Raw genomic sequence first — 144,179 nt, forward strand, 5'->3', positions numbered from 1 at the left:
GTTTTATGCGAGTAAAATAAGGTTTTGTAAATGCAAATCCCTAACTATATATGGCCTAAAACCAATGGTTTTTTCATTGAATTTTCAAGGTTTTGTAAATGCAAATTCCTAACTATATATCCACTATAACCTATGGTTTTTTCTGTGAATATATATATATATATATATATATATATATATATATATATATATATATATATATATATATATATGAGGTACGTGGCGCTCCTTAGACAACTCACAGCATTCAGCCGATCAGAAGACACAGGAACCAGCAAGACCGTAGTTTGGTGCAAATGTTTTTTATTTTAGTAATTTAGCCCAGCACCAGTCCGCCATGACGCGTTTCGGCTTGAGAAAGCCTTGATCACATGACAACGTCACGAGGGCTGATCGCCCTTTTAAAGTGCAATATGCCATCACATGGTTTTAGAAACAGAAAAAATACTATTAATGCTTCTAAGCTTTCCACAACAAATAATTACGGCGTAAATGCCCGTATATTATATAAGTCACACAGTAATAAGCAGCATGTATTCTTGTTACGATAAGTAACGTTTTGAAACTCTGCACAATATTAGAGTTGAAAATGCATGTTAAATACAAGTACATATTCAGGCACGGGTAATATAAACTTTTAAAATTCATATAAAAGTTAAAAGCCTATAAATAGTTATATACATATAGAATATAACTAAAATTATAATTCATTTATTTACACATTTGATCCAGGTGTGATGTATTAATACCATGGGTCAAAACTAAAGTGCAATAATGCCCAAGTGGGCAAATCCCATAGCCTAAAATGTATGCTCTGTACAGTGCAAAATCTGCTAAATGTGCAACATTAGCTGATGGCAAAAAAAAGTGCTACCAAGTGCATGATAATTAAATAAAATCAAAATTAAGAGATGTCAGTTGGTCATGGAGGGAAAAAGGGATAAAGTGTGTCCATACAGAATGTAAAATCCACAGATTCCAAACAAAATACAATTACTAGAAATACAGTTACTTTTCTTCAACAACTCAGCTCTAATTTACATGGATGACAGGCTCAACAAAATTTGCGTATCTACAACTAAAATCATAGATAGGTGTGGCAGTCCTCCCCTGTATTAAGACCTGACGGTGCCTTGGTATCTAGAAGGATTATATAGCGAGTCTCAAGTTTTCTTAAGAGTGACTCTCTATCACCGCCTCTCCTTTGGGGAGGAACACAGTCTATCGCAAAATATTTCAGTAATGACACATCCTTTCCATGGTTACTCTCGAAGTGCCTGGCTACTGGATAAGCCTGATCTGCATGAATAATCGCTCGCAGATGTTGGAGTATGCGCTTATGCACTTGAGGCCTGGTGCTGCCAACATATCTTAGGCCACACGGGCACTCCATGACATACACAACAAATTCTGACTTACAGTTTAATTGTTGTTGGATTTTAATTGGAAAGGGTGAAAGGGGAGTAGATATCTCAGTCTTGCTGATGCCATGTTTGCAAGCTTTGCAGCTTGAGCATCTTTTAAAGCCTTTACTGTCATTTAACCATGTTCCTGAAACCACCTCGGGGCTACTAGATACTAGACTATCCTTCATAGAGTGTGCTTTACGATAGGTAATGCTAGGATTTTTACTGATGTGTGGTCCAATCACAGGATCACAAGAGACTAAAGACCAGTTATCTTTGATTATTTTGTGGATACATTTATGTTGTTTATTGTAAGCCATAATTAGTCTTGTCTCATTGTTAGTATTATCAGTTACAGAGCTAGTTTGTGCCCTTCCTGAGCCCAGGAGTGCAGTTCTATCAATCCTATTAGCTCTGATAGTGGCATTGTCTATCGTGTCTGTTTTGTAGCCACGCTCAACAAATCGAGCCCTACATGCTGATTGTGCCGTTCGGCATTCCTCTTCACTACTACAAATCCGTCTGATACGCAGCATCTCCCCATAAGGGATGCTGCGTATCAGATGTGCTGGATGATGGCTTCCAGCATGTAGCAGTGTGTTTCCTGCTGTAGGTTTGCGGAATAGTCTAGTATGCAATCTGTTGTCACAAACATATAGTTCCACATCTAAGAATACAATGGATTCTCTGCTCAGGGTGTTCATAAATTGTATATTCAGGTTGTTGTTATTCAATTCCTCTATAAAAAGGATCACCTCTGACTCAGATCCATCCCATACAAAAACCAGGTCATCTATATATCTTAACCAAAGTTTAACTTTGGTGTTCATGACGGTGGCATATTGCTTTCTCAGGACCTGCTCCTCCCAGTACCCCATGTGTAGACAGGCGTAACTGGGAGAGAAGCAGGCCCCCATATATATATATTAGCATCCTGTGCTGAGGGCTTACAAGGCACACTTGTAAGCCCTCACATAATTTATAAAAGTAGGCTTTTCCCGCATGGCAAGCACATTTGTTTACCATATGTTACTGCAGTGCATCTAAACTGCAGCCTGGCCAAAGCGCAGTGGTGCAGAAGGCAGACATATACCTTTGTCATATGCATGAATAGTTTGAATACAAACTGCAGTCCACATATGAAAGTTAATCTTTCATGTGATGTCTGCTTTTTAGGCCCTATTTACAATGGACTTATATGGAAGTTAAATACACTAGAGTGTTCCCATGTACTACAGAGCATATGTTGCTGTTTTCCAGTGGTAAATGCTTCAGAATCCTAAAGCCATCAAAATCACACAGACAAAAATGGGGAGAATCAAGAAGAAAATTGGTTCAGATATCTGCACTCTGTCAAGTGGTAGAAGTAGGATGATTAGTCACTGAAGTGAAGGGAGCTAGAATACATTTTTTTAAATAAAATCTAGAGTGGTTTAAGTCCAGTCCAAGCCCCTAAAGCCCATGCACCGATTCGAAAGGTTGGCAGCATTCCAGCTGTATGGCAGGAGTTGCAGTAATCAAGGAGAGTGCATATTGATAGGGTTGCACATTGTAATGGTGTCTGTTAAGGCACTTCTAGTTTATTTAGATAATTAGGTCCATTAACAATTCCTAGTACAAAACAAAGATTATACAGACATAAATAGATCAAACTTATAATCTGACAGATACACGTCTCTTCTACAATTCAGTCAAATGCAATGCGAGATAAAACAAGAGCAACATATGCAAGTTTAACTGGATTGGAATTCAAATCTGTACAAATGAGCAGCTGAACTGAACTGTACATGTGAAACTCTATACGGTGAAGCAGCATTTCGTTGTGCTGTCAGTCCATATTGTACAACATGAAAGCGAGTGACCTCTTATCATACTATATTTAATGTGCAGTGAACTAGTACAGTGTTTCACCCACTTCTACGATTATTGCTGGACCAGACTGCACATGTGCAAATCGGTTGTTAAAAATAAATAACACAATGTTAGAAATTAATGCAAGTGCAACACAGCCTTAAAATATTAAAGTGCTTATTGATGTATAAGAATACCCCAGCCTTTATTCCAGAAGCTAGTTCTGGGCTACAAATTTCAACTGTAGCAGGATAAGTAAAAGAAAGGTTCAGCCGGGTCAACTGGGTCCAGGATAGGGCTCAAGTTGGCCTCATTTGCCTAATGGCTTGCTCCTAAGGTTTTAACAGGCGACAACTGTTAAAAGACAGAAAACAATAGTTGAGATACTTTCTAGTGACCACCGAGTTCAAGCACATTCACCTCTGGCAGAGGGCACTCATTGTTAGAGTGACTTCTCATAGAAGCCTGCCGGTTTCCGAGAATGTTTCCCCAAACTGTGCTAGTTCCTTTGGAACCACTGTGGTATAGATGAGTGACACAGCCTCCTTTCATGTTCTTGTCCCATGCTGCACAAAGATCGGCCTTAGATACCTTTGCCTCTGTTGTATTAGGCTTACACAACAGCATAGAATATAGGCAACGATTGGTAGCGGTATTTGCACAGCTTACATTGCTCATGACCCCTTGCCACTTTTTTCCATTGTGCTCTGTATTCTCATGTAGGCATTGTTAAAAGCCTAACTGCTAGGATATTCTTAAAGGCATATTTTCCAATAGCTGCTCTCAGGTATTGTTGACAGAGGATGTAGGACAGAGTAGATTTGTGTTGGGCGTTTTTCTCAATACCCTTGAATGAGGACTGTCATTATCTTTTTGTCTTCCAGTTCAAGAACTGTGCTTTGGCATGGTGCAGAGTCTGACAAGGGTTTTGCAGAAAGCCCTTCGATCTTTAATCAGGTTATTTAAAAAGAACCTTGAATCTTTGGTAATGCCCTGTAATTCTATCCTAGTCTAGTATATCGACGACTTAGTGGCATAAGATATCCAAGAGGCCTGTAAACATGACACTATTGTTTTACTGAACCATATGGCTAAAAATGGACACAAGGTGTCCCAGAGTAAGCTAAAGTATAGTAAGAGAGAAGTTCGGTATTTAGGGCATCACATTGAGCATGGAGCAATGAAGGTGCCACAAGAAAAGATTTCTGCTATTCTAAAAATGAAGATGCCCATGACACAAAGATAAGTCATGATGTTTCTGGGAATGGTGGGCTACTGTTGTCAGTGGATACCCAGCTTTTCCCTAGTGGCTAAGCCTCTACAAGGGTTGACGCACAATTATGTACCTGTACCACTACCATGGGATGACTGTTTGCTGAGTACCTAGAGCTGAAAGTCAATAAAGCTCTTACGCTATTTTGCGGTAAGAGGGAGGAATGCGCTCTCTTAGTGGTTAGGCAAAGGCATGGAGATGCTCAAAGAACTGTGGCTTATTGTTCTGCTACTCTTCATCCTGTAGCTGCAGTGCTGCCCGGTTACCTTAAAGGTGTTGCAGTAGTGTCAACATTGAAAGGTGTGAAGGTATAGCCATTGAACTCCCTCAATTGTCATGGAGTGTCACTCCATCAAAATCTTGTTGCCATGTATCAGTACCCAGTACTTGACAAACAGCAGGTTGACCAAATATACACAGATCATACATGCCACAGAGAACATCACCCTTAGGAGGTGTGCTGCACTGAATCCTGATACTCTGTTGCTATTGCCTAAAACTGAATATGACTATGGAGAGATTGAACATGACTATTTAGATGTCATGAAACTATGCAGAGCAGCAAAGATGGCCGCTGTAGGGGAGCTCTAGTGAGGAGCTCTGGGGCAAGGGATCTCCAAATAAGGATTAAATCCCTGAATAACCCCTGAACACCCCCTAAGACGACCCAGGTCCCAGCGGAACCACTGTTACAAGATCGGAACAACAGAAAACGCAAAGGAACGTAGGAGAAGCAAGACGCGGGAGGAAATCCTTTACCTGGTCAGTAGAGAAGACTGCCTCCGCGCCTGGGACCCCTCAGACGTCGGACACCGCGTGAGATGAACGTCCTGATGTGGAGCGGTTGTGGAAGACATTAAATAGCCTCCGGATGTCACCCTGGACTGCACAAGTCGGAGATCCATGAAAAACGATCGCCAGCAGCTCCGGTGCCTGTAGACGGACGGGTCATCTCGGAAGGTGGAGCGGAGTGGCCTCGGTTATCCAGACCATCGGAAAAAGGTATGGTCATCCTTAATACCTACGCGGCCCTACCAGCTCGCAACTCGCAATTTCGCTAGCACATGAAAAGGGGAAACGCAGGATAACTGAAGCGAAGGGACTGAGATGCGGCGCGCCTGACCTTAACATGGCGGCCGCATAAGACGTCTGCACTAAACATTACACAAATGACTCCACCGATCAACACCACAGGAGCAGAATCGGTGTTAAAGGTCGGGCGACCTGAGGAAAGGGAGTGAGACATCACAGACGCCCCCCCGAACAGATGAGGAAAAGGGATATGGGACCAACCAATACTTAGGACTGAAAAGAAAGAAAAGACAAGGAAAACGGAAAAGGGACTACATTAGCTCAAGGGAAAGAGACTGAAAAGAGAGAAAGGACAAGGAAAACCGAAAAGGGACTACACAAGCTCAAGGGAAAAGAGACTGAAAAGAAAGAAAGGACAAGGAAAACGGAAAAGGGACTACACAATCCCAAGAGGAAAGAGAGAAAGGACAAGGAAAATCTGAAAAAAGGGACTACACAAGCTCAAGGGAAAGAGAGAAAGTCCTCCCCCCCCAGGAAATCATCAGGGCAGATTTAGATGACTTCTTGCACCGACCTAACTTTCCCAAGAGGGAAAGAGAGAAAGGACTAGGAAAACTGAAAAGGGACTACACAATCTCACGAGGAAAAAGAGAGAAAGTTCTCTTCCCCTCAGGAAAGCATCAGGGCAGATTTGGCTGACATCCTGCACTGGCCAACATATCACCAGATAGCGCTTGCTCACAAAGAAGGAGAGTCAATTAATTGATTAATTACTGGTGAGAGCACCATAATTACAAAGGATTGATTAGAAGAAGTAACACTATTACAAAGGATTAACTAAAGAATCTTCAGACAAACTCCTCTCACAAAGAGAGATAGTCAATTAATTAATTATTATTTTACTGTTGATGGCACCTTAAGTACAAAGGATTGATTAGAATAAGGTAACATAACTATAAAGGAGTAATTAGAGGATTCCCACTACAGAGCAACGACACCTACCATTACGAAATAATAATCTGGAAATCACTCAAACCTCTTTATCTTCCATGTTTACAAAGGTATAAAAGCAAACGGAACTACAAAATAACTATACCTACCAACACGAAACAGCAGTACTGGGGACACTTAGAAACTACTCAGTACAGTTAGGCAAAGGCTGTCTGAAGACTTACAACGTAAAGGTGAAGCGGAAATGGATGAAAGACACCGAGGATCGACGGGGTCCAATGCAAAGAATATAGAATATCCTCCGACTCTATCTAAACATGCTGCCAAAAAATTCAAACATAACACCTTGAGAAAAAACCCGAACAGCCTGTTCTCCGACCCATTTTTCGATAGAGTTAAAGGCGTCATGATGAATGACCTGATATTCTACACAGACAAAACTGCCAAATGGCGCAATATCATTACAAATAGGCTGTTCACAAAAACCATAAAAAACATACCACATGGCACAAAAATAACGACTTCACTAACTAAAGGATGTAGCTCAGAATTATTCATTACTATGTACAAAACGGGAATAGTGCTGATACAAGCAACTAACAAAGAACTCGAGAAATTTGAGGCAGCTTTCCAAACCTTAAAGGAATGCATAGAAGGACAAAACTACCAGCAAAACAGGACCCCACCAGTTATCACAACTGACAACAACGACTCTATCACTAGAGATGCTAATCAAACCAACTGCCAGAACAATCAAATCTCTAACGCCGGAGATTTACCGGAAACGGCGATGGCAACAACGGAGAAGGAGAGTGAAAGGACTGCGACACCTAATAACCTTGGAAACAAAGAAAAGAAATTGGCCCCAATGGAAGAGCGGTTGCCGCTATCAATCGATGCCACTTCGCCGGAAGAGGGTAACTCAACACCTAACGAGTCCCCCTATGAAGATAACCACGAAATGAACAAAGCAGAAGATATCTACCTTCCTCAACCTCCCTCGAATTCGAGATTGGAATCCCCTAGATCCCTATCCACAAAGGCACCCGTTACACCTCGCAACATAGAAAACAATGAGGTCACTCCTAATAGAGTCAGGAACAACAACCAAACCAAGGAGTCAATGGAAAGATCTGGGGATACGAGAACTAATCATTCACGAAGAAGAGCAAAATGCAGAACCCAAACAGCCAAGTCTAGCTCACATAAGAAATCACCCCGAACCCAGAAAGAAATCAAAGAACTCAAGAAACTAGTAGGAAACCTGGCACAAGACTCGCTGAAAGTCGCACAAACAATTGGAAAAAATCTGGGAGATGACGATAAGTATGCACACGAAGGTTTCACACATCCAGAATCTTGCACTCCGACCCAACAGACCTAACAGGACCTATCCCTTGTCAAATGAAGAAACCCTGGCGTTACTTCGATCTTATGAACATCCGGCCCAGGGAAGCGAGGAGAATATCAAAATAGTACCCTTTGACTCCAATAGAATGTCTAGAAAGAATGACAGGAAAGCAATACACCACAACCTACAACATATCCAGTTAACTACAACGGAAACCGAAAACAGTAATGTCGATAACTCACAGAAAACCCTGAATTGCCTACTACTCAACTGCCGTTCGGCAAATAAACATGCATCAGACATAGCCGCACTCATCATTAACAAGGATATCGACCTAGCCATCCTCACAGAAACATGGCTCAACGAATCATCATCTCCTACCATTGATCTCCTAGTACCACCACAATATAACATCGTCAGGTCAGACAGACCAAAGAAAGTGGGAGGAGGTATAGCGTGCATTCACCGCTCGGAGATCGAGGTCAGACAATTCCAATCTGACCCCATAGAGTCCTGTGAATACCTTGGTCTTAATATAAGAGCACTAAATAAGCAAAGCTGCAACCTGCATGCATTCTACCACCCACCTGGGGATAACGCAAAGTTCACAGAGGAACTAATAGAGATCATAACGGCCAACTCAAACCCGGATGCCAACAATATATTCCTAGGTGACTTTAACCTACACTGGGACGACGACAATGACAAGCTGGTTAACACGATGAAAGACTTTCTCAATGAACTAAACCTTACTCAAGCATGCACCCAGCCCACTCACTCACAAGGAGCGACGTTAGACTGGATTATCTCAAGAAATAATGAGACATCAATCCTTGCTATAGATCCATGCGATTGGTCTGACCATCATGCCATAACATTCACGATACCTACAATAAAAAAGGGCAAGACCGTGCAACCCCGCAAGTTCAAAAAACTGATTCGTGAGACAAAGGAAGCCAATATTCAACAATTGGTTGAAAGATGTGAGAAAGACCTGAAGCCACCTAATAACAGGCAGAATGTCAATGAGCTGACTGACCATTACATAACCTCGATCGGTAACATCGTCAATGACACCATGCCTCAAAAACTGAAAAACGTCCCAGAGAAGCCAAAAAATCCTTGGTTTAATGAGGCACTGAACGAGGACAGGCGAAAACTAAGAATGGCCGAAAGGAAATGGAGACAACATCCCTCCTCCCCCGAGTTGAAAGCCCTCAGAAAAACCAGAAAACAATATAACAAAAAGATAATCAACTCCAAAAAAGAATATATAAGGGCTAAACTGGATAATGCCATAAACAGACCACGAAAACTCTTCGAGATCCTAAAACAACAGTCAAACAAACTAACCAAAACGACCCAGAGAACTCAAAAACTCCCATAAGCTGCGAGGAATTCTCCTCATTTTTCTCGGAAAAAACCAAACTACTAGAAGTTGAGCTCACAAGTGCAGCAGCCAACCTTGTGACCCTTCCTTCACCTAAAAATGAGGCTAATGAGACAACAGAGGGTCCTCAAACAAAAAATAAAGCAAATTGGGACACATTTGAACTATATGACCAGGGTAAGATTGCCAAAAAGCTAGCCGAACTTAGACCGAACAACCACTATCAAGACCCTCTACCGTCAAAGTGTGTAAGAGAAATCAGCCACACTCTAGTTCCGATCTGGACCGAGATAATAAATGCTTCACTTACACAAGGGACCCTCCCTGACTGCCTAAAAACGGGGCAGGTAGTGCCCATCATCAAAAAACCAACAGCGGATGCGACAGACCCGAATAACTATCGACCAGTGACCAACATACCTTTACTGGCCAAACTTATGGAGAAATGCGTACAAGGCCAACTGAGTCAACACATCGCTAAGTTCGCATTACTAGACGACTGCCAATCAGGATTTAGAACAGGACATAGTACTGAAACTGCGATCCTGCATATTGTTGATGACGCCTTACAAGCCCTAGACCAAAATCAGGCATGCCTACTGATCCTACTAGACCTGTCATCAGCTTTTGACACGGTAAATCACGAAATACTAATAACCAGGCTTCAAGACAGGATGGGTTTGTCCGGAAACGTACTGAAATGGTTCAACTCTTTCCTACAGAACAGGACTCAACTATTCCTGATCAACCAAGCAACCTCCTCCCCATGCCCTAACACAATCGGGGTCCCACAAGGCTCAACTCTATCCCCAGATCTATTCAATTTATATGTAGAACCCCTTACGGAGATTCTTCAAAAATCACGGATATCCTATCACATGTATGCAGACGACACGCAAATATATATAAAGATCGACTCCCGTGATGACGTCGACCGAATATATGACACACTAAAGAAAGCGTTGCAATGGTTAACAACTAATCATCTGAAACTAAATGCCCACAAAACTGAATTCCTGCTAATCTCACCAACAAGGAGCCAACCTGAGGTAAAGGAATGGGTGAAATTGGTGACTGCGTTAAACTGCACTCCTACCCTAGTTAACTCAGCTAAATCACTGGGAATCACGTTTGATGAGAACCTCAACATGAAAGCCCACATTAACTCAATGGCTAAGAGCGCCCGCTTCCATTTGAACTATTTAAGAAAACTAAAACCCTTTATCTCTGAGGCGGATCTAAAACTGGCCACCCAATCGCTAGTTATCTCGAGGATTGAATATGGTTGTACCACGTTAGCTGGCCTACCCAAGACATCCATAGCACCACTAAAAGCCTGCCTCAACGCAGCGGCAAGACTCATCACGGGAACGAAGAAATTCGATCATATATCGCCCCACCTGAAAGCCCTAAACTGGCTACCTTACGAGGCCAGAATTCAAATGAAAATGGCCTGTATTACCCACAAAGCGGTTCACTACAACATGCCTAGATACCTAGCCAAGAAAATTAAACTTTCGGGAGGCAACAGACCAAGCAGAAGTGCCAAAGAGCTGCTATTGCGACCGGCCTTCTTCCGCAAGAAAAGGACCTACGATCGGGCCTTCTCCGGAGCTGCACCCAGAGTCTGGAATTCACTCCCTCCAAACATCAGGAAGATTCAAAATACGGAAACTTTCAAACGGGAACTAAAGAGCCACTTGATGAGTAAATACCCTACGTAGAGAAACTACAGACTATTGATATGAACATCTACGCCAAAGAGGAGGTACTCATCATGAATAATTTGAAGTTCAATATCAAACAAATGAAAGACTCCCGTCCAAGCCTCGGCTACACACTGTACTGCTACCTCATATATTTGGGAGCTTATACACTGTATCTCACAGCTCGAACTATATAACCTCTACCTCACTTTATTATGTTTATGACTACTATGATAAGCTAAACCTACGCAACTCTTAATGGCTAACTATATAGGTAATTGTATTGATAATGTTATATAACCTTACCTCAACGAGCTTGAAGATATGACTATGACACAAGCTGAGACTAATGCACCTCTCAATGCTTTTTATCTAGTCACCCTTTTACCATACCGCTTCTACCTCATAACGGTTTGTTGTTATAATTGATGTGATAATTGTCAATTCTGTAATCTTTTTATGTTCAGCGCTCTGATACCCACGGGTCTTGTTCGCGCTATACAAAACACTATAAATAAATAAATAAATGCACCAAGTCAAGACTAGATGTTCAGGATGAGCCTCTGGCAGAGTTGTATTATATACTGTTTGTGGACAGCTCTTGTCTAAGATTTGATGAAGGAATTATGAGAGCTGCATATGCAGTCTGTACTGTGAAAGCATCCTGACTTTGAGGTGTAACCTTGCACCAGTAGCTGACCTGGCTGTTTTTACTAGAGCCTGCTGTGTTTCAGAACAACTGAGAGTGGCTATTCTCACAGACAGGCAATACGGCTTTGGTGTGGTCCATGACCATGGACAGTTATGGTCCTAGAGGGGATTTATGACATTATCAGGATGCCCCATTAGAAATGGGGAATATGTGATGAAATTAATGGAAGCACTGTAATTGTCTAAATAAATAGCTATTGTAAAGGGTTCGACACACAGGAGCGGAAATTACTATGCAACAGTTGGCATTCGTTATGCTGAAGAGGCTGCAAAGTTTTGCACTCATGGGCCTCAAACATATAATGGAGAATATGTAAATAAATCTGAAAATCGGACCAACTTAACCTTTTGATGTCAGTGGCTGACAATTAAGAAGTAGTTAAGATTTTGCAAGAGTAAGTACCAGAAGTAGAACAGCACCGTTGGATCAGAGCTTGTTGTGTCAAGAGGTACAATGAAATATGAATGTCAACCGATGAAAAACCCTTGTTGACCAAATGCTTGTTGTTGTGTAACAGGCTGAGAAATGTCCTTGAGGCTGTGTGTATCTTCCCACATTGGGCTGAGACTTACAAGACAGGGAGAAATTACAGTCTTACAGTAACCAGGTTTTTTGTTAAGTGAACTCATCCCTGGTTCGGGTTTCCAACTTTTCTGGAGTCAAATCCAGAAACTCATTTTAATAATGAGGTCCTGAAAATTATGTGTGTAGCATTGCAAGTGGAACAGAGACTGCACTGTAGCTATTGACCTGAGACTTCTGGCATTGTGGAGCAGGTCAACGGTGTGTTGAAATCACGGTTAGCCGCACGTCTAAATCTTTGTAGTGGCTGGTTGCTTTGCCTTTGGTGCCGATGAATCTTCGCAGTATTTCTGATCGGAAGACAGGAATGTCTCCACATGAGATCATCATAGGCCAAGCCCTGAGATTGCCTGCAGTGCCTGCAAATGTGCTTGTGAATATTATAGATTATATGATTCTTGACTACTAGAAAGGGCTGGCTGATATGGTGTATTTTGTGTCTTACCAGGTTGGAACTGCCACCACTCTGCCACATCAAGAGAAGTATCATGACCTCAGTCCTGGTGACTGGGTTTTGGTGACGAAACTTGTCTAAGGAGGTGCCAGTAACCTGGCTGGAGGGACATCTTAGTGACCAACACTGCCATTATGTGTGGAGGGTTACCCAATTTGGTGCCCGTCCAGAGAGTAGAGTGCCCCCTTGATGATGTGATGGTGCCTCTTACTGAAGAGCAGACTGCAACTGTAGAGCACCAGAGACTTCAAGAGAGGGGTTTAGAGAATGAATAAGAGACTCTAGACTCGTTGGGAGTCCAAGAACCTGCAATAGTACACCCTTGGCCCATGGGGGCGTCTTGATGTATCAGCATCTAGAGTAGAGACAGAATAGCGATCCTGGCGAATGGCCGAATTGGGTAACCAGTCGAGTTGAAGATGGAGGGGTTGTGAGACTGAATCTGTCTGTTGAAAGTATACCAGATACTTTCACAGAAGAAACTGTCTCTCATGTTCTTAGTGGCAGTGAAGACGAACAGCCTGCACTCAGGAGATCTATAAGAGCTTTGGCGGAGAGACTGAATGCCTGAGTGGACTTATTTTGTGACTGATGATAGAAAAGAGTGTTCTATGATCTGGATGATGGCAGTGCAGTGTCAAGTGAACCTCCATGAACTCAAACCTATTGTGGAATACTGCTATTGAACTCACCTTATCACTGATTAAACTGAGCTGAAGAGTGTTTTACTAATACTTGTAAATAAACTTTGACATTTCATGAACTGTGTTTAAAGAATGAAGAAGATTCCCCAGGCCTGAGGCTGCTGAAGGTGCATACAGGTGTCATTTTAGAAGAAGACGGAGTAGGGGACTCACGAAAATTCACTGTAAATAAGTTAATTTTTTCATCACTGATGTCAGTTTTGCCAATTGCACAAGTGGAAACATACAGATGAACTCTTTTTGCTACTATTTTCTACTTAAAAGGAATGAATGCAGTGTAGTTATAAAAATCAGTAATCCAAATGAGTGCAGATTTATAGTAGTTGGCATATGAATAACAGTTGTTGTAGTACTAATCAAATTGCCTGAAGGATTACATTCACCAACCCCTTGAAGTCCTATTGGATCTAAAGCTAGACCTGTCACTAGCAAACCCGCGTCTGCTGTAGGAAACCTACATACTTTCAATTATATTTGCTGCACACAGATGCTTCAAAAGTTTTTTTTTCCTCCAATGCTTATTATAGGTTGCTTTATGAATATATTGACACAATGGATGCCGAAAATTGGTATGTTTGTACTCAGTTAACTGCTCCAGTAGCTAAGAGAATTGCGTATCATCATGCCCCTCTTACTTATGGTAGTTCTTGCAGTATTTTGCTAAGACTTTTATATACACTAGGTCATTTTGTGTATTATTTTTAAAATTATCATTTAGTTTTCTCAAAAATCCCCATGTAAAAGCATCTGAACCTACATCCAAAAGCTAAAGAGGTAGATACTGTTTGGAGTTTCTTCCCGCCTATAAAGAAGCTCAACACTGCTTATATTCATAGACAGAACCTAACTTTTTCTCTGACTGATGAGAAGAAATGTATAGATGAGTTAGAGGCTAGAGGAAAGGTGATTGAGGAAAGAAAGAAAATGGTACAAGATATATGGAAAGACAAATGGGCTAAAGAAGAGCTTGAGCATAAGTGGGTAGGGGCACAACCCACATTGACCTTAGATTGGCAACATAAAGGCAAGCTGTGAGCACATTTTTTAACCTGGAGGAAATTTAGAGCTAATATTAGGAGGAAAATATCCTGTTGTTCCCAAAGTTCATTATGTATGCTGTGCGGAGAACATGCTCATTTTTCAATGCCTAAAAATTGGTATGGCACTTGCTATTTGGCTATAGTCCTATGGACGGCCAGGCGAGTCAACGTTGGTGTGAACGCAGCAACGCCAAAGGCAGCTAAACCCACAAAGCCAGAGAGTCAGGCACAAAGAGGTTGACTTGGTCAAGGGACTCAACAGATATGTGGGTGTGAAGTTCCACCTCCCCTTTGAAAGATACCCTCTCTAAGTGACTTGCCAGAAAGGCACTATGATAACTTCCACGAGAAGTGGCCACAAAGCCACGAGAAATGTTTTCGTTTTCTGGAAGTGGTATTCAGACCCAGTCTGTGGGACTCGACAAGCTGCCAGAACATCACACGAGTGGCCGAGATGTGGGTGAGTGGACTACCCAGAGTCACCAGAGTTTGTGAATGTCAGGGAACTCCAACAAGAGCTCCCACAAAAGAGTATCAAGGTAGGTTTTTGTATCCAGGGAACATTTTGAACGAGAGTCCGTACCTCCTGTACCAGCTGAGTTAAAAATTCCGGAGGCCGAAGAAACTAGAAGACTACGAGTGGGGGTAGCCTTATCCTTGTCATGGGACTCTGGTGAAGTTGTCATATATGTACGTTTGAATGTAAAGATGTTTAATTGTGGTTGTATTTTGCTTAAACACAAGAAGTTTTCAGAGGAATGTAGTGTGTCGCAAACCACACCCTGGCAACGCAATGCTTACATGCACGCACTCATGCTCATCCTGAGGCTGAACACAGCACCAGGAGCAGGGGCGTAACACAGGCTCCCGCAGCCCCGCATTGCAGGGGGCCCGCTCTCCAGGACCCCCGCAGCGCGGTGCAATCGGTGCTATTTTATGCTGCAAAATTTTCATTTTCGTGCCACATTATTTAGTGAACCCTGGTGCATAAATTGTTGCTCCCCTGCCGCATAATTCCAGTGACCCCGACTTTAATGTGAAGGTAAATTGCATTCCATTTCAGGAGATCTTGATACATTTCAGCAGAAACTTGGGACTACAATAAAGTTTAAGAGCCAGGAGTGTAACGCAGAAGCCTGCAGCTCCTGTGGCACCGGAGTCCCCCAACTCTTCAGGGGCCCCCATTCAGCCCAAGGCCAATGACTATCCATGAAATATGGGAGACTCGGTTACCCCTCATCACATTTTGCAGGGGGCACAATCCTTTTGCGTTATGCCACTAATCAGAACAAGGTGCGTTAAACAGACCCCTGCAGCTCTGTGGCTGTGGGGGAGGGGGGTGCTTTAGTGGCCACAAACCCTTCGGAGAGGCCCCATTGTGTGAAAAGCCAATGAATATTTGTAAAATATGGAAGACTCGGGGGGCCCTCTTCACATTCTGCAGGGGCGGCCCCTCATTTTATGCTGCGTCACTGATAACAGCATCTCTCTGGTCAATCACATACAACACCAACATGCTTCCCAAGCAGGTCACCTTGTAACTTAACACTCTTAAAATCAAGCATTCCTCCTCGTGTAGCATGCTACTATCCATTAATGTACTTTGTTGTCTCATCAAGGGTGTGATGCTCTATACAAACCCAATTACCACTCGACTTCTGAAATGTGTAATAGGGCTCATCAGTCATGTCCTCACTCCTCACCTTGAGTATAAACATACAGCAATTGAAGTCTAAAGGTCATGCATAATGAGTAGTTGGAGTTCCAGTAAGCAAGCACATCTACTTTGCCAAACCAATCCAAAACCAAAATGGTGACGACTGGCCACTGTATTCTACAGAAAGACCAGGGATTGTATGGTTGGTAGGTAGACGTACACTCTTGCTACCTTCTGAGAATAAGTAGAGTTGCATGCATAGTTATCGGTACTGGGGGCAATGCTGACCTTATCCCTGTTTATAGTATTCCTCCACTGTAGATACTAGGAGGTCCTTGGAAATTATCTGTTTTACGTTAGGCACCCAACATCATTTATTTAAATTCTGTTATTTTACGATTGTTGTTTTGTTTTATTTTGCTGGGTATTTTATAGCACAACATTCGCTACCTACTTGGCTTCTTTGCGCTTTGTGCAGAAATTAATGTATGGTTCTGGGCATTCTCTCATGTGGGGATTCCATTCCTAAACTGCAATAGTATGGTTTGGCGGCTGTAAATGATCCTTGGGAAGGCATCCATATTTAGGCGTGGGTATGTTCTGCTGGTTAGTAGCACGCCTCATTCCGTAGAGGAATGCGAAGACCCCTATGATGAAGCATGACACCAAGGGTCCTTTTGGTGTGTGAGGGGTATTTAAAGAACACAATGTGCTCCCCACCATTGTAGGGACCACACTCCTATACCCCTGTGGATTCTTTTTATTTTACGTATATTACGGTTGGGGACACCGAATCCACTTTCTCTCCACTCCCTCCTTTGTTATTGTTTATGTTCTGCTACCTTCAACCCAGTCTGTGTGAATACAAAGTTTGTACTGTATTGTCAACATACCTTAGTAAACTGTTTACAGAGGCTACGTTTTTTTCTGGTTCCAGTACCCCCTGGGCCCCCACTCTCCCTATTCCCTGTATTTGAAATTTACATTTACTGCTGTAGTGTGAGAATGCATTTCATGAAAAGGAATATAAAGTAGGGTTGCCAAAAGAAAAATGCCAGCCATATTTTTAAATACCCTGGAAATACCTCGTCTTGGCACTAAATAGGTTTATAAATAAAAAAAGTATGTATTCATTTGTAATGTGACTTTTCTGTATTGGTTACCTTTAATTATCAGTCATGAGTCATTCAGGCAGCCCTAGAACACACAGTGCATTCTATCTATATTTGCTGTTCAACGTATATACAGATACGTGCTGAAAATACGGCAAAGTGGTAGGTGGTGGGCTGGGCAGCTAGGGGGGCCCCCTCATTGTGCTTTGCAGGGGGGCCCCTCGAGTTTCGTTACGCCACTGGCCAGGAGGTTAATAAAGGTTTTGAGCTAACATACATGTACTCATCAGCTGTTTCCAACCGCACAAAGCGTATCATACCTCTTATTGCTGTGTTGCATCAGTGCCTCTACCTCGCCACTACAGTTTTTATGGTGCTTTGTAAGGGTTAACGGTCTGAGTAATACATTGGAAATGCCATAAAGCTGTATTGAAAGGATTTATCAAACATTAGTGAAAATATGGGTCTGGTAAAAAAAAAACACTCCATCAAACACTTTGAAAACGTGATTTCTTTTGGGTGGAACACCCCAAAAATGTTCAGATTCCAGCTAATTCGGTGTCTTGTACCTCTGGTGGCAGTGCTGATTCTCGATAGCAACAAACAAAGAGCTCCTTCCCCAGGGTCTTTTGAGCATATCGAAAGTACATCAGGTGCCCCATGGCAACAAAAGAGGCTGAAATGAGCACAAGCAAGCCAAACGATTCAGGATTGGGCGCAATGATGACCATGACGAAGTGCAGCAGGACTAGGAGATTATTCATGGAGCTCTGCACGCCATTAACAACGCCTCGCTCCGACTCAGCCACGTTTTCTTGCATCAGCTGGGTCACAGTTAGGTCGAAAGACCAAAGACCTGTAATGAAAAGGATTTCCATTATAACTTGCTAATAATTGCCACAGCAACAATATTTAGAGGGAGCAGTACACAAGCTGGCCATGGATATTCTTATTCACCCCGAAACACTTTATGGTAGATTTGAAGAGACAGATATTTGATTTCACAAGTGGACCAACCACCTGTGAAGCATTATCCATCCACACAAGCAAGCCATAAAACGACAGAAAAATGCCATTCTTATCCAAAACATATTTTTTCCAGCCACCACAGTTTTATGAACGTGAAATGTTTAGGAAAAGGTGATTTATACATATGTAAGAATTAACAATTAAAGTAACGTAAAAGATATTTCTAGGACTGTAATTTTTGTAAGTGAAATTTCTTAATTTTTTTAAGTTACTTAAGCGCATTTGCAAAACCCACACATTGCAAGCATGCATCAGGGCACATTACATGGGTTCATACATTTTACTAGGAAGTCAGCAGCTTTAAAATGATAAGCTCAAAACCGGGTGTGATGGTAGACAAATGGACAAACAAGGAAATACCTGCCTCAAACATACTTCTCAGTAGGTTCTTCTAGCAAAAAATTAACCCAGATAGGCCTTCACTATATGCCGCACCGTAATTGGTGTGATATTTATAACATGCAATAAACTCTGCCTCTGCCAAGTTGAAATATAGCGGAAATCTGAACAAAAAGCACAGCACAAAATACTACCAACTGACTATCATTAGTCACTAATGTGTTTAATTCCAAATTGAGCAATGGATGAAGCAATCAGTATACTGTAAACTTGATCATAGGTGGATCAGTTTCCAAAATGTTGACACGTAGGTATAGCAAATAAACAGCTGACACGTGTTTCGTCATTAGACGACTTTCTCAAGGCTTAAGTTGGTAACTGTATATATAAAATATCAGCAATAACACCCTTGTCTTCTCTAGTATGAAGGTTCAAAGGTGATAGGTTTCATTTTCCGATGCCCCACCCATTAACATTTACATATGCAAGTTAGCATCATGTGTGTAACTAATGAGGTATATACTAATGCCTTTGCGTTATTTTTACTCTTCATGTGATTATTCATTTATGCGTGTGGTGATATTTAGTTTCCTTAGCTTAGCTTGTGTGCCTCCATTTTGAGTATTCCTCTGTACCTGCGAGTCGCACTCGCTCACTCCCCCTCCCGTAGGAATAGAAAAACCCTAATGCAGCAGTTTTTGGTTTCTCACCGAGAGGTGGCCGAAACTAACAAGTTCGTTATCAGTAATGTTCTACTTGCACCAGTGACGCTGAGGCCCGGCTCCGCAGCCTTGGGCAGAGATATCCAAATGTTGCCTTTGCAGGTGCAGATGCCTCTTGTATGATGCCATTGTTCCTCTCTCTGGGGTTCAGTATTTTTCCAGAAGGGGCGTGTTTTGCTTCACTGTACCATGTTATAATGTATTGCTGTGATGATATGAGTTAGTCCTCTTGGCGCACTCTTTGGGGTGAGGTCGGACAGGGCCCTCTCATATGGAAGTTTATGGGCTAATAAAATACCTTGTTTATTCTTCTCCACTGTCCGGCTGACTTCTTACTGAGTAACTATAGGTGAGTGTGGTAAGTCACTCGGGTGGATTTGAGCCACGCTTATCAGATGGCACCCGAACAGGAACGAAGATCCCTTTTAAGGGTTGAAGAACCCCTCTGGCCCGTTTTGGAGTGCCTGGGACTATTTTTCTAGTTTAGTTTTTTTTGGTTTTGATTTTTAGTAAAGGAAATGTACCCCTTTGGCCGTCCCGTCCCCGACGAGGAGCAGCCTTTTGCGGCTCCTCGTAGACCAGAGCCTGATTCCCCATGGTTGGCTTTACCACGTAAAGGAAAAATAGTGGTCATCGTAATACTGCTTATTGCATTTATTGTGGTCCTTGGAATATTGTTTTTTCTGGACAAAGTCTATCCTGTACATGTGTTTGCTCCCTCACCTTCTGCCATTCCCGAACATAACATGATTACTGTTGATTATGGTGAACAATGTTTACGCAAAGGCTATAGAGATAATGTTTTTATTAAGACTCTACATCATGCTCATGCAGTATATAATGTGACTGATTGTTGGGTTTGTGGGTTGTTACCTTCTGCTGCTTATAAAAAAGATAGATTCCTGGCACTTCCCCTGACACCGGTGAATAGTTGTGTGGGGTGGTACACCTTGATTGGTATGGTCAAATATTTCCAGCAACCCGATTTTCTATCTCCCCGACTACCGACAGAGGATCTACTATGACAATGCGGGTACGCCCTATGCCCGCTTCTTCTCTTGGACCGCTGTTTACTGACGGACGTTTTGACCAAACATTCTTGGAGACATGTTCGAAGAAAATAGAACGATTCATGATTCCCAATGACACTGACAAAGTAAGGGAGAGTTTTCTACAGTTAAATTCTTCTCTGTCATATAGACACCCCCCAACAACGAACGGTAGCAATCATTCTTTGATGCCCTTAGCAGTTGTGGGGCCGTCACCATTCTTTTGTATAGCAGGGAGGGGTCCTATAAAGGTCGGGAACAGTTCTTGCAACGAGACTGCATCGATCCGCCTGCCTCTTAGTCCTTCTCTAGTCACGCCTCCCAATATTTACTTTGTCTGCGGAGACAATGGGTATCTATGGCTGCCCGAGGGCTGGGGTGGAGTCTGTTATCTGGCCTATCTGCTTCCACCTGTGTATGTGGCACCCTCCGACTACCATAAGACTCATCGTAGCTTCACCAGTCCGCCAGAGCAGCGCATAAGGAGGGCGCTCCAGGTTGAGGATGTAGATCAGACTGACACCTCTTTACAACAATGGACAGATTTTTCTAAGGGCTTATTGCCATTCTGGGGTCCGATGTTTAACAGTAGGGCCATCCGTAGATTGTCGAGGGTAATGGAGAAAGTGGTTAACACTGAAGCAGACATTGCTGCTAATATGTCTGTTGAAATGCAGGCTATGAGATTATTTACGATCCAAAACAGGATGGTGTTAGACGTCATCCTTGCTGATAGGGGTGGAGCCTGCCGCGTCATCGGGACGTCTTGCTGCGTGTATATTCCCGATTCAGCCCTGACAGTTAACTTAGCGGTATAGAAACTTCATAGACTAGCGACTGAACTTCATCAGGACACTGGGACATGGTCACTACAGGGGTGGCTCTGGGGTGTTTTCTCCTCGTGGGGCTGGAAAATATTAATGGGAATTGTAGGAGTAGTGGGTGTACTCCTGACATGCTGCCTTTGCGTCTACTACCTCCCCCCTTGTTGCTCAATGTGTGCTAGCAATTTACGCCCCCCAAGAAAAGTGACTGGTCAATATCCTGCTTCTACTGCAATTGAGCTTCCAGATATTCGTTGGTTGATGCTTATTGATGATGATATTTTTGATTGAAGTGTGCCCCGCCCCTAGAATGTAGTGTAAAGGCGCTACCTTTTTAGCTAATAAAGGTTACGCTCCAGTTAGCCAAATGATGCTAAAAGGAGGGTCTGATAGGTTTCATTTTCCGATGCCTCACCCATTAACATTTACATATGCAAGTTAGCATCATGTGTCTAACTAATGAAGTATATACTTATGCCTTCGCGTTATTTTTACTCTTCATGTGATTATTCATTTATGTGTGTGGTGATATTTAGTTTCTTTAGCTTAGCTTGTGTGCCTCCATTTTGAGTATTCCTCTGTGCCTGCGAGTCGCACTCGCTCACTCCCCCTCCCGTAGGAATAGAAAAACCCTAATGCAGCAGTTTTTTGTTTCTCAGCTAGCTGTGGCCGAAACTAACAAGTTCCTTATCAGTAATGTTCTCATGCACTAGAGACGCTGAGGCCTGGCTCCGCGGCCTTGGGCAGAGATATCCAAATGTTGCCTTTACAGGTGCAGATGCCTCTTGTATGATGCCATTGTTCCTCTCTCTGGGGTTCAGTATTTTTCCAGAAGGGGCGTGTTTTGCTTCACTGTACCATGTTATAATGTATTGCTGTGATGATATGAGTTAGTCCTCTCGGCGCACTCTTTGGGGTGAGGTCGGACAGGGCCCTCTCATATGGGAGTTTATGGCCTAATAAAATACCTTGTTTATTCTTCTCCACTGTCCGGCTGACTTCTTACTGAGTAACTATAGGTGAGTGTGGTAAGTCACTCGGGTGGATTTGAGCCACGCTTATCAAAAGGTGTGTGGCAATTCCGATACGAATTCGTGAGTTGCACTATATTTGAATAGTCGTTAACTGGGGGACAGGTGAGCTGAAAAGGCTGTTATGGTAAACCAGTAAAAGGCAAATGTGTAGAGCCTCCAAAAGGTAACGTTCTTCAGTGTAGATCAAAAGTAACATAGTTTCCAGCTCCCATCCTAGACTGAAGAACGTTATCTCCCGAAGGATGGGAGTAGTAGTTAGTAGTCCTAGTATTAGGTTCTTATGACAAGACATTGTAACAACTCGTACAGAGTCTGCCAAAGAAAAACACACAAAGTTAAAACATTAATTTAGCAGTTGTATTTAATTAGCATGTCTGTAGGAAAGGGCTCCTTTTTGCATGGTTGCCCCCACTTTTTGCCAAACTGTTGATGTACTTTGACTGACTGTACCCTGGGTTCCTGCCAACCAGGTACCAGGGCCTATGTTCTTCCCCCAAAATGTACTGTTACAAAACCACATTGGCAACTTTCTGGACACATGTAAGTCCCTTGTAAAAGGTACCATATTTACCAAGGGCACTGTGACCAAGGCCTCCATAGCCTGCAGCACTTATTGTGCCACCCTTAGAGGCCCTGTACCTTTACACACACACTGCCATTGCAGGCTATGTGTTTTTGAGCAGAACAAAGTGAAGAGTCGACATGGCACACATCTTTGTGTGCGATGCCTACAACCCACTGCCCTGGCACAGGTAAGCCACCCCTCTAACGGGGTGCACTATACCAGTGGTGAGGGTACTCCTACAGTGTCTAAGCCAATTCTTATGCCTTGTAAGTGCAGTAATGCCGCTATGAGTATATGGTACAGGGAGCTAAGCATTGGCACTGTACGCAGCTGCCCAGTACCTCACACTCAGCCCACCAGCATGGGGCCCTGCACCAGTTTAACACACCACCAGCCCTCTTGTACCCCTGCCCATTCAATTGAAAGAAAGGCATCTCTTTGCAATTGGGCCCATTAGAGGGAGGGGAGGTGGCCCTACCTCGGTTTCCTAGGGATTGTGTCCCAGGTGCAATGTGAGACGCCCATTATCACCACTTTAACACCACACAAGCTTAACTCGCAGCCCTCGAGCAATTTTCACACCTTCAGCCCGAAATGGGCTTTAAAGAGGTCTTTGTAGGTGGCTGAGAGAGGAGCTGTGGCCCAGGAAAAGTCTGAGCAAAGCAACTTTTGGAGCCCTGAATATGTCACATTTGTAGAGTAGAGGGGCCTCGCAAATTCCCTTTTGGCCCAGGGCCCCAAAAATCCTAGAACAGGCCCTGACTGGGAGTTTTTATCATTACGAACTCCACAACACCATAATGGCTTTACTGAAAACTGGGAAGTGTGGTATCAAACTTCTCAGCACATTAAACCCACACTGATGCCAGTGCGGGATTTATTTTAAAATGCACTCAGAGGGCATTTTAGAGATGTTCCCTGAAAAACAACCTAAGACTAATGTCCTGGCTGAGTGGCTGCTTGCCAGCTGCCACCACCAGACATGTTTATGGACCCCTGGGTCGAAAGCCTGCCGCTCTCGGGGATCTAAAACAATGCACTTCCTGGGACGAGGTGCCAAGCATCCTCCCCCAGGATGGGTAGGGTCCACAAAGTGGAAGCTTCAAAGGCTTTCCGCCTTTGTGAGCTACCCCAGCCATTTGCTGCTCCCAGAAAATGGCCCCCACTGGTTCTGACCCCCCACTATGGTCGGGAGAATCGGTGAGAAAACCAAGTTAGGAGGAGAGGTGTGCACACCTTTGCCAACCCCACCCCTGTGGTGGGGGAGGTGAGATGAAACACAACTCTCATTCCCTGCCATCTTGCAGATGGGGGGACCCAGCCAACCAGCATGAGGCATATGCCCCCTCCCACTGGAGCATGGCATAATAGGGGGTGTACCCACCACAAGGAAGGGGCCCATTGGTCTCGACCTGTACCTACCTGTAACACCCCTAAATGTAGTATTTAGAGGCAATCCTGAACCTTGCCTCCTTGGATAGGAAGAGAAAAGAAAAAGGACCTTAGAAGCCGTGCTGAACTATGAAGATAAGGACGCCCACTGACTTGGCCCCAGCTCTACCGGCCATTCCCACCTTGAACCTACTCCAGCGAAATCCCGGCATGTCCCGCAGCCAACAGCCCCAAGAACCCAGAGGACCTGCCCTGCTTTCCCAAACCAAGACTTTGTCTCACGTGAGCAAAGGATTTGCTCATCCACAGACTCTGACTCCGGCCAAATCCGGGAGTCTGCACCACTCTGCACCCGACGCCCAACACCACGAGGAGGTCTCTCCAATGATCCTGACCTTAGGTCTGGTGATCTCTAACTTGCCTCAAATCTCCAATCAAAGGCTGCAGCCCCTTTCTGGAGGATTCCACTGACCGCGACCCGAGCTGGTATGATAAACCCAACGCCTAAAGACACCCCTGCACTCAGCCGCTGCAGGTAAGAATGGTGGGGCTGGCTGGGGGGGTGGGGGGTTCAAGAGACAACCACAAAGGAAAATGAAATAAATAATTGATTTACCCTCATTGTCGTCTCTCGTAATCCCCCCAGCTCACCCCACTGCTCTTACCTGCAGTGGCCGTGGCTGCCTGCACCCGATGTCCCACGGCCTTAGGTGACCCAACCAACAGTGTCCCAGCACCCCAGGCATCCTAACTGACCTCTCCAAACAGTGGTCACCTCCAGAAGAATTTAGTCCCCAAGCCTGCAGTGTTTGTTGCAACCGGAGAATCCCCATTGTAATCAACAGAGTACCAGATGCCAAAATAACACCCTGCACCCAGCCGCCCCTGGGCCGCTGCGGATGAACCTTGTGTTCTAATTCGGATCCCCCTGTGCTCTGAGCCTAACACCAGGAGCTCTGCTCCCACATCATTGTGGCCTGCTCATGAGCAGCGACCAACCGGAGGGCCCTATCCCCGTTGGATAACATTGGGCCTCAGCACCCTGAACCCGGCCGCCCTAGTGCCGCTGAGGATGTTCTGAGAGGCATCTTCGACCCTGGGGGAACCCTGGTTCTAACATCAGAAACCCAACTCCCACAAACAAATACGTATCTGTAAATCAATAACTTCATTTCCTTCCATAGGTTTGCATTGACTGCTTTTCTTTGAAAATTCTTTCAAGTATTGAGTTGGTTTGTATGAAAACTTGAAAAACTGCAAATGTACTAAAACTTAATTGCTTACCTTTTGACTAGGAAATGTCCCAGAGTGATATCTAGGCATACCACACTAGTTAGCAAAAGTGACTTAAAAAGTAATCTACGAAGTAACATGTACTGTAATCTACAAAGTAACTGAAAGTAATTCTGATTATTGACTTACTTGTAAATCAAGCAACTGCATTTGAACTTGCATTCAAGTCTAATTTATTGCATAAGTATTGCAAAGTATTATTTCACTTACCTGCACCAGGCCTAGCTTGGTTCTAGAAATAAAATAGCTAAATAATATTGTTTATACAAACAAATTGGTCTGAGTTCAGTCTTTGAGTGTGTGACATTATTTATTGCTTGAGTTTGTACAGTAAATGCTTAATACTAACCTCTGACAAAGCCTTACTATTCATCCACACTATCACAAATAGAGAGTAAGGTGTTATCTACTTTTACCTCTGCCTCTCTTTGGAGTTCCACTGCACTCTGTGCACACTATATCTTACTTAGGTATAGTATATACAGAGCCAGCTTCCTACAGTGTCTTATCCTTGATTAGGTGCCATAGTGCCTTAAGTCGACAGCTACTATGCTACTCCATACATCTCGACCATGAGTGTTAACCAAAAACATATGTCTTGAAAGAAAGAATGTAACCAAACTTTCTGACTGCTGTATGACAATTTGGAAGCCATTGGGGTTGAGGGCCAAGATACACTGCCAAGGTACACTGCTGGACTAGATTATGTTTCCTGTTTTTACTGTGCTATTCAGTTGATTCATGAAATCTTGCTAAAGCATGTATGAAACTATTTGTATGATCTTAAAACTGATCTCATATAAATTGCAATATGAAACGGTTCTTTTGTAAAGTGTTCTAATAGCTATTGGGTCTTGTTTGTGCTATATGAAATAGACAATGTAACTAAATAAACAAACAGATAAGCGCTCATCGGGGTGAATATTTGATTCTCCTCCCATGCAAGATAAAACAAATTCCAGTACAAACATCTTTGTGCCCATTGACGTGGAGGCGCAGCACATACCGTACCTCTCTTTAGTTTTAGATTAATCAGATCATGTCAGACTGGCCCGGGTGAGTCTTCAATGGTAAATTCATCTTGCAAAAGGAAGGGGACAAATTCAAATTGTATGGTATTATCCTCAAGGTGTTTTGCAGTTCCTCTACATTTACATATAAAGTATTGTATTGTATTGTATGTTGGATTTATATAGCGCTTATAACCCAGGGGTCTCTAAGCGCTTGCCTTGGGAACCCGTCCTGGCTTTTCCCTGTGAGATAGCCCCTACAGGGCATCCCGAAGGTGAAAGCCAGGCATCCCGCCGCGGGGGGCCGTTGTGGAGATTAAGCAAGCTTAATGCCCAGAGTTGCAGAGTGTGAACCCATGATTAGGTCAGGCACCGAAGCGAGAATTATCGAGTCCGTGGACATTTGGCCTCAAGACCCTGCCGCGTCTGGAATTGAACCCTGGTCCCGGGTCTGACCTCTGCTTCAGGGTCTGCCTGCTCTAACCAGTGAGCCACACTTCTCCACAGTGAATCAACAGTAAAGCCCCAATTACAAGTAAGGTGGATTTATGTGTGGAATACCATGTGGCTCAGAATTAATGTTTGTGGCCGATATCCCTGCACATAAATCTGGCTATTGCAAGGTAATTTCCGTTAAATAGGGACTAATCACCTGCACCCATTTTGTCCATGTCAAATCCCTCATGGAAGTCTGAATTCCATTCCATGTGGATTACTGGCCCATTAAAACTTGCTCAGCTCTGAGCAGTTAGTAAATGGGAAGCATTGTTGAAGGGTAGGGTTTGGTGGAGTGGGTGGGAAACAGTGGGCAGGAGAGGATATGGCCTGAAAGGAGGGAGCATTACATGCTCCAGGATGTTGTAGGAAGCAGTAGGAACTCTGGGCTGGGCTGCACTTACAGCTCGCGCCTTAAGCTATTTTGCCGGCTGATTTTGTGGCCAGTAAAATCAAGTCTTGTGTCTGCATAAGGAAATCTGGGTGCAAGAACACCAGGCCAGTCTCCATTGGCGAAGCAAAATCACACCAGGGGATGGCACTCTGTCCAATATATAATCAGGCTGTAAGTGACTAAGCTCTTCAAATAGCCTATTGAGCTTCTGAGGCATCTTTCCTATTCTTCTGATTTGTTGAAAACCCTCTTCATGAGCTGAGGAAGTGTAGAACTTTGGGAATGGTCAATTATATCTTCAGAGAATTTGGTCTCCCTCGATCAGCCTTAATTATTTATAGTGGAAAGGCTTCAGTTGGACATTTTGTTTGTCAGAGTTTTACAATCGCCTACTGTGCAATCAAAGAAGCTCCTAGAAAAAAGAAGACTTATGCTCATTCCAAAGAGATGCTAAAGCTTCTGTGGCTTTCCAAAGACCTGTCCCTATCATGGCTATCTGGTAGCTGTTAGCAGTGGAGGTTTCACCTTGACGACGCTTTGAAGGAGAGACTTATCATGGTCCCTGTACTAATTATGAAATAACGAATTAATCTTCACGCAGCAAGACTTCAGAACTTACTAAATTCATAGGAACACTACCTAAATTTTTGACTGCGACATTGGACTACTACTTATTTTCTATTGATAAGTTGGGCTAAGTGATCAGGATTGCAAGGATTACTTTTCCCTGGAATATTCTTACTGGACTCATATTGATTGTATTACTCTTGACTTTATCCATACCTACACTGGAAAACAAGACTCGTGTTATATTTACATCTCATCATAACATTTCTTGCCTTGAAAAAGTCTCTATGAGACGAAACACGTGTCGGCGGTGTGAGCTGGAATAACTTTTAATGTGTATGAAATAAAGAACTTGAAGCCTAACATCTTGTTTGGATCCGTATTTTGGAAATCTACTTTCTGCAAATGAACTCTTTCTAAAATTGAAGCATAATTATCAATGATTTCTATTTTGACCTTAGAACTTGTGAATGACAACAATAATTGTCTGAAATACATAACAAATGTGAGAGTGCTAGAAAGACCTGTTTTTTCCTTGGTATCATGGCTATCTGCAGGAAGTCCAAGAGGTTCACTCAAATACTGTCTCTTTGTCCCTGGTCAGATGCTTTTGAAAATAAGGGAAAGTAATAAGGACCAGCAGTCCTCTGACATGCTGGAGGAGTGTAAGAGATAGCTGAGCATGACACTAAGTATCCACAATCCTTTGTCATAAATATGCTTAGGCATAATCTTTTCCCTCACAGCTGTAACACCCAAGTAGGAAGGTAGGATCCTTCCTCATGGATACTCCCACTTTTTGCCTGGTGCTAAGCTGTTTTTGACTAGTCTGATTGGGATCCTGCTAATCAGGACCCCAGTCTCTCTGCTTTCTCCCTTAAGTTGTTCTGTTCAGTTCTTAGGTACATTTCAGACTGGATACTTGGGTAGCCTTATCAGTCCCTAGTATATGGTACTAAAGTACCCAGGGCATAGGTACCCCAGAGGTCCCCCATGGGCTGAAGCATGTATTATGCCACCCATGGGAGACCATTCAAACAGTAACTACAGGCCTGCCATTGCAACCTGTGTAAGCTGGTGCTAGCACCACTTACTAAAAATATAGGGTTCCTACATCTAGGGTCACTGCACTTAAAACCTATGTCACCCCTATAGCAGGCATTTGTAATCCTGGGGGCATGGTGCTTGGTTCTAAGTGTGAGGGTGCTCCTGCATGAGCAGGACACCCCTACAGCCTACGGAGTTCATTCTCCTGGGTCATAAGCGAAGCAGCCATATACCATATAGAGGGGACCCGCGTAATTACGAGATGACCATCTTAAAACTGGCTGCAACAAATCCTATCATATTTGGTATGAAACATGTTGGAATCATTCCTCCCACACCATAAGCAGTGTGAGAGGTATGATTCCAATGACTGGAAGGGCCCTCCGTTAGGCTCTCCGTATCTCTGATAACAGTCTTCCAGACCCGAACAGCACAAAATGGTTGCTGCCGACCAGAGACACGATTCTGCCCTCCTACTGCTCAGCCAAGCTCGAGCAGGGAAGGGCAGAACAAAAGGCATCCTGTCACAGGGACGTGTGACCACCTCCCTGACAGGATTTAGTGTATTGGGGCAGGGTGGATGTGCTTGCCAGCGCCACTCAGTCCACATGCATAGTCCAGTTCAACCCAGTCCTAGGAGTCGTTGGCTCCTGCTCTGGTGCAAAACGTCTCTGTACTGGGGTGGAAGAGTGGGCTAAAGAACGGTGATGGATTAAACCCAGATCTTTTGACTGGGTGTGAGTGTTTGATTGATTCAGATGCTCCGTCCATCACCACCCCCTTTTGTACCCCTGGTGCAAAACTGGACATAGGACATGGTAGTAACCTCCCCCCTGTCCAGACCCTCCCCTGGGAGCTTCCCCTGAATCGGCCAAACCCTTTCCTAATGGTACTTAAGGACTTACCTGTGAGGTGGGGGTGTCCCTCGATTCATCGTGGCACAAGATTCAGATCAGACACCACTTTTTCTTCTACCATTTGGGCACTGCTGGACTTCGTTTGGGCTCGATTTCATCTCCCTTCCAGTCTGCTACATTGTCTGTGCCTGTGCACAATACAGGAACCTTCCAAGGCCTGTGGGCATCAAAGACACCTGAAGAAATCTCCCTTGGAGTGAAGGAATCACCTCCCTGCATTTGCATGCACTGCCACTATGACAACTGTTCTGCTGTTCCTGAGTTCCTCACTCAGAAAGGTCCTGCAATACGAGTGGTGGTTTTCCACAGCTTTCGAGGCCTGCCATGCCCTCTTACCAAGTTTGTGGACAGTATCCCTCGTGGGGACTGCAATAATTGAACCCCTTCACATCGCATCAACTTGCAGTTGCAAAGGCTTGTTGGCTTCCCTCCAAGAAGATGTTCGGGCTCCAAGTAGCCCCAACCTCGAGCATCTCCAGAGACCAGAATCTTTGGCCACACCACACTGTGCATCATGGTCTGCATCTTTTGGTGAGCTGCTAGAGGTCCTCTTGTGACTCCAGTGCCTATGGCCTGTGGGTCCATTTGAGGGTTACCTTTACTTCGGTTGGGCTCCCCTGATTGCTCAGGGTCAGGCCCTGATTCCCCTGCTTGTGGTGAGTTCCCTAGACCTTGCTGGTCCTGACACTGCATCTTCTTTGACCTCTGCGTGGGTTGCATTTGCAAGGCTTGTTGGTGCTCGTGCCTGATACCAACCCCTCACCAGTCTACACCCATAATAATGTATTCTGGTAAAACAAGCGGTTTTACATTCCTTCTGAACTAAGCCTGAAGACTGCTCTCCACAGCTACCACTGAAAGGTTTCTATAGTTGTCTAAGACCTCCTAAATCACCGTAAGGGTTGTCTGGACTGGTTCAGGGTGTCCACTTACATAAGTGGACATCATATACCAGGCCATCTTCTCACACTCACATGCTGTTTCAGCAATTAGGTTTACTTTTCCTATACTGAGATGTGAAGATTGTTTTGCGCTGTTCTACATTAACTCTTTTGTTAAAAAGCTTTCAAACAATCTTTTGCAATTTGTGTGGTAGTGAGGACTATACTTCGCTCTACAGCCAAAGAGAACTGTGCATTCCTGCCCAAGTAATCTGTGTGAGTATAGCTCTGGGTTGTTACTGGGCAGTTCCAAAAGGGCCAGCGTGTTTGGGTTAGAAATGATCTCCTTCATAATACTCAGCAAAATACACGTTCACATGCCTTCCCTGTTCTTAGCCCATGTGGTCCTCTAGTCTTTGAAGGCAGCAGTAACAACCAGGCACCTTCTATTCCAACTAATAAGCAGGCAGCATCGCCACCTGGTTCATGTGGCAGCTATCTTAGATGAGTGGATTCCTGTCACAGTCCAAAAGGTACTGTCTTCCGCCCCAAGCTCAGCAATCCACATTTATTTTGTTGAAAGCTCAAAGTCCAGTAGTAGAGATTCACTCTACATGCTGGAGCCTCACTACTTCAATGTATGCTGCCTCAGTGCAGCGCAATTAGCTATCACTGGACATGCACAGGAATTAGCGCACGTCAACTGACACACATAATACACTAATTAAAATCTAGTGATAACAAATACTCTATTGGACTGATCCAAAATGCGAAAAACACTTTCTTCAAGCAATGACACGACTGAATGAATTGACAGAAAGAAAAAAATGGTTTAAAGGGTCTGAGCTAAAGCCCCCATCTTTGTAGTTTTTATTCTCATCGTTCATGACAGCAGCTTTGGCAGGCTGGATGTCACCAGACCTAAAAAGTAATCACTTTGCTAAAAGGAAATTCTACAACATTTACTGCACCTCAAGTAAACTGTTTTATTATAAAGATGCAAGTCTTATAAATAAGCATGGGCGGAAAATCCGTTCCGCTCACGGATTTTGCAGATTTTCGGTAAATTCGCAATCCGCGAGATTCGTGAATTTCCCGCAAAATCCGCGAGCGGAACGGATTGGGTCAAAAGTTCAAGCTGACTTTTGTAACTCTTTTAGAATGGCGCCAGCAAGCTGCCAGAGCCATTCTGAAATAGTTACAAAAGTCAGCTTCAACAGGAAGCTCTAATAGATAAAGTAAAGCAGGTGCTCGAGTTGAAGCTCAAATTCAGTTACACAATCATTAATCACCCCAAACTTGGGGTAATTAATGATTGTGTAACTAAATTTGACCTTCAACTCGAGCACCTGCTTTACTTTATCTATTAGTGCTTCCTGTTGAAGCTCTTTGTAGCTATTTAGAATGGCGCTGGCAGCTTGCTGGCGCCATTCTAAGTGGGGCTGAGGGCAGAAGGGCACAAAAGTGGAACAGAGGGCAGAAGGGGACAAAAAATGAGTGGGACAGAGGGCAGAAGGGCACAGAAACGAGTGGTACAGAGGGCAGAAGGGCATAATAAAGGAGAGGGTGGCAGTGACACCAATAGTGTTTGTTGTTTTAATGACACACTAGCGCCAACTCTAAAAACTTTATTTGCTGAACTCTAGCAACTAAACTGTAGACTTGCCTGCCCTGGGGACGCGGTCGACTCTATGACCGGCATCAGGCAGGACTAGTATAGTTAGAAGAGTCAGGCAGCGGCCATCTTTGTGTGGGCTCGCGCTGCACGTCGCGCTACCGAGCGCTTAAAACCAGGAAAGGTTCGTGGAAACCCCTGATTGCTTTTACTTGACTCCTGAGGCTTGAGCCGGGAGGTTGTTTATTTTAAAATTGTACTCCGTCTTTTTCACGAATTTCCCGTGTGTCCTTTCCCTCCCCCCTGCACTGAACCAATAGTGTTTGTTGTTTTAATGACACACTAGCGCCAACTCTAAAAACTTTATTTGCTGAACTCTAGCAACTAAACTGTAGACTTGCCTGCCCTGGGGACGCGGTCGACTCTATGACCGGCATCAGGCAGGACTAGTATAGTTAGAAGAGTCAGGCAGCGGCCATCTTTGTGTGGGCTCGCGCTGCACGTCGCGCTACCGAGCGCTTAAAACCAGGAAAGGTTCGTGGAAACCCCTGATTGCTTTTACTTGACTCCTGAGGCTTGAGCCGGGAGGTTGTTTATTTTAAAATTGTACTCCGTCTTTTTCACGAATTTCCCGTGTGTCCTTTCCCTCCCCCCTGCACTGAACCAATAGTGTTTGTCGTTTTAATGACACACTAGCGCCAACTCTAAAAACTTTATTTGCTGAACTCTAGCAACTAAACTGTAGACTTGCCTGCCCTGGGGACGCGGTCGACTCTATGACCGGCATCAGGCAGGACTAGTATAGTTAGAAGAGTCAGGCAGCGGCCATCTTTGTGTGGGCTCGCTCTGCACGTCGCGCTACCGAGCGCTTAAAACCAGGAAAGGTTCGTGGAAACCCCTGATTGCTTTTACTTGACTCCTGAGGCTTGAGCCGGGAGGTTGTTTATTTTAAAATTGTACTCCGTCTTTTTCATGAATTTCCCGTGTGTCCTTTCCCCCCCCCCGCACTGAACCAATAGTGTTTGTTGTTTTAATGACACACTAGCGCCAACTCTAAAAACTTTATTTGCTGAACTCTAGCAACTAAACTGTAGACTTGCCTGCCCTGGGGACGCGGTCGACTCTATGACCGGCATCAGGCAGGACTAGTATAGTTAGAAGAGTCAGGCAGCGGCCATCTTTGTGTGGGCTCGCGCTGCACGTCGCGCTACCGAGCGCTTAATACCAGACGTTAATGGCTCCGCGCAGCGGACGCGCATTGCGGGCGCGCTGGTCGCGCGCCGGAGTCAAGCCAGAGTCCTGCCCGTCTGCGCCCGTCCGCGATCGACCGGGGCGAGGGGCAGGACACCCTGAACCAAATAACATAGCTCTGGCAGCTAATAGGGCGTACTCCCAACAGCGAATCCTTTACACACGCGCTACTCTACTAGAAATAGGTAAGACCCCCATTAAACCATGTTGGCACTCCATGGACCCTAACGCGCTTCCACCACAATGTACTATATGTAATCATCTATTCCAGACTGTTCCAAACTGCAATTCCCATGTGCCTAACCTAAAAGTGATGCTATTAAACTGTAGATCCATGATAAAACATAAAGTGGAACTAAGGGACCTACTACAGAAACAAGACTTTGACGTTCTGTTTCTTACTGAAACTTGGTTAGAGGAATCTTCATCCCCCGATATACTTGAGACAGTGCCTTTGAACTACAGCTTATTGAGAATCGACAGACCCAAACAGCGGGGTGGAGGTCTTGCTATGATTTTCAAAAAAGAACTGGAATGCACCCTTACTAATAAAACCATTACTAATAGTGAATGTGGAACATTCTCTATAAAAGTGAATCCGTCTATGACCATTACTGGTCTTCTCATTTATCGGCCCCCGGGCAATGCTACCCCTTTCTGTAACCAGCTCATAGAAACAGCCACGCAATTAGCCATAAAATATAACAACTTCATGATTCTAGGTGACCTGAATCTTCACTTCGAAGATATTAATGCTAGGGAAGCCCAATTACTCAAAACAGCTCTCCACGCAATGGGAATTACACTGCTTTCTACCTTGCCCACCCATCAACATGGTCACCTTCTTGACCCTGTCTTCGCCACCTGGGAAGGTATCATAATACACCCCCCCGTCCCAATAATTTGGTCTGATCACTACATGATTACTCTTAACATACCCATTAACAAGACTACGAATAGTGTGAACAGACCTCTGTACACTAAGCGTCGTAACTGGTAAAATTACACCTCTGAACGTTTTATCAACGAATTAAAAACCAACCCTCCTCCAACAGGACAATCCCTACAAGACACCTGGAACAACTACGAAATTTGGCTGAACAGGGCACTAGATAAAATTGCACCATGGACTTCCAAGCCCCCAGTCAGGAGAACAAAATCTGAACCTTGGTTCTCAGAAAAATTAAAAACAGCTAAAGCCCGCTGCAAAACGATTGAAAGAAAATGGAGAAAAAATTATTCTACTGAACTTAAGGAAACCTATAAACTGGAACTAAAATCTTATCAGAGATTAATAAGAGAGGAAAAAAGTATTTTTTATCAGAGCAGAATCGAAGAAGCCACCAATCCAACAAAAGAACTATTCCGGATCTATAAGGAACTTACAGACACCTCTAGACTAGATACTCAGGACACTTACTCAAATGATTTATGCGAACAAATAGCGGATTTCTTTGTCAATAAAGTAGAGAAAATTCACGCTACCTTTCCCATCTCCTCTACTTCTGGAATGGAAGCGTCCCCCTCTCAAAAAACCTTCCTCACCCAATTTAATACTCCTGACAAAGCATACCTGTCTTGCATAATCAATAGTATCCACTCTGGCTCCCCTAATGATGTGTGTCCTCTAGAAAAAAGTGAGGACATCATGGACCATACTCTCATGGATCAAATAAGTCAGATGATAACCCTCTCTTTTAAAGAATGCTATGTTCCGGAAGCTTGGAAAACTGCTCAAGTTATCCCTCTCAAAAAAAAAAACCAACATCCCGGTTACCCAATTTCAAAATCTTAGGCCAATTTCCCTCTTGCCACAATGTGCCAAGATAATCGAAAAAGTAGTAAATAAACAACTGATGGCTTTTCTAGAATCAGAAAACGTACTCCACCCTACTCAATCCGGATTTAGAGCCAACTATTCCACGGAATCAGCTGTTTTGTATTCCACGGAATACATCCGCATAATGGTGGACGAGGGGGAGACAGCAGCGTTGGTCATGCTAGACTTAAGCGCAGCTTTTGATACTGTGCTACATGCCACGCTGCTGTCCCGACTCTCAGACATCGGAGTGAAAGACCATGCTCTGGCGTGGATTAAATCTTTCCTTACGAAAAGATCTTTTCAGATACACTGCCCACCCTTTAAATCATCTTCTCGTGACGTGAGCCATGGGGTTCCACAGGGCTCCAGTTTGAGCCCCACCCTGTTCAATATCTATATGGAGCCCCTGGCTCAGGTCGTAGAGAACTTCGGGGTGGGCATTGTCAGTTACGCCGATGACACCCAGCTCATGTTTAAGCTCACTCCTGACACCGAGAAATACGCCTCCAATTTCTCGGAATGCATGGCTGCTGTCGCCATGTGGATGGATAACAACTGCCTCCGGCTGAATGGAGATAAAACAGAGGTGTTGGTGGTAGGAAATAAAACCTCTCTATCGTCGCAGGCGTGGTGGCCCACAACATTGGGCGACTTTCCTCACCCTGTCGAAAAAGTGAAAAACCTTGGAATTATGATCGACTCCGATTTGTCAGGAAAATCCCAAGTCAACAAAATAATAGACAAATGCATCGGTACGCTAAAAATTTTAAGAAAAATCATTGATCTCATTCCTACTGAAGCTAGAAAAACCATCGTACATGCGCTAATCACACCTCATTTGGACTATGGGAATGTTCTCCTATTAGGACTGAACCAAAAACATCTTCACCAGCTTTAATGCTTACAAAATGCGGCCGCTCGCATGGTACTGGGCTTACCCAAAAGAACATCCGCCAAGGCGGCCTTGTCCAAATTGCACAGGCTCAATGTTAGGGAAAGAATCAAATTTAAGAGCCTTTGCTATGCCCATAAGATAGCCCATAACAAAGGTCCCACCTACCTAAGAGATCTTTTGACTATCCACCGCCCTACCAGAGACCTTAGGTCCTCAGGAATGTCACAATTCAAAATCCCACGTGTCCACAAAGCGAAAATAGGCGGCCGCTCTTTTCGCTACCTTGGAGTAAAACATTGGAATGCTCTACCTATTCATCTAAGAATGGAACCCTCAGAGACTCTTTTTAGAGCTAAACTAAAAACTCACCTCTTTCCTTAATAACTGTCTTCTCTGACCGTCCCTTATCAATTCTCGGTGAGTTTTGTAGGCAATTAGAGCGGGGATACACAGTTGTGCAGCCAGGCGCTTTACAAATCTCTTATTATTATTATTTAGTGATTAACCAGGCAAAAAAAAAAACGCGAACACGCAAAGTGCCCCGAGAACACCCGCGTACACGCAAAGCGCCCCGCAAACACCCGTGAACACGCAAAAATAAAAAAATCCACAAATTCGCGAATTTTGCGGATTGCGAATTCGCAAATCCGCAAATTCACGGATCGCGAATTCGCAAAATTCACCCATTCTTACTTATAAACCTTCAAAATAAAGGAAGATCTTGCCATAGTTCCTAGTATCCTATGGATCTGTATTCCTGCATACAGTAAGAATAAGGACACATCGAATAACTTATTTTCTGAGTAGGGACTTCACCCCCTGCAGCACTTATCTAACTCTAAATGACATTTTCCCTCAGTTCCTAGCTTACCAGTCCGTCTTTGTGTTGTACAGCCATATTTTCCCAGCTTTCAAGTTATACCACTCTAAAAGTAACTGAATAACATTAATGCTAAGGCACACGGATATTTTAGGAGAAAAAAACACTTACCAGCTCTGGCGGCAATGATCCCTGCGAACAACAAGCCAACAGATAGAAAGGGTACATAGTTGGGGCTCATCTCCATACCCTCAATGGCAACCCTGGAACTCTCTACCAAGTTCTCCTTTCCTGTCGTAAGGTTGACTTCAGTTATTGCATCCAGAAAGTCACCTGCAGATGAAATATTCCCCAAGGACTTGATGTTGGTTAGTGAAGAAGGGGATACATCCAAAGGGCGTGTGGGAAGGAACACAGACACCACACATAACATCAGGCTGGAGAGATGAGCTATTCCAGAAATAACCCCTGTCCGCACCAGTCCACATCTGCGCTGGAGCCGGGTGTAGGCCACTGTCCCTAAGATGCCAACAATGGCTGAGAGACCCATCAGAATGCCCAACACAGAGCCGCTCAAGCCCTGTGTGTAGGCGTAGCCAGTGGCAATAGATTCAAATCCCAGAACTGTCATGTAGAGGAAGGCAAGGCCCATGCCAGCCAGGAACACAGGCTGCTCATAGTACGCCACCCAGGCATCTCGGAAGGTATAGAAAGGCCTGGTGATGATGTCAGAGCAGCTGGGCGTTTCCATCTCCTGAGGCGCCACATTGTTTGAAGACTTCTCATTCATCAAATGACCATTGACAGAGACATTCCTATCTGGATGTGGTCCTGAAAAAATGAAACTATTACATTTTCACATTTCTTCTACAGGGTAAACAGACCAACTATATTTAATCACGGGTGTACATCAATGTTCATATATTGTTTTTAAAACGTTTACGTTTCAAATATGTAATCTAGTCCCATCTTTATTGATAGGACGGTGCATTTTGAATTTCCTGTACAGTTAATATTCTACATTGCTTTTGTTCATCAAAGATTTTAACCATCTTCAAACAGAGCTGTGCTGACCATTAATCACCCGTACATTACCGCTAAAGCGAATGGAGGGATGGTGGGGGGTGCTCAGGGCATTTTCAAAGTCAATGGTCACTGGCCCTGACTCTGGCTACGCAGGGTTTAAGGAAGCATGAATAGCAGGGGGAAAAGAAGAGAGGGTGAGCGAGAGATAAAATCAGAGAGAGAGAGAAGAGAGAGAAAGAGAAGAGAGAGAGAAAGAGAAGAGAGACAGACTGAATAAGAACAGAAAGAAAGAACTAGGAAGGGCGCAGGCCTGGTTTCAACATTTTTCCCAGGGCTGAATTTGGTTCCCAGTCCAGCCGTTTGTTAAAAAAACTAAACTCTATGTGCTAGACAACAAAGGGAGTGAAAATGTAACATATTAAAGAATTCTGAAAAGGTTATTAATGGGACAATATTGCCCAATCTTGAGTAATTTATCCAACGTTGTAGCCAAAAGTTCCCTAGGATTATTTAAAACTAAAAGTAGATCTTGGACCTGGTTTAGAGTTTGGCAGATGGGATATCTGTCACAAATAGATGGGATACTCATAATCCATCACCTTATTACAAGCCCCATAGGATATAGTACACTTCAATATGGCAGATGTTTTTATCCCATCTACCAAGCTCTAAATCAGTCCCCTTGACTTCTAGGCATAATTGCAGACTGTCCAACATTGTGCCGATGTATTGTGCATTATACATCCAATTCCACTGACATTCATTAAATAGTCTTGGCCTTTGTAATGTCTGGTCTTCCCCCTCCAAGTATACACTGAAGCCTGTGTAGTGGTAACAGGTATTTATTGTTATTTAAATACACTTCTGCTGAGCCAGGGTGCCGAGCGTCTTGCTATGCCTAGCTCCGGTCGCCAACTCCCGATTCTCGTTTCGCGCCTTCGCTATTCTGCCTTCTGCGCATGCGCGCGCTCCTAACGCTCCGGTCTATGACGTGACGCGTCATCGCGTACGCGTCATAGACTAGAGCGCACACCACATATCTCCCCCCTTTTAATATGGACAAAACAACAATTCCCCCCCATCAAGCTGGGTGTCCAGTGGACAAAGTCATAGTCTATGGGGGCGCAGGGTCAGGCCCCTTCCTACTGTCCATCCATTACAAAGTCCCTGTATCGCAAGGGCGCCGTGACAGGCCTGCCACTGCGGGTGTGTCTTACCGGCATGTTCTCCTTCACTTCAGACTCACACCGTGATTTCTCACCATCTCTCGAATCTTCTCTCTGTGTTACAATCGCTGGTGCCTCTTCTCTGTCAGTAGACTCTTGATTGGGCGCATCTAACTCATTGTCCGCTTCTGCTCCTTCCCACCGGTCTGCCACATTTGACTCTGGTTGGGGCATTGCTACTGGGCTGTCTATCCGTGTCTCATCCTCCTCCGACTTGGGCCACCTTATTATCTTGTTAACTCTGGCCATGCGGTCTTGGGACCACACCTTCCCGTCGCTAAGGAGTGCCGCTCTGCCTCGCACCTCCTTGACCTGTAGTGGCTGGCTGAACTTGCTTTCGCCTTTCCTTTGCATGGTAGGGAGTTTGACCCTGACCCACTCTCCTTCTTCCAGACTTGTTTCCTTTACATTACGTCGTTTATCGTAGTGGGCGGCGTAGATCTTCTGGGCCTTCTCCAAGTTGTGCTGCACCACTGCAGGAGACCACTTGCTGGTGATGGTCTTTTCCCTCCACACTACGTTGTCACGTGTGAACGGATATCGGCCTCTTAGTACCTGGAAGGGGCTGTACCCCACGGCCGTGGGGGTGATTCTGTAGGCCCACAGCATACTCATCACTTCCGTCTCCCAGTCTTTTCCCTGCGAGATGGCTGCCTGTACGGATCCCATTAACACGCGGTTGAACCGCTCCACTTGACCGTTGCAGGCCGGATGGTACACAGCTGTGTGCTTTGATTCAATCCCGTTTCTCCTCATGAACCGGACCCATTTATCCGATACAAATTGTGGACCATTGTCGCTGAGGATAGATTTTGGTATGCCCTCTCTCAGGAAGACCGATGATAGAAATTTCAAAATGGTGTCCGTTTCCATGGACTCTTGTATGTCCACTTCGGGCCATTTGGAGTACTTGTCCATGATGACACATATGTATTTGTTCACTCCTCTGCTGTCCAGGATGGGCCCTAAAATGTCTATGGCCACATTTTCCCAGGGGCCTTGAGGGGTGTCGAACTTCCCTAGTGCCGGTCTGAGGGGACGTAACACTTTGTCTGCTCCCTGGCACTGTCCACACTCCCTCACTTGTCTTTCTATTTGTGCGTCCATACCCGGCCACCAGTACATCAGCTTGACTCTTGCCTTGGTTTTCACTATGCCCAAATGACCCTCATGTAGCTGCTCCAACAGTTTCGGTATTAGGGAGTCCGGGGGCACGACCCTCTCACCCCTATACAAGAATATCCCTGAATCACTTACGGACAGTTCCTCCCTCATTTCGAAGAACCTCCGCACTCCTTCTGTAAGCATTTTTTTGTTCGGCCAGCCGGCGGTGAGGTGCCTTTTTACCTCCATCTTCTCCTCGTCCATATCGTAGGCAGCCTTCCATTCCTGAGCACTGATCGTCGTCTCATGGTCCTCCATGCTGGCCACCATCTCTTCGCTGTCCTGGGCATCTTCCGGCGCTTTATCCATGGCCGCAGCCCTGCTGAGGTAATCAGCAACCCTGTTTTGTGTCCCAGGCAGATACTCCACATCGTATGTGTAGTCCAGTAGTTTCAAGGTCATCTTTGCAATTCTCGGGGTCGCTGTATCATGACCCGAGGAAGTTAAAACTTTTACAAGTGGCTTGTGATCTGTCTGGAGTTTAAATCTGGTGCCCCAAATAAACTGGCGGAACTTGTTCATTGCCCAGGTGACCGCCAGCATCTCTTTTTCGATCACACTGTACCTCTGTTCTGTTGGGGACAGTGCCCGGGATGCGAAGCTGATCGTCTCCGTAGACCCATCTTCTCTCACTTGCGCCAAGACCGCCCCCAAACCTTTGTCGCTCGCATCTGTGGTTACTATGGTCTTGCCATCGGGCATGAATCCTTGCAGTGGGATGGCCTGGCTGATGCAATCCTTGACGGTGTCAAATTCAAGTTGGGCTTCCGCATCCCATTCAAATTTGGTCTTGTCCCTGGTTAGTTGCCTCATTTTGTGTGTTCGGGTGGCGAAGTGTCTCACAAATTTACTATAATACTCGGCCATACCCAGGAATGACCGCACTTCTTCCTTTGAGCATGGGGCCTTGGCTTTCTTGATAGCCTCCACATTCTGTACCTTCGGTGTGATCCCGTGCGTCCCTATTTCGTGGCCCAAGTACGTCACGGCCTGTGTCCCAATCCGGCACTTGCTCCATTCCGCCGTCATGCCTTTGTCCTGCAGCACCCCTAGGACCCTGTGCAGCTTTTTGTCGTGATCACCTTTGGATGAGCCCATCACCAGGATGTCATCTTGAAAATACTGCACCCCCGATATGTCCTTAAACAATCTGTGCATGAGCTTCTGAAACACAGCCGCGGCGGAAGCTAGGCCAAAGGGCATTCTCCTGAATTGGTAACATCCAAATGGTGTTATGAAGGCCGTGTACCTCCTGCTCGCCGGGTGGAGCTCAATCTGGTAGTACGCTGACGTGAGGTCTATTGTGGTGAAGTGGGTAACGCCTTTTGTCTTCGCCAACATCTCCTCTATTCTGGGGAGCGGAAACCTCTCCACTATGAGATTTTTATTGAGTTCCCGAAGGTCCACACAGAGGCGGACCTTGCCGTTGGGTTTCCTGACCACCACCAAGGGCGAGAGCCACTCTGCACTGTCCACCGGCTCAATGATGCCCTGATCCTCCAGTCTCATCAATTCTTGATGTACCAGTTCGCTCGTGGAGATGGGTATGTTTCGGACTTTGTGCACCACAGGTACTGCTCCTTCCTTGAGGATCATTTTGTGTACGAATTTGTCCAGTTTGCCCACTGTGCCCTCGAAGACTTTCGGGTATGCTGATCTCCAATCTTCGTCTCTGTGCAGGGGCCATTCATCTGTCAAAAGTATCTGTTCCTTCCCGCCAGGGTTGAGGATGATGCCCAGGTCTCCTGCGTCTCTCCATCCCAGCACAGATGGGCCTTTTTCCGCCACGTACAGGGTGCACGTGGCCGTCCTTCCTCTGAATTCAAATTCAAAGTCCCGGCACCCCACTAAGGGAATGGCGTTCTCTGTGTATGATATGGGCCTGATGTCCGGAGGCCATAAGTCTGGCCCTACAACCGGAGCGAAATCCTCTTCCCAGATGGACTTTTGCACGATGGTCCAGGGAGATCCCGAGTCCACCGCCACGTGTACTTTCACCCCTCCGATGAGCATGTCCGTGCGGGGTTTATCAGTTCTCTTCCCTGCCACCTCCAGCACTTGGTCCTCGATGCACAGCACCAAATCGCCTTCGTCCAACTCATCTTCTCCGCTCACATCAACGGTGGCTGCTTCTACACACTTGACTGAGGATTTCGACCCTTTCTTCCGACATACCTTTTCAAAATGTCCGGTCAAACCGCAGAACGCGCACCTGGCGCGGAAGGCGGGACATCTTTGATCCTGAGCCGAGTGCGCCGTGCTGCCGCACCTGTAGCACGCGAATTTGCTGCTGGGGCTGGGGCGGCTCGTCTGCTTTCCCGCTCCTCTGGTGTCTTTCCGCATCTCTCCATACCTGCCCTTTGGATTGCTGGAGTGAGGTACCTCGTCGATCTTATTAATCATTTGCCTTGGCACACTCTCCCTTTTCGCTGCATCTGCTCCTCGCTTGGACATCTCTGCTTTCTTGACCATCGCCACCACCTCCTTGAGAGAGGTTTCATTCATTGCCCATAACTTATCTTGGACGGCTCTGCTGGTCGTGTGCATCACGATCTGGTCTTTTATGTATTCGTCTTGGAGAACACCATACTGACACGTGATGGCCAAGCGCCGTAGAGCTGCAACATAATCATCCACGGATTCACCCACCTCTTGCTTTCTCTGCTGAAAGTTGTAGCGATCTATGGAGACGCATACTGCTGGACGGTAGTGGCTGTCTAAATCATCGAGTGCGTTCTTGAAGACATCTATCTCTGCTGCACCCCTCTCCTTGGGTACTAGGTTCTTGAATACCCTCGCCCCTTCTGGGCCTAAATTGTGGAGCAACAATCTCTTCCTTCTTGCCGGGGTGTATTCCGCTTCACCCTCGTCTTCCAGGGCTTCTATGTAGTTTAGAAAGTATTCTTTCCAGTCCTCCCATTTTAACTGCGGCTCACCCGGTCTGGGTAGGAACGGTACCGGCGCCATCAAGGCTGAGGCTTGGTTTGCCATTCTTGCTTCACCTCTGGGGTTCTCCTCCTGTGCACCTGACTGGCCGAACCCCCCGGATGTTCCCGCACTTCCTGCTGCGTCCCCTTGACTCCTAGGACTGCCTGGGGTACTGTCCCTTATGGGTGGCGTGAGGTTATCTTCCTGTGTCTCTACCTCTGACTTGGGGGTGATGCCCTTGGCTGCCAGGGTGCTGGCTGTGAGTTCTGTACTTTGGGCAGCACTGACCTGGTGAGTTGAACTGTTTCCCGGTCTTTCTCGTGGTTTCTGCGCTGCTGCCACGCCCTGTGCTCTTGCTGGTTGTTGTCCTGTCCCTCTGGCTGATGTGGGACTGTTAGGGGGATGTAGATCCAGTTCTGTGTGCACGGTGATGTTCTAGGTGCCAGCCTCGTCGCCAATGTAATGTCTGGTCTTCCCCCTCCAAGTATACACTGAAGCCTGTGTAGTGGTAACAGGTATTTATTGTTATTTAAATACACTTCTGCTGAGCCAGGGTGCCGAGCGTCTTGCTATGCCTAGCTCCGGTCGCCAACTCCCGATTCTCGTTTCGCGCCTTCGCTATTCTGCCTTCTGCGCATGCGCGCGCTCCTAACGCTCCGGTCTATGACGTGACGCGTCATCGCGTACGCGTCATAGACTAGAGCGCACACCACAGCCTTCAATTACACCCATCACACTGCAGCCTGCATCAGTGGTGTAACACAGGCCCCCACAGCCCCCATGGTGTGGGGCGTGAGGAGGAGTTGCAGGGGCCATCCTCAACACAGTACTCAGGCCTGATTAAATCCGGAGTGGGGGCCTCCCCATGGACCTTGCAGGGGGCCTCCCTCAACTTTCGTTATGCCACTGGCCTGCATCATACAAAAGGGCTCGTTCTCACTTCCGGGATATTTTTTTGCTGTGGTATCGGCCGCACCCGGGAACTAACAATACCATGGAGTGAAGTATTTAGTAGGTGTCATATTGGCACTTCTACAGAGGATTGGTAGCTCTTTTCCATGTTCTGATGTGCGGATCACAGAATGATGCGATTTTCCCGCTCAAATTCCTTGAAGTATCACCTGGCGAGAGTGGGGTGCAGGATTCCGGCATAAGTTAGAAAACGCTGTCAATGTTTTCAATCAGAGATTATGAGATACATATGGGGAAGTCTCACATGTCGCATGAGGAAGCTATCCTCCTCGCAAAACATAGGGGGTGTATGGAACCTCAATCCTGTTAACATCGTGGGGACAAAAGAGTAAAACAATCGAATAGGCAAGGGGTAGGCATCTGACTGTAAACAGGAACATGAACGAATAGGAGACAATAAAAAAGCCCTACAATGTTAGAGTTGAAAGGAAAAAGGTCAGAGCAAATGTTCCTGGCTCGTCTTCACACTCTATATTTCTTGAATCTATATACATCTGAGTTAGCTGCAGGAAAGAAAATGGCCGAACCTAAACATAAATTCACAAAGAGGTTCCTATGACTTACTCCTGTAATACTCCCGACTTCCAAGGAATAGCCAGGGGTTTGATACTGAAAAGCACTAGTAAGCCACAAGTACAAGATGAACGCACAGAAACTCAAACACCAGCCTTTGTGAGTTGGACCCCTTTTCTCATTCTAAATGTACTTGTCACATAATGATTGTATTTTCCCAGCTTTCAAAAAGTTGCAGACTTTTCGGAAACCCAATCCAGGGGGTGGGTTTTATTTGACTGTGGCTTTGGGAGACTGAAGCGTGCACAATTACCAATCCGTACAAGGAGAATCTACCAATATGATCTCAACTTTTTGGAGACGCCTAATGTATGCAAAGAGATGCCTCGCCGTCTATGATCGGTGATCTATATTTATTTCTTTTTCTAACAATCAGCGTCTTTTGCATTGTTACATTTTCAAAGGTGGTGGTTGATAAGTTTTCATAACCTTGGTTAAAAGTATACCGATTTACACAACTAATTCTCAATCGATGGCACGCAATAATACTCATAACTACAGCCGCCTGATTAGGCAGAATAAACCCACTGGTATAGCAAGGTAGATATGTCCATGCTAAGTGCGAAATGCACTGCTATTGGTATCACGCGGTATCACGTTAACCCTACAGGGGTGCTTGCACAGAAAACTTGCCCTCTGATTTCGTCACCACATCCCAGGTGGAAAACATTGTGCTTGATGGTACACCTGATCAAAGTTCCATCAAGAGGGTGAAACATGGACGCCAGTTTGGACTCCAATATGCTCTTAGCGCTAGCCTGAGAGCAAAACCTAACTAAACGAACTTCATGGAGCTTCTTAGAAACTTAGCTTAACTTACATTCTGTCAGGTCTGGGAAACCTGGGGGGCGCGCAGGCTAAGGGCGCGCCATGAATGACTCACACGGACACCTTGCTTGGTTCGTCGCGTGGTCCCGACTAACTCGGGGACACGCCCACCTTTATTTTTATGTAACGTACGCGGCGCCGTGCGCCACCGCGTATGCGCACGTCTACGTGCGCTGATCAACTAGACCGCAACTGTGCAGTCGCAACATTACATTCCTTTTCACCTTTGGTATGAACAAGGATCCCCCCCCCCCCCTTTTTAACAAAAGGTATTGCTCTGAGTGTCCAAACAAATAATAAGACATGGCCGTCCGGCCTGTTACCAGTCTCTTCATGATCTCTCAGCCCACTGCGTAGTCAGCCATCCGGGAGGAGGGCACCGGGTTTCTTCTCAGTCCATAGCCTGCCGCTTGGCCACGGAACAGCACTCTCCGGGGTGGTTCACTGGAGGGAGTGCTTGTGCCCAGAGGGCTCTGGGGGTTCTCAGGGAGAGTGGCACTGGGGGTGCCGGAGGCTCGCGGTTCCTCTGCAGAGTCCACGCCCCATTCCTGGACGGCGGCTTCGGGAGTGCTTTGGTTGCTTCCTGGCCGGGTTGGTGATGCTGTTGATCCCCCATTCCTCTCGGAGCTGGCTGGATCATTCCGGGGGTCGGCAGCCTTTTTGAAGAATGAGACATTCCTGGTGACTGTTTCTCCCTCTCGCTGGGCGGTGACCATGGTCCCGTTCCGGGCAGTGACAGTCCATGGTTGTGGCTCAAACGGGAGTCTGAATTTGCTTCCTGGATACCTGTCTCGGACGTACACCCGGTCATTTTCGGCAATGGATGACTCTTTGGACTTCCGCCGGAAGCTTGCATAGTCATTAGACTTTTTCCTGTTGTGCACAGTCCTCCATGATTCTGCACTGGTGGGGTTCCAGGTGGGGTGATTTGGGAGGGTGTCTCGGATCATACGTCCCATCGTGGACGGACCTGGGGCTGCCTCAGTGGTGCGGTGCGGGGTGAGCCTGTACTCTCGGAGGAAGGAGTAGATTCCCCTTTCCACCGATGTCCCCTCAGCATGGGCAATCCGGATGGTTTTGTTCAACGTGCGCATGAATCTTTCCACTTCTCCGTTTGATTGCGGCCATCTGGGCGTTATTTTCCGGTGTAGGATCCCCCACTCCGCTAGATACTCAGCAAACTCTTGGCTCTGAAAGGGGGGACCGTTGTCGGTCTTGACTCTCACGAAGATGCCATGGGTTGCAATGGTTTTCTCGAATTTGGCAATCACCTCTTTTGCAGTGAGGGATGTGATAATCTCCACTTCCGGATATTTCGTGTAGTCATCCATGATGACGAGCATGTGTCTTCCATCGGGCAGGTGACCGAAATCGGCGCTGACGTGTTCCCATGGTCTTTCCGGGCCAACTTCTGTGATGACTGGTGGTGGGTTTTCTGGGAGTCCCGCTGCTTGGCACCACTGGCACTCTTTGACGGCCCGTTCCACTTGCGAGTCCATGTCTGGAAACCATAGTTTGGCACGAAGTCTGCTTTTTGTTTTCACCACTCCCTGGTGTCCTCGGTGAGCGAGGGCGATGGCTTGCTGTGTGAGAGTAGCCGGCATCACGATTCTGGGCCCTCTTAGCACGCAACCCTGGCTATCGACTGACAGCTCCTCCTTGACCCTCAAGAATGTTTCCAGGGCTGTTTTCGCTTGCGGTGTTCTCTGGCCCAATGACGCTTGGAGCGTTTTCCACTCGTTAGTGCGTATGGCATTCGAGACAATCTGGAAGATCTCGTCATTTTGGGTGGCTTCGATGATCATTTCCATGCTCATGGGGAGCGGCCTGGACCTTTCAACCACTGCATTCACAAATGACTCAGTGTCTTCAGCATCTTCCCTCTCTCCCGGGGTGGCTGCCCTCGGATGGCGTGATAGAAAGTCCGCTGGGTTGGTGGCTCCCGGTTTGAACTCTAACAGGTAGTCATATTCCTGCAGCTGCAGAATCCACTTTTCAATCCTGGGCGGTGGTTTTGATACTGTTCCCCTGAATAGTGGAATTAGGGGCTTGTGGTCTGTTGAGACGGTGAACGGGTGTCCATACACGTACATGTGGAAATGTCTGCACGCCCAGTGGATAGCTATGGCCTCACGTTCTATCTGAGAGTACCTCTGTTCCGTCTCTGTCAGCGATCTGCTGGCGTATGCAATCGGTGCCCAGTTATCTTCTCCTTGACGTTGTGTGAGGACGGCACCCAGACCGAAGGGACTGGCGTCGACGGCGATATTGGTCTGCTTGGAGGGGTCAAAGTAGGAGAGCGTCTTCTCTGCCGATAGGGCTGCTTTCGTGTTTTGGAACGCGTCCTCCTGCTCTTTGCCCCACTGCCAGGGGGTGGATGTCTTCGTGAGCTCGCGGAGAGGTCGGGTGATGTTGGAGAGGTCCGGGATAAAGCGACCACAGAAATTGACCATTCCTAGAAAGCTCCGCACCTCGGAGATGTTTGTCGGGGCGGGAGCCATCTGTACATCCTTAACCTTCTCTGGATCGGGGGCAATGCCTTTGTCTGAGAATGTGTACCCGAAGAAACTGATGGTGTTGCGGAGGAATTGGCATTTTTCGCGGTGCAGGGTGAGGCCTGAGTCCTTGAGTCTTTGTAGAACTCCCCTCAGCCGCTGGTGGTGTTCCTCCACTGACTGGGCATATATCAGCAGGTCGTCGCTGACGTTGAGTACGCCTGGGAGTCCGCTGAGCACTTCACGGATAGTATTTTGGAAAACTTCTGCAGCACTCGATATGCCGAAGTTGAGCCGGCGATATCGGCGTAGGCCCACATGGGTTGAAAAAGTAGTGATGTACCTGGAGTCTGGGTGGAGTGGAAGCTGGTGGTAGCCCGAGCGGAGATCGACTTTGGAAAACCATTTGGCTCCATTGAGTTCGCTCAATATGTCGTCAATGGTGGGTGTCAGGTGACGCTCTCGCTTGACTGCGGCGTTGGGCAGGCGCATGTCCACGCATATGCGCACCTGCCCTGGCTGTTTGGGCTTCCTCGCTACTACGATCGGTGACACCCAAGGCGTGGGCCCATCCACTTTCTCGATTATTCCTTGTCTCTCTAGGTTCTCGAGTTCTTCTTCGACCTTCTTCCGGAGGTGGAAGGCAATTCTCCGGTGCCGGAGTGCCACGGGTTGTATGGATGGATCAATGTGCAGCGAAACCTCTTTCCCTTTGAGGCACCCGATGCCCCTGAACATGTCGTCAAATTCTTCGATGATGGTGTCGAGTTCATCTTCTAGGACGGCCATGGCGTAGAAGATGAGTTGGAGTTCCTCGGCGGCTTTTCCGCTGAGTAGCATGCCACTCCCTTCTTTTGTCACATATATGGTGGAGGGGACTGTCCTGTCTAGATGACAGATGTTCGTCTTGAAACACCCGATGAGTGGTATTGGGGTTTTCTGTCCATAGGCGAACACTCGGATCTTTGCTTTGCTCAGGGTTGGCTTGTCACGCAGTTGGTTATACACGTCTGCTGCCATTAACTCGATGGAGGCCCCTGTATCTATAGTGGCTCTCACCTCTTGTTGGTTCACTCTTATGCGGCACTTCGGGCGGCGCTTTTTCTTCCTGGCCGGCTGATCGATGGCAAACACATAGTGTACGGGGTAGTCATGGACATCGTCGTCCATATCTTCGCTATCGGGGCTGTCTCTGATGGCGTGCGCTGCCTCCGTCTTCTGTTTCGAGGACCTGCATACCGAGGCGAAGTGGTTCCACCGCCCACATGCGCTGCATTTCTTGCCGTTCGCCGGGCAGTCTTTTGCTCTGTGAGGTGTGCCCCCACAGTATCCACACTCCTTCCGCCTTTCCGGCGGCTTCTTCCCTCCGAGTGACCGTTGTTTGGGGCGGACGACATGCACTTGTTCTGCGACGTTGACTTGTTCACTTTTAGCTGGCCTGTGCAGCGCTGCCTCCATGTGCGAGGCTCTCGCTTTCGATAGTTCCTTGGAGCGGCCTAGTTTCAGGATCTCTGCAAGGGGTTTTCCATCTTCTTGGAGAATTTTGACCCTGAGATCGGATGAATAACAGTTCTGGATTATCTGACCACGTATCTCTTCTTGCTCTTCCCTGAATCCACAGGTGCTAGCGAGCTCCATCAGTCTCCCATGGAAGGCATCTAGAGACTCATCCGCCTCCTGCCGGGCTTGGCGAAAAAGGAAGCGATTGTAATCTTTGCTGACCATGGGCTCGAAGTAGGCGTTAAGCGCTTGCAGTAGCGTGATGTAGGTGTGTGGCGTGGCCTCTGTCAGCGTCTTGTAGATGCGGTGAATGTCCTTACCTCCTAGGTGCAGGAGGAGTGCTCGGCGGCGGTCTCTTGCTGTCCCCGCACCTTCAAAGTAGAAGTTGAGGCGCTCCGTCCAGTCCTTCCATCTCGGCGCCAAGGAGGCAGGTGCGCCGTCGATCACGAAGGGCTCGATTGGGGGGATGGTCGTCATCGTGGCGCGGGCACCGGTTGCTCCACTAGGGGCGCTGCGCTCCGGGTCGTGAGACGAGGCTCCACCACGTGGGGACGGGCGCCACCGGCAGGGCAGCCGCTGCTGGGCACGTGTTGCGGATTAGCGAGGATGTGCGCCGCTATCGCGAGTCATCATCAGCAGGCGCTGTGACCAGGAGGCGCCACGTGTTTGCGAGGCAGGGCGACCATGAGGCGGCTTCAGTCACATGCCCTCACACGGGTCTCGGCCAGGGCCTCGCCGGGCCAGGCGGGGCAGTACATGGAACCTGGGCCGGATCGTCGATGCAGTTCGGGCTGTGCGGGGGGCACAGCGTGGGGTCAGACACCCCTCGTCGCCATTGTCAGGTCTGGGAAACCTGGGGGGCGCGCAGGCTAAGGGCGCGCCATGAATGACTCACACGGACACCTTGCTTGGTTCGTCGCGTGGTCCCGACTAACTCGGGGACACGCCCACCTTTATTTTTATGTAACGTACGCGGCGCCGTGCGCCACCGCGTATGCGCACGTCTACGTGCGCTGATCAACTAGACCGCAACTGTGCAGTCGCAACATTACACATTCATCATAGGGGACCTCGCCTCCCTGGTCCATATTGCACTTGGTTACCTGCCTGACGCAATTGCGCTCCTAGGGCCCCATCTCATCTAAAAATCAAGCTGTTGTAAGCGCCATGAAGTGAGCACAACGAGATAAGTAGTGCTTTATAAACCTCATAAATACACAAACAATTAAATACACACATATTTGAATAAAGTAGGACAAACAATGCATGCTACCCAAAAATAGTGGAGCTGGTTGGACTGGTACTCATCCCCTAACTAGGCAGCCTAAGTTGCACGTGCAAAGCTGGGGCTTCTGACTGCGTCAGCAGAAAGTTGTTTGCCTAAAACAGGATGTAGAACTTCGTTTCTTTCCAGTGAGAAGTAGTTTTTCTTCTGAAGTCCATTGCAGAAAAAAATGTTGTGACTGGGATTATGAGCGTTCCTTCACCTTCCAATTCAAGGAGCCTCACTGCTGAGCAAGAGGAAAATTCATCTTTGGTGGGGTGATCGGCACCTAATGATTCATTGGGTTGCAATGAATAGTTTGAGTTTCACTGTTTTTCTGGCAAATTATCAATTCGTTTTCCTAGGGAAAAAAATCTATATAAAATGTGCAGTTTTTGTCAGAGCTGCTGCGGTTTGGAAAGCTGACTCCACCATGGCTGGGCTTTCTCAAATAGGAGTTTAGTGGACTTGAGACACCCTCGCAAGTGCAACAGCTGTGCAAATAAAAAGGGAGCGGCTTCCATGGTATTTGGTTGTACCTTTTTAGCCTTAGAACTGAAAAAAGAACTAATGAGTAGGAAAGCAAAGAGAGCAATGCATTTCTCTGTAGAAGGTAGTTTGGATGAGAGTGGGGGATTTCACCACTCAATAACACTTTGGGGACATTTAATTTTTCTCAGGAAGATCAGTGAGGTAGGAGGTAGCTCAGATGGCTAAATAAGTTTAGCACATTTAGGGCCAGAAGTACTAACATTTTGTGTCATGGTTGCACCACTTTTGAGGCACATTCATGACACAAACTGCTAGTACATGTTTACAAAGCCACATAAGGGGCGATTTGAGCTGCCTTGCGTGGCTTTGTAAAAAACAAAATAGCGCAATGCAACAGCTTGCGCTGCATTGCGTTACCTATCATTCTCAGAGGCGTTCCAAAGGAATGTATGACGTTACAAAGCAAACATTTACAACGCATACCTTTACAACACAGTTTTTACATTGCGACATCCATTACAACTCATAATTTTACATCACATGCCACCACAATGCATTTTTTAGAAACTACATTTACAACGTATTCCATTACACCGCATTCCATTACAACTCATACCATTACAACGCATATTACTTTTAAGGCAACAGTAGGGTAAGTGTTGGATAGTGTAGGGGTAAAAATGACTATTCCCACTTCAGTGAGTGCAACAGTAGGATAAGTGTTGGATAGTGTAGGAGTAAAAATTACTATTCCCCATTACTTACCTTAAACTGCGTTGTAATGGCATGCGCTGTAAAAATCATGCGTTGTAATGTCATGAGTTGTAATGACATGCGTTGCAGTGACTTGCGATGTAATGGCTGCGTTGTAATGGCATCGATGTAAAGGATGTTGCATTGTAAAGGTAGTGTGATGTAATGATTGCGTTGTAAAGGTTAGGACCGGCATGCAGAAATAGTGATTCGAAACCAGGAGCCCACCCTGGATCGCGTTGGGGTCAGGAAGGAGAACAAAGCGCCACCAAAAGTGTCTGCAGCGACGTTTGAGCACACCCCGATCGCTGCACAGGAAGAAGCATCTGCCCCGGTAAGCGGCCAGCAAAAAGAGAGCGAACGTAGTAGAAAATTGAAAGCCAGCGCGAGCTCTCGCGAGAGTCTCGGCGGCCATATTGGGGCCAGGCGCTAGGGCTAATAGGAAAGAGGAGTCAGCGCGGCAGCCATTTTGAAGACAGGCTGCACAGTGATTGGTCGGGAAATACCGCGAGAGTACGCCATATTAGAGACAGGCACGTGAGCCAATAAGAGCACAGAACGAGCGCGGCGGCTATTTTAAGGCCAGGCACAGCGTGAAATCGAAGAAAAAGCACCTGAAAGCACTAGCAAGCAAATAAAAAAAGCACTGGCAAAGACAAAGAAGACAAGAAAAGAGCATAGCAACAAATATTAAAGAAAGAAAAACACCTGAAAGCGGAAAAGCACTGGCAAAGGCAAAAGAGTATATGAACAAATAACAAAGAGAAAAGACCAGTGAAGAAGAAAAGAAGGGTAAAATAACAGAGGCAGAAAAGACAGGAAAGAGGAAACAAGGCTAAGGAGGTCACAGAAGTGACGAAGTGCAACAAGGAAATACAGGGGACAAAAGTGACAAAAGAGAAAAATAAACAAGAGGAGAGAAAGAGTACAAATGGCAGACCCGAACCCAAGTGCGCAATACAGAAGACCACTGCCATTCAGCCTATCTGAACCGCAAACAGGGATAAGGTGGGAGAAATGGCTCAGGCGTTTTGAAAATTATGTTGACGCAACAGATGTCACAGAGGCCAAGAAACGAGGACTGTTTCTAAATCTAGTGGGCGATGAGGTCGAGGACCTTCTGAGTGACCACAGCGCCTCTCACCAGGCCGGGTCACCCCCTTGCTCCTGCCGATTCCTGCTCCTGCCTTCGCCAGAGTTCCTGCCTGCCTAGCTCCTGACCGCCGACGCCCCCCCCTGCCCCCGAGCGGCCCAGCCACAGCTGAGCCGCGCGCCTGACAGTTTTCCCACCGCTGACCCCCTGCGGCCCCACCCACCACTGGCCTATTTGCCTCCCCGCTCCCGCCGCCCAGCTGACCCGCCCTCCCGTCCCCCTTCTTATGTTGCCCCCAGAGCGACCGCGCAGCGGACGCGCGCAGCGGGAGCACCGATTGAGCGCCGAAGGTGCGCCAAAGGTAAGCCCGTCTGCGCCCGTCCGCGCCTGGACCGCGCCCAGTGCCACGACCCCTGGCTCCCGCAGACACCAGCCCACCCGCCGGACCTACTACGCCACCGAAATCTACGCACTCAACGCCGGCCGATCCCGGGATGCTATTGAGCCACCCCGAGACGCACTCACGGACCCTTCTGCTGCCACTCCTGCAAGTTCACCTGCATCCGGACCTGCACTACTCCAGCACCGACCAAGACCAAGACGAGCAGCAGCAGCAGCCACCTGAAATGCATCCTGCTCAACACCCGCTCCGTCCACAGACACGCCGTCGAGCTCTGGAACCTGCTCGTCACCACAGCCCCAGACGTCGCCTTCCTCACGGAAACCTGGATGAACGCCTCTTCAGCGCCCGACATCGCCATCGCCATCCCAGACGGCTACAAGATCATCCGGAGGGACCGCATCAACCAGACTGTAGGAGGCATCGCCATCATCCACAAGAACACCATCCGCATCACGACCTACACCGACGACACCCTCGCACCTGCCTCGCACCTGCACTTCCAGATCCACATCAACCCCAAGACCACCCTCAGAGGCACCCTCATCTACAGACCCCCGAGACCACGCACACGATTCAGCGAGGACATTGCCGACTTCGTCAGCCCGCACGCCCTCCCCCTCCGCTGACTACATTCTCCTCGGGGACCTCAACTTCCACCTGGAGAACAACAACGACCGCAACACCACCACCCTGCTGGACAACCTCACAAACCTCGGACTCAAGCAGCTGGTGACCACCCCCACCCATTACGCCGGAAACACACTCAACCCCGTCTTCTCATCCAGCAAGGACATCGACTTCAGCCACGCCACCGGACTCCACTGGACGGACCACAGCTGCGTCCACTTCAGCTTCAGAAGGACCACGATCCACCACCATCAGCAACAGGTTGCACGCAGAAGGTGGTACAAGATCACAACCGACCAGCTCGCGACTTCCCTGAGCAAGAACCCACCCACCAGCACAACGAACCCCAGCCAAGCGGCCACCAACCTCACGAAGTTGATCAGCGACTGCGCAGACGACCTCGCCCCCCTGAGGACCCCGCCTAGCAGACCCAGCAGCAAGAGAGCCCCTTGGTTCACCGACAAACTCAAGAGCTCCAAGAAGAACTGCCGAGCCCTCGAGAGAGCCTGGCGCAGAGACCCAACACCGGACAAAATGACTGCCCTCAAGCTCGCCACCCGAGAACACCACCAACTGATCCATGCCACCAAGAAAACTGCATTCAAGGAACGACTGGACAACAACGCACACAATAGCAAGGAACTCTTCAACATCGTTAAAGAGCTCTCCAACCCCAATGCCGGAAACAACAATATCACCCCTTCGCAAGACCTCTGCAACTCCCTTGCCGCCTACTTCCACAACAAGATCGCGGACATACACAACAGCTTCAGCACTCAACCGACGCACGCCACGACCGAACCACCACCCTCCGCGCCTGGACCCCGATCAGCACTGAAGACACCATCCGCACGATGAACTCCATCCACTCCGGATCTCCGACAGACCCCTGCCCTCACCACGTCTTCAACAAGGCCGACGCTGTCATCGCACCCCACCTGCGGGACATCATCAACACCTCCTTCGACACCGCCACCTTCCCGGAGAGCTGAAAGCACGCCGAACTCAGCGCTCTACTAAAGAAGCCATCAGCCGACCCCACCGACCTCAAGAACTACCGCCCCATCTCGCTGCTCCCGTTCCCTGCAAAAGTCATCGAGGAGACCGTCAACAAGCAGCTGGCCGCCTTCCTCGATGCGAACGGATCCCTCAACCTCTCGCAGTCTGGCTTCCAGGCCAACCACAGCACCGAGACCACCCTGATCGCAGCCACCGATGACACCCAAGCCCTGCTTGACAACGGAGAAACAGCAGCCCTCATCCTCCTAGACCTCTCCGCGGCCTTCGACACTGTCTGCCACCGTACACTAGTGCAGCGCCTCAGCAACGTCAGAATCCAGGAGAAGGTACTAGAGTGGATCATCTCCTTCCTCGCCGGAAGGACACAGAGAGTCCGCCTCCCCCCGTTCAGATCAGAAGCCACTGAAGTCATCTGCAGCGTTCCTCAAGGCTCCTCGCTCAGTCCAACCCTCTTCAACGTCTACATGAGCCCCATCACAAACATCGCACACCAGCACAACCTCAACATCATCTCCTACGCCGACGACACCCAGCTGATCCTCTCCCTCACCAACGACCCCACCACCGCCAGAGCCAACCTTCACAAAGGGATGAAAGAGGTAGCCGAATGGATGAAGAACAGCCGCCTGAAACTGAACTCGGACAAGACGGAAGTCCTCATCCTGGGATCTTCACCCCCCGCCTGGGACGACTCCTGGTGGCCCCCCGCCCTAGGCAGCGCCCCCAAACCAATAGACCACGCACGCAACCTGGGATTCATCCTGGACTCCTCCCTCTCCATGACCAGACAAGTCAACGCCGTCTCCTCGTCGTACTTCAACATCCTGCGCATGCTACGTAAGATCTTCCGGTGGATCCCCACCAAGACCAGGAAGACGGTCACCCAGGCCCTCGTCACCAGCCGTCTGGACTACGGCAACTCCCTCTACGCCGGAACCACCGCCAAACTCCAGAAGAGACTCCAGCGGATCCAGAATGCCTCAGCTCGACTCATCCTGGACATCCCCCGTCGCAGCCACATCTCCGGAAACCTGAGAGACCTGCACTGGCTCCCGGTCAACAAGAGAATCACCTTCGGTCTCCTCACCCACGCACACAAAGCCCTAAACAACCAAGGCAACTTCTACGCTCCCAAATGCCAGCTTCGATCGACCGGCCACGCCCTCGCTGCCGTCCCCCGCATCTGAAGAGCCACCACAGGGGGACGGTCCTTCTCCTACCTCGCCGCCAAGACTTGGAACTCCCTCCCGGCCCACCTCCGCCTGACCCAGGACCACCTCGCCTTCAGGAAGCAACTCAAGACCTGGCTGTTCGAGCAGTAGCGGACCCCTCTCCCCTAGCGCCTTGAGACCCTCAGGGTGAGTAGTGCGCTATATAAATGCTTTGATTGATTGATTGATTGATTGGTGACACTGCCAACTGCAGATATTAACACCTATGACAAGTTAACAAAGTGCCTGACGGATAAGTTCGATACGCAAAGAAATGTCGATTTTGAGAGGTATAGCTTCACGATCGCCTCCCAACAGGCTGATGAATCACTAGACGACTCCGCAACGAGGTTGAGGAAACTAGTGACTCACTGTGAATTTGATAAGTTTGATAACGAGCAGGCCATAAGACTACTAATCATCACAGGCTGTCGGGACATAGAATTCCAAACAAAAATACTGAAAGAGCCGATAGCACTAGAGAACATCGCCTTTAAGTCTCTCCAGGGAATGGGCCCCCCTATCCTTAGGGACCTTATATGCCCCAACAAGTCCTCGCGTTCCCTCCGCTCTGACGGGAGCAATTTACTGACCATCCCCAGAGTAAAGAGAGCTCGCTCAGGAGGCAGGAGGTTCTCTGTGAATGTAGCCAAGACCTGGAATGATCTTCCTGCCGCTCTCCGTCTGGAACCCTGTCTCCAGAAGTTTCGGAAATCTTTAAAGACATTCCTTTTCCCACGAGGAGTATGAGTCCGTTGTCTGAGGATCTTGGAAGCTAGCGGTGTGTATCAGCGCTGGGACGCTCTTGGGCAGCCATGCGCTTAAGAAATCTAATTTCATTTCATTTCATTTCAACATCCTAGCCCTAGCGAGGGCAGAAGCGCGAGCAACAGCACACGCGAAAGAAATGGAACGTGGCAAAGAAAGAGGTGAAGAACAAATTCATCGGATGGCGAGCGCAGGAAACACACAGGAGACGGTAGGGGCAGTCAGCGTCTTTCTTTATTTGCCAGTATACAGGTATCTGGTTGTCGCGCTGTGCATGAGCCACGCTCCTGGTCCCCTGACCTCTCCCCCCGAGGTCCTGCGTGTTTGTGTGTCCTGACCCCCTCCCCTGACCAGATGTGGTGTCCGGTGTCCTTGTCCCCTTGACCCTGAGCCCCAGGGTCCTAGTGCCATCATGTGGGCACGACATCTCCCCCCTTGTTGCAAAACTAAATTTCTTGCCAATAGTCCCCATGACTTGTGACAGTAATAGTAGAGAGAGATGGAGACGAGCGAGAGAAAGAGAGAGAGAGAGAGAGAGAGAGAGAGAGAGAGAGAGAGAGAGAGAGAGAGAGAGAGAGATATGTGTGTAGTGATAGTCCGCTCACATCTCTTTGATCAGTCTCTTGGTCTTTTTACACTCTCTCCTTGGTCGCTGTTCTCCGACAGCTGGTGATTGATCTTCTCGCGATGTCTCTCTGGTCGGTTCTTCCTTTGGCGTGTCTTCTTCTTTTTCGGTTTTCACTTCCTTAAAGTGGGAACTGTTTCTTGTGATCTGTCGTTGGCCGGCTGCGGCTGTGATCATAGGCCCGTTCACTTTCACCTTCAGCAGATCCTTTGCGAACGCGCTGTCTGACTTCCTCACTTGCCGCTGTTTCACAAACGCCATGTCCCCTTCCTCTATCTTGTGGTTCGTTGTGTGCCTTCTTTGATCGGCGTATTCTTTCATTTTCTCTTTCTGTCCTCTTTATTTGCCAGTTTACAGGTATCTGGTTGTCGCGCTGTGCATGAGCCACACTCCTGGTCCCCGGATCTCTCACCCCGAGGTCGTGCGTGTTTGTGTGTCCTGGCCCCCTCCCCTGACCAGACGTGGTGTCCGGTGTCCTTGTCCCCCTGACCCTGAGCCCCAGGGTCCTAGTGCCATCATGTGGGCACGACAGACGTGTTGATGGAAAATAAAATGGTAATGAATTAACTTTATGAAAAATTTATTTTTTGCGTCTGGGGCTTTTCTGAGGGCATTTTAGTGGGGCGATGCTCCTCCACTGTAATGTAAGAGCTGCCTTGGGGATTGTGTAAAATTGCTATTCCTCCCAGAGGATGGCGTAACAAGGAGACCAAAATATTTTTCTCTTTCTATATGTGCAATCTGTAGCACACACAGAAATAGGAAAATGCCTCGAGAGATTGCTTTATGCTCTCCTGCACAAAAACAATTCTTCTTGTAACGCAGGCACCCTTGCACCGTGGTGCACGAGGGCCTGCTTTAGGGCTAGGCTGCTTAAAGTACGACAACGCTATTAGAGAGCAGAAGAGCGCAATATCTTAGTAAATAATGCACATTTCTGCTCTCTCCCTTTCATGCAATGCAGCACAGAAAGTTGCCTTGCTGCACATTGCTAATATATTGCATGGGATGTCCAAATAAGCCCAGCTAAGTAAATACATAGGGTGCATTAGAATGGCGGGCGGACTTTGTCCGCCCGCCATCCTGTCGGAGAATGGGACCTCCCGCCATTGGTGCAGGAGTCCCGTTCATGACATTAGGATGCGCCGGCCACACTGGCGGGCGCATCCTGCATTCTTGACATTGAGGTGGGTGTTGCTCTCAGCGGCGCCCTCCACAATGCCAAGAAGGCATGTTGTTCACTTCCATGCACAATGTGGCAGGCACCGCGCATTGCCTGCCATGTTGTGCATGGAACTCAGGGGAGTACCATAGGTACCCCTCATGGGCACCCCTCACCGCCCAGAATTCCTGGGGGCCCGCTATGGGCCCCCAATAGCGAAAACCGCCTGCCTTTCTGTGGCAGCGCCTTTTCGTGGCGGCAAGGCACGACTCCTCTACAATGCTAATATGGATGGCGGTGTCTCCCAGACACCGCCAGCATGGTAGCAGCTTTTCCGGCCGGTCGACTCTGCGGCCGGGGGTAAAACCAGTGGATGGTCTTTGCGTCTACTGGGGTCCTATACGCCATGGTAATGTGGCGGGAGGGAAATTCTAAACAGACGGAGGTTTTCAGCGGGCAGATCGACACCGCTATACAGGCAGTGGCGATCCGCCCGCTTTCCAAATGACCCCCTTAGTTTGCTAGTACAGCCCCATTAATATATTCATACCGAGATACTGAGTTGCTGGACATGAAAGCATTGGAAACATGGGAAAAAGTACTCTGCAAGAAAGTGTATGTTTTTTTCTAATAATGGCATCAACAAATTGTTTATTGTGCTAAGATCACCATCCTACCAGCTTTTGAAAACAAGCAGATTGGTGAAAAAAATAACTTTTTTAACCACCGTTTTTGCATTTTCTAAGCAGTAGTCACATCGTTCAATTTTGTGGGTCTTTTCTACCTAGTTGCAGTTTTTGTTGTTTATACCTACATGCAGTTTGTGGTGGAAACAGGTAGGAAACCCATGGGTGAACCCAGAAAATGAATACAGCAAAGGGTCATTTCTATAGATTGCTCATGACTTTCTCAAATAAACTAATCATTTAAGTGGAAAAAAAATATAAAATTATTTAGAAAAGTAGAAATGGGTGACGTTTTCATCTGTAATATTTTGTCCCAATAGTTGATTCATAAAAGTAACATATCCGTCTGGCTAGATATATATATAGAGTGCTTGCTGATAGTCCTAAAACAAGCCATACCCTCTGCCAACAATAGAACAATAGCAATATTGTTTTTTGCATTGTGTTCTGACTATATTACAATTCATATGGTCAAATCTAATAAAAGAAAAATGGGTGTGAAGGACATCTTCAGCTTTCTTCAAATGTGTCCAAGATACAGACTGGGAATAGTGATTAGTGGTACAAAACTGTTTTGGAGTTACCCATGATATCATGTAATTCAGATGGCATTTTACAAAATGTGTTCTTTTTTGCACTCTCGCTTACATTTGAAAGTCAAAAATGTAGAGAAGTCTACTAAAAAAAAAGTTGCACTATTCTATGTTTCACGCTTCTTCCAATAAAGGCGGTATCCCAGTAGTGGGTGGTCTGTTCTGTGACAGACTCCAAATATGGAGACATCTCATTTTTGCCATGAAAAATGAAACATGTTGGCAATGTGGGTAGCTGTGGCATTTGGGCTTGTGTTCAGCCGCCAACTATGGAAACCTACCAAGCCCAGATATTTCTGAAAACTAAATAACCAGGGATCTCCAGGGGGTGTAACTTGCAATAATTCTACTACGTTTGCTTACCCAGAATGCCTTTAAAACCTGAACCATTTGTTAAAGTCTAGCTTTTTTCTAGTATTAGTTGCTTAATTTGAGCCCGGGCTTGGCCACCACTCAGGTGAACCTAACAAACAGATATTTCTAAAAACTATTCACCTAGGGAAGTTGAGGCTGGTGTGATTTATGTTGATGTCACTACCACTTCTTACCCATAATGCCCTGCAAACTGGGGGTTTGCAGAATTTGTGCAATTTGGTTTCGCATAACTGCACAACATTTGGGTAAAATTATGCAAAGTTACATGTAATTATGCAAAATGTAAAGCTGGCATTTCACACAAAAATATAGTGCAAAAAAAGGCATTGAGAATAGCCACTCAAGCTCTGTGTTCATGTCATTCTCTTGTGTTTGCGGTACATTTTTATAGAGAATGGCACATTCATGCTAATGTTTTTACTTTGGACGCCATGTAATTACAGGATGCAGCATATTAGGGTCATTTGGGGAATTTTGCCTAAGAGTAGCATGAAATTACCAATATTTTATTAATTATGCTGCTTAATGCAAAATCTGGCCCGGGCCTACTGCAAAACTCAAACTTTTGCTAAAATAAGACAGTGGGATATCTTTTTTTTTCTCCGAGAAATGGGTGAATGATGGGTGGCCCCCTCCGCCCTTGCTGGCTCCCATTTGGTTTTGTGGGTGCCAGAGTACCCACCCGGCTCCCTGGCCATCACCCATGCTGGTTGCTGACGGGAGCAAGCCACAAGTATCCTCCCGCCCTGCAGGAGCAGATTTTATACTCTGCTACTGCAATAGGAGCAAACATTTTTCCCTGCCCAGACTTATGCACAGGGAAAAACAGCAAATTTAAAACAGCAAATGTTTGCTCGTGCCCAGTGAAAGCCATAACTACAGCCCCAGATGAAATAAATACATAAAATGGGGGAGGGGGCTGTACTGCGGCTCATGGAGGTAGGCTGCGTGCCCTCCTCCTCCACAAAAATACATTGGCCCAAGAGAATGAATTCCCCGGGGCTGAAGTATGACTCAAGGGAGGGGAAACCACATGCCCACCTTCCTAAAAATTAATGCCCCCCACCCTTTCAGCCCTGGTCCACCCAATGGTGCGATTAATAAAGAAAATGTGGGACCCCGCCAAATTTGTTCGGACCATGGTTCCATCGAAACAAAAATGTAATTTGTGTGTAGTTTCCCTGGCCCCCCACCAGGGCTAGAGGGCAGGGTATCCTTACTAAGTTCCAATGTTTTTTTTGTCTTTTTCAGGACACAGGTGTTGAGTTCCTAAGTCCTAAATTGGATTCCACACATCTTTGTTTATGTGTTTCCTGCCAATCAGATTTTACCTTTTGATCTGTCGGCTCCGTGGAGGCGCAATAGAGTGAAATATACATACATTTTGAACCTTAATTTCTTCAAAAATCCTAAACAGATTTACACCATATCACAAAATGAACCCTTTCTGAATAAATATCTAGCTTTCTGCCAATTTTGGTGTCATTCCGTTCAGCTTTTTTTGAGGAATTGCTGCTCAATTTTACGATGGAAAATTGAAAGGAGAAAACACATTTTAGAACCTCTGCTTTTTCTCAGCCCCCGGTTGGCAGATCCCGACGACATTTTCCAAGAAATTGCTGAGGTGAATGAGACTTTTTTGGGAAAGTTTTGTGAGGATTCGTCAAACAACGACAATGTTATAAGCTAACCAAAAATATCAATTTCCTATGGAAACGTGATACTAATTACAAATATCCAGTGGCGAATTCCACTCACCCTTGCCTTGAAGTCTGTGGCATCTAAAACAGAAGTTCTACTACAATCTACAATATGATTCTGTGGGCAGCAATTTTAGTTATGAGATCGCAGTCTCCAGAGCTGAGTCAATGGACCTTGTAGAATTTTATGAGACTTTAATTACCAGAAACACATATTACAAACGGAATATCAAATGGAACATAGGCACCTCTTAAACGCTCATTTTCAGGCACACAAAGGGGTCAATTCCAATTTGGGGAAAAAAGCGTCCGTCCTTATCGTATCCGGAGCGCTCGCCGTACAAATCGGACACGTCTGTCCGAATTGCGTAGTACGATACGTTTCCCGTCAATCCGTCCGAATCGTCGCGAACCGTATGAATTGCAAGGCTGAAACCGTACGACGCGGATCGGCACAGGGAACTGTACGATCTGTAACCATGCCGTACGACCCGACTAGTACGATCCGGACCGAGGGATGAGGACGCGATTCGTACGGTCCACGTCAGGTAAGGGCAATTCATGCGGAAAAGCACACAATCACATACACACCATACAGTCCGTACACCCCATGATCGTGGGGTACGGTGCGTACACCTGCGATCATGGGGTGTACGCACCGTACCCCTGCGATCACAGGGTGTACGCACCGTACACCCAGCGAACATGGGGTACGGTCAGTACACCCCATGATCGCGGGATACGTGCATACCCCCCATGTTTGCGGGGGTATGCACCGTACCCCTTCGATCATGGGGTGTACGCACCATACCCGGGAGGGCTGTACCGTACCTATTTTGAGGCGAACTCTGCTTTTACTGCAGTTTTCAGCTCCCATAGGAAAAGGGTCATACGGTGCGTACCCGACACGGATCGTACTTGCTGGGTCGGGAAAACCTGTGTTGAAACGTTCAAACGTCGCTTGCTGCGTGTTCCGGTGGCGATTCGTACAGGAATACGAGTCGTATGGTTCCTGGTACGATTCGTACGGGGAGCTGCATTGGGAGGGAATCTTAATATATCGTACGTACGGGGGACGTTGCAGGGTATGATTCGTACGCGAGAAACGCTCCGAACGGCTATTCGGAGCGGTTTTTCCTGAATTGGAATCGCCCCCATAATGTGTTGGAATCTATCAGAAGCTTATTCTTTAAGTGTCAGAAGGTCACACACTCGGGATAGAAGTCCTGGGACTCTCAAACAGGAAGTACTGCTTTAAGTCAGGTTTTGGGACTGCACACAGTCCACAGACTCAAATTAAACAAATAATGCTGTTAGGTAATACATATGGATTTGGGAAAACACAAAAGGGAGAAATACAAATAAACTGTCAGGGTTTAATGTACCTTTTAATTTACATTAAAGCGGAGATAGTTATAAGGGGATCATGTTGAAACAAAGAAATGTTTCACTTTAAAATCAGAAGTCTCCTATCAGAATTTGGAGAATTTGCATGTTGTGGATTTGCAGCTACAAATGCCATTACTTTCTGAGGAGAAACCACCTAAACGTCCCTAGAATTCCTGATACTAAGGAGAATAATTCTGTAGTGGAGATAGTAGGAAAGGGAGTACAGTGATTAGAAAAACTCGTTTGTAATTATTTGGAGTTTCTTTTCAGTACCCTAGGACGTAAAGAAATATAATGGCACACTTGTCACGTTTACTTTTGCCCAAACCCTCAGTTTGATAAATACAGTTTTGACACTTGCAAAAAGACTAGGCATATCAATGCTAAACAGGAAAGTGTTTAGTGTACAATGGGAGTGACCGCAGGGCAAAGCCATGCACACGTCTTCTAGTGTGGCTACCTGCAGAGGTGCACAACTTTAGGCGCACTGGTTTTAGCCATCCGCAGTGGGGTTGGCCAGAGAGATTAGCGATCAGTCAGGCAATACTCTCAACATCCCAAACAGCCTTCTCTATGGCCACCCCTCTCCTCATGCTGCCTACAACTGTGTAAATCAATGATCGGTCACAGGGCCTTCTTTAAGCCAATCCATGTGCAGCTTTGCGGGCGGGTGGGTGGGCGGGTCTGCTCTGCTCTTGGAGCAGGGGATTAGTGGTTTACCCACTCCTAAGTGCGCAATGATTGTTTGGACGGCCCCCTGGGGCCACCCAAACCAGTCATGCTTACTTTCCTTGTTTTTCATGCAGGCTGCATTACAGCCTGGGTGCAGAGCATGAACAGGCCCCCATTCCATGGTTGAGCGTCGAACAGGATGCTCAAAATCAATCACAATGCTGCATTGCAGCGTTGTGATTGGTCAGGGGAGCCTGGGTGCCTACCAATCACAATTCTGCATTGCAGCGCTGTTACTGGTCAGTGGGACCTGGCTGTGCTTCCTGTTCCTCAAGGAAAGCAGGAGCAGAGACACAAGTTAATTTGTTTTTTATTATGTGCATCCTCGTGTGACTCCCCTGTGCGCCTGCCCCCACCCCACTACCCACGAACCATGCTGGCCACCACTGGCTGAAGCCCTCAATGGATTCCTGAGGGCCATAAACCCAGAAAACAGTGCACAGCCCTATGGGAAACAAGCATTGGCATGGCCAATAGGTCTCGCTTCTGGAACCTCATAAGTATTTAGTTATGCAGCACAATATCCTTGGTGCAACAACATCAACTGTTGCATGGTTAAACACTTATAAGGTCCCAAAGGCGAAACCTATTGGCAATGCCAATGCTTGTTTTTATAGCTCTGTGGGACAGGCAGCTGGCTGGTCCTTACTATGCTAGATTGCCGCCCAGTGTAGACGAGGGTCTGTGCCCTCCCTCCAGAAAGCAGTGGTGGTGGTGTGACACTCTGGGGGGTGGTAAGGAAAGGGGCTGCAGGCCTGGGGTGGGTCCAGTCCGGGGCAGTGCTTGTTAGTGTATTGCCGTGCTGGACTTGTGGTAAGGAAATGGGCTCCAGGCCTGGTGGTGGTATGCAGTGTCCTATGCGGTGCAGTGTTTTAGCCTAGCATCGGGGTTGCTGAGGCTTTTCCGAGTCAGGGAGGTGCAAGCACGACTGTGTGCAAAGAATTGTGCAATACACAGTGCTGGTTGAGGGAAGACCGATCATGAGACCGATTGAAGGAGTGTGGGGGGTGAAAGGAGCAGAGGGATGGCTACAACTATTCACATTGACTGACGGCTTGAAATCGTTGTGTAGCCGGAGGGGCACTGTGTAGGCTCCTGGCCTCAGCATAATTTCTGAGGGCCACCCTCCGCGTAGTACATGCCTAAAAGCAGGCATGCAGCGCTGCGTGCCAGTCCTCACCCCAGGCCAGGCCGCAAGTGAGATTCTGCTTCCAGATACACTTGTGTGAAAAGGAAGGTATTTGTTATGCGAGAGCACTCCCTGCCTGGGCAGGTTCCCAGAGCTGTGCAGGTGTCCATAGGACCTTCTGGGGCGCATGCAGACTAAAAAGACGGTGGGAGGCCCGTGATGCTACAGACGGTGGAGGAAAGGGGTCTACTAGTAAATCTTTATTTCGAAGAATAAAAATTCCTCATAAAAGCACATTGCATAAAATTTCATTACATTTCATTACATTTCATTACATTTCATTCCTGAACTTTTCATGTTAAAAACAACAATAGAGAAGAGAGGATATGATTCACGGGGCAGGTATAATTTTAAAACACTAATTCATTTCTTGTATTCCTCAATCTTACTGCTACTTTTAAAAAGCTTAAAATGGCACATAGGGTGTGGGGATCAGTGGCTTTCTGTAAAAACAACAATGCAGTTCTTGCTTGGCGGAATTTCTGTTTCTTTAAAATGTCTACCAAAAACAATCGTCTGGGGTTACTATAAAATGAACATAAAAGTACAAAATGAAGGGTGTCCTGCGGAGACCTATTGTCGCAGCCGCAGGCACCCTTCTGCTCAATTGATACGGTAAAACCAGCAGGGTAAGCTAAAATATTTGGTAACCAATTGAGCCTAAAACGGCACATTAAAAACCGATCATTTTGGCTATACATAAGAAACAGATATGATTCCATTCCCACTCCATTTCTTACAAGGTCATAGGCTGCTAGTGATTTCTTTGCCAGGCCACAACTTCTTCTGTCAGCGACATATTTTTCTAAAAGCAATTTTTTTTACCTTCATTTTACAACTATTTACAATCAAGGAGGGATCATTAAAAAGCTGGCCCTGGTCAATACTTGTTAAAGAGTCTTTCACATATTTCAACCAGGGGATTTGTAGGGCCTTGTCTCTTTGTAAGCAGTCTGTAATTATTTCCCTGGTCAGAGTTGCCTCCGGGTTAGTCCAAGTTCTCATCCATGCCATAATTGGCCTTAGTTTAACAATATCAGAAATATATGGCATCCCTAATTCATCATGGGCAATTTCAGCAGGGATGGCTTGCGGGACTTTTAAGATTCTCCGAAAGAATTTATCTTCATGCTGTTGAAGTTGCTTACAGTCCCTAAAGCCCCATATCTCAGAACCATACAAGGCCTTAGCTGTACTGATTGAGGCATATAATGCCATTATCTGTTCTGGGCACCAGCGTCCCAATCTACGGGCAAAGCTCAAAATAGCCCCATTTGAGGACACAAGCTTGGTGCAATGGGCCTCAAGCAGGTGATTAAATAACATGTCCCCATCCATTAGCAGCCCTAAGTAGGGGAAGGTCTTTACTTTGCCCAGAGTCTGTGACCCAATTTTAAACACACTCTTGTTAGTAGGTTTTTTACCGGCCACCATGACAAAGGATTTTGTTAGGTTGACAGACAAGTCCAAGTCCCCCATGAACTTAGCGAATCCGTCCACCAGGAGTTGCAAAGCCCTTGGGGCCCTGGCCAGCAGAACCGCGTCATCCGCGTACAATAGTACTGGGACATGACGCGGTCCTACTTTGGGGGAATCAACTTCTAGGGCGATGAGGGCACTCTCTAGGGCATTAATGTAAAGGGAGAAAAGAAAAGGGGCTAATATGCACCCTTGTCTTACTCCCCCTGAACATAAAAATTGATCAGTTTGCCCCCTGTCTGGACTGAAACGAACCTTGGCCGTGGTGTTCCAGTGCAGCTCTTTCAGTATATTGATCAGCCCCTCTTCTATCCCTAGGTTATGCATCATGGTCCATAGTTTAGACCTATTGACATTGTCAAAGGCCGCGGCTAGGTCCATGAATGCCATATAGACCGTGCCCCTGCCTGCTTTCGTATACTTAGCTGTCAAAAGATACAAATTTAGGCGCTGGTCACTTGTCGATCTACCCTCCCTAAACCCGTATTGTATTTCTGTCAAGATTTGATGTTCCGCCGTCCACTCCATAAGCCTGTTCAAAATCACTACTGGAGGTCTACTAGACCTCCAGTGTGGGGACCTTCGGGCACACATCAGCTCCTGGACACACACTCCTCACATGCACCATATATAGGGAGACATACAAGGGGCAAAGTGGGAGCCGCTGACAGCTGTAGACTGCGTAGCGGGTATCGGGGTCCATGCCGGGCACAGCACAAGCTGTCTTGTCAGCCAGGGAGTGCAGCCTTTAATGCAGATGGTCTGCCAGAAGGCATCTGTACCGGCTAAGGTGGTCCAGTCAGTGGCTGCAGACTGCCAGGCGCGGGAGGCCCTCCAAACCCGGTTTCACTTGCACTTGTGAGGACCCTGGGGGACTCTTTGTTGACTAAATGGAGAAGCCCTAGCAGAACCAAGCAGTACCAGCTGCACCTGCTTATATAATGGATGTTCTCGTGATCCTCCTATGTGAGGCCATGACGCACTCACAAAGTTACCTTGTGTCTCCGTGCAAATCGCTTCTGAAGTAGCTGTCCGGGAATGGAAGGAGGGAAAAGCTACATGGGAAGCAAACAACAAAAGACCAGGAGTTGCACTGCGCTGTGCAGAGCGTGACGCCCATCTCTGCTCCTTAAAGATACATTAAAGCCGCACAGTTTCAAAAAGGAGCATGTAAAATCTTAAACAATTAACAACAGATGCTTCTGAAGTGGGAAACATGAGGTGTTGATGGAAGGCACATGGAAATTAAGGGGACTGGGTCCGGAGGCAGCGTCATGCACCTACAAGTGGCAAGGAGTCGGCAGAAAGAACAACCTTTGAAATCTGACCAGAAACAGATCACAGCGCAAACGTTAAAGCGATGCAGAGTGAGCGAGCAGCGGAGGGCGCTTACTGGATGCCTGTAGACCCTGAGGGCAGTGGAACCGGCCAGAAGTCCATGTACAGCGTTTACCTTGCAGGGGCGAGCAGTGGCAAGCGAGATGATTGCAAATAGATGGCACTGCTGCTCGCTCCTGCAAGGTAAACGCTGTACATGCACAAGAACGCATTGGAAACAGTGCAGTACATGTATGTATGTATGTATGTATGTATGTATGTATGTATTTGTAATCTTTTATAGCGCGTGTCTGTCACCCCACGGGTATCCTGGCGCTTTGACTGTACATGCACGCGTTTCCAAGTAAGTACATAGGGATTCCAAGAGGTCACTCCAAAGCAGCGCTTGCGTGCTGCGTAGGCGAGACCTAAAAACAGGGTTCTTTTATTCGGAGACCTTTTGCTTGTCTTCGGCTCCTCCCCACATTGGCAGGGGGATCAGGGGAAATGTTCCCTGCCCCTTTTTATAGTCCCTATCATAAATGTTCCTCTAGGGTCCAATCAATAAGATTGATCGGACCAAGGGATACTGTACCATTGGAGAAAAGGGTTCCCCAGCTAATGGATTTAATTTCTTTTCCAAAATATGGGTCTGTGAACACTGAATAGCCGAGGACCAAGGACTGTCTGTGAAATATCAGTCAATATATAAAAAAGAATAATCCTTTGAAGCCATGCAAAACTTTCTGTACTACAAATATCTGAAAACCTATCCTATCTCCTGTTAGCTTTGTTTTAAAATAATTTGGGTATCATCTATGTAAGAAATTGGGTTATAGGTTGGGGGTGTGAAGCCCTGGACAAGCAACTACCATGTTCCTTGCCTGGGTAAACCATAAAAATCACTAAATTAACCTTTGTGTAACACTCTGGTAGCTTGGTACAAAAGCAGTCAGGCTTACTTAGAGGCACTGTGTAAAGTATTTATGCAGGACACAAACCAATTCAATCAGTAGAACTGGAAAAATGCTATTTTAAAATCACAAAGTGCCACTCACAGGGATCTGGTCATGCTAGAAAGATACAGGGTCGAGGTTAGTATAGCTGAAAGGTTACCATCTAAAAGTTGCTGTCTAAAGAGTCAGGAACTTCAGGATTTCACCTTTTCTTGTAGTGGTGTGCACTGTGATGCCAGCCAAGGGTCCAGGAACAGGGGAAGCACCTCTTAGGAATCAGTGACTCACTCTAGTAGAGGCCAGCAGGGCCCAAGCAGGTCCAGGCAGGTACAGTTGCAGCAGGTCAGTGGACTAGTTGCAGGGAGGTATCTGGAGCTTGTTGTGTCCCTTGTGTCCCTGTAGCTCAGAACAGGAGGTCAGCCAACTAACCCTTGGAGTCACTCTGATAGCCTGGGATGAAGGGAGCAGGTTCAGTATTTCTTCGCAGAGAGCAGGGCAGGCCACAAGCAGCAGGGGAGTCATCTGGGGAACAAGGCAAGCCTCAAGCAGCTGGGCAGTTCTTTAAGGAACAAGGCAACTCTCATGCGGAGGGGCAGTCCTCTGGTAGCAGCAGGGAAGTCCTCTGAGAAACAAGGCAGGCCTCAAGCAGCAGGGCTTTCCACTGGGAAACAAGGCAGGCCTCAAGCATCGGGGCAGTCCTCTGGGGAATAAGCAGTCCCTATTCTGTAATGATCAGAGGTCCACAAGTGTACTGAAGAGTGGCTCACGAGGTCCAATATTTATACCGGCTACAATCTTTTGAAGTAGGAGAATTTTCTAGACTACACCAACATCTGTTTCTCTAATGTTCCTCCCTTTCCCTGTGAAGGCTTAACAAAGTCTAGGATCACAAAAGGATAGTGTTAGGTTTCTTTCTGTGTGCTGGTGGCATGCCTATTGACATATTTATGGTGTAGGGAACAGCGGTGCCTGACCACCCTATCCCGCCAACAACTAGACCCCCATTGTTCACTGTCTCTACCAAATACGTATTCGGATAGGAATAACAGCCCCAGACAGCTCGAAACGCCTAGAATTCCTTAGTAACTTTTCAGCAGGAAAATACAAACTTTCTAAAAGTCTAATTGTCAAAATTGTAATCCAAAATCTGACTTTATCATTTATGAGGATTTTAAATAAAAATAAATTTTTTAATCCAAACATGAAATTTCTACCCATTCCCATGCAACAGTTAGCACTGATTAAATGTAATAAGGTAACCCAATGTTATCCTATGAGAGAGGTAGACCTTACAGTAGCGAAAAAAGAATTTACATGTTTTTCACTAACAGGACATTTAAAATTAACAACACATGCCCTGATTTTTAAATGCAATGCACCCTGCCCTACGGGCTGTTTAGGGCCTAACTTATGGGGTGACTTACTTGTATTAAAAAGAAGATTTAAGTCTGGCAAAAGGTTTATTTTGCCAGGTTGAATTGGTAGTTTAAAACTGAGAAATGCTGCAATGGCATACCTAAAATATATTTTTAAAGTGCTACTTTAGTGGGTGCCACAATGAGTATAGCAGGCCCACTAGTAGCATTTACTTTGCAGGCCCTGGGTACATGTAGCATTATTTTACTAGGGACTTACAAGTAAATTAAATGTGCCAATTGGGAGTAAGCCAATTTCACCATGTTCAAAGGTGAGAGCACAGGGCCTTTAGCACTGGATAATAGTGGAAAAGTGTAGAGAGTACTACTGCCAGGAAAAATGAAATTTAGAAAACAGGCCTGGTGAAGGCAAAAGGTTTGGGGGTGACCCTGAGAGATGGCTAGGTCAAACAATCTGTTTAAAGAAATAAGTTAAACGCAAAGGACTGAATATGGTAGACCAACAGGATAATACATAGATTGAACAGCAGTTGGGAAAAAATAATAAAGTCTTAGGGAACATGACAAACACTGGGTTCAACAAATGACGTGAAAGGAAGAGGTGGGTTCTAAAATGACCTCTTTTAAAGAAAGTTCGAGAACCATAGGAAAGCTAAATCCTCTCTCCCCAGACACGATGGTCCGTAGAAATTTGTGATTTATGGTGTCAAAAGTCATCCGAGCATCTGGTAAAATTAAAGCAGCTGAGATGTTGGAGGCAGCACAGCAGAAAAGATAATCCAAAGCTGCCAAGATGGTACTGGGTGCCATGGGTGAAGAAGACCCTTCTGGGAAGTTATTAAAAAATTATTAGCCTTCACAAACTTGGACAGCTGGATAAAAAAAGATTTCACCAGCAGCTTAGCCAAAAAAGGCAGTTCGGAAATCGATCAATAGTTGACCAGGATGCGGGTCAATAGAAGCATTTTTCAATAAGGGAGTGGCTCAGGTCAATTTTAAAGGTCCAGGCACCATGTTAGTAGATTGCATTAATAATCGCTCTTGGTCTTTTGGAATCTAACAGCCAATATTTCTTATGCATCTTAAGTGATAATCGGTTCCAAGGGGAACTGGATGATTTTCTGGAAAAAACTACTGGAGCGAACTCAGTGTGTGGAAGTGTGTCGAAACATCAAGAAGGCCAGGAAGAATACATGGGTGAAAACAAAGTGTTGTGCTCGTAGCAAACAAACTTGATTGGCAGAAGTCTTACCTACAAATATATCTGCAAAATGAATGCACTTGTCTATTGAGATTGATAAATCAACTTGATTAGGAGAATCTTTCAATTCGTTGATCACAAAAAAATGCTTCTGGTAAATTCAGAGGAGTAAAGACTTTATGGAAGCAGAATAAATATTTTTCTTTCCCAATTACTTTCCTATAAAAGTGGTTACATTTTTCTATCTTCTATGTTCACTGCAGGGAGATAATCTGTATGTCAACAACTTTCTATGGCTTGCAGCGAGTTCTTCAGTTACGGCAGCCGGGCCATGACGGAACCGCTCCGTCATCAGCACAGCCCAACCGCAGCTGATCACGGAGCGGTTCCGTCATCAGCATCGAAGTAGTTAAAGTCTTTCGTAAGTGTTATCGTTAACCCTGGGCGTAGTGGGCGTAGTGGGGCTTCGCGGAGCTATGTGAAGTGGGCGAGAATCTACGCCCACCTCCGCACTCCGCGTAGCCCCACTACGCACCGCAGGCCTCCCTCCCGCCCTCCCTAAATACTTTAAATTAAAAGTGTAAAACAATTAAAAGGCACTTACCTTGCCCGCCGGTGCCCGCCGCTGCCCGCCGCGTCCCTGTGGCTCGCTATCTTCATTGCTGCCATCTTGTTTACTAATGCGCATGCGCGGGCGGCTGCGCATGCGCATTTTTTCGTGAGAAATGCGCATGCGCGGCCGCCCGCGCATGCGCATTAGTAAACAAGACGGCAGAATGAAGATAGCGAGCCCCGGGGACGCGGCGGGCAGCGGCGGGCAAGGTAAGTGCCTTTTAATTATTTTACACTTTTAATTTAAAGTATTTAGGGAGGGCGGGAGGGAGGCGGTTGGCGGCCAGCTACGCTCCGTCTGCGGAGCGTGCGTAGTGCCGCCTGGCTACGCCCGCTACGCAAAATGCGGAGTAGACGGCACTACGCACACTCCGTGCACGGAGCGTAGCTGGCCGCCCACCCCTAGTTATCGTCCTCTGATGATGCCAGGCATACACAGCTCATCATCCCTCATCATGCCTCCTGGTTTTACACTTTGGCCCAGAATTGTGGTGCAGGCCCTTGCTAGTGTTTACTGTCCTCTGTTGGGGATCGGAACCCTTGTGAAGGTGCTTGAAAAAGGGGAATAACACTTTTAAAAAACACATGACTTCAAGAACTTAGCAGGTCACTACATTATAATAGAACAATCATCAAAAATGCATAAGACCCTGTACCAAAAATGCAGCACTCTTAACGTATTGTACACATATTTTGGATGAAATGATGGGCAAATCTTGCGCAAACGCCATGATCATGAAACATATCTTACATTGGTCAATATCTACAATACCTTTCTTTTCATTTAGTTGTTGCATTTCCTGTTCATCTCCTTTCTGGCCACCTTTGATCGCTAAGGCTGGAGTCTTCTGGTAAACATTCCAAAGTATCAGGTACTCTAGACCCATTGAAAGAATGTTCCAACCAGCAATGAATCCACAGCCAGTCACCAGGGAGCCAAATGTAATTATCTGTCCAACTGCTAATGGGGATAGTATATTGGTCACTTGGTCAATTCTTCTCATGGTAGCATTCATTGCTAGAAAATAATTCAGGAAAGTAATGAAGCAAAATACTGCTGTTGTAAACACATTTGCAATGAAATTCCTTTGAAAATTCCTCCTATTTGATACCAAATATTATCCTAATGTTACCAACTGGATTGATGTCACACGTATGACATAGGTAGGTGCAAGGGCAAGAGAGGTGTGCACAAAATACAGCGGTGACCAAAAAGGGCAGGTTGTTTTGTTGACAGTTTAAAATGTGTGGTATAGGCAGGGACCATTATTGGCCATATTCTGGCATCCTGGTCCATCATTCAACCTGAGAGTATTAACCATGAGACACCAGCAACCACTACCATGCACTTTTGTACCTGGCACATAAAGGTGAACGCTGCTGAGTGAACTGCTCAATCAAAAGCCAGCTCCTAGCATAGTGTATTAATTATTAAAGGAACAATTAACAATCTGATGATGGGTAATTCATGAAAATGTGAAACAAAAGTGTTCATTGTTGAATCCTCTCCCATCCAAATCCGTCGCTGTACATGATGATACCAATGGCAAGTACAGCCTGAGTAGCTATGAAACACTTCTATGTGCAAGTGGCTTGGCTCTGAAATACATTGCCAATATATGTTCACATCCAATGCAAACTCCTAAAGTTTTGGTGGGTATTTAAGAACTTGGGGCATATTAATAAGCCCCTTAACGCTGCATTATCGGCACTTTTCTGCCGATAACGCTGCAATATCTGCATCGCCCTATTATGAAGGCAGCGTTATGTCAATTAACGTGGCTTTAACGCTGCCTTGGTAATAGGGTCCCTTTCACGATAAACTCATTGTGAAAGGGGGCGTGCAATGGGTGTTGCGGTTGGCGTTCCACCGCAGCACCCATTCACTTTGACGCTCCCACCTACTATCAAGCTTGGTGATAATAGGTGGCAGGGTCAAATTTAAGAACAGGTCAGACCTGTTCTTAAGGTGGCAAAACGAGGAGAAATGCTTCATTTCTCCTCGTTTTTTGCTTTTTCCATGTGTGCTGCCTTGTGCAGCACACATGGAAAAAGCAAAATGCCAAGGTTTGTTTTTGTACAGGGAGGTGTCCCTTCCTGGTCGTAAACCAACCTCTTTTTAAAAGGCCATTTTGTAGCTTACATGTGTGCTGCATAAAGCAGCACACATATAAGTTACAAAATGGCTTTTCAGCTTTGTTTATATGCAGGAAGGAACTCCTTCCTGTACATAAGCAAACCTTCCCTGCCTGCGCTGGCGTTAAGTTGTAAAACTTATCGCCATCGCAGGGGGAAACGCTAGGCTGCACCATATCCTTGGTAATATGGTGCAGCCTAGCGTTTCCGAAGTGGAAAAGAGAGGCGTTAAGCCGTTAAGCGGCTAACAGGTCTCTTCGCCACTTTGTTGCTAACATGCCCCTTAGTTGTTTGATCTGTAGAGACAACCCCCTCAGTAGCATCACCCAACCCTAGGAAGCACCAGGACAGTTATAGCACTTTATAAAAGTTGTTTAAATGGTTGATGTGAAGGCAGCAACTTGAGTGTATGGTGTATACTTTGTCAGAAGCATCTAGTCATATCTAGCCTTTATCTGTAATGGATGTATCGACATACCCATACACATAAACAGGGTGAGCAGTTATACTATCTTCTAACAAGGCAAATGATGCCAGAATGTTCTCCCTAAACTGTTCTTGAAAACAATATGAGAAGCACTTTCTGGGTCCATGTTACAAAGTTTAACACAGGACAAATGTTTTAAACAAAGATCCAATCCAAGGGATTACTGCCCAAACCACCATTTCCTTATCCAAGGTTTAATGTTGTCTTGCGCAACTTGTGAAACTATGGATGTTCATTTATATTCCTCGGCAAAAAAAGAGTGCCTTTTGATATAGCAGTGAAGCCAAGTGAAGCATGTACAGACCATTTACATCAGAGCACTCTTACCTGCCAAACAGGTTCGATTTTCACCAGCGACCACCACGATCCAGTCTCGCTGTATTGTGATGGATGTCGCAGTACTGGCTAGGGTAGCAATGGTCCCAATAGTGATAACCACTAGGTAGCAAATCGTCTGGATTTAGAAGGCACAGAAATGTATTATAAATATAAATGGTCAATGACAGGTGCTGTCAAACAAGTGGATTTAAGATTTTTCACATATTTTAATAACGTGCAGTATGTCATGTGCAGGAATAAAAATATTAAATTGTTCCATGGTTGGACAGTGATAGCAGAGACATCTTGGTGGCCTAGATTGGTTGTCAAATTTCACAAATGACCAGTCAGATTTCTTTTGATTTTGTGCAGATCACATACATCTCCTCATGCTTTGCACAAATCATACAATTTGACTGAACTGGTCATTCCTTTACCAGCGTATGTGGATAAACATAAAGGGATGTGTGTAGTGGGGGCTAGCATAAATAAATTGTGGTTGGGCGTGCTGGCGCCCATCTCATCATAGTGCGGAGCGGGAGCACGAGCGGTTGTTGTGTTTACTCTTTGTTGTCGCGACCTTCCTCGCGCGGTTCCTTTGCCGCGTGCCCTTGCCCATGGTGCTATGACGTTTCTCCATTCCACTATAGAACCTTGGGCGAGGGTGGCAGTTGAGGGGCAGTTGGAGGACTACTCAGACAAATCCCAGCGCACTTTAAGACCACCACTCCAACCACTATCAAATCCATGTACGCCATGGAGTAGATTAGGAATAGACATTTGTGGCCCTATTTGGGAAAATGGTGAGCAGGTTTTCCTTATTGTTCTGGTGGATCATTTCTCCAAATGGCCAGAGATAGAAATGGTACACAGTGCTGATGCTAAAGCTATCATTAAGGTCATCAAGGTCTTAAAAACCGTGTTCTTAAGGGAAAGATTACCCAAATGTTATTATCAACGGTCCACAATTAATTTCTGATACTTTAAAAAATGTATCACTGACAAAGGCCTTTTTCACAAAACTACCTCCCTGTACAACCCAGCTGGTAATTAATGGTGCACTAGGGAGATTTAACTGCGTTGTGAAAGGTGTTGTACAACTTGCTAATCATAACAACCTCTCATAGAGGAAGGAATTAACTCATAACTTATGAGCTTTCCATGTCACACCCTGTGAATCTACTGGTTCTAGTCCATTTGTGTTATTAAGAGGCAGAATTCCTATCACCAAAGACACTATTGGGTGGTTAACTCCTAAGAAGGTGGACTGGTCCATGGAAACAGTCAATAGCAGAATTTCACACGCTCAACAAACATGTAAAAATTATTACGACTCCAAACTTGCCTGCAAACATGTCAACATTCACGTAGGCGAGTGGGTCAGAGTCAAAAGTAGTGGCTGTGTTAGAAAAGCACTTAGCCGTTATTACCCTGCACAGGGTGAGGTTACTCCCTCGAGCGATCTGGAGGAAGGCACTAGTGGTAGCTCCAACCTGGAGGAGAGTTTCACCAGACTCAGTGACCCTATTGTATTTTCAAAAGATGACCTCATTCCTGACATCTCCGCTGGGGAAACTATTGTTAGCACTCCACGTGACTCCATCACTTGTAGTGCTGATGAAACTCCTCAGGCTGGAACTTCTGACATGACACAAGATGGCTCACCCCCTCAGGGTTCCCATGCTGGTGGAGCCATTATCAAGGAACCTACCATTAGTAGACATGGCAGAGACATAACTCTACCAGAAAAATGACAAGATTTTGTATGTGACTAACTTTTTTTCCCTCCAGCATTTGTGGCTGATTTTGCTATTATTGTTTTGTGTCTTCTCACTCCCTTTTTCTTCATTTTCCCCCTTCCTTCCCGTTCCTCGCTTATTTCTCAAATTTCTGTAAATGAGGAGATGTGTTGTATTTACTCTGGGTTGTCCTCGTGACCTTCCTCGGGCTGTTCCTTTGCCTGTGCCCTCACCCATGGTACTATGACGTTTCTCCGTTCCACTATAGAACCTTGGGCGAGGGTGGCAGTTGAGGGGCAGTTGGAGGACTACTGCTGTCACTACCAGATGCCTCTCGCTGTCAGGGCTTTCCTCTGAATAAAAGCTACTTCACTTACCTTCACTTGTGTTGTAGTCTTTACACCGGTGCAGCACTTCTCTGCCGGGATCTTGGTTGTCCACTAACAGGAAAGAGAAGGACTTCCCTTCCTGCTCAGTGGAACACGATCCAACCAATCCTGGAGCTGCCCTCATCAATTTGAGAGGGACAGTAGCTCCAGTATTGGTTGGAGCACGCTAACCCAGAGCTCATTTTGAGGCCTGGTGCCTGTGCCAGCAATCTTCAGGCTATTTTACAGCCTTTGGATTACTGTGTCTACAGTGTGCATGCTGGCCTGGCCATCGGAAGGCGCCCTGCCAATTCGACATGCGCTCTGTAGATCAATGCTAGCATCCTGCATCTGCGGGATTCAGCTGCACCCCAACCCTTGAGCTGTACACTGCATAAGCCGGTGCTGTGGCAAATAAATAAAATGACAATGTCATGCTATTTTATTTATTTGTGCTTGCTTGCTGCGATCACAGCTGGCGGGGCGACGCTTCTCTGCTCTTGAGAAGGAGCTGCACCTGGATGAGCGATTCTTCTGTCACAGCCATAATACCCATTCAAAGCAGGCACACCTTGTGGAAGTCTCCACATGTTTCTACAGGATGGTCTGCCTTTGCTTATCAGTGTGATGAGTACAGTTAATAGACGACATTTCTGGGCCTTTTTATCAGTCTGATGAGTACAACAAATGGATATTTCTGGGCTCTTGTATCAGTGTGATGAGTGCATCTAATGCACTAGCTGGGCTCTTCTATCAGTGTGAGGAGTGCAGCCAATAGACATTTCTGGACATTTCTATCAGGGGGATGAGTACAGTCAGTGGACATTTCAAGGCCCTCGAATCAGTGTGATGAGTGCAGCCAATGGATATTTCTGGCTTCTTGTAACAATGTGGTGAATGCTGCCAATGGACACTTCTCGGCACTTGTATCAGTGTGCTGAGTAGAGTCAATGGACATTCCTGCATACTTCTATCAGTGTAAAGAGCTCAGTCACTGGACATTTCTCTGCACTTCTATCAGTGACGAGCATAACCAATGGATATTTCTACATTTCTGGGCACTTCTACCAGTATGATGAGTAGAGTCAATGGACATTTCTGGAATCTTTTATCAGTGTGATCAAAACAAGAAATGGGCATTCTGGGTCCTTCCACCAGTGTGATGAGTGCAGTCAAGGGACATTTCAGTGCATTTGCATAAGTGTGTAGAGTACTGTCACTGAGCTTGTATGGGCACTTCTGTCGATGTATCAGCGTGATCAGTGCAGCCAGTAGGCATTCATAGGACCTTTGTATCAGTGTGATGGGTATAGTCAATAGACATCCCTGGGCCCTTGTATCAGTGTGATTAGTGTAGCCAATTGAAATATCTGGGATCTTGAATCATTTTGATGATTCCAGTTAATGGACTCTTGTATCAGAGTGATCAATGCAGCTAGTTGAAATTCATAGGCCTTTGTATCAGTGTAATGTGTACAATCAATGGACATTTTCTGGGCACGTCTACCAGTGTGATCAGCACAGCCAATCAGAGGGATAAGTACAGTCAATGGACATTTTGAGGCTCTGGTATAAGTGTGAGGAGTACCGTCAATGGACATTTCTGGGCACATGTATCAGTGTGATTAGTACACCGGAAGGCCATCCCAAGACTTTTCTATCATTGTGGTGAATACAGCCAATTAAAATGTCTGGGCTCGTGCATAAGTGTGATTAAAACAGGCAATGGACAATCTGAGCCTTTCAATCAATGTAAAAAGCAGAGCCAATGGGCATTTATGGGCCATTCTATAAGCACGATGAGTACAATCAATTGACATGTCTGGGCCCTTGAGTCAGTGTGATGAGCACAGCCAATGGACATTTCTGGGTCTTCTATCAGCATGGGAAGTACAGTCTGTTGACATTGTAGGGCCCTTCTAGCAGCATGATGAGGTCTATGAACCTTTTTTGTCTCACCGTCTGCCAAAGGCCAGGTTCTTTAGCTACACCTTTGCAGCACAAAAAAAACATATCTTAATTACACTGTAACTGGTGACTTTATGGCATATTGATCAACTTAGGTAAAATGGCATAGGAAACCATTTATCAGAAATCACACACCCTAACTTTAGCAGAGGTGTCAAATTTAACAACAGTGATATTTTTTCTGGATTTTAGAAGGATCGTTTCTTTCACACATGAGAATCTTTTTGCTGGATTCCCAATGCAGTCAGAGGCTCCTGGGCTTTAACTATGGCATCTGGAATGGTTTATCATTTGTGCTCAGGGACTACTATATTACTAGATCCCAGAATGAATGGCTTAGTTCTTGCATTTAGTATTTGACTTTCAAGATAGCGAGTCACATAAGTCAAAGCTTACACAAGTAGATGATGAAGATTGGACACTTGAAACACAGATAATGGCATAATGGCAGTCAAAATTGATACCTTCTACTTTACTTTAGAAAAGGCAGCACTTAAATATAGATAAGGATAAAAAAAAACTGCACATAAAACAGCGACCAGTTAGGACATCAAGCAGCCTTTCCGGCTGGAGATATGAGCCAAAACATTATTTTAGCACTCTGAACTGGTCCGATGCGTGCAAACTCGGAACGTGCATTGTTTACCTGCACAATTTTCATAGGTTTTTAACTGATTTGCACTGCATTTTACCTGGTGTAAACTGTGGTGGCAAAAACCAGCAGGGTTGACTATTAGAGCATTATTCTAAAGTGATGGAAGGACCTGACCGAGCAGTCAGCCAGAACTGTTCCCGTTGGACCAGGGCCAGGACTGATTTGCATATGGATGGGTCCAAACTTGAGATGATATGGTGAACAAAATAACAATAGACCGGGACACAGCCCCAAGTAATTACCAGTGGCTGACATTAGTTCAAGCATTCTATCCATCACTTTTTTTATATACTGACTCCTCAAGTGGGATGGGTATGCCCAGATATGGGTCCTGTGCTCATTCCCACTGGAACCAAGCTATGCCTGGCTGATGTACCTTACTCAGGCTGAAACTGGTCCTGAATTGCTTGTGTTCCGGTTCAGGAAGAAGCTGGCCTAGAAGTTCAGACGACCTACGTTTATTGGAGAAGGGTCAAGACTAATTTGCATATGGCTGGGTCCAAACGAGGATGGCACAGCGAGCAAAATAACTATGTACTTTGATGCGTCCCGAGAAATTATCAGTGGCTGAGATTAATCTGAGCATCCCATCCGTTACTTTTTTGTATACTTCAGTGTTCAGTTTGAAGGCGCCATTTTATGCCCCACTAAATTAGACTTAATCACACAAGACCTTTTGTGAATTTTTCCCATAAGGTACTATGCTACAGGTTAAAGTTAACGTTCCATTTATTTAAACCAAAAAATACACAAAATTACTGCAATTGATATGTAAACAAAAGCAAGTTGAAACGTTCATGCTTACAAGAGGCCATCCATGATACAGGGATATCAGTTCCGTCTTATAATGGAAGATGACGATCAGCGTGGCAGCACAAAAGGCAACTGAGGCGTTCTGAACAATCAAAGACGTCTGTGCCACTGTTTGAGAGTCCAAAGGCAAGTGGATAAGTCAACATTTTGAATAAAAAGCTCTCTTGAAGCCTCATCCCCCATTTTAAGTATCAAGAGTGAATAATCATATGTTGGATTGGTACCTTTCAGTCTTGCATTCTTGTCCACCCAGTCTCCAATAAGGGCCCCGAAAACAAGCACAGACCCTGCAACCACAAGCCCGTAGACAGCTGTTAATAGTAGGCTATGTCCATAGAGTTCCACCAGAAAGACTGAGACTGCAAAGTGCCACATTCGATCTCCCTTAAATGACAAGATTGGTGATAATAGGTTATTGAAGCGTCTCGCCAATAAATACAGCACATTGGGTTAAAAATCGGTACACTAAAAGTGATTTGCATAATCCAAGAAATGGAGGGGGGGTGAGGCGCTAGTGGTATAGGCAGACAAAGAAATGTATAAAAGGGGTATTCTGATGGGTACACATTGCAAGCCACGTGCTCCTGGTAGAAAACAGGGCAAGACAGATAGCATGCAGAAACGACCTATGTGGGACTGTTCTAAACAGCCCAGATGTGTGCCCCGCTGAGTAAGGCATGCCTCAGTGTTGTAGCTGCCTCATGATTAAGGTGGTTGTTTAGTGCCCTCGTAAATATTTGCAGGGAAGTCAATGCCCTTAGTTCAAGTGGGAGACTGTTCCACAGCAGGGGTGCCAGGTGGGAAACGACCTGACTCACCAAGACTCTTTGTGGAGGTCATTAGTGCACTGCACGAGAGCATATGGATAGGTGGGAGCATAAAGCTAGGGGCTGGACAATTTGGATGTTCTAAGTCATGTGCCAATTTAATAATGAACCAGAGGAGCACTTCCATCATTGTGTTTTTGAGGTACATACAAGAATGCAAATTCTGCTATTGGCCTTACATGCCAGTTGTAAAGTGGTTTAAGATATAAAAGAAGTGGGCATACCTCAGTGTTGGTCAGTATTGCTTAAACATGGTTCAAACACCTGTGAATGATTGCAGCAGGCAGACACATATTTCACTCACCCAAGTAGACAGAGCATGTCCCAGGTAAAGCAAGAACTTTGCAGATCCAAAGGGATTGGCGAACCATACTGCAATGGAAAGAAAGAACAGAGATGGTTACATTGGCCACGCCTTTTATTTGGATGTTCATATTTTAAAGGGGACACACCCTCAGTATGCGCTCATGAAAACAAATCATTTGTAGACTATATACTGCCATACATTTACTGTTTATGATATCTTGAACACGCTCACGTTGTAGTAACCAGACAGCCCACGCCTGTGAATCCCCTGCTGGAAACAAAGCACAGTAAATGTTTACCAACCCTGCACCTAGAACCAGATTCGCAATACGAGCTCTTGCACGTCCGTGTTATTCTATCTGGGACAAACAGTGTGAGTGTGTGAAATTATGCTGTGGGCTTATTCTAGACCACTTTGAAATCACAAAAGTTAATAGCGCATAACTTGAAAACGACCGACTGCCCAGGGCTAGCGCAGTGGTGTCACAGGTTGTAGCTGATCTGCCTGTGGAATGGCAAGTAAGCAATATACACAGAACTAACATGCTATTTTAGGCCAAACGGAGACCGGTGGTGTTATACCTGGAGAGGGTGTGTTTGGGGGGGGTTTCGCTTGTACCTCTCTCAACCCAAGTTGGAAGGGGCTGGCTCTCTTTCCGTGATGTTGTGGTGATGGGCCAGCAGAGCACCAATAAGTTGAAGAGAGGGTAATGTGGGCATCTGGAACTCAGCTAATGCATCAGAAACAATGTGATGTGAGTGTACTGCAGGGGCTTGCTATGACCTCCCTCTGATGGGGACAATGGGAGGTAGGTGAGACATGCGTTTAAAAGGCATTGCAATATGAGGCGAGGTGCTTAGAGCCCGGGTAATGTCGCAATATTATGCTTCTCTGTACTCGTTTGGAGCAGGTTTTCTGTGCTTTACAATACTGATCCTCATTGGAATGTTCATATTTCCCTGACATGCCAATAAAATATTTTGAGAGAAAAACTCACAAAATTCACTCCCTGCTGGGCTTAGTTTGCATCTGGAAACTATTGACAGCGGCAGGACAGTAGTATTACAAAGATGTCCAGGAGTCCAAGATAGATTACGTAGATTTTTGCAGGTATAACAAGGACGTATTAGTTTTTGGTGTTATCAGTGTATCATGAGAGTATCTCATGTTTATTTCTTCCAAAACTGAATAGCTATCTGATATGATGATTATATTCTTTATGACCCATATATGAGGACAATTCATTGTCCCATGTACAGATGACGCCTTCAGGCATCCATAACTGTTGTTAGTTCAACAACTAAACTGGCAACCAGGAGCTGCTGATTTAGTCTTTTTGAGTGGAGGGCGATCTTGGTATCTCATTGTCCCTCTACAGCTCCTATTGTTTAGTGAGTGTGCTGATTTGCTGCCTGATCGGGGAGTTGGCAAATGTGGGTTGAGGAAGGGTGTATTGCAAGGGGATCCTCATTAGTCCTTAAAGGAGCCAGGAGCAGATTCCACAGGGGTTTCTTTTTACTTTGACAGACGCACATCTGGACATCACAGCTGGCTTTTAATAGCTGGCAACTTGCGGTAGTTTTAAGACTGGGTAATACAAGTCTGATGTGTATGGTTGCATAAGAAAGTGCATAATATTAGTTTCCTGTAAAAGTCTGATGCCTTAAAGTACATTCCAGAACTCCTTTAGTCTGAATTGAAGTGAACTTCAAGATGTCAAGATGGCCGCCGGGTAGGAGCTCTTGGTAAAGGCTCCAAGTGCTGGGGATCCCATTTGTTGGTTTTTATCCCCGTTAGCTCCCAGCTGCATCTCCACCATCTTGAGCAAAGCAACACAAAAGTAACAGGATTTACAAGTAACTGGATCTTAACAAGTAACTGGATTTGAACAGTATCTTCCTTACCTGCATGGCAGAGGACGAAACCTGCTGAGGATCCCCGACCTGCCTGGAGGCTGTGCTTCGCAGGAGAAGAACGAGTCACCCCCACATTCCTCTTCGGACCCTGGGCTCCCCCTGGCCAGATGCGGAGCATGATACGGATGCCTGATGCCTGGAGCCCGCTGTGGACGACTGGTGGACCGAGCGGAGTCAGTGGTTGCTTGCGAGTCGAACTGTGGCAGTCCACCGGAGGTGCCCGACCCGCCTGTAAACACCACCGCTAGCGCCGGACATCGTGGAAGTGGACCCGGACTTGGATCACTGCTGGCGCCTGAAGTACGACGGCACTGCGGAGTGGTCCTGCCCGCCTGTAATCACTGCAAAAGACCCCCGGTGTCCCGCTCACGTTGGGAGTTGTGCACCCTGTGCCGCCCGCTTAGCTCTGTGCCTGGCTGTTCGCTCTGGGGCTGATTCCTGCGCATCACGGCGACACCAAAGAAAATAGGCGCTCCGCGATCGTTGACGCAGATGAGAGGCAGAGCGGACTGACTGAGCGCAGGCGAGCGAGGGCGACCCCACCCGTTGAGCTTTGTGCCTGGCTGTTCGCTCCGGGGCTGAATCCTGCGCACCACGGCGACAGCAGAGGAAATAGGCGCCCTGCAGCCAAGGTGAGCTCGGCGTCCCCCCCCACTCCACCCCTTGAGGTATTGCGGAGCCGCGATCTTGGAAGTTGATGAGAGGCAGAGCGGACTGACCGAGCGCAGGCGAGCGAGGGCGACCTCCACCCCCGCGGAGACTCCCATGAGAACGAGGAACACTCGCTCGCGTCTCGTTTTCAGCCGGATCTCCTTTCCGCAACCCCCCCCCCCCCCAATATAGGACACGTGGGAACTGAGGCTGCCCCCAATTGCCCGCTTCTACACAGGAGAGCTGGGCAGGTGAATTGCAGGAAAGGGGGAACAGGCAATCGGGAAACACGCAACAACGCCTATCGAGGCGGGAGGAGATGCAGCTCAGCTGCTCTGGCCGTACACGAGCATTAACCTGCAGCCTGCCTTAAGTCGATGCACAAAGCAGCGGTGTACATTCTGGCTAGACCGTCGTTAAAGGCAAAACTCTGCTGTCAACATCAACGTACTTGCTGAGCATAATCTACAACAAGGTATTTATTTACTCCACTCACTTGTACACAGTTTTTAAAAAAATAAAAAACCTCCTTTGTTCAAAATGGCGGGGTCATAAAACTGTAGCAATAAATCCCCTCCTGTACCTCCGATGCCCACGAGGCTCCTCAACTTAACTCCTCCACACAAGACCACCAAAATAGAGATAAGACTCCCTTCAAGCAAGCTAGGAACTGGGCTTGCTCAAATGCAAACTGAAACTGCCCTTCCCTGCTCTCAAAGCAACAACAACAAACAAAGGACTATCGTCTCTATCTCCACTATTTGGCGGCCATTTTAGACTGGTCTCTCTCTCTCTTTGGCAGCCATCATGGACAAGTCTTTTTCACTATATGACCATACCCTAAGAACTAGCCTCTTTAGACTAATCTCAACTACCGAGTGTCTGCCTTTTATTGCAGTATTATACTTCTACTTATATTTAATGCACCGATCGCTACCTCATATATTTCTGGCTGCTCACTGTGTCATTGTGTAATTTTTGACTCAAGTAGCTTTTTTGTTTGCACCTGTATTTTGTTCCAGTATATCATTATTATTATACTTCTACATGTATACTGTACATTTTTATAAGCTGCACTCATCTCACTTTTTATTCTTGTATTGCACTGACTGCTACCTCATATATCTTTGTACATTTTTTGTAAACTGCACCCATTTCACTTTTTACTCCTGGATTGCACCAATTGCTACCTCCTATATTTTGGTTATGGTGGTTGCTCACTAGTGTCACTTTTGTTCTATGTAACTTACTGTTTGCATTTGTTTTTGCACACGTGTATCACTATAGTTCATCCTCCCATACCCACCTAAACCGCCATCTCAACATGGATCCCATTGGCAAGCACACATATAAAATCAACTACCCATCCACACTCACCAAGAAAGCCGCTAAACGATTTAAACACAACTTCCTGAAGCCCCACCCTGAAACCCCCTTTGCCGACACCTACTTCTCACGGTCAGTGGATCCCTGAACACCGATATCATCTTCCACACCACACGCAGAGCTCAATGGAGAAAAGCGTTCCTCACCTTACTCACCGTCTCCACCACCAGGAAATCCGCTCATGGCCTAACCCTCTCCATCATACCATCCCAACTCTTCCCAGGCAGAGCCACCATTACTATCTACAATAACGGGATTGTCCTATCTCAATCCACAGACAGGAACCTGGAACTTCTAGACAACCTGTTCCCCACTTTCAAAGAGCACCTCTCCAATCCGCTGACCGACACTCATATCTCCTCCAGTCCTACCACCCCTGACCTCACAGCTCCCACTGCCCACAACCCTTCTAACCTAGCTCAACACCAGGTAACTATTACACACTCCTCATTTAGAGACACACCTACCACCTCTGACTTCTCAGCTCCCACCCACAACCCTTCTATCCCAGTTCAGCACCAGATAGCTACCTCACTCGCCTCAAACACAGACACAGATCTCTCCCCCTCCTACACCACTCGCACCCCCACCCCCCCTACCAACCCTCGGACCTCCACACAAACCATTAACACTCCTCTCACCCCTGACATCACAGCTGACATTAACATTCCTCTCACCGCTGACATCACAGCTCCCACCCACAACACATTTAACCTAGTTCAGCACCAGAACGACACGCACAACGACGATTCCTACCCTTTATCCCCCCCATTCTTAGCCCCCACTACCCTCTAACTAACTACCCAGATCACACCTCCTCTCTTAATTTAACTCCCCCTCCCCACAACAGGACCATCTCCAATCCCATTTCCCCCCCCACTCTCAGCCCCATTACCCTTCCTGCACCCCCACCACCACTAACATACACACATCCTCCACCGTGATCTCTCCGCCTACCACCAATGCCCTCACACATACCACCACCCTCCTCCCTACCTCAGCCACACCTGCCCGCCCAAACACTCTCTCCTCTCTAACACCATCCCGTACTCTAACACAACGGAGCCCTGCACAAACACCAGCCCACTCCCCTACCTACAAGCTAATTCCCTGGTCAGTCATACACCTCTGATTTCCACCCCCACCTCCAACACCTACCCCACACTGGACATGATTATGGCCAACCTCGTCCAGATCAAAGAAGACATGCACAACATCAAAGAACTACTCTCCACACCCCCCATACACCCCTCACCCACCTCCACCTCCCCTCCCAACATGTCCCCTACCCTTCCTGTTGACTCTCTCACTCAACACTCCCCACACCGGACGTCAATCCCTGCTCGCAATCGCAACAACCGCCCTCGTCGCCCCGGCAACCCCCCACCCACCTCCACCTCCCCTCCCAACATGTCCCCCACTCTTCTGGTTGACTCTCTCACTCAGCACTCCCCACACTGGACTTCAATCCCTGCTCGCAATCGCAACAACCGCCCTAGACGCCCCTGTAACCCTCCTTCAGGCCTCGACACACTCTCCCTCCTCCGCTCCTACGAACCAGCTCCCCAAAATAACACATCCACCACACACCTCACCATTCCTACGATACACTCAAATCCCCTTAGACCCCCCACACTAAACAGCAGAATCTCCATCCCCAAGAACCTAAGAAAAGTCCCTCTCTCTCTTGAACCCTCTACCACCCTCAACACACCCCGTCACAAATGCACTCTCCTCAACTGCAGATCGGCCTCGAAACATTCCGCCGCCATCGCTGATCTCCTCTTAACGCTGGACCTTGACCTAATCATCCTGACTGAAACCTGGCTAACTGAATCCTCGTCACCTATAATGGACATTCTGGTTCCTCCCAACTACCACATGACAGGTCAGGCAAAATAGGTGGTGGAATCGCATGCATCTACAGGAACAACCTCTCTGTTCTGAAAGTCAATCCCGCCTCCCTACCAGCCCCAAAATCCTGTGAATACATCTGCCTCGACATTATTAGTGAGGGCAAACCAATATGCTCTCTTCACAGCATTTACCACCCACCCAGGGACAACTTCACCTTTTCCCAACAAATCATGGATATGATCTCAACCAATTCCGGACGGCAGCTCACCGAAATATACCTTGGCGACTTCAACCTCCACTGGAACGATCGCAATGACGCGGTGGTAAATAGTCTTAAAAATTTCCTCAATGCCCTTGACCTCACCCAAATATGCAACAGCCCGACCCACGAGAAAGGCTCTATCCTCGACCTTATCATCTCCAAAGAGGACTCTATCCAACTCGAATCCATCCAACCCTGTGACTGGTCAGATCACCATATTGTCACATTCTTCATCAATGAAAAAGTTAAATTTAACCCAGTTCAATCCTCCAAGCCCAAAGTCTGGAAAAGAGACCTGAAAAAACTCAACCCTAGCTCTCTGCCTCCTAACAGCTGCAACCTCCTACTCCCACCAACCGGCACCACGGACGTTCAATCCCTGACTGACCACTATCTCAACGCTATGATCTCAATAATTAATGAGGCTGCACCCATGAAGCTAAAAAGAGTCTCTACTAAAATCTCCAATCCATGGTACGACGGGTGTCTCAATGAGGATAGACGAGACATGCGAATGGCAGAGCGCACCTGGAGAACAGCTCCCTCTGCACTACACCTAAAAACTCTGAAGAAAAAGAGAAACGCCTATTTCAGGAAAATAAAACGCTCAAAATCAGATTTCTTCAGCCTCCAGCTCGACCAAGCAAAAAACCGTCCGAAAAAACTGTTTGAGCTAATCAGAACACAATCCAAGGAACAACCCCAACCACTCAGCACTGAGCGCGAAGCACCCTCCTGTGAAGACTTCTCCGCTTTCTTTATCCAAAAAACTGACAACATAAAGAGCGATCTCCTCATTGACACAAGCCTCTACTCCAAACCCCACTGCATAGCACCCACTCAACCAAAAAACAATGCTACATGGTCAACCTTTGGCACCTACTCTGAAGAAGAAATTGGCAAACTGCTCAGCACCTTGAAACTATCCAATCACCTCACGGACCCCCTTCCTGCTAACGCTGTAAAAGACTTTACCCCTTTGCTCCTCCCACTCTGGACTAAAATTATCAACAGCTCTCTTCAACAAGGAACCATACCTGACTCCCTCAAAGTTGGACAAGTCACACCCTTACTAAAGAAACCTACAGCCGACCCCTCTGATCTGAACAATTACCGTCCCATTACCAACATTCCCACTCTCGCCAAACTGCTGGAAAAATGCGCACAACTACAATTGACTAAACACATTGAACAATTCGATCGCCTCAACCCTCATCAATCAGGCTTCCGAGCAGGACACAGTACAGAAACTGCTATGACTCACATAATTGACGACGCACTTCAAATGCTAGACCAAAACGACACCTGCCTCCTCATCCTTCTTGATCTCTCTTCAGCATTCGACACCGTTAAACATGAGAATCTACTCGAACTACTAAACACAAGAATGGGTCTATCTGGAACTGTTCTCAAGTGGTTCACTTCCTTTCTACACAACAGGTCGCAGAAATTCAAGAGCAACAACCTGATGTCCTCGCCAATACCTGTAACGCTAGGCGTCCCCCAAGGATCCTCCCTATCCCCGACTCTGTTCAACCTAGTTATGGAACCTCTCACCACCTTGCTACAAGCATCCAATGTACACTTTCACATGTACGCCGATGACACCCAACTTTATCTCAAATTACAATCCCCCAAAGACATTCTGCTCCTGAACTCAACGATCAGAAGCACCCAATCCTGGCTTGCCGATAATCATCTCAAACTCAATGCTCTGAAAACAGAGTTCCTCCTGATCTCACCTCCAGCGAAGATCTCCACCACTCAAAGTTGGCTTAAACACCTAACCACACTCAATGTCCAACCCACCATCGTGGACTCAGCAAAATCTTTAGGCATAACACTCGACACCAATCTCAACATGCAGCAACATATCAGCAAGGCAACTAAGGGAGCGAACTTCCAAATCAATACCCTGAGGAAACTTAAACCCTTCCTCCCAGCCAAAGACTTCCAAACCGCAGTACAAACACTAGTCATCCCTCAAATTGAATATGGCAGCATCGCCCTCTGCGGACTCCCCCTAACTACTACCGCACCCCTAAGAGCTTCTCTAAACGCTGCAGTGAGACTCATCACTGGGTCAAAAAAGCACTCTCACATTTCCCCTGACTTGAAATCCCTGAACTGGCTTCCTTTTGAAGCCAGAATACATTTGAAAATCGCCTGCTTGACACACAGGGGGGTACACCTGAACTCACCCGGCTACCTCACTCAGAAGCCGACAATCTCTGGAGGCGCCAGAAACACTAGAGGCACAAACAATCTTCTGCTGAAACCTCGAAGATTCCGGAAGGAAAAAACCTATAAACGCTCCTTCTCAGGAATGGCACACAGGAACTGGAACTCACTCCCTCCCGAAACCAGGCTCATCTCTTCCACAACACTCTTTAAGAAAGAAGTAAAAGCTATCCTCATGGCTAAATACACCTGAACTATTATTTCGGACTCTTTAAAGACTCTGCACCGATCTGTACTACTTGTTTGACCCCATTGCTTATTTGTATTACTTGTATTATTGATTTACATGATTGGCTTTGCCCCCACCTATTGTACTGTTAGCTTCATTGACTTACCTGTTTGACTATGCTCCCTCATGTACCCCTTCTTTGTAAAGCGCTCTGATATCTGCAAAGATCTTGTCCGCGCTATATAAAACTTTCAAAAAAAATAATAAAAAAAAATAATGTGATACAAACATTTTGTGTGAAATTGTATTAGATATTGGCCCAAAAACTCAGCTGCTGGAGTGGATTATTTATTGGAGTGGCAATGCACATGTGCAGAGGGTAAATGCATTCAGTCACACAAGACTTAACTAGTGGACTGCCCTATTGCCCCATACAGTAGGCTGTAGTGGGTGGGAGAAAAATGTGAAAAGCACCAACAGACCAATGGAAGAAAAGGGCTGTATGAAAGCACCTATAAGTATATTATACATAAATGTTTAGTATAATCAAACTGTCTTGGCTAACACCAGACCCAAAGAGCCAACTGCAGTGTACAAAACAAAAAAGATTGCTTTCTGCATACAATGTATCTATGACATAACCTCATTTTTGATGATTCAGAGTGCTTTTGAGATGTGAAACTGTGCCTCATGCACACCAATGCAAGCATTCCATAGGAGGCAGAGGTATACACCAAATAGCCAATAACATGAGATGAGCGAAAAAAATGTTCTTGGCTTAGCCAACGCTCAATTTATGCTATTTTAACCCCTTCGCTGCTCATGACGAGCTCAGCTCGTCCTGCAGTACACTGGTCGTGTGCTCATGACGAGCTGAGCTCGTCATGAACAATGGGATTTGAAAAATTTCAGCATCCAAGAGGAATTGCCTCAGCATTGATGTGGTTAAAGAATTGGTACTAATAGGTCATGAAGTTTACTGCACTGTTGCACCAGATCTAAAAATATTAGTGATTCATAGTGCAGCCTTTTGCTCATTATTTTGTCATCAATGGCTGTTAAATAAGAGTCTAAACAGTTAAAGAGTAAATAATTACAGTATGTGGAAACACTAAGGGCCTGATTCTGATGCGGGTTGGAAAGCTTCCCGACCGAATTGGTTTGGAAATGGTTTCCGATCCACTTGGATCGGGAGATTCCCACCGACGGAGTACAATGCATCCGTATACTTCCGAATACAATTTGGTTGGACTCCCATTGACTTCAATGGGAGCATATGTTCCTAACCGCATCATAATTGGGCCCTCGGTCAGGAAGACACGTTCCCAATCCAATTTGTAAGGAGCAAATGCTGTTAGGAGGCCTTCCTAACCGCATCATAATCAGGCTCTAGGTGGGAATGCAATCCTACCCTCATCAGAATCCATACTGTTTCAATTTGCTGCTAGAAGGGTGCCTTTGTGGGTTACTCAAACCTGGCACAAACCAATGATACAAAAACAGTTTTCTTTCTCTGGATGACATTCACCCCAGATGGATTTAATGATAAACCAGTCAATTTCTTTACACTTTACAAACTGGAACAAGAAGAAAAACGAAGTCTAATGTAAAGCAAATTGCCCTTGAACTGTATCTGCTACTTTCTCGATGCCAAATAGCATGTGATGTCGAGGTAGACTGCTCTTCTCACAGCTAATTTTATTGGTTTATAGATCCAGCTCTACATTTGATCAATCTTTTTTGTAAAGACTTTGAACACTTTATTAAAATTAGTGCCAGAAACACAATACAGCCGGAAGAAGACATATGTCAATTCTAAATGTAATTAGTAATGTGTACTTGGCTCTTTCCTCTCTTGGTGCAGGTTTAGATATGTGTTTTAATAATAGCCTTTATCCAGTTTTTTTTCAAGGGGATTGTGAATGGCAGCCTTGGTTGAGGTTGATGATTATGAGTGTTGGCAGAGCCTCTTCTTATACTTTATCGACACTAAAATCAATTAACACTAGAGTCACTTCAGTCACAAAAGTCACTAAAGACCCTATAGTCACTAAAGACACTAAAGTCAATTGTCCCTTGTACAGAGGAAGCCTTCAAGCATACATACCTCTTATTACTACAACTACTAAACTGGCAACCAGGGTCTGCTGACAACTTTGTTTCAGCTACCGGACTCTGCCAATTGTGAGTCCTGCCCTGCAAAGAGGTGCCAATCTTGTCAGTTCGTGGCCTTGAAAGTGGGTTCTACATCTGTTTTCCTGCAGGAACGACACAATGATGACTTTATGCTGATCAGAACCGACGCAGTGCCCTTCCACACCGCCGCAGTGCAGATCCATAGACAGACCTGAGCGGCTCGATGACAGCACAGGACCCGGTTTGATGATGACGCATTGCCTGCATTGTAAGGATTTCATTGATAACACGTGACCCGACAGTGAGGCTCGTCTTCGACACATCGACCAGACTGAGTGAATCGGAACCAACGTACAGAGTCTTTGACGGCGACCCTTGCTCGATCCGAGGTACACTTTCAGCAGGCCCATGTGAGTCCTGTAGCCAGCCTGTCCTCCATCACAGTCGGCCTAAAACTTTGGATTTACCCGAGTCAAGAGCGACCTCAATTAACCCCTAAGTGCTATTGACTTTTTAACATATTGTAGTTTCTTCTTTAAAAATCCATATCTTGATTTCTACTTTTGGGATGTTTGCTATTTATGTCTTTTTTTACTCAAACAAATATTCTCTATTTTTCTAAACTGTTGTGGAGCCTTGTTGTGGTGTTTTCACTGTGTTATTGTAATTTAAGTGTTGCACAAATACTTTACACATTGCCTCTTAAGTTAAGATTGACTGCTCTGTGCCAAGCTACCAGATGGTGAGCACAAGTTAATTTAGGTTGTGTATCTGGCTTATCCTAAATAGGATTGTGGTCCCTACTTGGACGAGGTGAATACCTCTGCCAACTATAAACACAATTTCTAACAACTGCTGTATTATAAACAGTTTGGTGCAGCTATTCCTCCACAAGATGGATGGAATTCAGCTACTGTGACACGTATTCTTAAGCAGTTATTTATTGTGTCCTTTGCTTTATATTTAATGCACAATTCCTCATGATTGGTAAGGTTATAGTGCAATATGTGTGTAGGTGTTATTTTGAGTATTTCCCTTCTGTAGCTTTCATGCTGTACCTTTTCCATTTGCATGAGAAGGTTGCATCTGTGCTGTATGTGCCATGCTTCATCTATTCCTGAAGGAAGCTTGCCTTGTTTCTTTCAATGTTAATTCTGTCTTCTTTCCGAAGCAAACTTGCACCAGTCTTCCGCTGCGTAATGCAGTGCTATAGACCAATTTTATGTAACAAAGTTGTTTATATCTCTCAAGATATTGAGGCATTGCTGACTCCTGCATAATGTAGAATATAGGGGTGATCCACTTAGAGATGGTTTAACTGGGGCTGTGAGCATGGCTCTAAGGTTGTATGGCAGAGTGCTGTGTTGTGCATTTTAACAGACTATGTAGGATAGATAGACATTGCAGCTTACAGAATCTTTGGTTTGGACCCAACGACAGCACACCAACCGTAATTCCACTAACGTGGTATATCTGGTGAGTTGTCCATGCAAAAAAAAGTATGTGGGCATGACCTGCAGAAAAGTGAAGGTAAGAATAGGGGAACACAAGAGCAACATAAGACAGAAGAGGAATACCACCAAGTTGTGCTCCCACTTTATCGAAGCAGGCCATAACTGTGAGGAGCTGAGATGGACAGTTCTAGAAATGTTGACAGATAAAACTATGAATGTAGAAAAGATATTGTTTGAGAAGGGACAGAGGTGGGTGAACCGTCTTCAAACACACCTCACAGGTCTTAATATAATATACCGTGGCACCAATTCACATAAAATCACATCTGATGATTATGCCCGTATTTAATGTCTTGAGTACATGAGACAGTTCCACACATAACTCAGAAAATAGAGAGCCTTCTTCATCACTTCTCTAGTCTATAACTTCTACTCACCATTCACAACAAATGGTGGGTAAGAACTTTCATAGAAACATCCTCTCCTCTGTCTCTATATCCACTAAAAAACGAAGGTATACATAAGAAGACACGCAGACTGAGCGTTTATTTGACCCGGCATATAGCCCTCAATCATTATTTACCACTACCGCCTACAGCGGTCGCTTAAACTTGGGGCACTTTTAAATTACGGGTACTATACCAGTTCATTGTGAACCATTAACGCTGTGACAGTGATAACCTAATTTATGTGTCCGATTTTTTGTATGCACACAATAACCCCGGAGACATTTATATTGTGCAGCGGTACTGAGGAACATCGTATTTGTTGCTCCTTATCTTTAATTAGTTTCCAGTGGGTAGTTGGCCCATCATTTCTAAATACCCATGTTTTTCAAAAGCATTAATTACACAGTGCAACTCATCCCAACTACATAAAGTTAGCAGAGTTTTGAATGGTTGAATGTAACCGCAGTCCTATTTCTATGGCGATGTTTCCTTAAATAGGAAGTAGGAACGGCCTCCTTTCGTCCAGGGGCAGAGCCAGCACAGGACGTGGAGACCGTTCCAACACGCAGGTGAGAATGGCGGTGATACACTAAACAAACTCGGAGACGAACTGGTAAGACACGCTGGCCCGTTAATCGTGGTCCCCTTGTTCTCCTACCTTAGCTCGGGTTGAGAAAACACCCACGCACCCTGAAGACGAGCGCTAACCTCTTAATCAAGGTAAAGCATTTTTCGTATTTACACGGAGCACACTAACTCGTATTTAAAGCCTAAAATCAGTCATGTAATTTCTTGGGTAGCACGCATTATAACACTAGAGCTATGCCTGCGTATAAACTGCTGCTTCACTGTTGAAGTTGATATCTTCTGACATTTACGAACTGTCAGTTGAGTAGAAACCGGCAAAAATTTCCCTGCTGTGCATGTTTGTGACTTAGCCATCTGACAGCAACATTGGCACAGTAGGAGACGTCTAAAGTAGAGAATGAACAACACTCACGTTTACAAGTAGAATTACTACAGTCTCAGCATTTATCTCTGATTTACTTATTGATTTTATAGACACTTATGATTTTGACTGAATATCATAACTACCAAATCATGCATTCTTTGTTTTTGGAATGTGGCTCACAGTGTTCTTGGCTCGGACCCAGTGTGTCCCCAGTGTTTCCTCCTTCTGTTGTTAGTGCTTACAACACGATGCACTTTTATCTGTTAGATACTCTAAATTAGAGAACATAATCAGTGCTATATCTAAAAAAAAACTGAATTTCACAATGTGATAGTTTGTCTTTTTGTTTCCCTATTCTAGGAAGCGAAACTAACAGTGCAATCAAGTGTTGAAAAGACACTTTTTTCTGTAAACTACACAAATGGTGTAAGTACTTATCTGTCTGTCCTGTATGTCCTGACGAATGCTCTATAGACCCGGCTGGGCCACAAAGAGCAGAAACATGTTGACCGTTTTTGAAAAGATATAAGGTGATTCAGTAACTTGATCAACCACCATATCCAACCATTTTTAATAACTTTACCTCTCCTTTTTATATAAAAGGTTCTTTTTGGTGAGGCATTGTTTTTTAGTTAAAACTCTTTTCTTTTCTTTACCTTCTCTCTGGGGGTGCCCCTCATTCTCTAGACACTGCTACCCAGACCAGAGATTGCCTCAGGATGAGGCTGGCATTTAGCACGTAATTGGGCACCCGATGACTATGCCATAACGCTAAACGTGGGGCGGATAACAGATATACACCGCATTTGGCATCATAGCGTTTATGAGTGTGATCCATTATAACCAATGGTTATGAAGCTACAACTGTCCATTCTCCTTTCTGATTAATTACCTATTACAATGGGGAATTGAATGGACCTCGACTCCTCCTCCCTCCTGTTTGATTACGTGATATATGCTACGTGTCCAGTATGTGGTCAAAGGTTATGCCCAATATCACTTGACTGGTGATAGAAAATTGGGAAAAGGTGTAGCTTGTTGAAGTGCTTCAAATCCACAAACTCTATTGAACTCTACTGCATAGGCAATATCACAAGAAGGCCACAAAGTAGTTCGCTTAAGTTCCAGGGACCATTATAGTGCGCTTTTTTAGATGAAAAAATATTGTTTACTTTTGAACAATGTTTTAATTTTTTAAGATTTATGATGTTGTGGCAGCTTCTGCAACAATAATAGTTTGATAACCTAATAAGAAATAGAAGGGATAACAAAGACAAAAGGCTGGTGGCCAATGCCAGACCGATTGTCTTTGTCAATGCTTGTTTTTTGTTGTTTTAAAAAAATCTTTTTATTAACAACCAACAGTGAAAAACATCAGGTGACATTAATCGCTTTCATAATTGCCATTATTACAATTCCATATCATTCAAGATAGTAAGCATAATACATAGATAATGGATCAAGGGGACTCATGCACCTCCACTCCATCCACACACATCGGTGGCGCACAAATATCTCCACAATATTGATTCCAGTCCCCCCAGACCTTTCCCCACTTCTCGGGACAACCACGTGTCACGTACACTGACCTCTCCCTAACCATACAACAGTCTAAATCTTCCACCCATTTTCCGATCCGGAGCAGCTGGCTAGCTCCCCACAGTTGAGCAATATTACGCTTCGCTAATATACATGCCAACGTAGCCCATTGTCTCCTATGCATGTTCAAATCTGCGGGCTCCCAAACATTTAATAGACATCTGCGGGCTTCCAGTCTCAACTCCACCCCCAGGACTTCTCGCAGTGTGTCATGGATTCTTACCCAGTACTCCAGCACCACTGTACAATGCCACAGTATATGCATGAAAGTTCTGATCTCCCCGCACCCTCTCGACACTCTCCGCTCTCCGCTCGACCCATATGAACCAGGCGAGTCCCGGTGACATATGTCCTGTGAAGAATCTTTAATTGCACTAATCTAAGCCTCATCTGATCTGCCACCACTCGCGGCGAGGCGACCGCCTCACGCTAATCTTCTTCATCCATCTTGACCCCGTCTGCAGTCCAGTGAGTCCTGACGAGTACTATTGGGTCCTCCATGCAATTTATAAGCTTTTTATATATTAATGAGACAGTCTTCTCCGGGAGGTGGCCATCTAGCACTCTATCTTCAAGCGGGGAAACCTCAGGAGGCTTTGTGTCTCTCGGAATATGCATGAGTAGCGCATGTCTAACCTGAAGGTAGCGATATTGCTCATTGTCATGAAGACGATACTGTTCCTTAAGAGAACTAAAGGCATGTACTCTGCCCTTCCCCCAAATATCTCTGATCTGCGTAATCCCAATCAGTTCCCATTTGTCAAATCCATTGGACTTCCATAAGCTCCCCAGCTTCTCCGAGTTCCACAATGGGGTTGCTAGGGTAAGCTTCCCCTCCCACTTGAGATGTCTATTTGCCGAAAGCCACACTTGGATAGCATGTACCGTGGGTCCCGCAAGGGGGAACCGGCGGGGTCTGGCGTAAAGTGTCCTGGTGAAATCGCCCCCGGCACCTGCCAACGATCCATGGCATACCCGGGATCCCCAGGGGGCCCATATATAGCATGGTTCACCGCTGCTAATTGAGAAGCCCATTAGTATTTCCGAAGGTCCGGAAATCCTATCCCCCGTCATACCAGGGGAGAGTTAGTTTAGAGAATGCGATATGGGGTGCACCGTCCCAGAGAAGCTGTCTCTGGAGGGCTTACATTTCCTTAAAGTAGGAAGCCGGCACCTGGTCCATTGTGTTCTGGAGCGCATAAAGAAACCGGGGAAGGGCCATCGTCTTGAATAGTACCGCCCTACCCAGGAGCGATAGAGGAAGCACCTTCCAATGCACCACATCTCCTCTAAGCCGAGCCAGGGGAGGGCCCAGGTTATTAGCGTATCTTAACTTCGGGTCAAGCGTGACATAAATACTGAGGTATCTAAATCCTGTCGTCTCGATTTGTATCGGGCAGGTCTCCGGGATGACCGGTGGGTCTCCTCTTAGTACAAACAAAACTGATTTCGCCCAGTTTATGGCAAAACTGGAGTATCTCCTAAATATGGCAAGCACATCAAGAAAACATATTAGGGATCCCAGTGGATTGGTGAGGTAAAGCAGGATGTCGTTGGCATACAATGAAATGTTATCATCCCATTCCAACGTCCATCGCAAGCCTCGAATAGATTTATCCCACCTAACCCACGCCACCAAAGGCTCCTGGGCCAGGGTGAATAAGAGCGGGGACAAGGGACATCCCTGTCTCATGCCCCTGCTAAGGAGAAAATCGGCCAATTTTTGATTATTCACAACCACTCTAGCCAGGGGATTTGCGTATAGAAGGCGTACCCACACAATACACTCCGGTCCAAAACTCATCTTCCCCAGAACTGTGAACAGGTAGGGCCACTCGAGCCTATCGAAAGCCATGGTGGTGTCCAATGACACCAGTACTGACGGTTCCTGTATCGTCGGTGTCTTACCCAAAATCCCGTACAACCTGCGCAAATTAAGGGCCGTATTCCGACGCAGCATGTAGCCGAATTGGTCTGGGTGTATCAATGTGGTAATGACTTTGACTAACCTCGTCGCTAGCAACTTTGCCAACACCTTGGGCTCAGCATTCAGCAACAAAATGAGCCTGTAGGAGGAACAGAGCGTCCTGGGCTTCCCCGCTTTGTGGATGACCACTATGTTGTCCATGTGTTGATCATAGAGGAGCTGACCCTTCTCCCTACTCTACGCAAACATGGATCAGACAAACTGAGCTACTTTATTGGCACTCAGTTTGTATAGCTCAATGGGAATTCCGTTCGGGCCCCTGGCCTTCCCGGAATGCACACCTCTGATAGCCATTGCCACCTGATCATTAGTGAACGGAGAGTCCAGGTATTCCCGATTGTCATCCAACAGCGTGGTCATCTGGATATCTTTAATCATGTCACTGTTTTCCGCCTCAGAGTATACTCCAGCCGATGTATACACCCCATCATAGTATTTCATGAATTCGTCCCCTACAGCTTGCAGGTCTACGACAGTACTGGAGTTTTCTCCCTGCAATTCTGGCACTCGCCTCGGGGCCCATTCCCCCTTTCCGAGCCAAGCTATCAGTTTACCAGCTTTATCCCCGGGCTCGTGTACTCTGCTTTGAGTCTCTTCAGTCCGCAACCAAGCCTTGTCCCTAGCTAGGCTTCTATATTCATCCTGCCTCAATTTTAACCGATGTACGCCCTCAGTAGTTGTTGGCCTGGACACCTCCTCCTCCAACCTCGCCACCTCTGCCTCTGCCTTCTCTATGTCTGCCTGTCTTTGTCTCTTTTTCCCAGCTACCTGAGATAAAATCTCCCTCCGAATAACTGTTTTATATGCCTCCCAAAGAGTCTGTGCCGAATCTATGGTGGCTATATTTTCTAGGAAGTATCTCTCCGTGATTTTAACAATTTCCTTCTTGGTTGCGGGGTCTTTCAAGTGCCATGCGCCGATGGGGGCTACTCTGCCTACGTCCGTCTGTCCCACTTCCAGCTGAAGGCAAATTGGAGAGTGGTCAGAGAGTCCCCTTCCCAGGTGTTGCACTTCCCGAACCGTAGCGGCCTGTGCCGCTGGTACCAGCACATAATCTATTCTAGAAAGGCTATGATGAGCCGCAGACACGTGCATGTAGTGTGTCCCTTACGGATTGCGCACCCTCCACCCATCTACCAACCCCGTTGTTTCTAAAAATTCGGGAAGCCACCTCTGCGCCGGCCGCAGGGCTTGGGCTGGGTGTCTGTCCACCTCTCCATCAATCACTGCATCAAAGTCTCCCCCTAGAACAAGGAGGCCCAACGGCAACATCAGGAAGAATGCGCCCAGATCCCTGAAGGTGTTGGATTGAAGGCCGGGCGGGACATATATAGAGACGAAAGTAACTGTCTTCCCTTCCCACTGCCCGACACCCCAACATATCGACCCTGCTGGTCAGTCCAAGTAGCTTGAATATGCAGAGGGAAAGAGTTCCTCACCAGTACCCCAACCCCCCTAGACCCTGTAGTAAACCCAGAGTGTGCAGCCAGCTTATAACCCCCTTTATGTAGGGCCATGCAACGGTTGCCAACAAGATGAGTTTCTTGGATTAGCACTACGTCTGGGGAAGTACGTCTAATCAATTGGCCAACCATTCCTCTCTTAATTTTATCACAGAGGCCGTTCACATTCCAGCTAAGCACAGTTATCCCCGATCTTTGTCTAACATTCGGCATTGTGCTGGTATGGAATCCATATTGTCATAACATTATCACCTGATGTGAAAAACAAAAAGAAGAAAAAATCACATTGCGCCAACAGTTCAGCATGCAAGAAAACCTCAATACTAGGAGAGCCCATCGGTTCCGACTCCCACCCCCCACTCTGGCACCCCTGCATAGGCTGATGCCCATCCCCATCTATCAGTGTGCCTGTCGCCCAATAACTAACCTACTAACTAACTAAAGGTAGTAACGGGGAGGAGAACCAAACCCCCCCTCCAACTCGAAAACCACAATCCCCAAACCTAGGGAAGTCCACAGCCATCTTACAGTCAATGAAATGAAGCTAATAAAACAGCTGTGGAGCCCCTCACCACCAGACAATCCGAAACAGCCTCCATCACTCCTGCTCCTTCTGCTACTCTCCTTCAGCTCGGTCCTGTCTCTCCCGATCACTCGAGTGTCTGCTCTCAACCCAGTCTGATGCCACCTCAGGGTTATCGAAGATCCAGGCTTTCCTCTTCAGTTTCCACACGTAGACGAGACACATACATCGTGGCGTTTTTAAGTCCCTTGTCTCTAAGTTTCTTCTTCACCCGAAGAAAACTCTGCTGTTGTTTCTGCACCATCTGAGTGATGCCTTGGAAGAAGGAAAGAGTGGCATTCTCGTATCGCAGGGGGGCCCCCCAACGCGCCGCCTGCAGGATCACATCCATGTCACGAAAATTCAGTACTCTCGCAATCATCGGGCGAGAGGGAGCTCCAGGCCTGTGCCTCCTCCCCGGCACCCTATGGGCCCGCTCGATCGTGAAAAGGTTGCTTAGCCCCTTAGGCTTGAGATAGTTGAGGATAATATCTTCCATGAATAGATCTGGCGCCGGGACCTCTGCTTTCTCGGGCACCCCAAGGATGCGTATATTGTTGCACCTGGCCCTTCGTTCGTATTAAACGAGCTTCCAGTCTGTCAGGTCCCTGGAAGCTTTAAGCTCACGCACCTCCGACTGCAACAAAGACACCTCTCGTCAATTAAGCTGGCAGTCTTGATGTCGAGCGATTTAACTTTTTCACTTGCTTTTGTAAGATCTGCTCTTATCAAGTTTAACTCAATCGTGACGTGTCAAGTTTATTGTCCAACGCTTCCATTTTTGGACCCAGGGATGATTGGACACCATTTATGGCCGCCATGACGTCAGTGAGTGTGGGCTCCACAGGAGAGCCCAAGGAAGATCTTCCCGCCGATGGGGTCCGACTCGAGTCTGTAGGGGATCCCTTAGGCATCGTGCATTGGTCCAGTTTGTTAGACTGAACACTTTTCGGCCCCCTAGAGGATCTGGGCAAGGCCTTGTCCGCGTCAGGCTTAGTCGCCATCAGGGCGTATGTTACCCCCCGTCATGGCCCTCACTTTACGAGATCTCCGCTAATGTCCGGAATCCCAGGGCCCACCTCGTGTCTCCGAGCAATTCTGTGACTACCAGCAATTCCGCCTAAGACAGGTACCTGATGGCAGTGGAGGCCGTCACTTCTCAGGGAGCAAGCAGGAACATCACCATTCATTCCAACTCCAGTGGCGATGATGGATTTTCCACGGGGCGGCAGCCGCCTCTTACCACAAAGACTCCTTACCTCAACCGCAGGAGAACACCCCATCGCCTCTCCGTCAGTCAGCAGCGCCGGGGGCCAACGCCGGCAATCACCCAGCAGCCAGTCACTACAAAGGTTGCACGGCCGCTCCCCTGTTCTTGGATGACGCCCACGGCGTCCCGAGGCCAGATCTGAGATGCAGTGTGCAGGGGCCAATGTACAATTCAGCAGGCACCATTAAGCCACAGATAGTGTGCCCCACCCCTGCTGCCTCCTCTACTGGGCCCCAGTATTACACTCGGCCTCCTCTCCAGGGGCAATCACATCCAGGCTGGTTTCCTCCCGGGGCCCCTGCACCCAAGTGCATCACCAGCCTCGCTCCACGTTAGGGCTCCCCAGACACCGCCAACCGCCCTTCCCCGTAAATCCAGTTGAGCCCTCAGGGACTCTGCCTCTCCGTTTCCTCCCGGCCGCAAGTTTATGAGCTCGGGCCCCTTTGCAGACATGGGGCCACGTAGCTTGCAATTGTTAGATCCCAGTGTCTTTGCAGCCAGCTGTGTACATGGCCGGCCCCTCGCAGGCAGGAAACCGGAGCGCGGCTATTCACCGATGGAAGGGGCCCGCTGGTACACCTTCGCAACACTGCAGAACGGATCTCCTCCTCTGCGCCTCCCGACGTCCAGCCAGTTCGTGCCCCCAACATGGGGTCGGAGACCTCACTGATGCAGGCAGGTCCCTTCTGTACCTCAGCGTCTGCAGCATCAACCGCTCATCCCCGGCACCGCGGTCCCGGGGCCGGACCGGCAACATCTGGTTTTACGGCCCATGGGCCTCATTTATGAAAAGTGACGCATCGCTGCGTGAAAACAGTGATGCGTCACGCCTTGCGATACCAATGATGCGTCATATTTAATGTATGACGCATCATGTCGCAAGGACTTACAGATACGTCAGTATTTCTGACGTATCTGTAAGCGCAAAAGTGACGCATTGCTGGAGTGTGTCACAAAAGTGACGCAACTCCAGCAATGCGTCCTTTCACATGGGGAAAGATCCATGTGAAAGGGCTTGCGTCAGTCTTACGCCTGCTGTGACGCTGCTGTGACGCCTGCTGTGACACAGTGAAATCTCATAGATTTCACTGCGTCACCATTATGAGGCTTTTTGCGGGGGAACGCCCCCTCTGCATACATTATACCTGACGCAGGTATAATGTGGCGCAGGGGTTTAAAAAGTGACGCATCTACTCAGATGGGTTACTTTTTAAATATGGCGCAACAAGGCCCATTTTTTACGCCGCTGGTGCATCCCAAAAAGTGACGCACCGGCGGCGCAAAACTGACGCAAGGCCTCATAAATAAGGGCCCCGGTGTTTATCTATTAAGGGTCGGCCGCAGTCGACACGCAAATCCCCAGCTCGGGGGGGGGGGGGGCGAGAAGGCCGCAGACTGCCGGCCGGCGCAGCTCCGGCACCAGACCTCGCAGGAGAACCAGGAGCGCCGCAAACTGCGTCGCTTCTGTCCGGCCATCAGTTGGTGGGGTCCGGGGTCAGGATAGGTTGCAGGATAGTGGAGTTAGAAGAAGGGGTCGGCAGAGCCGAACCCTCACACGGCCATCTTGGTCTCATGCGTGGCTCCTCTTCCCGTCAATGCTTGTTTTAATATTGTAGGCAGGAATCAAATACAAGTCAGACACATTGGCTTTACCAGTACTTTAAGCATGTGGCTCCTAACCAGCGCCCCCTCCTCTCCGATCCTTTTCATTACAGTTGTCATTTTCCTGCTATCGTGACCTGATGGGAAGTGCTTGGTGATCGGAATGGCACAGGCACCTTCATACTGAGTGCAGGGACAGGGTTAGTGTGCGTCTAAAACGTGCAGAATGTTTAAGAAACTTGAGCCCACAAGTTAGGTGCGCAACTACTCACTCACATCACTTGCTTTAACCCCTTTGCTGCGGCGGGAATTCTGCCGCAGCGCTAAGGGTGTGGGGTGGCCGAGCGGCCCTCGCATGCTCGTGACAGAGCCGCTCCGTCACGAGCCGCGGTTGAGCTGTGCTCGTGACGGAGCGGTTCCGTCACGAACGCGCCCGCTCAATGGAACGCTCAGCGCAGGCGCGAAATTCGCGCCGCGCAGGCGTGCCGAGCGGGCCATGACGGAACCGCTCCATCATGAGCACAGCTCAGCCGATGCTCATGACGGAGCTTTTCCGTCATGAGCATAGAACGGGTTAAACCGATCAAAATGGCCTGGGTGCATTACTTCGAGTGGCGAGAAGCAGGGCATTGGCATCCCACGTGCAGGTCTTGGCTCACAGCAGGTGTCTAAAACAAACCCTGCCATTCAGTGGCAGCACCTTCTTAGCGTACTTTATCATAAGATAAACGGTGCTATTTAAGAGACAACAAAAGCTTTGACAAAGCCAATAGGTCTGGTTTTAATGTGAAAATGCATGGCTGCAGTATTTCTCCATTCCTACTCTTGCATGCGGTACACATTGAAGCCAGACCTATTGGCCTTGCCACTGCTTGTCTTCATGATTTCAGGATAGGATTCTAGCTACCTGACTCTACATTAAGCTTCAGATTATCCGCATATGCTATTTGCAGGTGGATCATTCTGTTACCAGTCAAACGCATAACAAAACACCCTAGCCGAAGAGATATTGAAGAGTGATGCTGCTCCCCATTTCACACCTCTTCCCTCAAACGCATAACAATGCACCCTGGCTGAAGAGATATAGAAGAGTGATGATGCTCCCCATTTACCACCTCTTCTGTCAAACGCATAACAAACCACCCTAGCAGAAGAAATATAGAAGGGTGATGCTGTTTCCCATCTCCCGCCTCTTCCCTCAAACACATAACAAAGCACCCTGGCTGAGGAGATATAGAAGAGTGATGCTACTCCCCATCTCCCACCTCTACCCTCAAACGCATAACAAAGCACCTTAACTGAAGAGATATAGAAGAGTGATGCTGCTCCCATTCTCCCGCCTCTTCCCTCAAATGCATAACAAAGCACCCTGGCTGAGGAGATATAGAAGAGTGATGCTACCCCCCATCTCCCACTGCTCCCCTCAAACGCATAACAAAGCACCCTAACTGAAGAGATATAGAAGAGTTATGCTGCTTCCATTCTCCCTCCTCTTCCCTCAAATTCATAACAAAGCATAAAGAAGAGTGATGCTGCTCCCCATCTCCCACCTCTCCCCTCAAACGTATAACAAATCAAATAGAAGAGTGATGCTGCTCCCCATCTCCCATCTCTCTCCTCAAACGCATAACAAACCACCCTGGCTGAAGAGATATAGAAGAGTGATGCTGCTTCCATTCGCCCACCTCTTCCCTCAAAAGCATAACTAAGCACCCTAGCTGAAGAGATATAGAAGAGTGATGCTGCTTCCATTCTCCCACCTCTTCCCTCAAACGCATAACAAAGCACCCTAGCTGAAGAGATATAGAAGAGTGATGCTGCTTCCATTCTCCCACCTCTTCCCTCAAACGCATAACAAAGCACCCTAGCTGAAGAGATATAGAAGAGTGATGCTGCTTCCATTCGCCCACCTCTTCCCTCAAAAGCATAACAGAGCACCCTAGCTGAAGAGATATAGAAGAGTGATGCTGCTTCCATTCTCCCACCTCTTCCCTCAAACGCATAACAAAGCACCCTAGCTGAAGAGATATAGAAGAGTGATGCTGCTCCCATTCTCCCGCCTCTTCCCTCAAACGCATAACAAAGCACCCTGGCTGAGGAGATATAGAAGAGTGATGCTACCCCCCATCTCCCACCGCTCCCCTCAAACGCATAACAAAGCACCCTAACTGAAGAGATATAGAAGAGCTATGCTGCTCCCATTCTCCCACCTCTTCCCTCAAATTCATAACAAAGCATATAGAAGAGTGATGCTGCTCCCCATCTCCCACCTCTCCCCTCAAACGTATAACAAATGATATAGAAGAGTGATGCTGCTCCCCATCTACCATCTCTCTCCTCAAACGCATAACAAAGCACCCTAGCTGAAGAGATATAGAAGAGTGATGCTGCTTCCATTCGCCCACCTCTTCCCTCAAAAGCATAACAGAGCACCCTAGCTGAAGAGATATAGAAGAGTGATGCTGCTTCCATTCTCCCACCTCTTCCCTCAAACGCATAACAAAGCACCCTAGCTGAAGAGATATAGAAGAGTGATGCTGCTCCCATTCTCCCGCCTCTTCCCTCAAACGCATAACAAAGCACCCTGGCTGAGGAGATATAGAAGAGTGATGCTACCCCCCATCTCCCACCGCTCCCCTCAAACGCATAACAAAGCACCCTAACTGAAGAGATATAGAAGAGCTATGCTGCTCCCATTCTCCCACCTCTTCCCTCAAATTCATAACAAAGCATATAGAAGAGTGATGCTGCTCCCCATCTCCCACCTCTCCCCTCAAACGTATAACAAATGATATAGAAGAGTGATGCTGCTCCCCATCTACCATCTCTCTCCTCAAACGCATAACAAATCACCCTAGCTGAAGAGATATAGAAGAGTGATGCTGCTTCCATTCGCCCACATCTTCCCTCAAAAGCATAACAAAGCACCCTAGCTGAAGAGATATTGAAGAGTGATGCTGCTTCCATTCTCCCACCTCTTCCCTCAAACGCATAACAAAGCACCCTAGCTGAAGAGACATAGAAGAGTGATGCTGCTTCCATTCTCCCACCTCTTCCCTCAAACGCATAACAAAGCACCCTAGCTGAAGAGATATAGAAGTGCTACGCAGCTCCCCATCTCTTCCACTTTGGACAAACAGTCAGAGTTTTAAATGGATATTTAGAAGTACAGGAACTCACTAAGGAGAGTACCTGTTTGATGCTGGAAAGTGCCGCTACGCTCATCAAATGTATTGCAGCGGTGATGAGAAGTGCAGGTACTAACCCTTCTAAAGTAAAAAAAAGTGCAGGTGCTCAGTACCGGACAATGCCTGTCATTTAAAGCACCGCCAACAGTTATGTTCCCCATAAAAGCTTTCTTACATATCGCATTCCGTTTCAGCGTATCCCTCCGGATTCAAGGCGCCTGCCTGTTCAAGTGTTGTTGGAAAGCACGAGTTCAGTAAGTAACAGCTGGCGTCGCCATGCCATGGAATATTTTACTATTTTCGTTTCCAGGTTTTGAATCACAAGAGAATTGGCGGGTACAGTTGCTTGGCACTCCACGGAGCGCAGGTCTCTAGGCACTTTAAACTAGGAATACGCAGCGGCTACGTACTCACCACAGCACCCGTGGCTAGTTTTGACGCCCTCTTCTCCGCTCATGCTTCCGGTGGGCACTTGTTTTCCTCCTAGCTCACCCTTTCGCACACATCAGAGGTGTCGCATCTTTCTGCTTACTGCGTCGGTGAGTGTTGTCTTCTGGGCGCAGCCCGCAGAGTGGATTTCCGACTCACAGCAGTGCATCAGAGCAGCGCCCAGTCACGTTGTGGGGCCTGTGTTTCACACTCTACGTGCTGCTTGCTGCTGTCACCATACCTGGCCTCAGGTGAACATAGCGCAGGAGGGCGGCTGCTAGGCAACCAGATCCAGCGCATTACAGCCTCAGGTCTGTAACCTAAATCTACCCGCCATTCTGTCAAGTCACCTGCCCTTGTCACAAGCAGCTGTAAGTGAACGGAACGCTAGAGCACACCGGACATCCGTAGAGCACACTGTACTGGAGTTTAGCATGGGACAGGGGGAAGTACATCTAACCTACTAAAGCACGTGAGCATGCTGCAGGAAGGAAGGCCTCTCACGAGCGTCGCATATGAGTAATTTGGTCCGGCAGGGAAGAAAACGTTCTTTACGGAAAATTGGGTTCTGAACACGGTCGGATTGGGATCACAATTTGGCCAGGGCACTGACGAAAAAAGTGGCCCACATTCAAGGGGCGTGGCCCACAATTACGGGGCGTGTCCCACATTCAAGGGGCGTGCCCTTTCATGAAACACTTTTTGGTTATACAAGTCAATGTCCTTGAATATTAGATGTAAATACATTAGGAATTTGGACAAGTATGATAGTGCACTGTCCAGTGACCAGCTGAAAGGGGCCCTCAAAGATCAGAAATTGGATTATAAATTCAAATCTGTTCGGAGCAGGGGCCCAAAAATATGTTTGACCCAGGGCCCCCAAAATCCTTAAGATGTTTGGCACAGAAATGAATTAAAGTGAGAGGATACTGTTCTTGCACAGGAGACACGGGGGAAAGGTGACAATGGCGCCATTCTGAGCAACTAAAAAAACAGCAAGGCCCCTTTCTGTCACAAAATTATTCGAGCCCTTCAGGGAAGGAGCACCTAATAAGCAGCGAAGCCCCTGCTATTACTAACCTACTCAGCCCTCCCCAGACCTTCAGCTAAGGAGCACATGAATAGCAGTGAGGCCCCTGCAATTAGTAAATTAATCAGCCCTCCCCAGCCCTCCAGGCCTCAGGGCAATGTCCTGGCAGGGGAGCACAAAACACAGCGGCTGGGTCATACATGGTACCCAGGGGGAGGCTGAGGTGAAGATGGTGCAAGTTACAAAGATCACCTGGCCCCCATAGCGAGACCCATTCTTCCTCGCCCACTATTCCCTCTGCCGTTTTTCTCTGGACCCCGACCCGCCATCTTGTCCATTCCCTCGTCTTGTACTCTTCTCCCTCGTTTCCCCCTTGACGATCCTCAAATGTTTCTTCCCTTTTCTGTTTTGCCTTTTCTCCATACCCTTGTATCCCTCCCACCCTCCCTTGGTGCTGTGACTGCGTCCCCCCTCTGACCCCACTTAATGGAACGCTGCCTGAGAAAATCTACTATGTGTGTATATATATGTATATAGAGAACTCTAATCACTAGTATATGCAGTAGACCTATGTACTCTCTACCATTCCTATGTGACTCTTAGAGTATATCCATTTGTTTCTTTTCCTTGAGTGACTTTACTACTTATGCATTTGCAATTTTTCTTTCTGTTTGTATCTCTTCCTTGTGTGGCTTTACATCTTGTACATTTGCAATTTTTTCTGCTTGTATCTTTTATGTAACGCATGTAATCCTAAGTCCTTATGTTTCGCAACTGATTCTTATGTAAAGCGCTCTGACACCTTCTGGTAAAGTTCGCGCTATATGAAATTGCATTAAATTAAGAACAAAAAACCCCCCAAAAAACCTAACACTGTTTATGTACTGCGTGGGCCCCAGGGGGGCCGAGGTGAAAATGGCTCAAAGGCCGGAGCAAAACCTGGCCCCCAGGGAGGCCGATTTTTGCAAACAATCACCCCCTCCCCAGCCACCCTCAGCCTGATTTCTTTGCTGGGCAGGGGGTGAAGGAGAGGCCACAGCGGATACTCACTGCACAGTGAAGCTGCATTCATTTCTCTGTCTCTGTCTCCATGCCCTCTGTGGGCCATTTTTTTTCTCCCCTTTCCCAGTCCACAGAGATCAAGGAGACAGAGACAGAGAAATGAATGCAGCTTCACTGTGCGGCTGGGAAAGGGGAGAAAAAAAAACGGCCCACAGAGGGCACGGAGATACCGGCCCTTCAGCCCATGCCCGAATGCCCGCATTGGCAATCCGCCCCTGGTTCTGAAGTAAGTAAGGAGGGGCTCTCACAGGAAGGAGTAAGGAGGAAAGCCATGTGCGGAGGAATGGGGGCAGAGGGGGAGGAGGGAGTCTGCAGAGAGAATTGGGTTCTGCAGCAAGTAGGGGCCTCTGCAGAAAAGTTGGGACCTAGCAAGCATGCAGGAGGGAAGCATACAAATTGGCAGTTCCTCTGCAGGATTAGCGCACGTGATTCTAAAGGTGGAGGAGCAACAGGATGGAGGAGGGGGTTCTATGCTGACCGAGGGCCCCTGCACAGTGAGTGTTCTGCAGGAACGATGGAGTTCTTCACAGAGGAAAGGTTTCTGTGGTGTAGGCTGGTGCATGGTTGGATTGGGATTAAAAATCGTCCCGGGTGCGCTAAAAAGAAATTGGCCCATATTTGCATATTGTCTGTCCACAAAACCCTGCTTCAGCGAAGTTTTATTTAAACAAAAAAGTATGGTGTGTGTGTGGGGGGTTGGGGGGGTGGGGAGGGAGTGGAGATAAACAAAAGCACGGATTAGTTGACACTGGTGAAACACACCTGAAAACAAGTGAGGCCACTTCTGCTCAGGCCCCCTGCCCTCGCTCAACCTGCATATTAGAGAGAAAGGGAGTGACACCCCTGCCCGTCCCTAAATGGGAGGTAATGGTTGCGTTTCTACTTCCAAAAAAGCCTCTCAGGCCGCTGGCGGTATCCGAACATTGCAGAATCCACCCAAATCTACCCCCCAGACTGCTAAAAAAAAAAAGCAGCCCACAGCTGGAACTAGGACACCGGCCCCTCGGGCATTGCCCGAGTGGCTGCATTACCTATCCGACGCTGGGCTGGTGCCTTTAGGGAGTAGCGTTTGGGACCGGAAGAACGAAATCTGCATGGGTAAAAGCATTGTTTAAAAAAAAGAGATCCAGCTGCTCGAGGAAATGACTTAGTTACTTACCAGTAATCTTCATTACTCCGAGTCATAGTTTTCATTCTCACAGTCACCCACGAGCACAACGTGTTCAGGGCACAGAATTCACCCATAGAAAAATAACGTCTGACAGGAAGTACCTGTCACCTGACCTATAAGGGTGGGGCAACCCCACACCACATCCTGCATACCCACAAGCAAAGAAGCAATCAGAAGGACCCCCAACACCCATGGGCGAAAGCGAGGGAACATCGCTGTGACAAGAAAGACTATGACTCGGAGTAATGAAGATTACTGGTAAGCAGGGCTTTTAGTGGGGGGGATGTGGGGGGCTGAGCCCCCCAGTTTTTTTGTAGGGGCCTCAAAAGGAGGCTCTAGGGGGCTCTATTTTCAGGCCTCAAAGGTCAAAGGTAGGGTGAGCAGATGTCCCGGTTTTTGTTTGGTGTTACTAGTGTGGGTAACATGTCTTGATAGTGAAATACTGCCAATGGCGTTTTTCACTATTGAAAGGCTATCTTGCCCATAGGATAACATGGGGAATGCTGTGTGACATATTTACCTGCATATCTTCTCATAACCGCAAGATAGACATATGGAATCTGGTATCTCTGAACTCAGAATTTAATAACACATCCTTTAGTGGAGATGGTTTTTAAATTATAAGTTTGGAAATAGCACTTTTAGAAAGTGGTTATTTTCCTGTTCAACCTTTCTGTGTGCCTCTGCCTAGTTTTGTATTGACTGTCTTTTTTGTGAGTGACAGGGACTGGGGGCGGCTCTAGGAGGCTGGCTGAGTCAGCACAGGGCTGAATAGACCCATCTGCATGTAGAGTGGTGGGAGGAGTAGCACCTGGGTCTCAATAGGGTTGTGCCTGCCTGCCACAATGCTGGCTCTACCTCCTGCGGTGCGTCTGATGGCCCTGGACCACACTCACAAAGGAAGAAGAGGTGCACCTACAGAGTGCACCCAGAACTGGTTTAGATTGGGTCCAGGACCCCTCACACAAGAAGAACAAAGACTTTTGGGGTATAAAATAAATACTGGAGCCCCAGTAAAAATAGATTAGGAAACTTTGTGATCAAGAAGGGATCTGTGCTGAGTGTCTGGGAGCTGACCTACAGTTGCTGTGATTGCTGAGGAAGGGACTGTCTGCTGTGTGCTGTGTCCCCCTAAGTTGAAGAGGAGCTGTGCTGTGTGCTTTGCCCCTCTGAAGCCTGCCTGTCTCCAAGGACCTAAGAAGAGCTGGTAACTCAGGGATACAAAAGTTCTCCAGCACCCGCCCTTCTAGTTGCTGTGTGGGTCTCTGCGCTGTGACTTCCTGAAGCTGCCCCGCTGTGAAATCTGTCTCGATGTGCTCATCGATTTACAAAAGGGGGGGTGGTGATGAACAGAGTGTCTGAATTGAGCAGACCACTCTAACCCAGTCCAAAGATCAGGGCTTGATCCATCACCGTTATTTATCTCACTGCCCCATCCCAGCTCAGAACCTGGCTATATGCAAATCAGTCTGTCCCTGGCCCAGTGCATCATGGGAACAGGGCAGACTAAACTACCAAGCCAATTCTTTACCAGAAAGGAGACAAGCTACCGGGGACCGGTTTCTGGCATTTCAGCCGTCTTCGGCCCGGCTTGCTTGAATCCTGATGGAGCAGTGAGAAAGGGACTCATGTCTGAGTATACCCTGCCACACCTATAGTGGCCAAAATCGATTTACAAAAGGGGGTGGTGATGAACAGAGTGTCTGAATTGAGCAGACCACTCTAACCCAGTCCAAAGATCAGGGCTTGATCCATCACCGTTATTTATCTCACTGCCCCATCCCAGCTCAGAACCTGGCTATATGCAAATCAGTCTGTCCCTGGCCCAGTGCATCATGGGAACAGGGCAGACTAAACTACCAAGCCAATTCTTTACCAGAAAGGAGACAAGCTACCGGGGACCGGTTTCTGGCATTTCAGCCGTCTTCGGCCCGGCTTGCTTGAATCCTGATGGAGCAGTGAGAAAGGGACTCATGTCTGAGTATACCCTGCCACACCTATAGTGGCCAAAATCGATTTACAAAAGGGGGTGGTGATGAACAGAGTGTCTGAATTGAGCAGACCACTCTAACCCAGTCCAAAGATCAGGGCTTGATCCATCACCGTTATTTATCTCACTGCCCCATCCCAGCCCAGAACCTGGCTATATGCAAATCAGTCTGTCCCTGGCCCAGTGCATCATGGGAACAGGGCAGACTAAACTACCAAGCCAATTCTTTACCAGAAAGGAGACAAGCTACCGGGGACCGGTTTCTGGCATTTCAGCCGTCTTCGGCCCGGCTTGCTTGAATCCTGATGGAGCAGTGAGAAAGGGACTCATGTCTGAGTATACCCTGCCACACCTATAGTGGCCAAAATCGATTTACAAAAAGGGGTGGTGATGAACAGAGTGTCTAAATTGAGCAGACCACTCTAACCCAGTCCAAAGATCAGGGCTTGATCCATCACCGTTATTTATCTCACTGCCCCATCCCAGCTCAGAACCTGGCTATATGCAAATCAGTCTGTCCCTGGCCCAGTGCATCATGGGAACAGGGCAGACTAAACTACCAAGCCAATTCTTTACCAGAAAGGAGACAAGCTACCGGGGACCGGTTTCTGGCATTTCAGCCGTCTTCGGCCCGGCTTGCTTGAATCCTGATGGAGCAGTGAGAAAGGGACTCATGTCTGAGTATACCCTGCCACACCTATAGTGGCCAAAATCGATTTACAAAAGGGGGTGGTGATGAACAGAGTGTCTGAATTGAGCAGACCACTCTAACCCAGTCCAAAGATCAGGGCTTGATCCATCACCGTTATTTATCTCACTGCCCCATCCCAGCTCAGAACCTGGCTATATGCAAATCAGTCTGTCCCTGGCCCAGTGCATCATGGGAACAGGGCAGACTAAACTACCAAGCCAATTCTTTACCAGAAAGGAGACAAGCTACCGGGGACCGGTTTCTGGCATTTCAGCCGTCTTCGGCCCGGCTTGCTTGAATCCTGATGGAGCAGTGAGAAAGGGACTCATGTCTGAGTATACCCTGCCACACCTATAGTGGCCAAAATCGATTTACAAAAGGGGGTGGTGATGAACAGAGTGTCTGAATTGAGCAGACCACTCTAACCCAGTCCAAAGATCAGGGCTTGATCCATCACCGTTATTTATCTCACTGCCCCATCCCAGCTCAGAACCTGGCTATATGCAAATCAGTCTGTCCCTGGCCCAGTGCATCATGGGAACAGGGCAGACTAAACTACCAAGCCAATTCTTTACCAGAAAGGAGACAAGCTACCGGGGACCGGTTTCTGGCATTTCAGCCGTCTTCGGCCCGGCTTGCTTGAATCCTGATGGAGCAGTGAGAAAGGGACTCATGTCTGAGTATACCCTGCCACACCTATAGTGGCCAAAATCGATTTACAAAAGGGGGTGGTGATGAACAGAGTGTCTGAATTGAGCAGACCACTCTAACCCAGTCCAAAGATCAGGGCTTGATCCATCACCGTTATTTATCTCACTGCCCCATCCCAGCTCAGAACCTGGCTATATGCAAATCAGTCTGTCCCTGGCCCAGTGCATCATGGGAACAGGGCAGACTAAACTACCAAGCCAATTCTTTACCAGAAAGGAGACAAGCTACCGGGGACCGGTTTCTGGCATTTCAGCCGTCTTCGGCCCGGCTTGCTTGAATCCTGATGGAGCAGTGAGAAAGGGACTCATGTCTGAGTATACCCTGCCACACCTATAGTGGCCAAAATCGATTTACAAAAGGGGGTGGTGATGAACAGAGTGTCTGAATTGAGCAGACCACTCTAACCCAGTCCAAAGATCAGGGCTTGATCCATCACCGTTATTTATCTCACTGCCCCATCCCAGCTCAGAACCTGGCTATATGCAAATCAGTCTGTCCCTGGCCCAGTGCATCATGGGAACAGGGCAGACTAAACTACCAAGCCAATTCTTTACCAGAAAGGAGACAAGCTACCGGGGACAGGTTTCTGGCATTTCAGCCGTCTTCGGCCCGGCTTGCTTGAATCCTGATGGAGCAGTGAGAAAGGGACTCATGTCTGAGTATACCCTGCCACACCTATAGTGGCCAAAATCGATTTACAAAAGGGGGTGGTGATGAACAGAGTGTCTGAATTGAGCAGACCACTCTAACCCAGTCCAAAGATCAGGGCTTGATCCATCACCGTTATTTATCTCACTGCCCCATCCCAGCTCAGAACCTGGCTATATGCAAATCAGTCTGTCCCTGGCCCAGTGCATCATGGGAACAGGGCAGACTAAACTACCAAGCCAATTCTTTACCAGAAAGGAGACAAGCTACCGGGGACCGGTTTCTGGCATTTCAGCCGTCTTCGGCCCGGCTTGCTTGAATCCTGATGGAGCAGTGAGAAAGGGTGTTGGATCTAGCCCTGATCTCTTGACTGGGTGAGAGTATTCTGTTTAATTCAGAGACTCTGTCCCTCACCACCCCTTGTTGTAAATATTTTTGTCCACCCTAAGCGTGGAAGGGTATGCTCAGATGTGAGTCCCTTGCTCATTGCACCATCAGGATTCAAGCAAGCCGGGCCGAAGAGGCTGAAATGCCAGAAACCGGTCCCCGGTAGCTTGTTTCCTTCCCAGTGTAAGAATTGGCTTTTGTAGTTTGGTTTGCCCTGTTCCCATCATGCACTGGGACAGGAACAGACTAATTTGCATACAGCCAGGTTCTGAAACTGGGATGGTGCAGTGAGCTAAAAAACGGTGTTGGATCTAGCCCTGATCTCTTGACTGGGTGAGAGTATTCTGTTTAATTCAGAGACTCTGTCCCTCACCACCCCTTGTTGTAAATATCGATGTGCTCATCGGCACACAGCTGGGGCGTAAGGTGGTGAGGCCTGCTCTGCCTCAAATGTGATCTGCACCAGAATCGAGTCCCTCACGCTTTGTGTGTGCAGATTAACACACCGCTGAGTAACTTTGGAGCGCCTGCTTTGCCCCCGAGCCCTGGGTGCGCATTGACTCTACCGCCGCCCCTCGAGCTGTGTTGTGTGTCCATGACCGGGTTCGCTGCTCTAAGAAGGAGCCTTGAAAACACCCTGCCAGTATTCACCACCACCGGCCCGGGATTGTCATTTCCGAGCCACACTCTGATTGGTCACAGCAACGAGGATTTCCCCCAGCAACGCGGAGGTTAGTCAGGCGGAGCTACGTTGCATCTGGAGAGGAGCGAGGCATCCCCTAGCAACCGGGGTTACCTCGCACTCGTCATCGAGGAAAGGAGCTGCCTGAACCTGAGGCTGAGGTACGTCCCATCAGGGAAAGCGGCTTCACCGGAGATCAGCGCGGACCACAGAGCCCCCTTCACATCCTAAGGTAACCAGAGTTTGCACTGGGGGGAGATTATGATCACACATGCTACCGGCCGACCTGCCTTCTCTTTACAGGTCCCCCTGTTGCTACTTACGTGTCAGTGGCGTAACGAAGCTTGGGGGGGGGCCCCTGCAAAGTACCTGGAGGTGGCCCCCTCTGACCACACTCAGGAGCTTGGGGAGCCCCACATCATGGGGCCTTTGTTACACCACTGGGGGAGATCCATATTTAAGACTTCTTCTGGACTTTAGCTCAATAGCTGCCCTCACTTTCCAGTTTATAATTCAGTTCCTATCTGGTTGTCAGCCCTCACAGTTGCTCATTGTCACCCTCTCTATTTCTTGAGTCACCGTTAGCACCTCTCCTGCCATGCTCCTTTGTAGTGCTGCTTCTTGCCTACTTTGTTTGGTGGGTCTTACAAGTGTGTTTGCAGCAGTGCGCCGAGTCCTTCATCTACCTCCGTGGCATTTTTGGAAATGAAAGTACCCCAGTGACCATCTATTTTGGCCTGCTGGAACTGGCAGAAACAAATGCCCTTGGAGTAAAGACAGCTCTCCTAAGCTACTTCGAAAAAGTTGAACTCACAAAAAGTCTGCTACATGATATCTTGATTGCAGTATGTTCAGATGGAGCAGCAGTAATGTTCGGTAAAAAAGGAGGAGTAGTAGCATTGCTGAAATCAGAATTTCCAAATCTTGTACTGGCATGGCACTGTTTGGCTCACAGACTAGAACTTGCTGTGGCAGATACAGTTGATGAGGTTGCCGGGGTAAATCACTTCAAGCCAGCTATTTCTACAGCTTCAGAAGATAGGGAAAATGCTTAATACTAGATGGGTAGCATCCAGTTACAGATCTGTAAAAGCTGTTTGGAACTGCTGCCCTGCCTTGTGCAAACATTTTGAGAATTCTTCTAAAGACCCATCCAGACCCATAAGAGACCGGAGTAAGTATGAAGGTCTCTTGAAGAAGCTTACATCCTTTCAGAGATTTGGGGGGTAATGTGTGATGCACTTCAAGAGCTCAAAGAGTTATCACTCTCCTCCGAGAGGAGGGACATTACAATTGTTAATGCCCACAGACTTTTGGTTAGTCAAGTATGTATATTTAGAGCAATGAAGGACTCACCAGGGGAGTTTGCTTCTGCGGCTCAGAGAGCAGTTGACGAGGGCAAATTCAAGAATGTTCCTCCTTTCCATGGTAGGAGTAACTCTGTTGCCATTAATCCAAATCAGTTTTACCAAAGTCTGTCTGTAAATATCAATAAACGATGTGCCCCGGATTCTGAGAAAGAAATTATAGCCAGCTTCAGTGTGCTAGATGCAGGCAACTTGCCTTCTGGTGATGAATGCATTCTTTATGGTAAAACAGAGATCCAGAAACTGTGTTCAGAGTTTCAGCTGCCAGCAAGAGATACTATCCAAGCTTTTAGACTTTTCAAAAATTTCGGTGGAAAGAAAACCCCGGAAGCATTAAAAAAGTTAGAAGTTTGCATGGAAACCCTGCCAGCTTGCGAGACAGGTTTCAGAGCAATTAACTTAATTGCTAATCCTACAAGGGCCTCTCTTGTTGTAGAGATCATTTCTTCATGCTTATGGGTAAAACTCAAGGGTCCTCCATTTGAAACATTTGATGCAAAGCTGTATGTAGAGTTGGCTGGCAAAAGGTAGAAGGTCTGCTAAGAAAATTGTTGTGAGAAACCCCAGCAAAACACAAGACAAGAGTGTATATCTTCAAGGGTTTTGGGAAATCCTGCAATAGATTTTTAAGTTATGTGAATATTTTGTACATGTTTTTTTAAAGTGTTTGATATTATATGGCTTATACTTAATAAATATACTTTATTGCCTATTTTATTATCCTTTGCTGGATGCAACTTCATCATTTTCTTAAGCACACAATGCTAGTTACCTTGATTTAGGCCACGCCCCTACTCAGATAGGCCACACCCCTTTAAGAAATTTGTCACGCCCCTTTTTGAGCACCCCCAGTTTTTTTTCCACTTAAAACCCTGCTGGTAAGTAACCAAGGGCTAGATGTATCAAATGGTTTTACCAATTCTGTGCGAGTTATCTCGTGCCCGGAGCGGCTGCATTTCATCCTTCCTGCGGTTGGGGCCGCAAGTGCATCCTAGCCACGGCCGGAGCCGCTTCACTTTTTTCTCCCGCTGTTGAGGCCAGAACTGCCTGATAGCTGCGGACAGAGCCTGAGCCGCCTAACCTTGGTTCCTCCTGCAGCAGAAGCCGCATTGGTATAATCTTTGCGGCCGGAGACACCGAACATTTCCCCAGCGCGGTGGAAACCGCGAATACCTCACAACTGCGGCCGGAGCTCCTACAACCTTTGTCCTTCACGTGGCAGAAGCAGCGACAACACAATTGCTGTGGCCAGAGCAGCAAAACCTATTTCCTCCTTCAGTAACAGCCGTGAGTGCTTATTGACTGCAGCAGGAGTCAGCAAACATTTTCTTTAGGCGGCAGAAGCTGCGAATCTCGCAATACTGCAATAGGGGCCGCTTAACAGTTCTCTAAGGCGGCAGAAGTAGTGAACATGATTCCCCTTCAAGTAGAAGATGCAAGCTGACCCCTGGTGTGACAAGGATCGTGAAGCCTACGATATTGCACAATAGCAGGAGCCGCAAGAGAGCTATAATCAACACTGACTGTGAGTGAGAATTCTGTTGTGCCGAACGCCTAAAACTCTGCTCCCTCGCTCTTTGCCGCTGTAGCCCAGCCCTACGCTATATCAGACGCCCCACGCTAGCAACAGCACGAGGGGTAAGCGTTAGAGGCAGCGCCTGCACTAGCGCCTTATTAGCGCAGTCAACAAGGAGGAAACGACGACAACGAGAAGAACAGCGTGTGGGGGCCGGTTGGTAGTGGCCAGTGTGGCAGAACGCAAGCGCCGTTTGGCAGCACTGCAATCAGACACGGGCGTGGGCTCGGGAGCAAGGCAAGCACAACAGAGGTAAGTGCCGATTCTGGGGACACCCGGGTAAAACTAAAGGACAGGATAAAGGCTTTTGGACTTAAGGTTAAATGGGCAGAAGGATTGTATCCTAAAAGGCCAACAACCTAAATTGGATATTGTAGAGACTGTAAAACACTAACCAAAGAAAAGATTAGGGATGGCTCCCAAGAAATCCAAAAAGAACTTGGAGCATAAACTTAGATCAAGAGTGACCCTAGCTAATCCAAGCGCCTCAGAAGGAAGTGAAGAGAGCCCTGAGCCAAGCCCAGAGAAGGAGGCGAAGAAGAGAGTAAAACAATGTATGACCACAAGAAAAAAGCAGGGTGGTACCGCCCCAACATCGCTAAAAGAATTTGTAGGGAAACATTTTAAAAAAGGTCTCTCACCGGCAAAGGTCCATGATATAGACATTGAAATAATAGAGGATGTACCACCGAACAAGAGTGTGAATAAAAATGAGAGTGGGAATAAAAGTGGGAATAGGATTTGGTACAATTCCTTACATTTTGAGGATCACTCAATTGAATCATTAATCCTGGCCAATCAGTCCCTACATCTCTTGTTATCGTCAGCACCGTTGTCCTCTTCACCGCGAGGTCTCTTCATCTATGAACCGGAGACAGGTCACCGGGATAGCAAGTTCTCAAAGGAGGACTCAAAGATAGAAGAATAGGATACATCTGATAAAGAGTCAAGGCAAAGAAGAAATGAAAAGCAAAGATCGCCTGAGAACTTTGAAAAGACAGTGAAAGAACAAACCGTGGAAATTAATCTTACCTCTGAACTAAACTTGGAATTTTCAACTACACCCGCTTTATCGATGCTAGACCGTATGTTAATATTACAGAAAACATTAAAAGGACTCTTAGAAGACACACGCTCACAAATAATGACATATTAAAAGCACAAAAAATGTATCTAGCTAAGATAGAGGGTGAGCTACAGGGGATTAGATGCCAAATGCCTGCAATGGTAAGACCAATCTCAGATACCTATTCACAGTCTGTGGCTGAGGATCACCCCGACCCAGCTGACTTATCTAAAGAAAAACAGGAAACATATTTCAAAATGGCCAATGAGAGTAATAAAAAAAGGCGAGGTCTCTAGATTTAGACCTGCAATCAGAATAGGGTGAGTAGGAAGGAAACCACCAAAAAAGGGGATTAACAAGATAGAAAAAAGATTAAGGGAGGAGGTGAATAGAGGTGAGGGTAGGGACCAAGAAATAGAGCCACTCTACCCTAGTATAATAAAGAAGAAAACCCCAGAAACAAACCATAAAGGTGCCATTAGATAGTAAACCAAATACGCAAGGGAAACAAGCTAGGAATAAAACCCCAATTAAGCCTAAAAAGCCCGGCACTTGCCTGGGTTATGGATTTGGAGGAAGCTCTCAAACAGGAAATACCCGGGAGGTAGGTTTTAGTATGCCAAAAAATCATATAAATAAGGTGCAACTGATACAACAGCTAGAATTAAAGGGGGCAAGAAAAGAAGGTAAAGAGGATAAGTGGTTATACTTTGAACCAATCCCAACAGGTAATGGGGGTAAGAAGTTAAGGAAGAGGCTGCCGCTAAATAGGTCACAACTACTGCAAGTGTTTGCCAAATGCCCAAATCTGAAAGGTATAGGGTCAAACGATTTAAGACAAGTGGGATTTAGACAAAATATAGAAGGGAAGGATGTGACCAGAGTATTGATGTACTCGTATCTAGTAAAAAGTGCAATCGAAAAAGCGGAGGGGGAGGTACGGAAAGAAGAGATTAGGATTCTATCTAAAGAGGAAATACACATTGAGGTAGGGTGGAAAGATCAGCAGGGTAAGAATTTTGTAAGGTACAATGCAGGATTAAGAAATAGACAGGTAAGGATAACCGACACAGAAGTAGATGAAGACGCTGATTTGGGAAACCTAAAAATAGTAGTGAACAATTCAGATGTGGAAAATTGGGGGGGAAACTGGAGCCAGGCATCATGCCATGAAGGTCCCTCAAATAGGAATACTGTGGGGCATTGGTAGGAAGGATCCCTAGATGACGTCGAATAGGAAAAAGGCACGCCGCATGGCATAAAAATAGCTTCCTGGAACATAAATGGTCTCAGAGATGATTCTAAACAAGAAAATGTAAGGGAAATAGGAAAAAACACAGAGATCATCTGTATACAGGAAACTTGGCTATGCGGCAAGACCCCGACATTTGCAGGCTTCTGACAATTTAACCGCCCAGCAAAGAAGCAAAGATTTGGGCGCACTACAGGAGGAATAATGACATTGTCATAAACCAAAATAGTGAAAAAGGTGATCGAAATAATGGTAAAATGTAAATCGTTACTTGCATGTAGGGTAACGTTATCTACCTCTGACAAAACGAGTATAATGACGTTGCTGAATGTGTATATGCAATGGGGTAATAGAGAGGAATACGTTGTTGAAATGGGGTATTTTAAAGATGGTATGGATACAATTTGTGAAAAATATGGCAGGGATTTGATCATACTACTGACCAAGTATTAACCCAGGTTGTAGATAATGTCTTTGAAACTAAAGGGAGCAGGGACAAGTTGGGAAACGCACAGATCTGCGAAAGTGAAAGTGGTGAAGATCAACGGCCCCATTCTCTGGTAGGTATCCTTCTCGCCCTGAAAGGCGATATAGCAAACATATTTACAGTCTCAGAGGCAAACCAGGCCGAATTGGCAAATAGGTTTTTAGTTTCTGAAACGAATCAGGCTGCTATTAAATCTTCATGCGAAATTTTAGCTGAGAAACTAGAGGAGATCACAGCGAGAACTGAGGTAATCGAGGCAGGGACACCCAAGATGAAGAGCGCAATGGAGTCTACTTCTTTCCAGCTGGAGAAGTTAGCTATAAGAATAAAGAACTTAAAGATGACCTGGAAAGGCCCGAGAACCATTCATGCAAGAATAACCTAACATTTTTTAACGTACCTGAGGCAATTGAGGGAGAAGATATAAAGGGCTTCGTAATTTGACTTTTGGAAAAAACATTACCTAAAGCTATCACCAACTTGGACTTGAAAAGCGAAATTCAGAGGATACATAGAGATCCGTTTAAAAGGAACCCTGGAAGACAGAAGCCACGGAAAATCTTGGTGAACTTTCTCTCTTATTCAGTGAAAGAACAGATCCTAACAGCAGCGTTAAAAGCAGGCATTATACCATCTCCCTTCTCTGAGTTACTGGCATTCTCCTTTTCTATCAGGTCCGAAATTTAACACATAACAGCAGAAAGGCAATGGGAGCTGGGAAAGAGACTTACAGAATTAAATAGCTTAGGGGCAAAGGCCCAATTAAGGTTCCCAGCCACACTGCGCTTCATGTGGAATAATCATATGCATATGATTCGAACAACTAAGGAGGCAGATACACTTATAGCCCAGATCCAGGATGAAGACCAAGGGGGATGTAAGGGAGACCAATTAACATGAAAATTTCTATTGATCCAGTAAGAAATTAATTGTTTTTTCCTGTTATAAATCAGAGCCAACTGCGAGGTGAGGACCAAATAGGTATCAACCTATTGGAAGGGAGGGTTCCTCAGGGTGATGGGATGCAGGGGGGTGACAGGGGGGTGGGACATTGGAGGGCGGGTTTGGGGAAGGGGGCACTGGGTGGCAGTAAAAAAAATAAAACATTGTCCTCATGCAACTATCTTCGAGATAGTAGGTTGGTTAAAGAGCACCCTTGGCTTATAGATAAGCCTTGTATAAATCATATAAAGTTTAGATCAAAATGAAGGGGGGGCCGAAATATCCAATTTATGTAATGGAATTTGAATGGCTGAGATGTTTGAGAAGGCTAAGATTAATACTAAAGTATTTAGAACGTTCACCTGCGCAAGTAATCTTGCTGCAGGAGACACATTTGAATAAGGCAGAGTTTTAATATGTCTTTTCAAAAATACCATGGCTCCAATGTTTTTGTCAATCCCAACAGACATCGAGTACCCGTGAAGTTGCTATCCTGGTAAAATAGGGTTGTACTTGTATAATAAGGTCAATCCAGACTGACCAAACAGGCAGATGGATTATTGCACTGTTAGATTTTGAGGGGGAGAAGTTGACGTGTGTTTCGTATTATGGTCCTAATATATATGATCCTTCCTGTCTAGTAAAACTGCAAGATAAGCTAATTACGGGAGATCCACCATTCATTATAGGGGGAGATTTTAACATCCTGCTCAACCCTGTAAAAGATAGATCTAATACTAGTCGGGCTATAGGTACACCGAGAGCCCAAAGAGTCATGAAAAATGTATTGATAAATATTAATTTAGTCGACCTATGGAGAGCAAGATGGGGGACAGGGATGGATTTAGTTTTTTTTGTAAGAAGAACCATTATGCTTCCAGAATTGACTATGTCTTAGTTAACAAAGAAAATGTAGAGAACATAGTCAATATGTCTGTTTATCCAAGTAATTTATCGGACCATGCGCCATTAGAATTTTTATGTTCTACAAAGACGAGTTTGCAACAGATCAGGTGCACTTTAAATAGGTTGGCACTTATGGACCCTGGATTAATCCAGGCAACTAAAGATACTACTTTAGAGGTTTGTTTTTTATAATCTAGGGTCTGCCTCGGAAGAGGTTGTTTGGGACACTTATAAAGCTAATTTGAGGGGGTCTCTACGTCGTTTGATAAGTGCAAAAAATAAGCGTGACTCTCTGGAATTTCTTCTCTGGAAGAGAAAAGAGGGCATACTTCCCTATCTAGATCAGAAGTGTAAGACACAGTGGAGGGCTCGAAACATGGAAATCTTTGAAAATGGGGCGAGAGCAGGTGCCCTATTGGCATGGAAGGCAAGGATTGATAGGGCCAAGAATAATATAAATGAATTGCAGATTGATAGCATAGGAACTGAATCTAGTGAGCCCGTAAGTATTCAAAATTGTATCCTGTCTCGTTTTGCGAATCTGTATAAGGAAGATATCAATCCCTCAAATGTGGCAATAAGATCATGTTTGGAGGGTAAAACTTTGCCAACTCTTACGGAAACAGCTAGGGTTTTTATAGATTCACCTATCTCCATGGAGGAAATTAAGGAACATATAAAGAGGGCAAAAACTAAGAAAGCAGCGGGTCTAGATGCCCTGCCCAGTGAAATTTATAAGGAACTGGTGGAAGAACTTTTACCAATACTCCATACTTTATTCAACAAAGTATACAGTTTAACAGGGAAGGTTCCCACCTCCTGGAAAGAGGCCACAATAGTGTTGCTACTAAAGCCGGGAAAGGATCCCCTATTGCCAGACTCCTATCGCCCAATCTCCCTGCTAAATGCGGATTATAAGATCTTTATGAGCATATTGGCAGGGATATTGGGAAAATTAACACCTGGCCTGATCAATTGTGATCAAAAGGGCTTTATGCCCAGGAGAATTATTCAGGAGCAAATCCAGCTGCTAATATATAATTTTAACCTAGCAGAGAAAAGAGGAGATCCCTTGGTGGTGGTGGCATTAGATGCCGCTAAGGCATTTGACCGGGTCTGTTGGAAATATTTATGGGAGGTGGTAGAAAGTATAGGCATGGGCCAAATTTTCATCCAGACCTTAAAAAATTGTTATAATGGAGCTTCAGCGAAAATCTTAATAAATGTTTTTTTTACCCCGAGCTTTAAAATACAGAGAGGGACTAGACAGGGGTGTCCCCTGTCCCCTCTGTTATTTAATATATACATTGAGCTCTTGGTGCAGGCCATCAGGCAGAACAATACAATAAGGTCCTTTAAATCAGGAAATTATGAATGTAAAATTGCTTTATACGCAGATGACATCATAATCTACACCATAGATCCTGATATCTCTATCCCTCATCAAGAAAATCTACTGCTCGAGTTTGGCAAGATCTCTGGTTACATGGCAAACGGAGGTAAGACCGAGATCATGTGTTGGATTCTGAAGAATAGCTACGGCCCCGAAACCAAGGAGTTTAGATACTTAGGGGTATAAATAGTAAAAGATCTAAATAAAATTACCTCGATTAATTTAAAAAAGATTGAAAAGGATATAGACCTTCTTTTCGCTAAGTGGAAAAATCTCCCTTTGTCAATCTACAGGAGGGTCAACTTAGTAAAAATTTCAGTGTTGCCTAAACTGACTTTTCTTTTTAGTGCGCTCCCTCTCATTTTCCGCAATATAGCATCAATAAAATTCAAGGAAAGATAGGCAGTTTCATTTGGGGGCAAAAAAGTGCCAGGTTATCTTGGAAAAAACTACGGAGGAAACTGTTGAAAGGGGGCTTGGCACTACCCAATGTAAATCTATATTTATTTGCCTTTCAATTCAAAGGGATTAGGATGCTTTTATCTATACCAGCAGATACCTCATGGGGTAGATTACTAGGAGAACTAGTGCTAGCAGAAGGCGGTAGTGGGCAGGCAGGGTATTTATATAAGTTCGGGACACCAAGATTTTTCAATAAGGTACGCCTTAAGGTGCTAAAAGCGGCACTTCAGATATGGTATAAACTAAGACGCATCTGGGGTATAGGCTACTTTTCCCCATTTGCACCAATCTGGGATTCACCGGGTACCCCGTCCTGTCTGGGAGACTCTCTGGCAATTCCGATAAGAAGAGCAGGGTTAGAGAGGTGGTCGGGCCTGGTAGACTCGGATGGGGTTCTCCCATGGGAAGTACACATTGTCCCCGATTTAAGTATTTTCAGTTAAGATCTTGGTTTGAGGCAGAGAGAGGAGAGGTGAAGGGCAATTGGGAGCTAGAGCAGCTATTTCAGAGAGTTTTGTTGAGGAAAAAAGAGGTATCATTTTGGAATAATAGCTTTTTGGGTGTGGTAGATCATGAAGTTCGCCCGCAGGAAGCTGCTTGGAATGCCACTTCACTTCTTCAAGATTCTGAAAACTTGTTTGACCTCTCTTTAAAATTAATGTATAAATACATTAAGCCTGCTACACTAAAGAAAAAACATTTCTATGTTCTAAACAGGTTATATTATACCCCGGCGAAGATCGCTAAATTCGTAGCCCATTCTACCTCAGTACCAGCATGCCCGTGGTGCCACATTAACAAGGTGCATGATATGCACATGTTTTTTGAGTGTGCAGAACTAGGCAGATACTGGAAAGAGGTGGGAGAATCTTTGACCGATATTTTTTAAATGCATATAGTGGTGGATCTGCCTCTGGTCATTTTTGGCTTGAATAAGCGGGAATATATAACATCTCTACAGCCCCAGATGGGTTTGCTTCTTAATTTGGTGGTTTTGGCCAGAAGGGAGATCTGCATGAAATGGAAGGATTCTGACCCCCCAACCAGAGAAAGTTGGATTATATCCGCTCTGCGTATGGCGAGTTTAGAATATGAAGAATCATAAACATATATCTAGTCCCCCCTGACATCGTGGGGACGACGCCAGCATATGATAAATGGTTAAGGTCTGGAGAGAGCGGAATGTAAGTCCAATGATTACGCCCAGTCCTCGGGATAAAGAGGAAGGCCGTGAATGGCTAGACGGAAGTAGTAAGCCGGAGGGAGCATAGTTATCATTAAGCGGCTTGTTAAAACTACTGAGTCTATGGCGAGATGAGGACAAAAAAAAGATAAATAATATAAACATTATATAAAAAAGGGATTTGATCATACTATTGGGCGATTTTAACTATAAACTGGACCGAAAGAAAGTAGATTGTTGGTCCAAGAATTGCTGGAGGCTTATGATATAATACAAGTAACCTTTTCCAACTGTGTATCTACATCAAATGATACTCAGCTGGGAAATTTCTTGGGGACTAAAAGCCTCTTTTGCCTAAACGGAAGATCAACCCTAGACTGCCCAGCAAAGAAAACCTTTAAATTAGGGTTGCAAAACTGCCCAATGATTATGTTTTTACGACACCCTGGTGTTTCCAAATATTTAAAGATTTTAAGGTTACAAATAGAGAAGGGAGTGACCATAACCTCTTAGAATTAGAGCTCCCAGATGTACAGTTGAACCCCTGTAGTAATATTATCGAACAACAGGTGGGATACCCTAAGCGAGCCACCACAAAATTATCAGAAGAGTATGTAGCTCGGCTAATAAAACTGCAACAGAATTTAGACCTGGGCATAGTAAGCGGTCAGAGCTTGGATTGGTATGAGGGTAAAATTGAAGAAGTGGTCCAATGCCTCTGCGATGGTCTGAGGAAAGACATAATAAAAGATAAAAGGAACCAAAGAAAGCAGGAGAGACAAAGAAGGTGGTTTACAAAGGAATGTCTGAAAAAGAAAAGAGAATTAAGGAAAACAGCACGTAGTCTATGCCTAAAGTTTGATTGGGGTAAGGCCGATGCCCTCACGAAATTAAAAAGAGTATACAATATGTTAATTAGGAGGGCAAAAAGAGAGTATAAAGAAGAATGTTGGTCAAAGCTGCTTGAGGCAATAGAAACAAAGAATAAACGCCAGTTTTGGACACTAATCCAATCAGCAATGGACCGCCCTGCGGCCACAATGAACTGTGTGGTACAAGAACCAGCTTGGGATGAATATTTGATGGATCTATATAGCCCAGGAAGAAAACCAGAAGAGGGTTTGCAACCAGATTTGAGAGGTCTGATAGCAGTCTTAAAACCTGACTTTTCGGCCTCTAAAGTGAAAAATACGATAAAAGGTTTGAATTTAACAAGGGCAGCAGGTCCTGACAACCTTACTGCCTTGATAATTAAAACCCAGCTGGACTAGTGGGCAGAATTCTTTGCTAAAATATTCCAAGTTATCTTAGAAACTGGGAAGTTCCCTAAAAATTGGAAGGGTGCAATAATAAGGCCCATACACAAGAAAGGTGATCAGCAATCTCCAAAAAACTATAGATTAATTAATCTAATAGATATTGGAGAACAATTTTTCTCAAAAATAATACTAGGTAAACTAAAAGCTTGGGCGGACCAGAACTCAGTGGTACCAGTTGAACAGGGGGATTCAAAGAAGGTAATTCCACCATAGACCACTGCTTCGCCCTCTGGGCACTAGCCCGGAAGTCAATAGAACAAAAGGGGAAATTGTATTGCTGTTTCGTTGACTTCCGGGCAGCCTTCGATCTAGTGGATCGAAAGAGCCTATGGGAGTGCCTGATAAAATATGATATACCGTAAAGCCTACTGACCATACTAAAGGAACTACATAGAGGGAACTGGACCCAAGTTATAAAGGACTCACAAGGGTCACTGACACAGAAAATAGCCATAGGTAATGGGCTAAGACAGGGCTGTGTCCTGGCCCCCCTGCTCTTTGCAATATTCCTAGCCGACCTACCCGCAGTACTGGAGGTAGAAAGAAGTGCAAGTACCAGAATAAGCGGTAGGAGAGTAGCAAGTCTTTTATATGCCGATGACCTGGTGATAATTGAGCAAACAGAACTTCGGCTCCAAAGGAAATTAAATGCTTTTAAAGAATACTGTGATGCAAAGTTTTTAGTTGTAAATATGGATAAAACAAAGATTTCATGTTTTGGTAGAAAGACAAAAACTTTAACTGGTACTTAGGACAAACAAAACTGGAAATAGTAAAATAATATAAATACCTGGGCCTTTGGTTCGACAGCTCCCTAAAATGGTGTATTCACCTAGAAGCTCTAAAAACAAAAGCCTTTTCTTCCATCTGTGGGTTGAAAAAATTCAACAAAGACTATAGGGACATGTCGCATAAACCTCTGCTAAAAGCTTATGAACCTATGATCCCACCCCAAGTATTGTATGGGGCAGAAGTCCTCTTTCTAAGCGGTAAAGGAGGGTGGGATCAGGAGGAGGGTAAGGCCCTAAAAATGCCACTGTCCCTTCCAGGCTGGGCAATGATCCAGGCAATTAGGATGGAGTTAGGAACAATAGCATGGAATAGCCAGGGCCAAATGTATTTTGTAAGATTCAGGAAACGCCAGAACCCGGGAGGAGTGCAGAAAGTCTCACACTGGTGTAGCGAGGAGATTCGGCACAGTAGCTTAAAATGGGCAAAGGAAGCGAGAAGGAAAATCCAGGCAATAACAGTGAGTTGAAATGAGAGTTCAAAACAGCATCCCCTGGATGTAGAATTTACAAAGGTGTCACTCAGGTACCAAGGCATGGAGCAGTCAAGGAACAATGACCTAGAATGCCTGAGGAAGAAAAAATCAGCCCAATGTATAATAAACTCCTGGGTAGATGATGCATCGTATCCATACCTAGAAACCTTACCAAACTATGGGCTTCAGGCGAAATCCTAAGGATACGGATTGGCATTAACCTGTGGTTAATGGATGGGAAAATAAAGGCAGAAATGTTACATCCAGCTGGGTCATACAAATGTGGCATTGGGACCGAATCTGAAACCCAGCATATATTGCTAGATTGCCTTGCAGTTTTAGAATTGAGAAAATTATTTTTACGCCCAGTATTTTTAAAATACAGAATAAGGTCACGAGCCCAAGCCATTGTGTTACTGACAGAAATGATAAACCTTGACATTGCAATTGCACTAGGAAGCTTCATGAAATGCTTAAATCGGCTTGTATGGGACAAACTTAAGCAAGGATAGTAATGTTACCTAGTCCTAAAATCCCATACCCTGAGTATATAAATATTGAAGCTTATGGAAGAGTCATAGATCCAATGGTTTTAATTAACTGCTGCTAAAAAGGAAGGATGTGGACAACAAATTCCCTTTCAACGAGAGTTGAACAATACCACAGATTAAAAACATTTTTATGTTATTTTAATTATTTAACTGCATATAGAATACTTAAATGTTGATGTCACCAGGGGAGAAGGTGGTTACCGGTCTCTTTTTATAATGTATAAGCTAAATTAACTCTGATGAATTAGTGAATTTAACTGTTTATGTTATCTTTTTATGTATGGTTTTATTGTGTACAAGCTTACCCGTCGCGCATTGCTGCGATCTCAGAAGAAAGGAAATTTAAGGAAACTTTTTATGATAACATTCAATTTACATTGTGTCATTTTTATTGAAACTTATTCATATTAATATGGAAAACATTTTAAAGTGTTGTTTTAATTCTGTTTATTTATTTGAGTGCTTGTGGATACACTGTATTTTTTGTTTTTCCGTCTAGTGCGTACACAAATAAATCAAAAGGTTTTCCGACGCGTGAGCTGGCCACATACAGTTGTCCATGTGAGAAGCACGGATTCTCCAAATCTAGCCCACACACTTGCAGCGATTGTTCTTGTGCTTTGTTGATGGTCATTGGAAAAGCGAGTCGCACCGGAAACTGTAAACGTTTAGTATTGGAAAGATTATGAGGCCCTGGGTGACCGGGGGGCCGATATTTAACAAATTTTTCTTTCTTTTTTTTTTTTGTTGCCAGAAACCTTCGTGGGAGTGTACTCAACAACTTTTAACAATTTTCTTTTTTTTTTTTTACATTTATTTTTATGTTTATGCCAGAAACCTGGGCGGGAGTATACTCAACAACTTCCCAAAGTTTCATGCCAATCAGATGAATGGTGTAGTAATGCATAAAGGACAAACAGACAGACGTACATTCGTTTATATATATATATATATGAGATTTCCGTGTGTTTAAAGACAATGGTCTAAATAAACAGAAATAAATAGTTCAATAGTTCAATAGTTCAATAGCAAGAGCCCTTATCAAATCCAGCAAATGAGTCAGGATTTCGTCTGCCATAGAGGTGTTAAGACAAAAAACTTGAAGGATAGTATCCTGAGACAAATGGGAAGCAGAGCACACCTTGGGAAGAAAGGCCATGTAAGGGCGAATGACCATCTCATCCGGAAAAAAAGCCCAAGAAGGGAGGATGGCAAAGCAAGGCCTCCATCTCCCCCATACCTCCCTGAGATACTAGCCACCAGAAAACACACCTTCAGGGTAAAAAACTCCGGGGACACAGAAGGCAGGGGCTTAAACAGGGAGTGCTGTAAAGCATGAACGACCAGAGGGAGATCCCAGGGGGGCCCAGGAGAAGCAACGACTGGCTGCTGAAAAAAGAAACTGCGAAGAAGGTGAGAAGCCAAGGACTCAAAAGGGAGGAGAGAGGCCCCCATGACAGCCTTAATGGTAGACTACTTGCTGCGGCGAGTAGAAACCGCCAGCCCCATCAAGAAACTATGAAGGAGGAACTCAAGCACAGAACCTCCTCACAAGAGTCAGGGATAAATCCCCTTGAAGAACACCAAACAGAGCAATTCCTCTAGTGACATTTGTAAACCCGAAGGGTACTAACCTTCCTAGCATTCTGTATGGACCGAGCCACCTCTGAGGAGAACCCAAAGAGACTCGACTTCCAAACCCACAACACTACCAGGCTGAGGGCCTAGCAAGACAGGAGAGGCAAGCAGAGTGGAGAAGGGGACAGCAGGAACCTCCAAGGGGAAGCAACAGCCAAACAAAGCAGGAGGGGATACCAAAGCTGGCAAGACCAAGAGGGGACCACGAACAGCATAACCCCCTCCTCCTTCGTGATCTTTGCAAACCCCCTGCTCAGAAAGGCAATGGGAGGAAAGGCAAAGAGAAGACCCAGAGGCCAAGGGAAATTCAGGGCATCCACCCCTCATGCCTCCCTGCAAGGAAGAAGGGTGCAAAACCTCAGCAGAAGAGCATCTTGATGGGAGGCAAAGAGATCCAACCAGGGACTCTCGAATTGCACAGAAATCTCCCAAAAAATCAGAGGACATAGGGACAGAGAAATCAAGGAAGGAAGAAAGCGACTCAGTTGATTCGCATGCCCATACTCCCTCCCTGGCAGATAGATCGCCGTCAGACCCAGCAGGTTGGCTTTCGTCCAAGCCCCAATCCGATCCACCAGGAGAGCCAAAAGTAGAGAGCGGGTGCCACCCAAATGATTCAAAGAGGCACGCGCCACCTGATTGTCCGTCAGGCCCTGAACCCACTTGTCCTGCAGATGAGGCGCAAAGTGCAGAGGAGCCTTGCACACCGCTGCCAGTTCCTTCCAATTTGAAGACATCCAGCTCTCCGCAGGAGTCCAAAGACCCTGAGACGAAACAGTCCAGAGGGTGGCCCTCAACCATAAGGTCTGGTATCAGTTGTCAGGGAACAGAGCACAGGAGGATCCAGGGTCACCCCCTTTTCCAGGTTGTCTTGCAGCAGCCACCAGCACAGCTGGCGAGAAATGGTGGGAGTCACCGGAACTGTGGAATCGTAATCCTGGGACCTAGGATTTCAGTGAGACAGAAGATGATATACCAGATGAAGAGGTGTCTGCGAGCCCCAGGAACTAGGACAAGGAAGCAGCCATGTCCCCATGAACTCGCAACCAGACTCTTGCGGAAGCCAATGGGGCACACAGGAGGGATTCCAGACGAGACCTGAGCCAAAGCTGGCAGACCGGAGGAAGAAACACCATCCCCAACCGGGTATCAAAAGACTGCGTCAATGAATTGGAGCTCCTGAGACGGGGTGAGGTAGTTTCTTGAAAAATTCCTTAATTGTGATTAGCAAATTGCTAATCGCATTTAAGGAATACTTTCCCATTCATTTCTATGGGCCAGGAGGCCCATAGGAATGAATGGGAAGTTATTCTCAATTAGCGATTTGCAATTTGAGAATCGCAAATTGAGAATAATTTCAAGGGTGCAGGGGTGTCCAAAAGATTTGCATGGGTGTACATGTGGTGCATATACATGCCCTAAGGGCATGTATGTGCTTCACAGTGCACTTTGAAAAATGCAAAAAAGTGCATTTCAAGGAATTTGCAAATTACTACCAACTTGAAGTTGGTGGTAATTTGCGATTCCTTAAGGCCAATTTGCATTTTTTAATGCTTTTTACATTGCATTTAAAGAATCGCAAAATTTGTGATTTCTTAAATGCAATCGCAAAATAAGGAATTGCAAATTTTGCGATTCCTTATTTTGCATGCAGATTTGCTTAATACATACCATTAGGCCAAATTGCATTCGCAAATGCCAAAAATCTGCGAATTTTGGCATTTGCGAATGCAATTTGGCTTGATACATATGGCCCTTAGTCCAATCTGGCTGCCCACCCTGAGATAGGTAGAATTGTGGAATGGAATTGGCAAGGGCAGCACCCGAAGGATGGTGCCAGGATATATCAAAGAAGGGGGTGCCACAGACATGAGCCCTCCCACGAAAGAGCTGGGAGGGCCCCTTCCCAGCTGAGGGGGGATTCCCAAACGCTTGTCGATAACCAAACCCCGACCTCTCACTGCAGTCCGTAAAGGCATCAGGAGCTTACGATCCTCCACAGATGTCTTTAGCAGATCCTCCAGTTGAGGGCCAAGCAACTTAGCCCCCATCAAAGGGCAAACAAGACAGGAAAGACTTCTGGTTGGCCTCCGCCTTCCACGACCTCATCCAGATGTTACGCCGAACAGAAACAATGGAACCAGAAATAGCTGCTACAGCCGACAGAGAGTCAAAGGTATTGTCAGACAAGAAGCCCACCTACAATTCCATAAGAGACAAGAGATGATTTGACATTCTCCCCTTGCTGATGGTCCTCTGACAAGGCCTGAAAATCATGCAGGAGTGATTGAGCCACATACGAAGCGTATGCACCAGCCCTGATGGAAAGGTTAGCGGCTGAGTAAGCTCGCTTGGCAGCAATGTTCACCTTCTTATCAACCAGATCGCTAGGAGAGGCATCCTCTGAGATGATAGAACCACTGGAAGCCAGACCCACCACCAGAGAGTCCACCGTCATTTGAGGAGGGAATTCAGCCAGGAACATCAGAAAAGGCTACTTCTTTACGAGGAACTGAGGGAACCCAGCTTTTTAAACCTCAGACCATTCCCTGTATAAACGTCCCCAGCTGGCCTTATGGATGGGAAGAGAGTCAGGCTCCTTCCAGCAGTATTGAGGGAAAAAAATCCTCCTCCTCATCCAGAAGAACCACAGTTTGAAAGGCCAAATTGTCCTTCAAGTGAGTAATCATTTCCTTCAATTTAGTACCCTTAACAAAGCATCCCTGCTGTTCCTCATCCGAACAATCAGAGTCTGGGTCAGGCTGAGAAGAAACCCTGAGAACTCTAGGCACCGGCCCTTCCCCAGCCAAAAAAGCAGATTCCCCTGCCTTATTGATCATGGCCTGAAGGACATCAAGATACAGGCCCACAGGATTCTGGGAGGAAGCAAGCTCAGACTGAGAACCAGAAGACTGATGTTTACGCTTCTCAGAGCGTTTACCTTCCATGGCCGCACACAAAAACACAACCGTCGACATGGAGGAAGTACAAACATTTAAAAGCATGCAAGAGACGGTAATCTCGTACCTGTAACCACCCCCCACCCCCTCGAGAACCGCCTTGTGGAGGGCCAGTACCAGCCGGGAGGACTGAAATCAGGTAAGCTGCAGGCAAGAGGCCCTGTCCAAAATGCAGAAGACTAAGGCGCCCGGTGTGAGCCGAGGCACACAACACCATGAGCAGTGACTTCTGCTCTTGATCGCCAAGGAGTAGAGAAAGACAAAACACACCACCGCCGCTCCCTAGTCACTCAGTGCAGGAGCAGCAGCAGAAATAAGGCATACAAAACAGAAGCACACCTCTGCTCCCATAGCAGGTGACAGGTACTTCCTGTCAGGCCGCCATGATGGGTTGGGAATTTTTTCTGTGGGTGAATGCTGTGCTCTGAACATGTAGCGCTCCTGGGTGACTGTGACGAGGAAGAGGGAGGAGGAGGGCAATGCCTAGATTACTTACCAGTAATCTTCGTTACCCTGATTCCACATTGCTCCCCATTGCAGTCATGAGGCCCTGTCTCACTACAGACACACATAAGAAGCAACGTTCTTCTATTTCCCTAGAACAATATCAACCATTTTAGTTAATAAAGCTAAATACAATCCCAACTCACTCTGATGTTACAAGGGCTTACTTAGTTCCTACCCACCAAGGGAGGCTGGGCAGGAGCGTCACTAATGGGATGAGGAATGTGGATCCAGAGTACTGAAGTAATCTAAGCATTACTATCCCCATCCACATTCCTCGCCCCATTCCCCAGTATTGCAGGTATACCAAAGCAATTCCATCAAGAGAAAAATACGCGTACATGACAGAAATCATGCCGAATAGTTTGTTAAATAAAATTGAGATCATCATATACACAACAATTTATCATACATTTCTTGCATTCAGAAACTTGTATCAAACCTCAATTCTGGATCCTCGTGCAAATTTACCATACAATGCCTAGCAAAAGTAGATTGTCTTGAACAAAGTCGTTGTTAGAAAAAATATCAGTAAGACGTTCTGCCTATAAGGCAGCCATCCCACTGGTCAATCAAGCCTGGTCCGACCATGGAAGTTCAAGACCAAAATTTACATAGGAAATTGAAATGCCTTCTTATCCCGAAAGATTTAAGGTATAAAAGGAAGGTCTTCCACCTTTATTAGCCTGACCAAAGTTTATAAATGATGAATCATACATACATCTTAGTTGTTCTAACTACATTGAGCGCTTCCTCATAATCTAAATCATTTTAGGAAGATAAACCTGGAATATTTTTTCCTGAGATCCATGAAATGTAGTTTTCAACCTTCGTACCAAATTACTGCCTCTACCCTTAACACTATACTATCCTCAAACATCCTAAGATAAGGGGGACAACCATTTCCTAACCGACTAGCCATCACCCTGGCTACAAGAAAAATAACTTCCAAAGCCATTAATTTACACATACCTTCCTCAAAAGGCTCATAGGGAGATTTCTGCTCAGTATTTAATACAAAAAAAAATCCCCATTGTGAAACATATTGCGAACTCTAGGTCTCAGATCCTCAAAACAATTACAGACCCAATTTCAGACAGAGCTCCCCATGGAGAGCAAAAAGCTTTAATGGTCACCCATTGTAGCTTCAAGTTAGAGATAGACAAAGCTTTGTCAAATCCATCATGTAAACAAAAAAACTGTAGGATCATGGTGCAGAGGAATAAACCACACATGGCCCAGGAGATTTTCCCTCAGAAGTAGGAACTAATACCTTTTCGGTTAATATTGATAAACCAGGACTACTTTCACCTCCTCTGTCTTCATTTTTTGCAATAGGTGAGTGATTGGAGGAATGGAAGGGAATTCAGTAACACTTTCTTTGGCCATTGACATACCAAAGCATCGACCCCTCAGGCTGGATGATCCTGGTAAATTGAGAACAATTGAGGAAAGAGAGTATTGAGGTGCTCATCAAACAGATCCACCTTTAAGTTGAAAAACCTCAAACATATCTTTTGATATGTGGGAATTACGAGACCCGGATTCTAAGATGAGGGGAATACTCTGCTTTGGGTGTCTACTGCATGATTACCCTTCCCTTTTAGATGAACTGCCTTGCATGTGATTAAATCACCAGATGATTGTAAGACGATCACCCTATGCCAATTTGCCTGTTTGGAAAGATACATGGTTATTGAGTTGTTCGTTCAGAGTACTAAGTCCGCTTCTTGTCACTTCTGAAAAAATGGAAGAGTCTCCAAAACTGCTATAAGCTTTCCATTGCTGATCAGTGCTAAATCACATATGCTCTCTCTGTAAATTGTTATGGTGATTGGTTATCCATGATTGGCATCTTTGTTTTACCAGTAGATACCTAGTAAAGTGCACTGAGTGTGCCAGGGCTGGTGATTCAAATGCTAATAGTGGGCCTGCAGCACTGATTGTGCCACCCACATGAGTAGCCCTAAAATAGTGTCTCCGGCCTGCCACTGCAGTGCCTGTGCACAGTTGGTTAACTGCCATGTTGTCCTGGGCAGTGTACACACTTTCCAGGCCTGACCCTTCCCTTTTCTTACACATTGGACACCCCTATGGTAGGCCCAAGGTACCCCCCTGGGCAGAGTGCAGTGTATGTGAACGCTAGGAAATGTTCTAGTGTGGGTCCTGATAGTGAAATACAGCCAATTTCGTTTTTCACTTTTGAAAGGCTATCTTGACCATAAGATAGAATGGGGAATGCCGTGTAACATCTTTACCTGCATATCTTCCCATAGCAACAAGATAGAAATTTGGAATCTGGTATCCCTGAACTCTGAATTTAATAACACATCTTTTGGGGAGGATGATTTTAAATTCACTGTTTGAAATAGCATTTTTAGAAAGTGGCTATTTTCTTGTTCAGCCTTTCTGTGTGCCTCTGCCTGTTTGTGGATTGACTGTCTGGTTTGTGAGTGACAGGGGCTGGGGTGGCTCCAGGAGGCTGGGTGAGTCAGCACTAGGCTGAATAGACCTTTCTGCATGTAGAGTAGTTGTCACGTTTTAGGCACATTTAGTGAGACTACATGTCCCAGAATGCTTGCTGTGTAGTCTGTTTTCGCTCTCTCCTACTTTCTTTCTTCCTGCTTCCTATATCTGTGTCCCTCGGTAAGCCCTCGGTGCTTGTCACCTGTGGTGTTGCCTTTTCCCGTGTGTTTATCTGACCTGGACCCTTGTTTATGGAGTACGGTGTTACTCTGCCCTTTGGATATTGTTTCTCGACTGGATTAGCGCAGCTGGGAGAGCTGAGTCAGAGGCTCTCCATCATCGCGGCTGCAGAGACTTTGAGCGTGGTTCTTTTTACCGCAATATAACTGCCCTACTCGAACATTGGCTATAAGGAGCTAGTATTGGAGCATTCCTTCTACTCTTCTATTTTTATGATTTTGTAGCCTTGTTTTTTGGGGTATGGCATTCGGCTGAACAATTTGGATTTGTCAGAGCTGTTGAGAAGCTCGGATTTGGTTCTCGGAGGACACTGGGAGCAAGAGTCATTGTCTTTCGGTTCTAATCAGCTGAACTGATAGAAACTACTTGAAGGAAGATAAGTAGCTTTTCACTTATGACTGAGCTTTATTGCTGATAAAGAACCAATATCTTTCCAAATCTGGGGTTCGTGGGCTGTTCCCTATTTTTGGTTGCATTTATTTTATTTTTTTCTGTTTTGCCCTTTTATGATGGGATGATTGTGGCAGCCTTCTTCAGTAAGTGAGTTTCTACACTTTCATGTTTACTTGATATTGTAGTCCAGAGAGGAGTGCAATTATTTGTGTTCTTGTGTCCCTATGCTGGAACTTGAATACGGATCCAACGTCTGGTGTTTCTCTTGTTGTCGAGTCCTGTAGTTGGTTTATGGCTGCCAGTCCTTTATGTTTTATTTATCCACTTTTCCCCTTCCCTGGGTGAGGTCCTCTTAGGGGAGTGATATATATTCTAACTTCACTAGAGGTGCCGTTCCTAGGGAGGAGTGAAATTAGCAACTACATCGCTCCTGCTGTACCCGAAATATAAGGTTAGTCAATCTGCATGACTCTGTGACAGTAGTGTGAGGAGTAGCACCTGGGTCTGAATAGGGCTGTGCCTGCCTTCAACAATGCTGGCTCCACCTCCTGCGGTGTGTCTGATGGGCCTGGCCCACACTCACAAAGGAAGAAGATGTGCACTGGCAGAGTGCACCCAGAACTGGTTTGGCCTGGGTCCAGGTCCCCTCACACATGAAGAAGAAAGACTTTTGGGATATAAATATCTGAGCTGAAACCCCTAAAATTTAGATTAGGAAAAACTTTGTGATCAAGAAGGAATCCCTGCCAAAGAAGAACAGCCAGGAAGACTGAGGAAAATTGGCGGAGTGTCTGGGTGCTGTTATTGCTGAGTAAGAGGACAAAGGGACTGTCTGCTGTGTGCTGTTTCCCCCTTGCTTGAAGAGGAGCTGTGAAATGTGCTTTGCCACCCTCTGAAGTATACCTGTCTCCAAAGGCCTGAGAAGAGCTGATCTCTTGTTGCAAACTCAGGGACGTGCCCGCTGCTGCTGTTCTCCCTGAGGGTAATTGTGTGCCCCCAGGACGTCGCTGGGGCCGCCGAGAAGCCCGCCTTGCCTGTACGCTGCTATAAGACCTTCGTGACATCTGCTGGGCTCAAGAGGTGCTTCTTCCCACAACAACGCTGTGTGCATATGCCAGGGCTCAGCTCGTGCCCTTCGTGAATCCCGACTCTGCCCTGATCGTCCGCGACGCTGAGATGTGTGTCTGTACTCAGCTGGGAACCGCTGAGAAGCGAAACCAGCCCCGGGGCCGAGTCCATTGTTGGGAATGCAGCCGCAAGGAGAGTGAAGAGCCACGGGCCGTTTCCTGACAGCGGAGGACTCCATGCCGAGGGAAGTGGACACGTGGTGCCCCCCCATCCAGCTGGACATCAGCCCATCTCGAGGAACAACCACTCTCGAGTGCGAGCCGCAGTGCCAGTCAGATCCGGCCTAGGTAATGCTCCAACCCGCACTGCTGCATTACCTGGAGCGGGTTGAGAGTGAGCGGTGTGCGGGGGAATTGTGCCAATAATCCTTTAAAGACCGCTACGGCCCAAACTGGTTCACAGGGGAGCCGCGGTATCGGAGCCCGTCCTTTTTATTATACTTGCAATCCTTGCGCTAATAAGGGCCTATCCTTGACTGAGTGAACTGTAACAATTAAGGACAGCGTCCTTTTTGGTTTCAGGAAATACAGCTGGGGCAATATTTTAGGACAGTGTCCTTTTGGCGACTGGCATGCGCCCGTGCTTTTGTAAAGGGTGATTTTCCAAAAGTAAAAATGTTATGCTATGTTATGTTACATTTTTATTTGTACAGCGCACGTACGCCCGTAGGCTTCATGGCGCTACTGAAGTTTTTTGAGAACACAGCATAACACTTAAGTACATTGAGCAAAGGTAAGCTTCACATCAATTTATATTAAAAATAGGCTTGTCTGAAAAGCAAGGTTTTAAAGGCCTGTCTGAAGGAAAGAAGATCGTCGCTCTGTCTTAGCGATAATGGTAAGGAGTTCCATAAAGAGGGGGCAAGAAAATGGAAACTATTGCCGCCCTGACGTTTTTCCTTTATGGGGGGATCATTAGCAATTCTTGATGGGCCGAGCGAAGATTCTGTGAAGGGATATATTTGCCAACCAAATTCCTTATGAATTTGGGACCCTTACCCTGCAAAGCTTTAAAAATGATACAACCAGCTTTGAATGTAGCTCTCTGAGCTACTGGCAGCCAGTGAAGTTTTTCTAATCCTGGTCTGATGGATTGCCATTTAGATTGCTTACAAATGAGCCTGGCTGCCTGGTTCTGAAAATATTGTAGTCTCTTCAACTGACCTACTGGAAGACCAAGATACAGGCTGTTTGAAAAATCAAGCCGAGATAGTATTAACACAGTAATTGCCTGAATCAGAGCATAAGAGATGGGAAATTTTCTTTATCCTTCTCAGTTGAAAGAAACTGGATGAAACTACCATCCCTATATGACTTTTTAGCGAAAGATCCTCACTGAGAGTCACCCCTAAGCTCTTAACTGTGTGGGATTTAGTGGGTGGAATTCCCATGTCCGACGGCCAGAAGTGGGGACCCCAACTGATTTCACTTTTCCCGGGCAAGATAAGTTCTGTCTTGCACGGGTTAAGTTTGAGGTGATTCAGATTCATCCATCTCTGGATATGGGACATGGTTTCCTGAAATTCCGCCACAGGATCAGGGGAGTCCAGTGAGAAAACAAGTTGCAAGTCGTCTGTATAGTTAAAGATTGTGACTCTGTGATTTTTTCAAAGAATACAATAAAGGACGTAGATATAAATTGAAAAGCAATGAAGACAGGGATGATTCATCGGGGATACCACAGGTAGAGACAGTTTTTGGGGCTGTAAATGACCCCAATCTAACAATCTAACAGACTGAGTGCGTTCAGAGATGAAAGACTCCAGACAGCTCAAAGCAGGGCCCCTGAGGCCGGCCTGCTCGACACGGCTGACAAGAATAGAATAGTCAACCGTGTCGAACGCAGCCGACAAACCAAGGAGCACCAATGCCTGATGAGCGTCTCTGTCTGCGTTAGATCTCAGGGTATTCTGTACCGCAAGTATCACTGTCTCGGTAGAGTGGCATGGGCGAAAGCCTGCCTGATTCGGTTAGTTCAATAAAATTCGAGAGGCAGTTAGAAACATGAGATTCCAGAATTTTTGACAGATAGGGTAAGAGGGAGATCGGCCTGTAGTTTGTAAGGTCATATGGATCAATGCCAGATTTTTTTGTTAAAGGGATCAGCAGGGCGTGCTTGAAATGCTGGGTACCTTACCCTGCACAAGTGATTTATTTAATAAGGAAAGAATACTTTGAGGGAGAGCAAGTCTTATTTCTTTAAAAATGTGGGGGGGCAGATATCATCAGGCGATCCAGATTTCACACGTACCAGGAGTTCCGAAAAAGTTTTAGGCTCAATGGGAGAGAAGGTATCCAGTGTATGAGGATTACAGAATATTTCATTTAATGGGGTTGAAGTGGGAGAACTGATTATGTTCTGTTTTATGGTGATGATTTTATCCCTAAAAAAGTCATTCAAAGAGTCACATAATTTTTGGGTAGGGATTGTAGGGGGGGCTGTCCTATCATCATTGCAAAGATCATTTACAATTTCAAATATCTCCTTTGATTTATTCGAGGAGTTCATGATTTTTGCAGAGAAGTAGTCAGTCTTGTGTTGTAAAAGCATTTTTTTATACATTTTCCTAGCTGAGCAATAAATCTCTTTGTCCTGTGGTAAATAGTTTGATCTCCATTTCCTTTCTTTTTGTCTAATGTTAAGTTTTAATTTCTTCAAATCTGGAGTAAACCATTTAAGGGCATCCCTCTCTCGCGATTTGGGAAATCTTACCAGAGGAGCGTAGAGATTTACCGCTTGCCACAGCCATTGTGAGAGTGCCTTTTCATTGGATTCTATATCCTAACCATGAGGGGGAAGGGTAGTAGCCAGTGTATTTAGGAATGCGGGTAAGTCTACAGACCTCCACTTCCGAATTACTCTGCCCGCTTGTGGCCTAGATTTGATGGTCCCATCAATAGTGAAAGAAAAATGTATGAAAAAATGGTCTGACCAGCTACAAGGATGTATAGAAGGTGAAGGTAGAGGCAGATTGTATGACCAGATTTGATCCAGACTATGGCGTTTCTGATGGGTAGGAGAGTGGATATGCTGTATCAGATTATTGTCCGATAATAAATCCTTGAGTTCTGCTGCTTGGGGGTCTAATGTTACGTTGTCAAACCAGTAGTTCAAATCCCCGAATTAAAGAATTTTAGAGTAGTTGACAACACATGAAGCCAGTTGTTCTGCTAAGAGAGAAGGGAAAGTGGCCATATACTGCGGAGGACGGTATACTAAACCAGTATTAGCGCCCCACTGTCAGTATTCAACTTAATAACAATGTTCTCCGTGTCTGGAAGAGACAGAGGTGAGAGTTCTCTGAATTGCTGGATTTTACGAATAATAGCAGCTACTCCCCCCCCCCTGTTTTCCCTGGTGGGCGGTTGGCTGAGAGAATATAGTAGTCAGAGGGAAGAGATGCAAGTATGTCTGGTAATGAGTCAAAAGTTTCTGTCAGAAAAAGCATATCTGGTTTTTCATCGGTCAATAAAAGAAAAATGTCTACCTGATGTTTAATCATCGACCTGGTGTTAAGGTAGATGCAGCGAAACTCAGGAGTCAGTTTATTAAGTGTACCATGGTCTGTGCATAATGTATTCGTAAGTGAGAAATCTACAGCAGTGGTAACTTTGGAGATACCAAGTTGAGAGGTACGTTTTAATGTGTGTGGAGATAAAGGTGGACACAGCTTACCGATAGGTCTGAGTGCAACTAAGTCCGAAGTAGAGTAGGTATGATTTTGTCCAGAATCTGTGGCCCCGGGTCCCGGACGCTCGCGGACGGGCGCAGACAGGCTTACCTTAGGCGCACCTTCGGCGCGCCATCGTCACGCCCGCTGCGCTCGTCTTTTGCGCTCCCGAGGAAAATGAGCAAGTCCAGGTAGCACATTCCGTGCTATGAGTACAGCAGGGCAGTTATCGATAAAGGCACTATTTTTAAACGTTTCATACACTAGAAACAAGGGCTCACAGGCATACTGAGCCTGCAAGTGTATTTATTCTTACCAGTACGTTTTTACCAGGAGAACAGTACTAAAGCGAACTCCTCCTACAAAGGAACACTGCTACAGTGAACCTTTTATTAACAAACCGCTATTGGAGGAGAGTCTATTTTTGTATGTTGGATTTATGTCGTTTTGACTGCCTAATCAAGATAAAGTGATTTATATTTTTAGAAATAACTTATGTAGTGTCCATTTGTGGTGTTTCACTATATTACTGTGGGCGTTGGTACACATACTTTACACTTTGCCTTGGGGATAAGCTTGTCTGCTCGTGCCAAGCTACAAAGGGGGTGAGCAGGGTTATCAACAGTGTGTTACCCCCTTATCCTGACTAGAAGCAAGGGTCCCTATTTGGACAATGGTGGCGCACAACCTCATGCTTTCTGTTGGTTAAGGCTTTTGTTTCTCTTAGCAAGTGAAAATGGCTTTTGCTTGTGTGTGAAGTTGGCCACCAAATTTAAAAAAATGATATTGCCTCATCCCTTCTGCCAGTCTAATAATGTCTAATTTCAATAAAGTATTCACGGGTAGCACACCTCTTGCATGTTAGGTGTGACTCTTTGTTGGGGCCTACATTAGGGATTGAAGGTACTCTTTCCGTGTTCGACAAGTGTCCA

At 46.3% G+C, this 144,179-nt stretch overlaps 1 protein-coding gene across 2 annotated transcripts; it reads right to left on the bottom strand.

Annotated features, from left to right (window-relative positions):
• Positions 1-17,253: 17,253 nt before the first annotated feature.
• LOC147730598 (ferroportin-like) lies at positions 17,254-108,507 on the bottom strand. Of its 2 annotated transcripts, none has more exons than XM_086955355.1 (8): positions 108,094-108,507; positions 82,533-82,600; positions 81,626-81,785; positions 81,394-81,509; positions 75,868-75,994; positions 73,690-73,935; positions 37,354-38,013; positions 17,254-18,077 (listed from the first exon to the last, which is right to left on the bottom strand). In XM_086955355.1, the coding sequence occupies exons 1-8, from the start codon at positions 108,134-108,136 to the stop codon at positions 17,761-17,763; spliced, it is 1,737 nt and encodes a 578-aa protein (XP_086811481.1). In that variant the 5' UTR covers positions 108,137-108,507; the 3' UTR covers positions 17,254-17,760. The 2 variants fall into 2 exon arrangements, with proteins under 2 accessions (XP_086811481.1, XP_086811482.1); XM_086955356.1 differs by having other exon boundaries at positions 81,626-81,688; positions 108,094-108,232.
• Between the last annotated feature and the right edge of the window lie 35,672 nt (positions 108,508-144,179).

Source organism: Lissotriton vulgaris, chromosome 2_1, assembly GCF_964263255.1.
Source record: "Lissotriton vulgaris chromosome 2_1, aLisVul1.2, whole genome shotgun sequence".
Lineage (NCBI taxonomy): Eukaryota > Metazoa > Chordata > Amphibia > Caudata > Salamandridae > Lissotriton > Lissotriton vulgaris.

What these genes read in the sequence shown, in the direction of transcription:
- LOC147730598 (XM_086955355.1), bottom strand. Translation starts at nt 108,136, where the DNA reads ATGAGCGGAGAAGAGGGCGTCAAAACTAGCCACGGGTGCTGTG. An exon ending in AACTAGCCACGGGTGCTGTG is followed by an intron (nt 82,601 to 108,093) that starts GTGAGTACGTAG and finishes TTTCCATTGCAG; the next exon opens with TATGGTTCGCCAATCCCTTT. An exon ending in CAAGAATGCAAGACTGAAAG is followed by an intron (nt 81,510 to 81,625) that starts GTACCAATCCAA and finishes ACTCTCAAACAG; the next exon opens with TGGCACAGACGTCTTTGATT.